The sequence below is a fragment of the Peromyscus californicus genome, unplaced genomic scaffold (genome assembly GCF_007827085.1).
Source record: "Peromyscus californicus insignis strain IS unplaced genomic scaffold, ASM782708v3 Scaffold_5__1_contigs__length_169319896, whole genome shotgun sequence".
Taxonomy (NCBI): Eukaryota; Metazoa; Chordata; class Mammalia; order Rodentia; family Cricetidae; genus Peromyscus; species Peromyscus californicus.
This window is the reverse complement of record NW_026294573.1, coordinates 24,343,058-24,476,377: the sequence shown is the minus strand read 5'-3', so window position 1 is coordinate 24,476,377 and position 133,320 is coordinate 24,343,058. Positions and strand designations below refer to the sequence as shown.

At 52.1% G+C, this 133,320-nt stretch overlaps 3 protein-coding genes and 1 long non-coding RNA gene across 14 annotated transcripts; 3 read left to right on the top strand and 1 right to left on the bottom strand.

Annotated features, from left to right (window-relative positions):
- Nucleotides 1-24,966: 24,966 nt before the first annotated feature.
- Nucleotides 24,967-81,253, top strand: Col16a1 (collagen type XVI alpha 1 chain). 8 transcript variants are annotated; one of them, XM_052717285.1, is made up of 72 exons: nucleotides 25,052-25,264; nucleotides 26,787-26,893; nucleotides 28,795-28,869; nucleotides 28,952-29,069; nucleotides 30,037-30,160; nucleotides 30,444-30,710; nucleotides 31,287-31,367; nucleotides 31,488-31,613; nucleotides 32,338-32,391; nucleotides 32,668-32,694; nucleotides 33,289-33,324; nucleotides 34,269-34,295; nucleotides 35,259-35,321; nucleotides 35,541-35,582; nucleotides 35,662-35,706; nucleotides 35,790-35,825; nucleotides 36,192-36,254; nucleotides 36,729-36,773; nucleotides 36,848-36,943; nucleotides 37,133-37,171; nucleotides 37,599-37,643; nucleotides 37,803-37,838; nucleotides 38,290-38,400; nucleotides 38,764-38,799; nucleotides 39,035-39,070; nucleotides 39,145-39,255; nucleotides 39,526-39,570; nucleotides 42,429-42,464; nucleotides 42,608-42,652; nucleotides 42,940-43,071; nucleotides 43,771-43,806; nucleotides 44,155-44,262; nucleotides 44,521-44,643; nucleotides 44,748-44,801; nucleotides 44,937-44,978; nucleotides 45,423-45,458; nucleotides 45,543-45,596; nucleotides 45,761-45,829; nucleotides 49,164-49,217; nucleotides 49,309-49,335; nucleotides 49,995-50,054; nucleotides 50,258-50,305; nucleotides 50,425-50,478; nucleotides 54,708-54,761; nucleotides 54,946-54,978; nucleotides 56,955-57,071; nucleotides 57,262-57,303; nucleotides 57,399-57,485; nucleotides 58,333-58,377; nucleotides 59,221-59,265; nucleotides 60,975-61,028; nucleotides 61,558-61,611; nucleotides 62,180-62,233; nucleotides 63,593-63,637; nucleotides 63,753-63,806; nucleotides 64,000-64,035; nucleotides 64,297-64,359; nucleotides 66,471-66,542; nucleotides 66,666-66,719; nucleotides 67,311-67,355; nucleotides 67,530-67,574; nucleotides 67,858-67,911; nucleotides 68,302-68,355; nucleotides 74,677-74,727; nucleotides 75,049-75,138; nucleotides 76,547-76,582; nucleotides 77,592-77,636; nucleotides 78,430-78,618; nucleotides 78,966-79,032; nucleotides 79,700-79,876; nucleotides 80,064-80,141; nucleotides 80,859-81,253. In XM_052717285.1, the coding sequence occupies exons 2-72, from the start codon at nucleotides 26,821-26,823 to the stop codon at nucleotides 81,059-81,061; spliced, it is 4,878 nt and encodes a 1,625-aa protein (XP_052573245.1). In that variant the 5' UTR covers nucleotides 25,052-25,264; nucleotides 26,787-26,820; the 3' UTR covers nucleotides 81,062-81,253. The 8 variants fall into 8 exon arrangements, 7 of the variants coding, with proteins under 7 accessions (XP_052573247.1, XP_052573245.1, XP_052573246.1 ...); XM_052717287.1 differs by lacking the exon at nucleotides 50,258-50,305 and having other exon boundaries at nucleotides 25,051-25,264; XM_052717286.1 differs by lacking the exon at nucleotides 32,668-32,694.
- Nucleotides 81,254-91,105: 9,852 nt separating this feature from the next.
- On the top strand, nucleotides 91,106-110,057 carry Pef1 (penta-EF-hand domain containing 1). The gene is made up of 5 exons (XM_052717479.1): nucleotides 91,106-91,183; nucleotides 102,962-103,235; nucleotides 107,034-107,189; nucleotides 107,646-107,789; nucleotides 109,252-110,057. Exons 1-5 carry the CDS (start codon nucleotides 91,160-91,162, stop codon nucleotides 109,479-109,481), a joined length of 828 nt encoding a protein of 275 aa, XP_052573439.1. The 5' UTR covers nucleotides 91,106-91,159; the 3' UTR covers nucleotides 109,482-110,057.
- Nucleotides 110,058-112,301: 2,244 nt separating this feature from the next.
- Nucleotides 112,302-121,633, bottom strand: Hcrtr1 (hypocretin receptor 1). 4 transcript variants are annotated; one of them, XM_052718204.1, is made up of 9 exons: nucleotides 121,552-121,633; nucleotides 120,092-120,196; nucleotides 119,556-119,793; nucleotides 119,220-119,398; nucleotides 117,955-118,198; nucleotides 117,556-117,671; nucleotides 115,796-116,022; nucleotides 114,808-114,929; nucleotides 112,302-113,099 (listed from the first exon to the last, which is right to left on the bottom strand). In XM_052718204.1, the coding sequence occupies exons 3-9, from the start codon at nucleotides 119,752-119,754 to the stop codon at nucleotides 112,942-112,944; spliced, it is 1,245 nt and encodes a 414-aa protein (XP_052574164.1). In that variant the 5' UTR covers nucleotides 119,755-119,793; nucleotides 120,092-120,196; nucleotides 121,552-121,633; the 3' UTR covers nucleotides 112,302-112,941. The 4 variants fall into 4 exon arrangements, with proteins under 4 accessions (XP_052574164.1, XP_052574163.1, XP_052574162.1 ...); XM_052718203.1 differs by having other exon boundaries at nucleotides 121,467-121,555; XM_052718202.1 differs by lacking the exon at nucleotides 121,552-121,633 and adding an exon at nucleotides 121,067-121,382.
- Nucleotides 120,328-132,206, top strand: LOC128097603 (uncharacterized). Its single transcript, XR_008213911.1, has 3 exons — nucleotides 120,328-120,930; nucleotides 130,575-130,713; nucleotides 132,134-132,206. It is a non-coding gene; the product is annotated as an uncharacterized LOC128097603 (long non-coding RNA).
- The last annotated feature ends 1,114 nt before the right edge of the window (nucleotides 132,207-133,320 follow it).

Genomic DNA, 133,320 nt, shown 5'->3' with positions numbered 1-133,320 from the left:
GATTTGGGGCTTTTCCCAGCTCCCCCAGCTTACGGGGACACTGGGTTTGATCCCTGGCCACCAAGGGAGGCAGGGGAGGGCGGAGGAAACCGATCTCTCACAGCTTGTGAGTGACTAATTGGGATGTGGTGGAAAGGACGTAGAACCTAGTATCAGCCAGCGAGGCACAGGGAACTTTGCTCACTCAGGAATACACACACAGGGCAAGGACAGACGTGGGTGTAGAAGGCTGGCCGTGGGTGATGGGCTGAGTCTCAGAGAGCTCCATTCCCTCCCCGCTTGCTCCATTCTCTTAGGTAGTTTTTTTCTCGCCTCCTGGGCTAAACAAGGCTTCCCCTGCCATCACTCTGCCCTGGCCCCAAAGGGGAAGAAATTTTTCTCTTGAATTCCAATTAGAAAATGTCCAAGGAAGGAAAAATTTTGATTTGTCCCAGGAACTGTGATTGGCAGCCTCTTTAGGAGCCCTGGTGAGGGAAACTAGTCTCAAAGTCCGCGGGGTGGGGAGGGGATGCTTGTTCCTAGAAGGGGGTGATAGGGTTGCACAAACAAATTCCTGCATCTGTGCCAGCGTATCCCACTTCACACTCTTGCCACATTCTTCAGCTGCCACCTCTAATGGATTTCTTACTGCCTTTCCCTCTGCTCCTGTTCCTGCCTTTCCAGCCCTGGGCTGAACCAGCTGTCACCTCCTGTGGGCTCTCTGGGGCTGATCTGTGAGGTGCAATCCCCCCACTCCATGCTTGCTTTCTTCTCATTGAAATTGGGTCCATCATGCTGACTCTGCTCCCTCAGCAGCCACAGCTGCCAGCAGAGGCTCCTGACAGTTTTGAGACCTACCAGGTCCATGGGCAGGGGCTGAGCTTTGTTAGGTTGGGGCTGTGTCCCTGCCTGACCCCCAGTCCCCACTTCCACAGGCACTGGCCTGCCTGATGACCTTGGGCAGGTCACTGGACATTGTCTGAATTTCCCTTGTTTTGAAGGGAGAGCCTGGAGACTGAACCCAGAGCTTTTAAGGATGCTGCCACTCAAACCAGATGGCCGGCCAGACTTGAGCTCCCATCCTTGGCCTGATGGCCAGTCCGTTTGCGCTGACTTCTAACACTCTGCATGTCTTTCCCGGACTTGAATGGCCCTTCATCATCCTCACGTTCTTTGCCTCCAGTCTCCAGTTCTTCACATACATGGCGCCACAGATCTGGTGGTCCATTGCCCAGTGCAATGCCATGTGTGGTCTGAGGATCAGCCGAGAAGGCAAAGCCCGCAGGTCCATGGCTCCTTCCCATCTCTCCTGACCTTTCTCTCACCTCCATGCCTTTCCTCCCACCTCTCCTCTTACCTACTGAATTGGCAAACTCCATTCTTCCTGTCTGTGACTGTAACACTGTCCCTGAGCCCCTGGGCTCAGCAAACACCACTCATTAGGCCCCTACAGCCTGTGTGCATTGTTACTGTTGACATGGTCACACAGAATGGCTACCATGTGCATCCACCTGGTTCAGGCATGTGCACTCAGTCAAGGAACAGAAAGCCGATCTCAGCAGACTTTTAAGAGGATGGAATTTGCGGGCAGTGGTGGCACACATCTTTAATCCCAGCACCCAGGAGGCAGAGGCAGGCGGATCTCAGTGAGTTTGAGGTCAACCTGGGCTACAGAGCAAGTTCTAGGACAGCCAGGGCTACACAGAGAAACCCTGTCTTGAAAAACCAAAAACAGTGAACAAAGAGGACAGACTTCATAGCGCTCCCTGAGCTTTGCTCTCCTCATCCACCCTACAGTTTTTGAAAGGGATCAAACCCAGAGCCTGCGTATACTAGGCAAGCATTCTAACCAGCTGGGGTGTGGCTCAGTGGTAGAGTGTTGCGTGGTGGGAGGTAGGAGTGAGGAGGGAAGTTGGGGAATGTTTTGTAGGCAGTAAATGCTCCTGTAGCAGTCCTTGGACCTCTGTGGGATCTTCACTACCCCTCGTGGGGTGCTGCCCATGGTGCTGAAAGGACTCCGTAGGTCAAGACAGCAGGCAAGACTTCCTGCCCTCTGAGCTCTGCACTTGTCCTTACATTGCAGATGTCGGGCTCCTGTGGCAGACACACCATGCCTTCTTCCACTGAGAGAAGGCCCTGGAAATGATACATCATGTTTAAAATTTTCAGATAGCCATTTAAAGAATTTTCTTTAAAGTTAAGCCAGGCATGGTAGCCCACACCTGTAATCGCTCCACAAGAGTCTGAGACAAGATTACCATGAGTTCAAGGCCAGCCTAGGCTACATAGTTCCAGGCCAGCCTGAACTAAAAAATGAGACTCTGTCTGAAAAGACAAGGTTTAAAAGGTTGAGAATAACTGTAACTATATATTTAACACAAAATATTAAGATTATGAAATTTTTGTGGGGGGAGGACATAGTCTTGGGTAGTTCAGGCTGGTGTCAAAATTGCTAAGAGGCTGAGGCTGGCTTTGAACTCCTGATTTCCATGTTTTCATCTTTCAAGTGCTAGAATTACAGGTACGTGTCATTATAACTTGCTTAAACACCTTTTTAAAAATATAAGATCAATATAAAAATCACCAAGGAAGTTGGCTTTTATTTATTTATTTTTAGTCAGAACAGGGTCTTGCTCCATAACTCAGACTGGCCTTGAACTCACAGTCCTCTGCCTCACGTGTCCTTTTTCATACTTGGATTCTCATGTGCATATGTCACACATCTCAATGCCATACTATACAGGCTCAGTACCCACATGTGGCTGGTGCCCATCATGTGGGTAGCATAGCATAGGCAGAACAGAGGCAGTACCTTTGGGCAAGTCCATATGATATCTGGGCAAGTCCATGTGGTATCTGGGCAAGTCCATGTGGTATCTGGGCAAGTCCATGTGGTATCTGGGCAAGTCCATATGATATCTGGGCAAGTCCATGTGGTATCCTCTGAAAAGGAGGAGCCTCACTGTGACAGTCCCCACTGGGACCAGGGAGGGTCCCGGGAGGTGATGTAGGATAAATTTCCAGCACAGTGCCAAGTCAGTGCTCATGGAATCTGGTGTCCTGGAGATCTGGGTAGGGGCAGAGGTGGTGTGGGAATGTAGGAGACACTCCCCAGGACACCTGCAGGCTGGGGTCTGACTGCCTTGGGAGCGGGCAAGGTACCCTTTCTCCTAGCCCTCACCCTATCTTTCACCTGAAACCCCAGATCCTGGAAGAAAGCAAACAAGTTGGGGCTGGTGTTTGAATGCGCACATTAAAACTCAATTGGGCCGGGCGGTGGTGGCGCACGCCTTTAATCCCAGCACTCGGGAGGCAGAGCCAGGCGGATCTCTGTGAGTTCGAGGCCAGCCTGGTCTCCAAAGCGAGTTCCAGGAAAGGCGCAAAGCTACACAGAGAAACCCTGTCTCGAAAAACCAAAAAAAAAAAAAAAAAAAAAAAAACTCAATTGGGTTTAATTTTCTTTCATTAGGTACCAATTAAAGGGAAATTAGGTGGCCTGAGGGAAGACCTATGGCAGTTGCTCCTGACTTCTGCCTCCGGACTCCTTGTTCTCTGGGCTTCCTCATGCCCACGCTGGCTCCTTCATGGGGGCCGTGTTGGGGTTTTCTGAAGCCAGTCCCCAGTACCTCCATATCCCTCCTCTCACTCCCTTAAGGCCGCCTGCTCCAGTCTGATCACCAACCTCCTAATTCCTGAAGGCCCATGCTCAGTGTGTAGGGCAAGAAGAACGTGCGAAGCCAAGGAGGATGTGAACAGAGGCCCAACATGGCGAAATTTGCATGTTAACAGGGTTCTCTGGGTGGGTGGGGAAAGAGTGAAGGAGGCTGCAGAGGCAGGGGAGCCATCCACCGGAAGGAAACTGTATAGGGACTGCGGCTGGGGAGAAAGGTGGGCTCTGTGCGTGCCCCTTCCTGTGGGTGGGGCAAGGGAAGGAGTGAGGCTCTCTTACCCACCATGCCACTGGCTTAGGAGACCTGGAGAGACGGCTCAGCGGTTCAGAACACTGGCTGCTCTTCCAGACGTCTTAAGTTCAATTCCCAGCAGCCACATGGTGGCTCACAACCATCTATAATGAGATCTGGCGCCCTCTTCTGGTGTGCAGGCGTACACTCAGGCAGAACCTTGTATACGTAATAAATACATCTAAAAAAAGGAAAAAAAAAAACTGCTTTGGGAAAGACAGTCGTGGATTTGGCCTTGGGCATGTTACTAACATACTTAAGGGGAGCTATCAGGAGAAAGTAGGTGGTTGGACACACAGGGCTGGAACCCAGGAGGGCTAGAGACAGTGACGTGGGCAGGAAGCGGGGTTGGAGCGGGCTATTGAGCAAGTGGGAGGGGAAGAAATGAAAGCGATGTAGACAGTTCCTGACACAAAGCTCTGAAACGGGGAGAGAGAACCCAGGGCCTGCTGTGGACGCTGAAGGTGAATTCTCTGGAGAGAATGTTGTTCGCCCGCCCCCAACTCCCTGCCAAGTTCCTCCATAATGAGAAATAACCAGCCCTACCATGCTGAGGCAGGGTCCCGAGACCCAGTAATGGGGCTCATCACAGGGATCGATTTGAGCTCATGGGTTGGGCTGTAGGCCAGCCACAGCTCCTGGAGAGGGGAGGAAGGGAGTACTGTGGGTGGGGGAACTGATAAAGCCTGGGGTCTAAGGCCTGTGGGAGGAGGATGCTGGGCTCCATGAGAAGGAGGAACAACCCCCCCCACCCCCACCTGCTGCAGCCTCTGCTTCTGCTCCTCCTAAGCAGGCAAGAGCAGGGGGAATCCTCCCCACAGGCCTCGGCTTCCCATAGTGCCTACTCCAGGCTGGTATGCCCCCTTCTGCCATGGTGGCACTGCACAGCTCCAGCCATCAATCCAGGCGTCCCTAGAGTCAACCAGGAAAGTCAATATTTAATTTGGGCACCATGTTAATGCCATCGATCGGCAGCCCCCTCCCACCTCTGCTTCCTCAGGCTTGTTGGTCTCATCCCACTCACTGCCCGCTCTGGGGTGGGCTGCTAGAATGCAGTCGAGGCTCAGCTCAGCTTCGAGTTGGCTGGGAGATGCTGGCCTGTACAGGGGTGCTGTTCTGAGACACCCTGCTTCCTATCCGAGTTTCCTGAGAGGACAGTGAGGTTGGGAGGGAGCGTTGGGGGGTGTCAACTTTTCTCCTAGCTGGGGACTTGAGTCTAATTCCCTTAGGGTCCATACACAGAGTAAGATGATGCTGTGGAATCCATATGAAGACCCTGAAATGAGGGTTTCTCTCTAGAGGGGAGACTGGTGGGGGGGAGTATTGAGCTTAGAGGCTCAGAATGCAGTCCAGCAGCAAAAAAAAAACCCCACACAATTAAAAAAAAAAAACAAGGAAGAAAAAGAAAGAGGAGGAGGCTGAAGCAAGGGCTCCCTTCAAGGCTGGGCTGGTCTCCCCTCACCTCCCACCAACACAGGCTCTTATGTAGCCCAGACAGGCTTTGATCTTCCTACATAGACCCCTCCTGCTCTGGAACTGATTGTTCATACCCATGTCTGTTCCCTGGTAGCAGAAAATGACCTTGAACGTCTGATCCTCCTGCCTTTGCCTCCGGAGTAGTAAGATTATAGGTGTGAGCTACCATGTGGTGCTGAGGATTGAACCCAGGGCGTCCAGCGTTTTATTCCGGCGTGTCAGATAATCTCTCTACCAGCTGAACTACATTTCCAGCCCCTCTACTTTGTTTTTGTCAGGTCTGTGGATCAGATGGTGTGCTGTGTCTCTCAGAGAAACACCATATCACTGGGGGCACTGTCTGGCAAGGCCTGACACCTAGCCCAGGGTGACTCGGTGGGCAGTCTATGTCCAACTGGGAACACATCAACCAGGCAGCCACAATGTGTAAAATTATGCTGTGATGAACATATCCAGAATTTTGCTACTTAAAATCCCAAAGATGTTATTTTTACTTCAGACAGGTGAATGTGCTTTGCTTCATGGGCTAGTGTGGCTTCCCTTATGGCCCTGAATGGGAAGGCCAGACTCTTCTAAATGGATAGGATATTTACATGTGTTCCCCTGGTCCAGATGACCCCTGTCCTGAGCTGTCCAACGACTCCTCAATAACTCAGATGATCTACTCTGGGCCTTGGAGTCAAGCTTTGTGCTGGGAGACTGTGACTTGGCCATTCAGTACACATTGTCTGTGCTGGGCCACACGTGGGCCATTGATAACACAGAGATGAAGGATACCAAGGTGAGAAAGCTGGGGAAAGCCATAGGCAGTCTTCCCAGGGGCCTCTGATTGCTCTTTGAATGAATGTAAGTCTTCTCTCACAGCCCAAGAGACCCAGCATGACTTGGTACCCAACACTGCTCACCAGCATGTCTACTGCTCTTCTCAGACTCAACTGTGGCTACTTTGGCTGCCCCTGGAACTTGCTTCATGGCTTGTCTCTTGCTTGGGCCTTTGAATTTGCTGTATCCTCCGCTCCAAAGACTTCCTAGATCTCCCTTTTCTCTGGTTCCTGATAGTTTGTTGTTTTGGACACAGGTGATATTAGGTAGCCCTGACTGGCCTTGAACTCAATTGTGATCCTCCTGCCTCAGCCTCCCAAATTCTGTAATTACAGATGTGTGTCACCATGTTCAGGCCACTCTTGGGTTTTTTAAATATTTACAGCAAATGACCGTTTCTGCTGGCCAGGATGCAGGGACAGGGGAACACTTATTTATTGCTGGCGGGAGTGCAAACTGGTACAGCCACTATGGAAAAGAGTGTGCTGGTTCTTTAGGAAACCGGGAATTGATACAGCTCAAGATCCAGCTATAGCACTCTTGGGTATATACCCAAAGGACTCTACATTCTACTACAGAGACACTTGTCCAATCATGTTCATTGCTACTGTATCATAACAACCAGAAATTGGAAACAGCCTAGATGTCCATCCACTGATGAATGGTAATGGAAATATGATACACTCACACAATGGAATATTATTCAACTATTAAGAAAAATGGAATTACGAAAATTTCAGGTAAATTAATGGAGCTAGAAAATAGCTTAAGTGAGGTGACCCAGACACCAAAAGACAAATATTATATATTTTCTCTTATATGTGGATGTTAGCTTTCAAGCCTTCCATTTGTGGACTACAATCTGAATAACCACAGAGGTGAGTTACCTAGTAAGGAAAGGGCTAGAGGAGAGGAGAGGGTCTCTCAAATAAGCAGAATTAGGATACATTGTCCTGGAGCGCCGACGGGGAACTAGAATGGGAGGATTAAATGTGGAAGGGAATGGTTGAGGAGGGTAAATGGGGGAATAGGGGAGGGACAATGACAGTAAAGGGCATTTGAAAAACTGTGTGGAGGCCGGGCGGTGGTGGCGCACGCCTTTAATCCCAGCACTCAGGAGGCAGAGCCAGGCGGATCTTTGTGAGTTCGAGGCCAGCCTGGTCTACCAAGTGAGTTCCAGGAAAAGGCGCAAAGCTACACAGAGAAACCCTGTCTCGAAAAACCAAAAAAAAAAAAAAAAGAAAAACTGTGTGGAAATCTACTACTGTAGAAGTGTCCTAAAATATATACATATGTGAAATGAACCTAAATGGAGTCACCAAATAGCAGAAGAGACAATGCCAGAACTAGACATCTTATACCACCAAGTAAAACTTCCAGTGCCAGGAATGGGTTCTATCTTGTTGAGTCATTGGCCGAAGAGGCTCCAGGGAAACTCCAAACATCACAGGCTATTGGCAAGGCTATTACTCGCCACAACCTGGTGGTAAAGCACTGTTGTTGAAGACAAGACTTACATATGTTATTGAACACAGAGACATCGAGCCGGTGCCTAACAGGAAGCTTCTCCCCTAATGACCAGTGTTCATGATACTGGAAGGTACTCTGCACACTCCCCAATGAGGACGGTGATCATCAATATCTTCCACCTACTATTCCTCTAATCTGTAACAGTGACCTGCCTGTAAAGATACACTGGCGCAATAGTGGTACCAATGTTGCAGGAGTCACCAACCATGTTCTGGTTGACTTTAAGGTCCACTCCACGAGATGGGACACATACTTGACACTGCTAATGTGGCCAAGAACTGGGACTAGATAGGTCATAGGCCTAAGGTAAAATCTAATACTGTTCTTCTGCTAAAGGAACATAACAATAAAAAGAATCTTAATGACATTCTGCTTTACCCATACATCAGTGCCCACTCAGCTCTCATCAGAAGCTTCTTCCCTCAGTAAATGGGAACTAACACAGAGACCCATAATGGGATGACGTGCAGAGAGTGAGAGACTTTGGAGCACTCAGTCCTAGATGGGATGTCTTCATCAAAGCCCTTCCCTCAAGGCTCTGGAATCTATGTGGAAGACGAGGTGGAAGGATTACAAGAGCCAGAGGTGATGGTTTCAAGGACACAGTGTCTTCCACTGACGCATGGATGAACTCACAGATTCTGTGGCAGCATGCACAAAACCTACACAAGTTCAAACCAGACAGGGTCCCAGGATTGAGAGGTGGAAGTGGACACAGGGTCCCACCTTCAACCGAGAAAGTATCTGCAATTGGTACCTTCTGGCAAAGGAAAGATCAGTTATCTCCATTGGAATTTTACTGGGTATATTAACCACACTTCAGGGCAGACCCATTCCCCAGGAGTAGATGACCAGCACAGAGCAAACTCAACGATACGTTTTGTCTCATTTTGCTTTGTTTGGGCATTTTTTTTTGTCTTATTGGTCTTTCCTTGTTTATTTTTATTTTATTTTTTGTAGAATTTTTGTGTGTTTCTTGTTATTTTTATTTTATTTTATTTTGATTTTTTTAGAAAGGGTTTCTCTGTGTAACAGTCCTAGTTGTCCTGGAACTTGCTTTGCAGACCAGGCTGGCCACGAACTCACAGAGATCCACCTTTCTCTGCCTCCCAAGTGCTGGGATTAAAGGTGTGTGCCACCACCGCCTGGCCTATTCTGTTTATTTTTTTTTTAAAGATTTATGTATTTATTGTACAGTATATAATCTGGCTGCATATACTCCTGCATGCACGAAGAGGGCACCAGATCTCATTACAGATGGCTGTGAGCCACCATGTGGTTTCTGGGAATGGAACTCAGGACCTCTGGAAGAGCAGTCAGTGCTCTTAACCTCTGAGCCATCTCTCCAGCCCCTATTCTGTTTATTTTTTAAGAAAGAGAAAGAAAAAGAACATAAAGTTGGGTGGGTGGGAAGTGGGGAGGATCTGAGGGCAACTGGGAGAGGGGAAAATATGATCAAAATATATCATGTGGAAAAAATTTAGTAAAGAAGATAAATACATAAGATCTATTTATTTTATGTGTATGTATGTTTTTCCTGTGTATATGTATGTGTACTACATGCCTTCCTGGGACCCATGGAGGTCAGAAGAGGGCACTAGATCCTGTAGCTAGAGTTTTCCTGCCTGGCCCACAGTCAGTACAAATCTCTCTCACCTGCCAGTCCCACAGCCGCTCAGACCCGACCAAGTAAACACAGAGACTTATATTGGTTACAAACTGTATGGCCGTGGCAGGCTTCTTGCTAACTGTTCTTACAGCTTAAATTAACCCATCTCCATCCATCTACACCTTTGCCTCTCAGTATTCTGAAGCTCCCTGTGGTCCCTTTTCATTTCGGCACCAGTGGCCAGGCAGGGAAGTGTAGGCGGGGACTAAGAGAGAGGAGAATTGAGAGAACAGGAAGCTGGGTGAGGGAGACACTGCCAGCCCGCCATGATGAGAAACAGCATGTAAAGATGCCGGTAAGCCATGAGCCATGTGGCAAGGTATAGATTAATGGAAATGGATTAATTTAAGCTGTAAGAACAGTTAGCAAGAAGCCTGCCACGGCCATACAGTTTGTAACCAATATAAGTCTCTGTGTTTACTTGGTCGGGTCTGAGCGGCCTGGCTCCTGACTGTGGGCCAGGCAGGAAAACTCTAGCTACAAATGCATCCAACGTGGTGGCAAGAGTTTCCACCTAAAAACTGAGAAAAAAGATTCTAAAACGGAGCTAAAAACAGTTCCCCTTTTCGTTTCGGCACCAGTGGCCAGGCAGGAAGTGTAGGCGGGACTAAGAGAGAGGAGAATTGAGAGAACAGGAAGCTGGGTGAGGGAGACACTGCCAGCCGCCACGATGACAAACAGCATGTGAAGATGCCGGTAAGCCACGAGCCATGTGGCAAGGTATAGATTAATGGAAATGGATTAATTTAAGCTGTAAGAACAGTTAGCAAGAAGCCTGCCACGGCCATACAGTTTGTAACCAATGTAAGTCTCTGTGATTAATTTACTTGGTTGGGTCTGAGTGGCTGTGGGACTGGTGGGTGTCAGAGATTTGTCCTGACTGTGGGCCAGGCAGGAAAACTCTAGCTACAAGATCCCCTGTGACTGGAGTTACAGATGGTTGTGAACCACCATGCAGGTGCTAGGAACCAACCCAGAGTTCTCTGTAAGAATAAACATTCTTGCTGGGTGGTGGTGGCGCACGCCTTTAATCCCAGCACTCGGGAGGCAGAGCCAGGTGGATCTCTGTGAGTTCGAGGCCAGCCTGGGCTACCAAGTGAGTTCCAGGAAAGGTGCAAAGCTACACAGAGAAACCCTGTCTCGAAAAACCAAAAAAAAAAAAAAAAAAAAAAAAAAAAAAAAAAAAAAAAAAAGAATAAACATTCTTAATCACTAAGCCATTTCTCCAGCCTCCTAACATACTCTTGATGACAGCTACAGTGTTTCCCAGAGTGCATGGTTGTCTCTTGCCCTCTTTGAATCATTAAGAACAATAATAACAATTATATATATGTATATATATATATATATATATATATATATATATATATATATATATATAAAATTTATTGTGTGTGTGAGCATGCACATATCATTACGTACATGTGGAGATCGGAGAACAGCTTGTGGGACTCAGTTCTCTCTTCCCACAACATGGGTTCCAGCACTGAACCAGAAGTCAGGCTGGGTAGTAAATGCCCTTACCCACTGAGCCATTTCACTGGTCCTGGATCAACTTTTTAAAAATCACACCATTTAGCCAGGTAGTAGTGGTGCACACCTTTAATCTTAGCACTCAGGAGGCAGAGGCAGGTGGATCTCAGTGAGTTCGAGGCCAGCCTGAACTACAAAATGAGTTCCAGGACAGCCAGGGCTACACAGAGAAAAAAAAAAGTCACATCATTTTACTCTTTCCTTAGTACTATTTCTTTTGGCATGAAATTATATCTAGTATGTTCTTCCTGTTTTCCCCACTGGCCTGTGAGCTCCTGAGTAAAGAACAGGGTCAGAGGAGCACATCATAGGAACTTCAGAGACAATTCTGAATGAAGGAATGAGGAGACACCGGGAAGGAAGTGCCCAGAAAGAAAACAGAGCTAAGGGTCTGGGTCTCGGTGGCTGGTCTGCTGCAGGCAGGCTGTGTCTGGGTCAACAGCTGGGGTGGGTGGGGTAGGAGGCCAAAGCCTCTGCAGGCCTCAGAAAGGGGGAGCCCCAAAGGACACCAGCCTCAGGGCATGCCTATTGCAGAAGGCTCATTCCTTGAATATTAACTCGCTGCTGGACTGGCAGCCCTGACTGCTTCTGAATTTTTCACTGTCAAGGCCAGTGGCTGACTGGGGATGGGGGGTTGGGAGGAACAAGCACCTGCATCCAGAAGACCACATACTTTTATGTGTGGGTCACACGCGACTGCTTAGTAGGGGCTTGCTCCCAGGTGGCTGTGTGCTTTGCTGTGTGCATCTACATGTCTGAGCACACATGGCTTTCAGTTGGCCTGCAGGGACACAGGTGAACTGGGTTTTACATGCTATCACCACCAAGCTCAAATGAGAGAAGAAGGTAACCCAGGCACCATTGAGTTCCATTGTGCAGACAGAGGGAAACTGAGGCCAGAGGGATGCTTAGGTCACACCAATAGTCCAAGGAGGACAGAAAGCCATGTCACTATGCTGGGCACAGAGGACATGCTGTACCAGGGAAGCCCAGGATACAGCCTGCAGAGGAGACAGACGTGGATATGAACAATCGGTTCCAGAGCAGGAGGGGGTCTGTTCTGCCTTGCAGGGAGGGGGAGAATGTTAGAGAAGATGGGAAGGGAAGACTTGTGCTGAACTTACACTAATTGAAAGCTCAGCAGGCAGAGAGAGGGGAAAGGGCACCAGAGGCGGAGATGCCGCCTAAGCAAAGGCATGGAGGCATGAAACCACTTGGCAAGTTTGGAGAATTACAAACAGTGCCATTTGGCTGGAGAGGAGCCTGCATGGAGGGCGGCCTGCAGAGACAGGCTGTGAGGGAGGTGGGCTTCGACCCCAGGAGGCTTGGTGGGCCCTGAGAGGGGACTGTGTATTAGCTTCTTTGCAGGGCTATAGGGGTATACTCATGTATCCCACTGCAGGGCTATAGGGATATCCTCATGTACCCCACTGCAGGGCTATAGGGGTACCCTCATGCATCCCACCACAGGGCTATAGGGATATCCTCATGCATCCCACCACAGGGCTATAGGGGTACCCTCATGTACCCCACTAAAACAGACTTGGGTTTTTGACTTTACTGAGAAAAAGTGAATTCAACAACAACAAACCATTTTGAGCACTTAACAATAAACCAGACCCCACGCTGGACCCTGAGGTGACAATTCTGAACGAAACACATGTGGTCTCAGCTCTATATCCGAGATGCACACAGGCAGGTGTAGCAGGTAGGAATCTTGGCCCAAGAAATACCCTGTGTGTCCGTATTCTCTTAAAACCTTCGATCTGATTCATTCTAAGCCTTTTCCTGGGAGTTTGCAGAAAATTCCATCTCACCCATCCCTGGACTCCTCTCTTTCCTCCTCCACAAGCTCATGCAAGGATCGGATGCTCCTGCCTGCACCGAGGAAGAGCTGCCTCCTGCCCTGGCTCATGTTAGCCCCATGGAGAGGCCTGCTGTGCTGGTCCCTGTGGGCTTCTTGAGAGTCACTGACCCAGTTCTTCCCCTGCCACCTAGGGAAAGTGAGGCCAGTATCTCAATAGCCAGACCCCAGTTTCCCCCGGTGCATTACCCCCCCTCCATCACCTTGTCATCTCTCAAGGACATCTCTCTCTACTCACAGTACCCCCCTCCTCTGCTGCTCCCTGTGCAACCAGTTGCCAATCTCTTCTCTCTTTGTCCTCTCCTGCTCCTCCCTTGAAAACACCTGGCACAGCTGCTTCCAGAAGGTCAGCTTTTTCAAAAGTAGGCGGGAGCCATCAGACTTCAAGCAGCCACTGTGTGCTACCCAGCACAGTTCCCCCAGGCTAGGAAAATCAAAGACCTTGCCTACCAGCTTGGAAGTGGGAGGGGGAGGACAGGAAAAGCAAAGCAATTAATTATCTCCATAAGCTGTCCTGCGGAATGACGGGCAGCTGGAATCCTAGGTGGAGACTGCTCTGTGAGCAGTGGAGGTGTGCTGGGGGCTCACCCCTCAAATGGTAAGGATTAGGCTCACCCCTCAAAGGGCAAGGATTAGGCCAACTCAGGGAGTGCTCAGATGGGATGGAAAGGCAGAAGGAGCCACCAGAGGGATGAAGTCCACAGAAGGTGGGGCTAATGGGGAAGAGGCCACTAAAGTCCCACGTGTGGAGTTTATCTGGACCCCCGAGAAACCATAGGGATATTTTAATCACGAGAGTTACACTGCTAGATTTCCGTTGTAGAAACACTGTGTGTCTATCAGGAATAGCTGGGGCAAGAGTAAGAGAAGAGGCAGCAGCTGGCAGGTGCTTCGGGGACCAGAGACTGGGATAGACAGAAAGGAGGTTGGAAGTAATCCTGAACAAGGAACAGACAGAGCTTGGAGCTGGAATGCACCCATGAGATGGCTCCTGTTCCCAGTGAGGGGAACCCTGTTGATGAGGATATCCCCCTGAAGGGTGGTATGCAGGTCCTCAAGGAACATCGAGGGAGAGGGAGGAGGTTTAGCGCCTCTCCTCCCCCCTCCCCTTCTGTCTTCCGCGATTCCTCAACTTCCCACTAGATGGTGCGGGAGAACGGGCTCCGCCTCCCATCGTCCGCCCCTCACCCCAGAAGGATGGCCCTCGACTCGGACCTCCCAAAAGCCGGGTCCCACGAGTGTTCAGCTCCCCTCATCCCTCAGAAATGGGGTCTCAGCTTAGTGGTGAGGCATCGGCCTAAAGACCTCTCTCTGCCTAAGCGCCATCCTGTGGCACCCCGGGTCTGTCTATACAAGGTTGTTCCTGTGCTCAGGGCTGTCTCAGCCTCTCCAGTCTCTAAGTCTGTCTGGCTCAAGCAGACGCGTCCTATACCTTAGGTGTCCCATTAATGACCTCGCCCCTGCTGACTTCCTATCCCCAACCCCCGACGCCTTTCCTCTCTGAACCAATGCCAGGGTGGAGGGGCTGGGGCGGGGGTTGAAGGTCGGGGCTCATTCCTCTCAAATCTGCCCCATGCCCCGGCATCCAAGCCCTCTAAACCTTGGGACTGGGTGGAAAGTGGACCGGGGGTGGGCAGGGCCAAGTTGGAGGCGGGGCCTAGCGTGAGGTCCTGGAGAGGAAGACTCGCCTACCCTAAGGGAAGCCAAAAGCGGTTCTGGGCGTGGTCAGTAAGGGCGTGGCTAAAGTGAGACTGGGGGCGTGACCAACAGCTGGGTGGGATCTGGGTGCGTGAACCTGGCAGCTCTCTCTGCTCTCACTCTAGCCGGCGCAGTCACCAGAGGGCCTTCAGTCCAATAGACAAGACACCTCAGCAGCTCCTGGCCCCACTTAACAGAGGCCGCACCCAGCTCTTTGGAACTGCCAGGCCTGGTGGGAGGGCGGAAGGGGACTCATCTCTGTGCCTGTGCTGCACCCCCTCCATGCGCCCTCGTGGTTCTATCATTTCTAGGTGGACAGCTGGAGGGCCTCAAGGCTTGAGCCCCAAAGGAGGAGCTGTTCAGGCTCCGGCGTCTCAAGCTTCCTCCACCCCCTTTCCTGCTATTCTGTGCTCAGACCTGGAGCCAGTTCTAAAAATAGACATAGGCGCTGGAAAGTGCCCACCCAGGAGGGGGTCAGGGAGGTCTGAGTCACCAGTCCGGAGGGCCTTTTCTCGCATCCCCCGCGGGAACAGAGGCAGTCTTGATGGCCCGGCTTCACTCCGAGTCTCTTGGCTAGACCTCACTCTTGGCCATGCGGTGCCCTGCTTCCAGGCCCTGTGAGCAGTAGCAGGCACAGCCGGGAAAGATTAGGAGTTCCTTGGCCTGATTTATTTGGTTGTTTTTGTGTGTCTGGCTGCTGAGCCCACCCCTGGCTGGATAATCACGTCTGCACCTGCCCCTACCACCCAAGTTCATTAGACTGTTCTGGGCTTCTGGGTGGGGACCTGGACGAGAAATGGCCCATCTGGGATCTTAGAGGTTCTAGAACAAACACTCCCATTTTACAGATGAGAAAACCGAGTTACAAATGCATGAAGGGGCCACTACCCAGCAGACAGCGTGCGAGAGCCTGATACTCAAACCTTTGTCCTGCCTCTTAGCTGGCCACGTCTTAGGGCCTGTCCAGTGAAGCCGAGGAGGACACCAGAATGATGGCTTGCTCACCTGTAAAGTGAGAACAATGAAACCTACTTAGTACTATGCTGCTGCTGAGAATACTTTTTAAAAAGTAGCAGTTGGGGCTGGCAAGAGGGTTCAGCCAGTAAAGCACTTGCTGCACAGTCCTGACGACCTGAGTTCGAACCCCAGTCCCAAGTGGAGGTGAGAGGACTGACTCCACACCGATGTCCTGGGACCTCCAGGTGAGTGCGCGGTATGTGCATCGGTTCCTTCATCACACGCGGTAATAAATAAAAACTGTTAAGTAGCAGCGACGGATTGGGAGCAGCGCTTGGTTCAGTCCTGGCTCAGCCAGTTGGCTTCCATGCCTAACGTCTCTCCTCTGTGTGGTGTGGGGGTTCAGCTCCCTGGAGGAGTTCAGCTAAAGTGGTGCGGGGCCCTTGGATGGATACGGAACAACTGGTACACTGAGACATGTCCTGGGCCTGAATGCTAGGAGATGGGGTGGCACACTGAGCCTCACACAGGTCTGGCTTCTCAACCCATTTGTCACCCCGGGGAGCAGGCATATTTGGGTCCTCAAGGTTCCAGACTTGGGGGATGGCTAGGCTCAGAGTCCCCAAGTTCAGCCTTCCCTTTGGCCAAAGGACACGGAGCACCTAAAACCAAATGTACTCAAGCAGACCCTGGCTTTGAACCCAAATACCCACTTCCACTCCAATCACTGTCCTCTTTTGTCCCCAAATACTGATGTCAGGCCTTTCCTGAAGGTCAAGTCTGACATATCCCAACATCAGTTTTTATTTTTTATGTGTTACTTCAGCCATTTGACAGAAAAAAAGCCATCATATCTGTCAGAAATACCATTGGCTTCTTCAAGCTACGGAAAGGCAGCTAGGTACATAATAAAACAGGACAGAAGCCAGGGCTCGGAGGAAATGTCAGATGAACATGGCTGTGAGGTACCGGACAAGAGTCCTCAGTACATTACCAGACCCCTCAATAATGATGAGGACCACTGTGGTAATTAGCATCCTTGAGTCTTGCCTATGGACTTGGCTTCATTTCATATATTGTCTCATTTCATCCTCTCAACAGACCACCCCATTCAACAGCTATGGAGACTGTGGCTCAGAGAACCCAGTGAATTAGCCTAAGAGAACAAAGCCAGGACATTGCAGAACCGGGGTCGGACCCGCTCCCATCGTTTCTTTTCGGTCTTGGTGGAAAAGCTGGATGCATGCCTGTCTCACTGCGGCAGCTTGTCTTGCTAGCCAAGCTGTCAGGCCCCCACAGCCTAGCCGAGGGCACCACTGGAAGGAGGGAAGGCCAACATCAGTCAGAGCTTTTCTCTACCCAGAAATTCCAGGGTTCGACGAATTTGTGGATCTATGAGTCCAACTGTCTGAGGCTATTGCATGCGAAGAAAGAATGTGGGAGGAGTCTCTGGCTACGCCCATCCTCTCATGCCTCACCAGGCACTGGCTCTGGTCCTCAGAAAGGGGGTGGTGGTGGTGCCTCCTTTATACTTTGTATTGAAAAAACAAAACCCACTTAGGCTCTGCCATTGGCTTTAGGGAAATGGTACCCAAACCAGGTCCTTCTAAGCCTGGTGCGCAGAAGGGCACTAGATACTCTAACCAATCAATAGTCGCTGCTTACTGGTTCACAAGCATCTCTCTCAGATCTCCTCTTTATCCTCTCCCCTCCGAGCATCTGCCCAGATGTGCCTGTCTGGGAGACTGGGAGACTGGTCCCAGTTGCCCCCCCCCCATCCCCAAGTGGGAAGGAGGAGAAAACAACCTAAAGCCAACGTCGAGGGGGGAGCAGAAGGAAGGAGGAAGGCCGCCAAGAGCTTGTGTGTTCTGTGGGGCTGAGGTTGCATGCACTCATTGTATGTCTGGAATAGCTGCTGTTTATTGGGTTCCAGGAACTGTGCTCAGTACTTTACGGGTACTCCCCTAGCGACCCTCCTTGTGAAGTATGGACAATTCTATTTTTCCAACAAGAAGAGGACTCTCACTTCATGAGGGAGAGTAACTTGTCAAAACTCCATACTAAATAGATGGTATGGGTGGGATTCAACCCCATTTAGCCCAGGGACAATTCTTACTTGATTTTTTATAGGTGAATAAACTTTTTTTTTTTTTTTACAGAGTTTCACTGTGTAGCCCAAGTAGCTTTGAACCTGTGACCTACTTCACCTCCTGAGTGTCTGGGGGTCCAGGCCCTTGTCATCAAGCCCAGCCTTACCATCTCCTTTAATTCTTTCGGTGACCATGGGTAATACAGGAGTCGATGCTTTGAGGGGACGAGGTAAGTCATCACCCCAAGTCACAGTCAGCAAGAACCAGAGCAAGGTGTGAAGCCCAGGCCCAAACTCTGATATCATGCCTCCCCAGGTTTCTCAGTGTGGTTCTCTGGGTCAGTGTCACCTGGGAACTTGGTAGACTTTATGGATTTAGAAGCCCGACACTCTGTACCAAGCCCTTCCCACGTGACAGCAGCTGCTACTTCAAGGGGCTGCCATAGCCTGACTGACTGACAGAAGTCGTGAGCAGAGCTGAGCTCCCAGCGCTCATTCTGAGAGGTAAATCTTTGTATCCCCACTGTCCCGGTGGGGCAGCTGTGGTAGTGCCATACGGTGGGAGTGCCATACGGTAGGAGTGCCATACGGTAGGAGTGTCATACTGCCTAGAACGGTTGGAGGGCTCAGTGATGTAGTGTGTCCCTTTTAACAAAGGAGTGAAAGGAAGGAAGGACTTGCTGGGACTCTTGTCATGTGGGCTCTTTCTTGGATAGCGCTCTGTCCTTTGGACTTGTCCCCAAATGACCAGTTCAAATCCATGTTCCATCTGTGTCCTCTGAGAGACCTTGTGCTGATTATTCTCCTCCTCTCCGCCTGCTTCCTCACCCTTAGAACGGAGCTGGTAATAGTGCCGGGGCCTCCCATGGTGTTGTGAGACTAAACTGAGTTTTCCATAGACAGTACCAGCCAGTGCTTGATATGGGTTCAATAAATGTTAGCAGAGGTTATTAAAGGCAAGAGCAGGGTCAAACTCTGGAGTCTTGGGTCTTCTAATGACTCCCATCCCTGGTCAGAGTTTAAAGGAGGTCATGGGATTCTGCAGAGCCATACTGGCTTTGGTAGGCAGGGAGGGTTTCTCAGCTTTCTACTCTGGACTTTGGGACCAGCTGCTTCTTTATTGGGAGGAATGTCCTGGACACCGGAGGCTGTTTAGCAACATCTCTGGCCTGACTCTGGATGCCAGTGGCACTTTTTTCTTCTATTAAGACAGTGTCTTCATACATTGTCCATGTGTGTCTGGAGGGGTGGTGCAAAACTGCCCCTCTGCTGAGACCCATGAGCAGTTAGGCAAGGTTCTTTTTTTTTTTTTTTTTTTTTTTTTTTTTTTTTTTTTTTTGGTTTTCCGAGACAGGGTTTCTCTGTGTAGCTTTGCGCCTTTCCTGGAACTCACTTGGTAGCCCAGGCTGGCCTCGAACTCACAGAGATCCACCTGGCTCTGCCTCCCGAGTGCTGGGGTTAAAGGCGTGCGCCACCACCGCCCGGCTCTTTTTTTTTTTTTTTTTAAGATTTATTTATTTTATGTATATGGTGTTCTATCTGCATGTACACCTGCAGGCCAGAAGAGGGCATTATAGATGGCTCTGAGCCACCACATGGTTGCTGGGAATTGAACTCAGGACCTCTGGAAGAGCTGCCAGTGCTCTTAACCACTGAGCCATCTGCCCAGCCCCCAGGTAAGGTTCTTTTAGCTGCTTTCACACCAGGCATGGTGGGTCAAACTGGGATTGACAGTTTAACCTTCTGTTACAATGGGGCCTGAGGACTAGGGTTGCAGAGTAAGGAGAGGTGAAATGTTTGCACCTGCCTTTTCTCCATGGTTCATTCAAAAGAAGTAGGAAGAGCCCAAAGGGCCAGCAGAGCTAGGGCCCAGGAAACCTCAAGGGTCTCCCTCTCCCAGCATCCATTTGCACTGGCCATCACCATGTCTACAGCTTAGCCTCCTGGGATCCGAGCTCACCTTTCTAGAACATCCAAGATAGCCATATTGAACAAAAGCCTGGTAATATGAGCAACCTGAGTAAAATGCCCTGACCAGGCCTGGGTGGCGGGTGACCATTGCCAGTCCTTAGTCTGCTGTGGCTCTGCAGGACAGGTGGGCATTAGCAGAGTGGAGCACTGGCCCTCCCCACAGGACCATAAAACTGACAGCCAGTGATAAAAGATGGGTCTCCCTGCCCCAGGAACACAGGCAGCCGTGGGGACGTGGTGCTGTTGCTGATTTAGGGCAGGGAGGAGCGTGGAGAATGAAAGACGGAAACAGTCCAAGATAGAAAGCCAGACTTAGAAACAGAGCAATGGCCGCACGTGGTGGTGCAGGAGGAGGCAGACGGAGGTGGGAGGGTCATGAGTTCAAGGGCAGCCTTGGCTACAGAGTAAGAGCTTGGTGAGGGTGAGGGTGGGAAGAACACTGCAGGGGGATATATTGGAGCCAGAGAGAGATGCTTAGTGACAGAGACAGGAGGAAGGAAGAGAGAGACCAAGAGGCGGAGAAACACTAGCATGAAAGTCATCGACAGGGACAGGAGCTGGGGACCAAAACTCAGAGGGACCCTGAGAAAAAGACAGAGAGAACCAGAGACGTAAGAGAGAACTGCGGATTTAGACACAGACCTCAAGGCAGAGAGACACGGGAGGGTTTGAAATAGAGGTGACGGTGAGAGAGAGACAAGGACAAGGTCACAGTGAAGGAGGAGAGAGATGACGGACACCATGACACAGGACAGAGACACCAGAGCCGTGGGAGGATTCAGGAGCTGTGTGTGCATGTGTCTGCATGGGCACCCTCTCTCTCTCCTCTCTCTCTCTCTCTCTCTCTCTCTCTCTCTCTCTCTCTCTCTCTCTCTCTGTAGCTGCAGTCTATCTGGGTGCAGGGTGGACAGCATACAAGTATAACCCACTCAATCGCTAGTGAATATCTGCAAGACGCCAGGCTCAGCCATGGTGCCCTAGGAATGGCCGACAGGATGGGTTAGAAAGTTTTAACATGCAGACACACACCAAAGCCCTGCAGAGCTCTTCCACTTCCATGTGACAAAGACCCACTGGGACTCTTCCACCCTGGGAAGTCAGGAAGGCACTCAGTAGAGACCTGGGTATCAAAGAGCCAGCCTGCAAAGACTAGGGGCAGACCCCTCTGGGAAGAGAGAGGAACAGGTGGAAAATCCCTGTGCCAAGCCAATGTGGTGGGTCATGGTTTGGAAAGAACGTGGGAGGAAGCTCGTGGGGTAAGGTGAGGGCAGGCAGCAGAGGTTAGATCGTGAAGGACTTGGTAAGGCTGGAGGGACAAAACTTGGGGTCTTAATTTTTAAAAACTATTATTATTCCACGTGTAAGAATGTTTCGCCTGCATGTGTGTCTGTGTGCATGGTTCCCATGGAGGCGTGAAAAGGACATTTGATCCCCGGGAACTATAGTTACTGATGGTTGTGAGCCACCATGTGGGTGCCAGGAATTAAACCCAGGTCCTCGGGAGAGCAGCCAGTGCTCTTAACTGCTGAGCCATCTCTCCAGCCCTCAAGACTGGGGTTTTACTCTAGGTATAATGAGAGCGGAAGGGCAGCTGGACAGGCTAGGTAGGAAGCAGCTTGCTGTCTGCAGGGCTAGGGCCCAGGGTGGGGGTAGTGAGCAGCAGGTGGAGCACTCCAAAGCTCTTGCTGTGGTTCTGGTAAAAGGTGCTTGTGGCTTGGGCAAAGGTGGGAACAGCAGACGTGGATGGATGTGGTCTGCACTGTGGGGATAGAGGGGACAGGCATGGGGGCGGGGAGGGGAGGCAGGAGCCAAGTGTAGTCTTCAGCCCGAGCATCAGAATGAATTATGGTGGCATTTACTGGGAGGAAGCAGCAGAAGCAGATCTCTGACGAGCAATCCATCAGGTGTGATACGTCTCAGGGTGTGTATGCATCTGTGCTCATCTATGCCAAAACCTAGGTGTGCATGTGTGGTCCGGGATCCCTGAGCAAACCTGAGACATCTGGGTCACTTCCACTTGGATATGTGGGGGCTCTCAGGTCTGTCCTGGGACCTGGCTCTACATTGGCCCTGAACCCTCCCCTGGCCCCAAGGGTTGCCCCTGCCATGTGGGGAGTCCCGGTGGCAAGCTGGGGTAACGGAAAGGCTCTTGAGCTTTGCCAACATCTGTGCACATTACCCCAGGCCCAGGAGGCTCTGGGAGCCCCACCCGGCAGCGTCAAGCAGGCTCCAGGGCAGCTGGTGGCGATTAGCAGCGTTGATTACCTCGTGGCGATGCCATCTGGGGCGAGGGCACTGAGCCCAGTCCCATGGGATACCCTACTTGCTGATGTGTGGGGCTCTTTGGGGCTGAATGCATATAAACGTGTCGACATTGCTGCATGCGCGTCTGAGTGTAAGTGTGGTAGTGTGTGCATACCTGTGTGTGCCAAGATTCTGCAGGGATCTCTGATTGCACAGTGGACATATCTGTGTTTTTATGTGTATGTCTGTGCGCACACATGTACACATGTCTACGTACATACACGTGCCTGTGTGTGCACACTCAAATCTATACAGTTTTGTTTCTGTTATTTTTTCTTTAAGTACTGGGGAGTGAGTCTAGTCTTGTGTATGAAACTGCTCTACCACTGATCCAACATTCCCATTCCCAGCATATATTGTGAGAAGATGGACCTGTCTGTGTTTGGATATATCCAGGAATCTTGCTCTGTGCTGTGTGTGTGCTCCCGTCTGTATGAACATGAGTGCCGACAGATGCATGTGGAGTGAGCACACACAGGGGCTGTGTGCACATGCATCAGTGTGAAGCAGTGTCATGAGTACATCTCTCAACTCTTCCCTATGTTTGGTTGTTCATATGTACACCCTGCTAGGGTGCTATAGGATGGTCTCTGGGCATCACTTTCTCAGGCTCCTGCATCTTCAACTCTGAGAGCTCTGGCATGGGGCATGAGTGAGTGAAGGGTGGGTATGGCCAGAACGGTCCAGGGTGTGATCGCTTCTGCTTGCTGGCCATGGTCTCCACTCTGCCGCCAGAGGGTTATGTGATGCTAGGCAACTTGATTGCTGCTGTACTCTGGGTTTCCCTTCAGCAAGATGAGGCTAGAACACTGCCCCCTCCATTGCTGAAAAGACTGCCAGAGTTAGCTTAGGTGGAGTTCTTGTGACAGGCCTGACCTGCCTGTTTTCCTTCCTTTTCCTGCCTGCTCCAGAGCTGGGCAGTACTCCATTAGCAATCCGACTATGCTTGCCCACCCCTCCTGACAGAGCTTCTGAAAGCCCCACCTCCTGCACTTCCTGCCTGCTGAGCTCAGCGCTTCCCAGGCTCCACCACTGCCACCACACATCTGGGCCCAGGCTCAGTGCAGGGACCACAGTGGGGCGCCTCCATGGCGTAGCGGCGTGGTTAGGGATTCCACTGACTCAGCACCTCCAGGGGATGGAAGTGGGAAATCCCAGGGCTGTCATGCCTCTGCCTGGGTTAGGTGGGGTCAGGGACTACAGCTATGCCACCTACCCCCAAGGGGAGCCCATCCTCACAGACTGAGGATCTTTAGTGGCCTCCTTCCTAACCCCAGCATCCACCATACTACTCACAGACCTCTTCAACCCATTTTTGCTACCTCCATGAAGAAACTGACCAGCCTCTTCCTCCTCTGAGGAATCTATTGTTCACCTAACCTCAATTGTTTTTGCTTCTTTAGACTCTGGATAGAAAGCAAACCTCTCCATCACTTAACGCCCACCCCCAGCCCCTGCTCACCCTGTCCTCGGCTAAGGATCCCAATAATGAAAATAGCAGCAAGTGTCTCTCCTGTGCCAGACCATGGACCACGGCTAAGCATTCGCACAGATGTTAATGAGTTTCCTTTAACAAAGCTGCCCTGAGATGCTGCCATCTCATCTCCCAGATGTGCAAATGCGATTAGAGATAAAACGTAGATTTGCCCTGCTGCGCCCAGCTACTCAGGAGGCTGAGGCAGGAGGGTTGAAAGATCTGGGCTTGGTTGGGTGTCCCAGTACTCTGTAAGCGGAGGCAATGGGGTTCTCTGTGAGTTCAAGGCCAGCCTGGTCTATAAACGGAGTTTTAGGACAGTGAGAACCTATTTAAAGGAAGGAAGGAAGGAAGGAAGGAAGGAAGAAAGAAAGAGAAGAAAGAAAATAAGTTAGTTCTCGGTCTGCTCCTGCTGCAGAGCAGTTCAAGGCCAGCCTGAGCAACTTCAGGAGCCCTTGTGTTAAAAAAAATTAAGGCTGTTGGGAAAGGGAGGGTGCAGGGGTGACTCAGTGAGTAACATGCTTGCTCTACAGGCATGAAGACCTGAGTTCGAATCCCCAGCTGGTACAGCAGGGTTCACCTGCAAATCCATCTCTGGGGAGGTGGAGACAGGTGGATCCTTGGCCAAATAACGTAGCTGAATCAGTGAATTCCAGGTTCCGTGAGGAAGCCTGTCTCAAGAAATAAGGGAGCACGCGCCTGAGAAAGACACCTCTGGCCTCCACACGCACGTGCATAGGCGTGTGCACACCTGGACAAATTTATACAGAACACATACACACCACAAAGGCTGCAGGTGTAGCTCAGGGTAGGCAAACTAGGTTCCCTCTCCAGTTTGAAAAAAAAAAAAAAAAAAGAGTTCAAGGGCCATGGAGATGGCTCAGCCCGTAAAGGTGCTTGCCACCAAACCTGGCGGTCTTAGTTTGAGCCCCAGAACCCATACAGCGGAAGGAGAGAACTGCCTCTACAAGTCATCCTCTGACTTCTACACATGCAACATGGCATACGACTTCGCCTGTGCACACGTTCGGTACATACACACACAAAATAAATAAAGTTTTTACAAAGCTGGAGCAGGGGGCAGGGATCTGAGCCTTTCCAATCTCGTGGAGTCCAAGAGGAGAAAGATCATACTTCTGCAGAAATGAGGGCAGAGCAGAAGGAGTTAATTTAGCACAGGGTTGGGGTGAGGGGGTGTTGCTTCGTCTCTCCTCCCAATGCAGACAGAGGCACTACAGCCTAGGAATGCTAGGCCCAGGCACTGGAAAAAGCTGACCACTGAGGCTTGGTCAGCAGCCACGTCGCGAGTTCCACGGCTATGGAGGAGGGTCCCTAGTCCTCTCCAGCTTTCTGGGGTCCCAGCCAAGTTAAAGGAAAGGGGGGCACAAAGGAGGTCCCTTAAACCCAAGGCCTGGCTCTGGGAGCGCCTGGCTTGGCCTCCTTCCCGCCAGCCCGCCACAGGCGCCCCTTCCAGGGCAGCTCTGGGCACGCAGGGTCCCGCCTTGCCCCGCTCGCCCGCGGGCTCACCTGGCTGGGGAAGCGGGACGGGTGCGCCCCGGGCGCAGGGCCAGCCCAGGAGCGCGGTAGTGCAGCCCAGCAGCCAGCGCCTCTGCAGCCGCCGCCGAGCCCTCGCGGCCTCCCTCCTCCTCCAGCTCGGCGGGCCGGCCCAGCTGTGTTCCATTAGCCTCCTGGCAGGGCCCCAGCCCCCCTGGAACCGCCCTCTTCCCCCTCCAGGAGCGGCCGGCAGTCCCGGCAGGCGTGCGCTGCGCGGCACTCAGCCGAAAGAACTCGGGACGCGGAGAAGCTGGGGACAGCGCAGACTGCCAGGGAGAGATCAAGGATCCCCTTGCGGGCCGGTGGACCCGGGGCCCTGCTTCCCCTAGCTGGCGGCCTTGGGGCCGCCAGGATTTCTCAGTGAGGGGTTTCCGGGCCATTGGTAAGTGGGCCAGGACTGGGCTGCTTCTCGCTGTAGGCTGAAAGGGCATTTTCTGCCACTGACTCGCTATGTGACCTGGGGCAAGTGGCATCCCCTCTCGGAGGGCCTTAGTGCTCTTCTCGGAGGCAGGGTGGTCTGGAAACTCCTTGCTGGCCCTGCTGTCTCTGCCTCAATCTGTGTCTGTGTTGAAGGGGGCAGTGTCTCCTTGGAAGCATCCCTCTAGCTATCTCTACAGCCCCCCACTCAGGCTGGGGCCTGGGAATGGAAGCCAGAACATGATGAGCACATCGATGTTCACGCCTCCACATTGCATGCGCATGCTGCTCAGAGCCGGTTGTCCTTCCATTGGCTGTCAGGAAGGGACGGCCGGGGTAGGGTTTGCAGAGTGGGAGAGGAACACCCTGAGGATGGGAGATGGCTAGGGTGGGGGGCACAGTTCCATCCCAGGGAGAAGGGAGGAGGAGTCTAGCCTACATATACCCTAAATATTGGGGTATGGGGTCCTTTCTGTTGTTATTCTGTATCCAGCAACAAGGTTGGTAAGTTAGGATCGCCTGGGACGAAATCCGACTTGCCTAAGAAAGTACCAACAGGAAGGGAGGAGGGGTGCTCATGAGCTGGCTCTGCACAGGAGTGTGTATGTAAACTCTGGGCTTATCAGTTCTCATGTCTGTCGGCATGCCTGCGTGCAGCTAGGTTTGACTGCATAGTCCTGGTACCTATGTGCCTGTCCGCCTATGTGTATTGTATGGACACACATGGCTTTGTGCGCTCATGATCTGCCTGTCCTGGAAGAGGCCGGATGATATATGGCTCTGCTGGCCACTTGCTGAGCCTGCATTGATTTATCTGGGCCCATCCATCAGGGTTTAATAAAACCAAAAGACGAGCATCCATCAGCCTGGGAGGTTGGCAACAAGGTCCTGGGCCCTGGTGACCTGCTCTCCCGCCCCTTGTACCCACAAGGGGAAGCTTTCTTGGCCCATACACAGCCCTATGATCTCTGCCAAGAGACTCAGTCCAGTCTTCAGCCCCTGACCTTGTAGGCGCCTGGCAGGGCTACCTCGGCTCAGCTGAGCACGGCTCTCCAGGTACTGGGCTACTGTATGCCAGCACAGTAGTGCACAGCTGTGCAAGCTCTGGGATTCATCCAAGCATTTTGATAAATTGCCTCTGCCCAAGGCCCCCCACTCTCCCAGCCCCTGTGGTCTTTTAGGACCCTCTAGATCCCTTCTCAATCCTGACACAGCCAGAGGGTGCCTGGGCCCTGTTCCTGGGCTTCAGCCAGCCTTCTGCTCTGGCTGGTGGGTGTCTGGGCCATACCGGTAGCTAAATATTTGTATTATCACCTCTGCCCAGATTCTCACTCCAGGCCTGTGTGGGGCCCCTGAGAGGGACGGACACCAAGCCCTGACCACTGCAGTCCCTGGTGTGTGGGTCCCACAGACTGCTGCCACTTACCCACACATGCAGTTGTCCCTTGGGCATGTTAAAGCCCACCTTCCCTGTTTCTGGTTGTCAGGTGCCAAGGCTGCAGCTGATCTCTCTGGACCAGCATGTTGGCATCCTGGGCTCCTGGCTTGTGGCTGCTTGGGCTCTGGGCCACCTTCAGCCATGGAACAAATACAGGTGAGCTGAGACAGACCTGCATCTGGCTCCCTGCACATAGGTGGCCACGTATCTCAGTCATGTGGGCATTTATGGGCAAGTGTAGGGGCTGAGCTCAGGTTAGCTTCTGAGGTGTTTGCATACTTGAGCCTGTGTGAATGAGCTAGTGTGTGTGTGTGTGTGTGTGTGTGTGTGTGTGTGTGTGTGTGTGTGTGTGTGTGTGTATCTCTTGTCTCTGAGTATCTCTGGGTTTGCGACTTGAGAAGTGCAGTACATTTGTATGTACTCTTGGGTCTCTGCAGGGGAAGAGCAGTCCCTCTCCACAGCACATCCTTGCACTTCTTGCTGGCTAGCCAGATAGGAAGGAGCAGGCACCACACTCTCTCTTCGAAAGGCAACACTTCCAGAAAGCTGCCCAGCCCCTCTGTCCTTCTTATGACAATGACTCCATCCTCTAGCCATAGGCTCCTCCTTTGCACCAGCCTGGATCTCTGATGACTGCCCACCCCATGGTCCAGGCTCTGGACAGGGAGACGGTACAGTTTTCCAGGGCCCAAAGCCAAGGGAAGTTGACCAGGCAATTTGCCTGGCCTTGCTGGGTGCCCTCTGGGCCCGGTAGTTGCACCACCTAGCCAGGAAGGAGCCCAACTCCTCGGCCCAAGTCCAGGCATCCAGGGTGGGTGGGACTGCCTGTGTGTGTGTGTGTGTGTGTGTGTGTGTGTGTGTGTGTGTGTGAGTGTGTATAGGCACATGTGTGTTTTCAGCGTGTGTATCAGAGAGTTTTGCTCTCCTCTCCCTCACCGGGTCCCCTAGAGGGGCTGGGGCAGAGGATTTCAACATCTGTAAGGAATCTGGGCCCATTGCCAAGGGTGAGTCACCCAGCCCTGAGGCGATGCTGAAGACAGTGATGGTCCTTCCGGCCAGACTTGGGGGTGGAGATTCCAGTGGGTCACTGTGCCCAGGGCCACAGGGCTCTGTCTTTCGACTCGGCTGGACAGGGAGTTGGCTATCTTCTGGGGGGGTGACTGGACTGGCTTGGCCCAGCCTTGCCACTAGCTCTGCTGGGAAGGCTCGTTGATCTTAGCCCCTGTCTCTTGAATTTAGCACCTCCATCAACACCAGCCCCAGGGAGAAGGAGGCTGTAGCCACCAGCCTGTCCCTTTGGAGCTTCAGAGACTTGTGCCCTTGTTCGAAGCTCATACCTCTTTCGTATGCCTTGTCTGGCCTAAGGTCTCGATGGTACCTTGAGCTTGTGGCCCCCTCAGCCTCCTGGTTTCTTTCTGTTGATTCACTAGCTGGGTATGCAGGTGAAAAGTCATTCTGGTAGCCCAGACTTGTGTCTGCATTTTCTACTGTGAATATGGGAAGTAGAACGTCACCAGGCCTAGAACATGTGTGCCAGTGCACGTGGCAGCCCTGGGGACATGGGTATGCATAGCTCATGCATGCATAGTCATGTACACACAGTTGCATGTAACACCCGGTGTGCGTGGAGATAACATTTCCGCATCCCTGCACTGTTCCTCTGCCCTCATCTAGGCGGAACACATGGATGAACATGGACATATCCATGACTCCCCACTGTCTGGGCTCTGAACCACCCAGGGTTCCTTTCACTCCTTATTGGCCTAGCTCCAGCTGGGGTATTGGAAGGCTGTGGTCCTGGGGTTCTGGTCCTATTATGCTGTTGACTCTTTCAATGGCTTTGGAATGGGCCTCAGTCTTCCCGGCTGTATGCTGGGCTCTTCCTGAGCAGCCAGGGTCAGAAGGCAAGTGTGAGCACAGCCTCAAGGCAGACTAGGTTAAAGGTCCAGAAGGAAGACTATAGACTTGTCCCCTCATGGGATCCCCAGGAACACACCCCCCCCCCCCCGACAGCTGCCCTCCTGAGTTCCTAATGCTCCAGGCCAACTCTCTCCCAGGTGAGCGGTGCCCAGCTTCACAGCAAGAAGGACTCAAGCTGGAACACAGTAGTGACCCATCAACCAACGTGACTGGTAAGTGTGGCCTCAGCTATCCCCTACCCCCTTCCTGGAGCAGCCCCCACTTCTCACCTGCCCTTCCTCTGGTGTCCCTAAGGCTTCAACCTAATCCGCCGACTGAACCTCATGAAGACATCTGCCATCAAGAAGATCCGCAACCCCAAGGGGCCACTCATCTTACGGCTGGGGGCTGTCCCGCTGACCCAACCCACACGGTAAAGGACTCTGGGTGACCATTGGGAGTCCATACCGACCTCAGCCACATCCTTGCATCTTTGGATGTGAGGCCCAAGTCCAGGGCCTCCCTGGAGGCCGTTTTGAGCATTCCACTGCCCAAAGTCTACCCGCTGTCCACTCCTGGGCTTGCAGGGTGGGTTTTGTGTGTATGTGGTGCCTGGCAATCCCAGCCTGGCTCTCACTGGCAATGATGGCAGGACCAGGTTTGTATCCCATGGTAGCCATGAGAACCCTAGGGTGGTTTCAAGAGCCTGTGTCTATGTGAGTGTGGCCTGTGTGAAGCCCAACTCCCAGCAGCCCCTGGGCAGTCTGGCTCCTGCTGACCTCCTTCCCTTGCTGTTTATGCAGAACCTCTCGGTCTTTTCCTCAGGATCTCTCCCCAGGTCCATACACCATGCTGGCTTCCTTGGGAGCCCCCTTGCCAAATCTGGGATGCAGTGCTGAAATAGAAAAAAATTTTAAATTATGTATTTATTATGTGTATGAGTGTTATGCCTGCATGTATGTGCACCACGTGTGTGCAGTGCCTATAGAGGCCAGAAGGGGGCGTTAGATCCCCATAGACCCCAGTTATAGATGGTTGTGAGATACTATATGGATGCTGGGAATCAAACCCTGGTCTTCCGGAAGAGCAGCCAGTGCTCTTAACTGCTGATCCATCTCTCTGGTCCCCTGAGATGGTTTCAAGGATTCCCTGTTAATGTTCCTCTGCCCCATAGGGCCCCATGAGACTCCACAGGGACAAGCTCTTCCATATTTTCACCACTGGCTTTCCTAGCAGCCAGCGAACCCTTAGTACCCCCAAGGTGCTCAGTGAATGTGTCAAGATGGATGTGTACATGGTTTGTAGGTGTGTGCCGTGCTTGTCTCAGGCGGACTCATCACCAGTGTGCTCAGTGGCTGCTTGTCCCTGTGCCTCAGAGCGCCCTCCCTTCTCCATTGCAGAAGAGTGTTCCCTCGGGGCCTCCCAGAGGAGTTTGCCCTGGTCCTGACAGTCCTGCTGAAGAAACACACCTTCCGGAACACATGGTACTTGTTCCAAGTAACTGATGCAAATGGGTACCCACAGGTGAGCCTACTCGTTCCCTCCCCGGCTCCTTGGGCAACTGGTTGCATTAATCCATCTCAGCTTCTACCCACACTTGTGGTTTCTGGGGCTTCTCTGCTCCATCCCAGCGCCCACTCTCGGGACTGCCCCCAGTGCCCATCACGTTCTTTTAGGATGTTCCTCTCTGTGACCCAAATTGGCTTTCTCCCCTCCTGTGAAATAAGCTTGAGGCCCTCGACTTTTCCATGCTATGCCTCTAGAACTCTGAATCCTTGTCTTTTTCTCCCCCCCCAATTTGTCACAGATCTCCTTGGAAGTCAACAGCCAGGAGCGGAGTCTAGAGCTCCGGGCACAGGGCCAAGATGGTGACTTTGTGTCCTGCATCTTCCCAGTGCCCCAGCTCTTCGATTTGCGTTGGCACAAGCTGATGCTGAGCGTGGCAGGTCGTGTGGCCTCTGTGCATGTGGACTGCATCTCAGCCTCCTCCCAGCCCCTGGGGCCCTGGCAACCCATTCGGCCTGGGGGCCATGTATTTCTGGGCTTGGATGCTGAGCAGGGCAAGCCCGTTTCGGTGAGTGCCGGGTCCTGGTCTCTGCTCCCACCTCTGGGGGAGCCTTGAGCTCCTGAGAATGTGTGTCTGTGTTCAGAGCTCCCTTTGGAGCCATTGCCTTCCATATGCAGTCTAGCCACGTTACCCTGACATTCCAAGCCCTCCACCATCTGGGCTCTGACTGTCTCCAGCATTTTCCTTACATCTCTCTATTGACGGCTGGGGTCGATTCCCTCCTAGTCTGACAGATCACCTACGGAATTTGCATATTTGTACCTTCGCATATGCTTTTCCCTTTACCTGCCATGCTTTGCCTTGCATATTCATGCACAGGATGGGCCCAGTTTGGATGGAGCCCCCTCTTTCTGCCCCCTCCATCTTCTTTCTTCCTCCCTATTTCTTCCTCCCTCCCTCCCTCCCTCCCTCCTTCCTCTATCTCTGCTTTTAGCGACAGCTCTATTCTTGATGGCCTCCCTGACCAGCCTAGAAAGACCCTAAAGTCAAATCCTGGGGCGAAGACGTCTTTGAGCTTCTTTGGGGACCAGGGCAGAGCTATTTGATCGTCTGAAATAAGATGAACTCGTGTGTCCCCTGCAGTTTGACCTTCAGCAGGCGCACATCTACTGTGACCCAGAGCTGGTGCTGGAGGAGGGCTGCTGTGAGATCTTACCGGGAGGGGTGAGTAGCTGCCCCCCAGCACATGCTGTGCTGGAGAGAGAGCAGCCTGCATGGGGATGGCAGAGGTCTGAGGATGCATCTGCCTCTCTACTGACCCTGGCCTTTCCCCACACTGAACAGTGTCCCCCAGAGACCTCCAAGGCCCGCCGGGATACCCAGAGTAATGAGCTCATTGAGATCAATCCTCAGACAGAGGGCAAGGTCTACACCCGCTGCTTCTGCTTGGAGGAGCCCCAGAACAGCAAGGTGGGTGAGCAGGGGAGGTGAAAGGGAGACGGTTCCACTCCTGACCTGGCCGAGGCCTGTCACCAGACTCAGCAGCCCATGTGCCTAAGCTGAGGAAGATCTCTGAACGTGGGCTCAACTTACGTCTTACCTTATGGAACTCAGGGAGGCAGAGAGAGAACCCATGGGGTAACCCCGTGCCTGCTGCTTGTTGGCATTGCACATTATGCCACTCTAGCTCTGACTCTGGCCAGTCCCCCACTAATGCCATCTAGACCCTCCTGTGGAGAGCAGGACCCAGTTTGCAGTTTCTCCTGTACAGGGATGTCTGGGCCCAGAGGTCAGGCTGCACTGTTTTCCTGGAGGCTCTCTGTCTCTCCCAGCACCATGGCCAGCTGCCCTGTCCACTCCCAGGTTCTTTGGAGGTGGCAGGGAAGCCCCATCCTTTCCTCAGCCCCACCCTCGGGCTGGGCAGTGTCCCTGCCTACCCAGGCACCATGCCCAGCCTTTGGCTGCAGAAACACAAGATCCCATTGATTCTCTGCTTCTTTTCTATGACATCATATGGCGGGGGGTAATGGGGAGAGAAGGGGCACCTGTGGGGGCAGCCTCAGGGGTCTGAACAAGCCCTTGATGTCCTGGGAGGTGCCAGATGTCAAACTGAGGGGGTGCCCGGCATCCATGTGCTCTGTCTGGATGCCTGTTTTCCAGCGTGGACCCCAGAATTGTCCCTCTGTCTGTCCAGGTGGATGCACAGCTGATGGGAAGAAGCAGCCAGAAGGCAGAAAGGGGGACAAAGGTAGAGCTGGTGGGTGGAGGGAGAGCTCATGGTGCCCTCTGTCTGCCCTGCATGCCCTCTGTAAAGCCCTCGGAGAAGATGCCACACTCCCACTCTCTTCCTGCCCAGACAGAGCTTGGCTGTGTGGTGCCAGTTCTGAGGAGGGAAGGCAGACTGGGCGGGGACGCGGTACTGGGCGTTCTCTAGAGAGCTGGCTCCCGCCTGCTCTTGTACAGGGGCTTGGAGCAATGCTTGGTCTCAGGTTTCCCTCCCACTCCCATGCCTCCCTCTTCCCAGGCCCAGCAGGAGATGGAAGTCGATGAGGTGAGCCTTTTGTCAGGGCTGGGAGGTGTCCGGCACTAACTCTTTGGATAAAGGTTCTGAGGCATGGAGCCTAGGTGTGGGGGTGATGAATAACTGTGAAACACCCAACCTTCCTGAGGACCCAGCACTAGGCCCTGTCCGCTCTGGATTGTAGGGTAGAAGCCCTGGAAGCCGTTCCTACTGAGTTGGAAGCCAATGGCCATGGGCATCATGGGGAAAGCCTAGGTCTTAGCCGTGAAGCCCTTCTCCAGTGACATGCTGTATGGCCTTGGACTTGTTACTATTCCTCTCTGGGCTTTAGTTTTTTCATTTGAGAAGATGGCTGTAGGTCTGTGTTGGTGGGAGATAAGGGGCAAGGCTGACTTTCTATGCTTTCTGTCTCTATGTCCATCTCAGGTCATGCTAAGGACATGTGAGGGGCTGTTTAGACTGAAAGAGAGAGAGAGTGAGAGAGAGAAAAAGAGAGAGAATGTGTGTGTGTGTGTGTGTGTGTGTGTGTGTGTGTGTGTGTGTGTGTGTGTGTTATGCAAGCTCATGTTGGGTAGGGCTAATCTCAGAGGCCCAGAGTTGACCTGCAGGCCTGTTCTCTTTCAGTGCCCGCCCTGTGTCCACGGTGCCCGGGAGAGCAATGTGAGCGGATGGAGGGCTGTGGGTGGTGTAGCCACTGTCTGGGGGGGTGGTTGTAGCCTAGAGTAGACTGGAGCTTCCTGGTTGAGGACAAGGGGGCTTTGTTGACTTTCCCATCACTCCCTTGCCTGATTCCCAGAGCTATGCTTAGCCCCACCCCTAAATCCACCAAGCCCTGAAATCTCAATGGGTGTCATGATCCAGGATAGTGGCCTCCTTAGGGGGTGGGAGGGGACTCAGGACCTTGGTTGCTGATTCCAGCTGTGTGCTTGCCTCCAGATCTCAGATCCACTTTGATTAGAAGGCACCACACGTCACCTTGGAGGCCTGGGTGGGGGGGCGGCGGAAGCGGGGGGCGCAGCCCAGGGACACACAGCTCAGAGCCTGAGCATTCTCCTCTCCCAGCCTAGCCCAGCCTTCCCACTGGGAAGGACAGAACTCAGGGCTCGGTGTGGGCCATTTGTCCCCTCCTGTGCTCCTTCTGCAGGCAGCAAGGGCTACTGTGTTTTGAGCTGATGGGCTATATTGATTCCTAAAGGGCAAGAATCCCCTAACTTTGGGGGAACTTAGATGTACGCCCTCCCCCACCCCACCCCTTCTCCTCTTCTTTCCAGTCTCCCATCAAATCTGGTAAGGCCACGGTTCCCAGATGTGCTGGGGTTACCATGGCAACTGGGTGACCGTGTTAGCCTAACAGCTTGAGGTGGGGCTAGCCAAAGGCAGGCAGGTTGGAGAAAGTAGATTAGACCCCTCTGCTGGCTTTACAGCCTAGGGAAATAGAGTCAGCATGCTGATTGGCCTGGGAGGCAGAATGGGGGCTGGGATTCTTGTGGTTGGGTCTGCCATCATGCAGTGCGAGCCTAGCTGACTTGCTTGTCCCCTCTGGGCCCCTGGTTCCCTCTTAATCCCTAAAGTTCAATGTTCTCTTCCCTCTTCTGTTTCCTTAGGTCACACTTGGTCCCTCTGGTCCCAAGGTAAGACCTAGCAGAGAACAGAATTCTCCTCTCTTTGGTAGCCTTGGTCCTTCCCATCTCATGTGGCTCCGTAGTCATGTGTTTATACCACAACTACCTCGGTGTGTTTAAGTGAGTATTGGAGTGAGTGGGTTGTGTGTGCAGAGTCCAGAACTAACCTTTGCTGAGGCAAAGTACCTTAGTACATAGTACCAAGCCCTGGGTCCTGGGTGCACAATACTCATCCCAGGAGGTGAGTGCTCTCCTTTGGCTTGAGGGGAGACTGAGGGCTCACTATGTCAGGCATAGGTTCTGGGATGTGCGGCTGTCCCTGTGTATTCTGGAACACACATCTGCACCTATGTGGTCCACAGGCTGAGAGTTGACCCCCCTATGCACCTGGGGGCCTAATGGGCCTCGGGCTTGTGAGTGATGGGGTGAACGTGGCTCATGCAGGCACGTGCTGTGCTTCTCTTGCTAGCTTGTGAGTGGGTGGGCTCTGTCCACCATGCTGCTTACAGCGTCCCCTGTCTTCTCTGCACGGTATCTGGAGATGGGCGTCGCCGCGTCAATCCTATTGTATTGATGAGGAACTTGAGGCTCAGGGAGGTGACATGGCGTGCACAAGGCTGGAGCTCAGGAAACTTGACTGTTAGCTGTCCTGGGTTTATGTCATCCTGCGCGTCTATGCAGCATGTTCACACGATGCCGTGGATCTGCTGTGTGTTTGCTCGTGTGCGTGCCTGTGGGCGTGGGGGAAGGGATACTCTGTGTGAGACTGTAGGTTTGCCAAACAGCCCTTTGGTGCATATGGAATCCATGTACTGTGGGTAGTGCATGGTGTGTGTGTGTGTGTGTGTGGGTGCTTGGGACTCTGTGTGTGTGCGAGCATTTGCATGGTAGATGGATGGAGGCAACCAGGGGTGGGGAGTACTTCCTGGAGGCTCCCTTCAGGCACAAACATCACTCTGGTTTCACCCACAGGGAGGGAAAGGTGAGCGAGGCCTGACTGGACCATCAGGCCCCAAGGGCGAGAAGGGAGCACGGGTGAGTGCCCTAACAAAATCCACATCAGGACCCCTCCCCCTGGAAATGACCTTCCCACCATGTCAGTGGGAAGCCCAGCCAAGTGGGCGTTTGGACAGGGTTCTACAGGGATTAGCATGCAGGAGCCTATTTTCTAGGGGCTCCTGGCCTTTTCCTAGCTACAAGTTTTGGTGACTCCCCTGGAAGGCCTTAGCCTTGACCCCTGCTACTTACCCACAGGGCAACGACTGTGTCCGAGTCTCCCCAGATGCCCCACTTCAGGTAAGACTGGGAGGTGAGGCCTGCTTCAGGGCTGAGGCGGGGCCGTCCTGGCCACTTAACCCCTTTCCTTCCTTGACAGTGTGCCGAAGGCCCGAAAGGAGAAAAGGGGGAATCGGGAGACTTGGTAAGCCCGGGACCTACCACAGGGCAGAGACGATGGTCCTGGCCCAGCCTCATCCATTCGTCTGTGCTCCTTCCTCATCCTAGGGACCCTCAGGACTCCCAGGCTCAACAGGCCAGAAGGTAATAGGCTTATGTTTGGAGGGGTGGGTGCCTGGATGGAACACAGGCCTTATGCTCGTGAGGAGGGAAATGTCTGAGGTCTTCCTAGGGGATTGTGACAGTTGGCAGAGTTGACCCCCCCCCCATCCCTTCTAGTCCTCTGCCTCGGCTAAGCACCCACCACATCTAGAGGGCCACGTGCTTGTGGAATGAGTGGTCTGGCTGGTTTGGAAGTCCTTTCTGTTGTCTGCCCTCCTGTGGAAGGCATTCCTTTTCTGAAGAGGCGGAGTTGGGGAGGGGAGCTCTGGGAGGCACTTGGCCCTCCGCTGCTTGGAACTGCCTTGCTTCTGTTCCTCAGTTCTTGTCTCTTGTCTCTTCCCTCCCTAGGGCCAGAAAGGCGAAAAGGGTGACGGAGGCCTCAAGGGACTGCCAGGAAAGCCAGGCCGAGATGTATGTTGCTGGGGACCCCGTCCCTAGGCCTCAAAGTGCTAGATCTAACCCAGAGGTTCAGCCCCTCCTCCTGGCCAAGGAGGTGAGGTGCTGTGTCCCAGGAGGCACGGCACAGGGTACAGGTCCCGAACCCAGGCCTCTTTTTTTTTTTTTTTTCTGAGACAGGGTTTCTCTGTGTAGTTTTGGTGCCCATCCTGGATCTCTCTCTGTAGCCCAGGCTGGCCTCGAACTCACAGAGATCCGCCTGGCTCTGCCTCCCGAGTGCTGGGATTAAAGGCGTGCGCCACCACCGCCCGGTGAACCCAGGCCTCTTGACTCTAGGCCTGGTGATATTTGATGGCCATATGGCAACCGGTTGGGGTCTGGCATGGGAGAAAGACAGTAAGGGTGAAGGGGGTGTATATTTACTTTCCTGTCTCAGTGGGGCAGAGGCCAGGCCCCTGACTGTCCCTACCTCGGCCCTCTTCCCCACAGGGTCGGCCAGGAGAGATCTGTGTCATCGGGCCCAAAGGGCAGAAAGTGAGTTGCAGGTCTGGGTGTGGGAGGGACTAGGAGGGCTAAGGTGGTGACTCTCATGACCACTTGTGTGCTAGGGTGACCCTGGCTTTGTTGGGCCTGAGGGACTGGCAGGAGAGCCTGGGCCCCCCGGCCTCCCCGGGCTGCCCGGGATAGGACTGCCTGGGACTCCTGTAAGTATCCCCACACCTCTTCTGCTGTTCTCTCCTGAGGACTTTGTCCCCCGCCACCCCCTCCCCCGGGGTGGGGCTCAGTTAGGGATAAGACCCGGTCCCAGGGGTGCAGGTTGGAGGAAGGCTTAAGATAAAACCCCTCCTCATGCTGGGGAGAAGACAGTTGTACCACTCTGTTTCTGTCATCAGGGAGATCCGGGTGGCCCACCAGGCCCTAAGGGAGACAAGGTAAGCACAGAGGCCGTGTGGACACAGGCCGGGGAGGGAAGTGTGGTCATGCAGTGCGCATGTCCCAGGAGGTGGCCAGGCTTTGGCCTGAAGATGCTCAGTTCAGTCGGCTTGCTAAAGAGGGTTTCTCTATTCCGGTACTAGCTGGGGTGGGATCCTTGTCTTTGGTGAGCAGCAAGCCCTGGAAATGTCTGTCTGCCTGTCTGTCACCTCCTCCTTGTTGTAGGGAAGGGCACCCAGAGCCCTAGTCATCTTGTCCTTTTCCAGAGCTAGACACCCAGGAGGACAGGCAATAGGAAGAGATTTTAGCCAGCCAGTGAACCAAATGGAGAGATGGGAGGTTCGGCCGAGAGGGCCGGATGAAGGGACAAAGGGATAGAGGTCACATCAGTGGGAACCTCCCCTTTAACCTTTCTTCTGGTCACAGGGCAGCTCTGGAACACCAGGAAAGGAAGGCCCTGGAGGGAAGCCTGTGAGTGGCCACAAGCAGGGGAGGGGTCCCTTGCCCACCATGCCTGGGTCTGCTCTTCCAGGGCCTCCATGGGGAGGGGCTTGGGTCCTCAGCTCTTTCCTGGCATGCTGATCCCTCTGCCCTGGCATTAATGCCCCTGCTTCTCCCCCCCACAAACAGGGGAAGCCAGGAGTGCCAGGGACTAAGGGAGAGAAGGTGAGCTCCAGGCCTGGCTGCCCTGGGTTGGGTTGGGAACAGGATCCGCTCTGAGCAGCAGGGGCACTCTGCCCACGTGCTGGGCCTGCCCCGGGTGACCCTCTCTTTATTACTGTGGAAGCTATGTGATTAGATCAGGAGCCTGCCTGGGGGGTCAGCCAGACTCAGACCCTGTCTCTGGCACCCGCATGGTTTATGAGCGTGGGGGGCGGGGGCGGTCTCTAAGCTTCTCTCTCAGCCCATTTCATATCTGTCAGTGGGACACATGTGTCTCCCCGGGTTTGCTCTGAGGACAAAGTTGAAGAAAGTCTGGGACTCCTTTCCTGAATGAATGAGTCACTTGGGCATGAAGGCCCTCAGTGTTCTTGTCCACTTTGATGATGGGGTGTGACAGACCTTCGTCTTCCCCAAGGTCTCAGCCTCACCCTACCCTCCTGTGGTTGTTCGCTAGGGTGACCCCTGTGAAGTGTGTCCAACGCTGCCTGAAGGGTTCCAGAATTTTGTGGGACTCCCTGGAAAACCAGGTCCTAAAGGGGAGCCAGGCGATCCTGCTCCAGCTGGGGTGAGTGTCCAAGGGGCCACAGAGGGACATACACAGAACAGACCCTCAGGGACTGGGTGGATTTCAAAGCCAGAGAGAGATTACAGCAGAGTGCAGCCCAGAGGGGTTTGAACCATAGAGCTTAGGGCTGGCTAGAGTGTCGTCCCAGGTTTCCATGGCAACCTTCCAGTACTCCCCCCCAACCCCAAGAGACTCTAGGATATCTTTTGGGCAAGACAGGGTGGAGCCATCTCTTACTGTGAATGGAGCCTGGCTCTGGGCTTGGGTGTTGGCTAGAGACAATGGAAGAAAGTGGTCATGGCCAGGGTTAAGGTCCTGGCCCAGCCTCCTCATCTCACTCCTCCATATACCCCTCTCTTCCAGGAGGGCCTAGGAGTTGTTGCACTGAAAGGTGACCGGGTATGTAAGAAACTTTCTCATGGGGACATTTAGCCTAAGTTTATTTCCCTTGTTTGCTGTATAAGTTGATGGGCACTGCCTCCGAGGTGCTGGCTTTGAATCCCACAGGACGGGGGGCAGTTCAAAGGGCGTCTATGTGGTGTGTCACACTGCTGTCCTTAAATATGGCTAGAGCATTTGGGGTGTCCCCACATGCCTGGTCTCAGCCCACAACCCCTTTTTGTGTTTCCTGCAGGGAGATCCAGGCATCCAAGGCATTAAGGGGGAGAAGGTAGGAAGCCCCTGGGCCCTGCTCTTTGTCTTCTGCCCACTTGGGAGGTTTTGATTCTTCTCTTCCTTCCCTAGGGGGAACCCTGTTCATCCTGCAGCTCAGGTGTCGGGGCCCAGCATCTTGGGCCCTCTACAGAGGTCAATGAAGACCTAGGCTCCCCTGGCCATGGTTTACCGGGCCTTCCGGTGAGTGACCTGCCCTTGGCATACTAGTGGCTGCCCTGACTCTTCAGGATCGCATACTTTGGGGTAGGGACCAGGAGGTAGGCCATGAAGCAGCCTGCATCCTGGCACTTTCCCCTGTCTGCGCTAGGCTGCTACTTGTACAGTAGTAACTGTCTAGCAATTCCTCTCATTCCTTGCTCTTGCTCGTTGAACACTGCGACACTGGGAACTTGGAGGGGTGTCAGGCAAAGGCACTGTAATTCCATCTTGTTTTATTTGTTTTGTTTTAAGGGGAAATCTGGAGTTCCTGGGCCAAAAGGGCTGAAAGGAGAGAAGGTGAGCCCCGGGCTGGGCATCAGAGATAGGCAAGGCCAGGGAGACAGCCCCAAGAGGCAAGTGAGGTCACAGCAGACCGCATTCATCGGGGTTTTTGGTTGTTGTTGTTTTGGTTTTGGTTTTTGAGACAGGTTTTCTGTATGTAGCTCTGGCTGTCCTGGATCTTGCTCTGTAGACCAGGCTGGCCCCGAACTCAGAGATTTGCTTGCCTCTGTCTCCTGAGTGCTGGGTTTAAAGGCGTGCACCACCACTACTCACCCCAATCAGGTTTTTTTTTTTCTGAGCAGAGACAAGGAACTTATTTCCAAGAACTTCATATTCTTCAAGAGAATTCCTCAGTGTTGTATTTTTAATTTAACAACAATCTAAAACTATTAAGCACATTCAAGACTACCTTGTAGCAAAATAGTATTTAACTCTTCTTTTCTACTCATTATGTGCCAGGCACGGTTCCAAGCCGCGTGCATGTTATATTCTTGTTTTATTCCCCCCCCCAGATCTGATGGAGTACATTTCTTCTCCACTATTCCCATTTTATGGATAAGGAAAACGAGACATAAAAAGGTCAAGGGAATCTCCCAGTGCTCCGTGGGTGTTTGGATACAGAATTGTGATTTGAGCCCAGGAAGTTTGGCTCCACAGTCTATAATCGCCACCACTCAGCTGGGTCTCTAGATTTCTAGATTTCAATGCCCATGTTAACATTTGTATTTATGATTGTGTGAGAGATAAATGACAGCCTCTAATAGAGGGTTGCTCAAATGAGGGGTTCTGTGGGTGTGGAAGTACTCAAGCAGGGGACACATTAGGATGTGTGTTCAAACTCACCTCTAACAGGCAAATCATACTTGGCATTTCTCAAATGGAGTTTTAGTGCCCCTTCCCAACTCTTTCCATTAGTGTGTGTGTGTGTGTGTGTGTGTGTGTGTGTGTGTGTGTGTGTGTGGTGTCACTGAGATTGAACCAGAGTCTAGCACATGCTTTACAAGTACTCTACCACTGAGCTACATCCCCTGCCCCATAGAGGCCTGAAGAACCCTTATTTTACCCTTTATTTTGAAATAGGGTCTCACTAAGTTGCTCAGGCTGGCTTTGAACTCACAATGTACCACAGACAGACCTTGACCTTGTGATTCTTCTTCCTACCCCTCCTTAGTACTGGATTAGAGGCCAAAAAGCGTGACCAGCCTTTTCCATCACAGCAAATAGCATATACCGAAATCCCCAAAGCCGGAAGCTGGCGTCACCCTTGACTCCCCCACACCGTCCCCCTTCCATCCACCCCAGATGCAAGTCCTGATGGTTCAGCCCGCAGCTCCCTCAACTCTCCTTGCTTCTCTCCCTCTGTTCCACTGGGTCTCCATGGTCTCACTCCTGATGATGGCGACCCCTCTTCTGGCCCACATGTGCCCCTTGCGGCCCTTCAGCAGCCCATTCATCACTGAGCAGTTAATGCGCCTTTGCAGAAAGATTCCCATGGCAGAACTTCCTGCTTACAGGCCTTTGGGGACTTGACTTGGTACCACAGTCCTGCTGGACCCCATGCAGGATGATCTTCCTTCTAGCTTCTCCTCTTCCTCTCTCTGCCTTCCTTTGCTTCAGCCATCTGACCCTCCTTCCAATCTGGAATACGTGGAGACTGTTCCCTCCTCCAGACTTCCTCCAGGTGATTCCCATAGGAACACAGGAGGCTCCCACTGGCGGGCCTCAACCCCATCTTTCGGATAATTGTGGTGCCGCTTCTCTGACCACCCTGTATAAATGGGATCGCCTCTTGGTCTGGGTTGTTACCTTGTTCCCTTCCTGGCACTCATTATCACTTACTAGGTTACTATTTCAAAAGCTCCGCTCATAAAGTGCTTGCCACGCAAGCTTGAGGACCTGAATTTGAATTCCCAGCATCCCACGTAACCAGCCAGAAGCCCTGTAACCCCAGCACTGTGGGTGAGAAAACAGGTGGGACCTTGGCGCTCTGACCAGTCAGCCGAGCTGAACTGATGAGCTCTGGGGTCGGTGAGAGACCCAGCCTCAAAAAATTATGTGGAGAATGTTCGAGGAAGATGCCTGATGTCAACATCTGGCCTACCCATATGTGTACATACATATACTACACACCACATACACACACACACATACATGCACACACACACACACACACACACACACACACACACACACGCACACGCATGCGCACACACACATACACATACATACACACGCACATGCACGCACACACACACGCATGCGTGCACGCACACACACACACATGCACACATACATACACACATGCACTCACACACACACACATACATACACACACGCACACGCGCGCACGCGCACACACACGCACACACACACAAGTTGGGGGATAAAATGAGACTGCAGCTCAGCTGGTAGAGTGCTTTCCTAGCATGCACAAAGCCCTGAGTTTCAGCCCCGACACCATATAAACTGGGCAAGGTGATGCACACCCGAGGCAGGAGGATCAGAAGTTCAAGGTGATCCTTGACTACATAGCATAGGGTTACTTTTTTAAAAAGCTTTTCAGGTGCAAGGTCCACGGGGCATTTTTGTCTGCGCTGTTCACATATGCAGTACCTAGCCCGGTGCTCAGGGCCAAAAGGCACTCGATGAACAGCTGTTGAAGAATGACTTCATGATCTCTGCTAGAGGAGTAGCCAGGGCTGGGCTTAGCTTCAAGACTGTGGCTGGTCAGGGATTCCCTGAGGAGTTTGGGGGAATCCTAGCCTCACTTTCCCTTGCCAGTAGACATCCCAAGAGTCTGCTCCTGCACCTGGCACCTCTACCCTGTTTCCCCTATGTACTATATAACTATATACTTTCTGCTTGGCCCTCAGGGTAATTTTGGTGACACGGGGCCGGCTGGAGTTCCAGTAAGTATTCTTCAGACGGCAGTGGCTTAGGGAAGGGCAAGGTGGGAGGCACTGCCCCCCACAGGAGAACTGACAGTCTGGGGCCAGGCCTCTGCCTAGCCTTGGCTGCTGCTGGGCACCATCTCACATGGTTTCTCACATAGGGGCCACCGGGACCAGTGGGACCAGCAGGCACCAAAGGGGCAAAGGTGAGTCTGGGGCTCCTGGCATGCCACCAGGACATTCCCCTGAAGAAGATGCCCTTGTTCTAGCCTGTTCTACTCCAGATCCTGGGCTCCCTGCAGTCTGTGGGGTGAATTCTAGCTCTTAGCAACATAGTCTTGCTTCCATCTCTGCTTCTTCCCATGCTCCCAGTCTCTCTGAAAACATCCCCTACTCACCAGAGGAGCTGTGTTGGAGCTGGCTACATTCCACAGCCCCAGATCCCAAGCCCCAGGACCCAGCAAGCCCTTAACCCCGTATCTTTGCTCTGCAGGGGGAGCCCTGTGAGCCTTGTGTAGCCATGTCCAAGCTTCCAGATGGGGACAACCATGTAGCTCACGTGCCTGGCCCAGCTGGAGAGAAGGGAGAGCCTGGTCCCCCAGGTTTTGGACTGCCTGGGAAGCAGGTGAATTCTGGAATCTCTGGAGATGGATGTGGGCAGGATGCAAGAAAGAGCATGGTTCTCCCAGCAGCTCTTGACTTCGGGGGCAGAAGGACAAAGCGGGGTGGGATCAGCGTCTCTGTGTCTAGTGCAAGCTGCTTGCATCCCTCACACAGGCCTCTGTCCTTCATCCTGGGACACAGAGTGGCAGAGCAAGGACGAGGTACAACCTCAGTAGAGCTAGGTCCCAATTCTGGCCCCGATTTTTATAAGATCTTTGACTTGAGCAAGTCAGTTTTGTTCTCTGTCCCTCGGGTCCTATCCTTAGAGTTGTGGTGAAGCTTGAGTTATGATGAGCGTGAAGCACTGTAGAGCACACAAGGGACGTTGGGGAGACGGCAGTCCCTGCTGTAGGCTGATGGTCCCGGCTTTAATGGTGACGGCAAACACTGGCCCAGCAGAATAATCTCACAAGAACCCTTTGGTGCAGAAGCCTACACTACGTTATCATCCCCATTTGACAGATGAGGAAGTTGAGGCCAGATGAGGAGCTAGATGAGGTACCTTGCCTAGGTCGTACAGGCAAAAATGTCTCCAATGTTAGAATGAGAACAGAGGTCATCGCCTCTCACTTTCTGCCACATTCCCTGGGTCTCACACAGTGCTGGGTACCCAGGGACATCAACTCTGAGTGAATGGGTGCTGGGACCGTTTTCTCCTCAGGGCAGAGCTGGAGAGCCTGGACTCAAGGGCCAGAAGGTGAGAGGATGTGGGTGGACATGGAGGTGGTGGGTACCTGGTTATCTTGGAGGCTCTGTCCCCTTTTCTTTCTTTTTAAATTGAAAATACATTTTTTAATGGAATGTATTCTGATCACAGTTTCCCCCCAACTCCTCCCCAATCCTCCCCACATCCCCACCCATCCAATTCCACCTTCCCCCTTCTTCAGGAACAATCTGACCCCCTTTTCTTGATTGCTGGCACTAGCCTCCCTTCTTAGCCCCCAGCCCCCTGCCCAGGGAAGGGACTGTGATTGGCCACAGGTCTTAAAGGGCAACCTGCTCCCCGCTGGGCGACACCGTCCTCCTCAAACTCTACTCCTTTCAGGGTGATGCTGGGAATCCGGGAGACCCTGGAACTCCGGGCACCACTGGGCAGCCTGGAATGTCTGGAGAGCCTGGAGTTCGGGGTCCTGCTGGGCCAAAAGGAGAAAAGGTAAGTCGGCCAGGCTTGGGGGAATTGGTTGCATGGGCAAATAGAAATCAAGGGGCCAGTTAATGAGGCGTGGGGACTGCCTCAAGGAAGCCCGGCAGCACCAGATGCCTCGCACTTGGATTAGCAGGGATCTATTTTGTTTTCTCGGCTGAGGAGAGGCAGAAGAGGAGTGGGGCTCTCAGAGGATGTAGGAGGCCCCTTCGCGATGCCCCCTGGCCTGGCTACAGGCCCCCTTTGTCTGTACCTGTCTCTGACCAGGGTGATGGCTGCACTGCCTGCTCCAGCCTGCAGGGGGCGTTGACCGATGTATCGGGACTGCCTGGGAAGCCAGGCCCCAAGGGAGAGCCAGGTCCTGAAGGTGTGGGTCGGCCCGGGAAACCTGTAAGTGCCAGTGGCCCATCCTCCCGTCTTTCTCTGCCTGTGTGATGCCCTCTCAATCCTCTCAACACACCAAGGCTATCCATGAGTTCCCTTGTGCTTTTTAGGGCAAGCCTGGTCTACCAGGAGTTCAAGGGCCCCAGGGACTGAAGGGCACGCAGGTATGTGCGGGGGAATGGTAGCCCTGGGCGGAGGAGGATGGGAACGGGGACTGAAGGCTTGGAACGGGGACTGAGTCATGGAGCGGTGGAAGGTGGGCGTAGAGGAGGCTTCAAAGAGTCGTTTTCCCTCTTCAGGGAGAGCCTGGACCTCCAGGCACTGGCGCTGAGGGACCCCAGGTGAGTACTTCACCTCATCTTTGCCTTCTTGCTCTCTTCCAGCACCTCCATAGCTTTGCCTGTCACTAGATGCTAAGGGCACAGTTTTGTGTCTAGGGGTCACAAGCAGCGTTGGCCTGATGTTGCTGTTGCTCTGTACAGGATTTGGCTTTTTTTTTTGAGACAGGGTCTCTCTACATAGCCCTGGCTGTCCTAGAACTCACTATATAGACCAGGCTAGCCTTGAACTTACAGAGATCTGCTTGCCTCTGCCTCTGCCTCCTGAGTGCTGGGATTAAAGGCATGTGCCACTCACTGTGCCCTGCCAGAATTTGGCCTTGACCCCCATTACTTTAACCCTTGAGCTGGGGCTTGCAGACACCCTCCCAGATCTGCCAGTGACACAGGTCCTAGAGGCAGGTGGCTTTGGCCGCTCTGCCACAGACTGCCCATTCTGACTTGCAGGGTGAGCCGGGAGCCCAGGGTTTGCCTGGCATTCAGGTAGGTCTCCTACGGCCTGGAGGCGGCTGACAGGGAGGGGCCCATTTTATGGTAAGAAATAACCAACTGTGCTTCCATCTGCAGGGACTTCCGGGGCCTCGGGGACCACCTGGCTCGGCTGGAGAGAAAGGTGCCCAGGTGAGCCCCTTCCTCTGGGGTTGTTGGGGCTGCAGACATGGGGACCTGGGACTTGGTAATGCCGTCAGCGGGTTGCCTGAGATTCGATCACGTACGTCTCACTGCTGGATCGTGCCGGCTTCGAATCGTGCCACCACGGCAACCTATTTGTCCTTTCCTCACAGGGACCTCCAGGGCCCAAAGGAGCCACAGGACCCACGGGACCTCCTGGCGCCAGTGTCTCCGGGCCTCCGGTAAGAGCCTTTCCTGCAGGCGACTAGAGCTGTTGTTGGGCCCTTGACAGGGCTGCTGTGGGGCGGGCCCTGAGTTGACCCTGCCTGTCTCAGCAGGGTGGGAGGAGACAAGCATCCTGGGCCTTCCTCAGGGAAGGAAGACACACGGGAACTGCCTTAAATAATATGTCACCGCCGTGTTTCTCTCTCTCTCTTTTTTGGTGCGCGTGTATGTATGTGTGTGCACGTGCGCTGCATGAGGACCCGTGCCTTTGGGTTCTGGGAACTGAGCTCTGGTCCTCTGGAAGAGCAAGCAGCATGTACTCATAACTGCTGAGTCTTCTCTCCAGTTGGCCTCTGCTCTTTTCTTTTATTAAGATTTATTTCTCTTTATTTTATGTGCATTGGTGTTTTGCCTGCATGTGTGTCTGTGTGAAGGTGCCAGATCCCCTGGAACTGGAGTTAAAGACAGCTGTAAGATGTCATATGGGTGCTGGGAATTGAACCCAGGTCCTCTGGAAGAGCAATCAGTGCTCTTAACTGCTGAGCCATCTCTCCAGCCCCCTCTGTTCCTTTTAGAAATATGTTTTCAAGGACTAGGGAGTTGGTTCCGTGGGTAAAGTGCATGCTGCACAGGCGTGAGTGCCTGAGTTTGATCCACTGATCCCCCACGTCCATGTAGAAAGTCAGAGGTGGCCAGGTATGGGGGTGCATGCCTTTAATCCCAACATTCAGAAGGCAGAGGCAGCCGGGGCTCTTCAAGTTCAAGACTAGCTTGGTCTACAGAGCAAATTACTGGACAGCCAGGGCTACACTGAGAAACCCTGTCTCAAAAAAGTACTACCACCGCCACCAATAACAACACCACACGAAAGTCAGATGTGATTGCATGTACTAGGTAACCCAATAGTGTAACCCTAGGGCTCACTGGCCAGTCAATTTAGACTAACCGCAAAGTCCCAGGTACCCACGAGAGCCCATATCTTAAACAATCAAACAAATACAAACCAAGGCAGATGGTTCCTGAGGAATGACAGCCTAAGTTGACTTCTGACCACTCCACAATGCAAGCAGCCATACATATGTACCCACACACATACCTGCAGACACACACACACACAAAGTATTTCCCTTTCAAATTTCTAAAACTTTTTATTTATATGAATGTTTTGCCTGCATGCGGATGCCTGGTACCCGCGGAGGTCAGAAGAGTGCACCAGATCCTCTGGGTCTGTAGTTGCAGATGGTTGTGAGTGCACCATGTAGATGCTGGGACTCTAACCTGGGTCCTTTGCAAGAGCAACAAGTGCTTTTAACTGCTGAGCCATCTTTCTAGCCCGATATTTTGCTTTTTCAAGTCAGCTTGTAGTAACTATCCATGTTTACGGAGCACATTCACACAGGGTATTCTGAACAAATCGGTGATTAGCATTTCATCTTCTGATCATTTCTTTGTGTCCAGAACCCTCAGCCACTTTGTTGTTTGTAAACTGAGGTCACCTTCCTGTTCTGTAGAGGACTAGAAATTGTTAATCGAAACTAATAGAGATCTGGTTGTCGTTATCCAGCCCCCTCAGTTTCTCCCTCCCTCAGCCGCTAGGAATCACCCGCTCACTCCCCTCTGCTTGGAGATGCATGTTTTTTAGCTTCTGAAGAGAGAGAACACAGTCATCCTCATTTTTAGATTAGTGGCCTGCTGAGTCAGAAGTGTGCTTCCTCAATACAGCCCTTTTGAGGTGGGTGTGATGGGACACGCCTTCAATCCCAGCACTCCAAGGCAGAGGCAGGAGGATCTCTGTGAGTTCAAGGCCAGCCAGGGCTACCGAGAGACCCTGTCTTGAAACACCAAACAAATAAACAGATAAAAAGGACAGCCTGTAGAGGAACTGCTGTTATTATTATTATTGGTGTTTTTTAGAGACAAGGTCTAACGCTCTAAGCCAGACTTACCTGGAACTCAACTGTGTAACCCAGACGCGTACTGAAATCTTGGTACCCCTCCTCTCTCAGTTTCCTCAGTGTTGGGATTGCAAGTATGAGCCACCAAAATGGGCTAGGAGCTGCTGTCACTTTCCAGTTGCGTACACAGGGAGAGCAAAGACCAGAGAGTAGGGGGTGGAGCCGGGAGCTTGAAGCTCACCCCTTATCCCAACCTGGAGCCCATAGGGAGCATCCACTGAGTGTCTCGGGATGAAAAGGTTCTATTCTGTGCTGCCCAAGACAATGACTCCCACACTTAAAAGACCTGTCTATTGAGCAAATTGCATAGATTAAGTAATAATAAGTGCATTTTCTCATTTTAGTCATCAAAGACCTGTCTAATAGTCAGCTTCCACTCCGCATGAACCCACTAGAATTTTACAAGATGATAATTTTAGCTTGAATCAAAGAAATGCCACCTTTCAGCCAGCCTATGCCATGCTGGGCTGTGGGCAAATGTATAATTTTTCTTGAGCTTTTGGTAATGTTGAAAATAGCCTAGTGGGCCTTATCCTTTCCCTATCCTTTGTCAAGCCCTAGAGAAATTGTTGTTTGAGTTGGTAGAGCATTGATAGATTCTTTCTGGTGGTGTGCCAAAGCCTAGAGGGACAGAGATTTGCTCAGAGCCCGTATGGCTTTGCCCAGCAGACCTAGACAGTCAGAATCCCTGCCTGTCTCAAGGCTGAGGAAAGGTGGAATTGGAGATTTGTCCCAGGATAGCTTTGAACCCTGGATGCAAAGGTGGAGCAGCCCCCAGGAAGGCAGTCATGGGGATGTCTGCTCTGCTTTAGCACATCTGTGTTACTTGCTCACTCCGCGCTCCTTGTCAGAAGCAGACAGACCCCTTCTATCCCAATCCCATGGGTGGGGGAAGCTTCCCGGTCTCCCCCACACCCACTAGCTGTGTGTGTGTGACTTTAGGTAAGTGATAGTGTCTCGGAGTTGATACAAACAGCTCTGAAATGCCATTCTCCCAGCTCAGTCCACAGAGCAACTGAAATAGCAAGAGTGTGTGCAGAGAGAAAAAGAAGGAAGCGACCTTTGGGCCCACCGATCCCCAGGACAGGCTTGATCCCAGGACTCTGAAATTTCTTCAACCTTAGCTTCAGTTAGCAAAGCAGAACATTCTCTGCAGGAGTCAGGAGTGGGGGCCCCATTCACTGTTCTCTGATGGGTGCATAGTGCAGTGCCTGGTGCTGGGAGCCACGCCCTCTCTCCTCCCTCCTGCCTTCCCCTTACCTCCTGGCCACAATCTCCCCTCTGGAACATGGGCGCCGGGGAGCCTGGGGCTGCCTCCGTGCTGTTCCTCTCTAGCAAGCCGAATGACTTGCTGCTCTCCAAACCCCCCTTCTGACTCTGGGCCCTTTCCCTTTAGGGCCAAGATGGGCAGAAAGGACAGACTGGACTTCCAGGAGCCAAAGGGACACCGGTGAGTATGCTGGCCCAGGCAGCAGGATTCCGTGACTTGGACCTGCCTCTCGCTCACACCTACTCAATTCCCGGTGTTTTTCCCTCTGCAGGGTGAAAAGGGATCTCGAGGAGAAAAGGTAAGTCTCAAGGGCCTGGGGCCACCGCTCTTTGGGAATGGGCTCCTAGAGTCCCATAGCCCCATAATGGCTGCTCAGGCTGGAGGATGGGTGGGGTCGCCTTGCCGTTCACAAGCTTCCCGGTTCCAAGAACTATGGGCACCACACTCACTTCGTAGGTGATGATGACTCAGAATCCAGCCATGGTCTCAGGAGTCCAGAGAACTCCAGGGTCTCCACTTTAGTGGACAGCTGTACTTTCACATGGAAGTAAGGTCAGAAGATGAGTCAAGAAGAAAGGAGGGATGAGGGACCAGGATAGAAGGGCACAGAACCAGGCAGAGCCTTGGGGAGTAGGGCTGTTCAAGATGAAGCCATGACTGCTATAGTGAGATTATGTGGGTGCATGGTGAGGGGGCTGATGAGGACCCTGAGAAGGATAGGACTGGGTTATTCTCCTGGTTCTCAGTTGATGCTGACTTAACTAAATGACCACCACACACTGCATACAACCCATCCCCTGGTAGATGAGGAGTCTGAGGCCCGTGGGTTGCCTGAAGACATGACATAGGAGGCTGAGCCGAACCTTTCCATCCCCAGAGCCCATGCCACCTCCCAGATGAGATTTCCAGAGGACCCTCTGTCTTTGCCACTTCAAACCAAGGCTCTTGTCTTTCCAGGGTGAACCTGGAGAGTGCTCCTGTGCTTCTCGGGGAGAGCCCATCTTCTCTGGCATGCCGGTGAGTGAGTGGGGCTGAGCTGCTTTCCCACCTTCCCCACCGGGGGAGAGGTGGTCTAGATCCTGGCCTCACCTGGTGCCGGTGGGCGAGAGCCCTTGCCAGGCTTTGTGTCCCAGCCCACGCCCTTCCCGTGCAGCTCTGTGCTTGGTGTAGACGTTGCCTGTAACCTCTTCCCTTCTTTTGCGGCCCCCACCCCCACCCAGGGTGCTCCGGGACTGTGGATGGGCAGCTCCTCGCAGCCGGGCCCGCAGGTCTGTGTGGCTTGTCTCCTTTGTCTTGCCTCCTGTCGCGACTCTCCCGCCTGACACTACTGCCCTCCACGTGGCAGGGAGCTCTCTTCCCCCTCTGATTTTTGTCTTCTCTCCCACAGGGTCCCCCAGGTGTCCCTGGACCACCAGGTCCTCCCGGAATGCCTGGACTGCAGGTAAAAGGTTGAGAAGAGAGAGTCTGGCATTTGGGGGGCAGGGCCCAAGCAGTCGAGGGACTTCCTCCATGCTGGACCTGAGTGCACTGTTTCTCTACTCACACATCTGTCATGATTTCTCTTCCCAGCATGGCATGGAGGGCTCACAGGTCCTGGGCCAGGCTTGTGGACTCCTAGCCTTATTTTGAGGAATGTCCTGTTGTGTTTTAGCCCAAGCGCCCCACTATTAGGACTGAAGCCCAGACCTAGCAGGAACCCAGGCTCCGAGGCAGAGCTTTATACTGGTACAGAGTGTGCTGTGGGGGCAGCAGTCAGCATTTGTTGGTGTGACACACGTTTCTGCCTGTATGATCTTTTCCAGGCACTGCTTTAGATGCAGTGGACCAAATGTTAGAATCCCTGCAAGAGAGACAGGCAATAAGCAAGAAATATAAACTCTAACATATTAGAGAGTGGTCTGTGCTAAGGAGGGAGATAAAGCTGGATGTGGGGATGGATAGCAGGAGAAGAACAGGGAAGACATTTGTGAAAAATACTAAAGAAAAAGGTGCATTTGAAGCTGGGAAGAGGGCCTAGTTGGCAAAGAGCTTGCTGTACAAGCCTAAGGACCTGAAGTCAGATCCCGGATCCATGTAAAGAGCCAGACATGGCGACCTATGCCAGTAACTCCGGTGCTGGGGAGGCCGAGACAGGAGGCTCCTTGGTCAGCCAGTCTAATGAGTGAGCTCCAGTTTCAGCAAGAGACCCTGTCTCAAAAATTAAGGTGGAGGGCTAGTGAGATTGTTCTACCAATAAAGGTGCTCACATGCAGGCCTGCTGGCCCGACCTCCATCCTCAGACCCCACAAGGTGGAAGGAGAGAATTAAATCCTCCGCTGTCCTCTGAACACCCTATCCTTGCTGTGGTAATTGTGTGCCTGTGTGTGTGTGTGTGTGCGCACGTGCACTCACACACCCACATACACACACATTGACTCACACACACACACACATGTGCACATACACACACATAAATTAAGTTAAATGTAAGACGGAGAGGGGCCGGAGAGATGCATCGCTCAGCGGTGAAGAGTGCTAGCTGCTCTTCCAGGGGACCTGGGTTCAATTCCCAGCACCCACATGACAGCTCACAACTGTCTTTAACTCCAGTTCCAGGGGATCACATATAGTGTATACAGGCAAAACACCAGTGCACATAAAATAGATAAATAAATCTTTAAAAAAAAATAGATGGAGAACAACTGAGGAAGACACCCAGTGTTAACATCTGGCCTCAACATGCCCATGGACACACAGGCACATGATTCTACACACACATGCCAACATACACATGAACATGTACACACATACAAATAAAATGTGACATTTAAATCAAAATGTAAAGGAAATACAAGTGAATCTGTTGGGGAGGGAACACTCCAAGGAAGGAGCATCCCTGAGGAGGACCCCTGGGAGGAGCAACCCTGGGGAGGAGCACCCCTGGGGAGGAGCATCCCTGGGGAGGAGCACCCCTGGGGAGGAGCACCCCTGGGGAGGAGCACCCCTGGGGAGGAGATACATTCCTAGCAGAGAAGGCAGCAGGTACAAAGGCCTGGAGGTGAGAATGTCCACGATGTCCTTGGAAGTAGCACAGAGGCCAGAGATAGTGAGGAGAGACTATGAAGGAGGAGCAGAGATCCATGTCACACTTCCGTTCCCACAGCCAGGGCAGCCTCACTTTGAAACTCATCCCCACCATGCGCTCCGGGATACTAGGCAAGTTATTCAATCTCGCAGTATCTCCATGCCTTTATGTACTATATGTAGATAATTATAGCACCTGCCTCCGTGGGCTCCTTGTGGGTATTAAGCAAACTTGTGTGTGCAACGCGTGTGAAATCTTCCCTGGCCCACAGTGATGCCCTGGGGGCCTTGGCCATTGCCACGGTGCTTACTTACTATTATTTCACAACCGTTCTCTCATTCATTTGAGCCTCATGTCAACCCCAACCCCAGGAGGAAGATGGTGTGACCCCTAAGTCACACCATCTTAAGCCCCGAGAGGTAAGATATCTTGTCCCAGGTCACCCAGCCAGCCAGGTATTAAAGGGCCAACTCAGAGCTTTCCCAAGTGGAGCCCTTTCTCCTCCTTCCCTCTGCTTCTCAGGACAATTCCCAGGGGTCCGCTCACCAGGAACCAGAGTCCTCACCACACACTTGGCAGTCTCTGCCTTTGAGGGACGTGTCCCAGCTTCCTGGGCTGTGGCAGCATTCAGTGACCTGTCGGCAGGGGGCATGTAGTTTGCTTGCGGAGGCTGAGTCATTCCAAAGTGACCCATTAACCAGGGAGAGCTAGCGTACGTAGTGTTGAGCTGTGCCAAGCCACACTAGGGGAACAAGGGCAGGAAAAAGTGCTGAGTGTAATCCCAGGACCCAGAATTATATCTGATTGCCAGTACCCATGACCAACCTGAGGCTGCCACACACAGGCACCCGCCCTGCGCCAGGCTTCTCTGCAGAGATGGGCTTAGGGGTAGATGATGTTTATTTGCCCAAGGCTGCATCATCCCAGTGCCTGCAGGTGTCATTTTATCCTGATTCATTTCCCAGATGAGGAGCCCGAGGCACAGAGGCCAAGAAATGGGCCCAAGGTTTTTATAACTGGAAGGTAGCAGTCAAGCTTAGGCTGCACCTCCCACTTCTAGAGGAGAACATGGATATGTAATTCTATCAGGGTAAGAAAGAATGGCGCTCTCAGACTTGAAGTAACACAGCAGCACTGGAGAGTGGAACAGTGAGTGAATTATAGGAACAGGGCTGAGGGCGTGGTTCAGTTGGTAGGGTGCTTGCCTAGCATGCAAGAAGCCCTGTGGATCCCCCAACACCCCATAAATTGGGTGAGGTGGCACATGCTTGTAATCCCAGCCCTTAGGTGGTAGAGGCAGTGGGACCAGAGTTCAAGACCTACACAGTGAGTCTGAGACCAGCCTGGGCTGCATGAGACCATTTCTAAACAAAAACATTCAAAGCATTACCCACGTGTCAGGCACTGTTCTGGACCCTGTGGTCACACTGGGTGGTGACGCAGGAGTGGGAAAGCCTGCTCCATATAGGAAGGAACTACTCAGGGGCAGCTGGCCTGTTCCAGTGCTGGGAGTTGGGTCATGAAGGGAGGCCAGATCTCAGAGCAGGCCCAGGAAATCCTGTACTAGGAGGAACAGGCTGTGCAGGGATGCATTCATCCAACACATATTTAATGTGCACCTCCTCTTTGTGGGGTGTTGGGGATGCAAAATGGAACATCCTCCCTTCCTCAGCAGGGTATTTAATATGCAAATGTGCACTGTGACTATGCAAGAAAGCCAGAGGCTGGGAGGCGCTTTTAACAGGAGTATCTTGCTACATCCCACATCTGGGCTCTGTGCTGTGTGCCTCACAGCATCACCTCCTCGAAGCCACACATGATGGCTGTTTTACAGAGAAGGAAACTGAGGCACAGAGTTGGGCTTCCACTCTTCTAGAAGTTGCTGGTGCACTTAGATGGTCTGATTACACTGCAGGGACATTTTCAAGGGATGAGGTGCCACCAGTGGATTAAGGAGGGTGGGGGCCAGTGGTCCTCACTCTGAGTCTCATTTCCATCTTGTTCAACCTGTGACCTTTGGCAAATGAGCTTCTCTGAGTTCCTTTGTTTTTAAGACGACAATAAAATGCTTGTTGCCTCCAGGAAACTATGATGATGATTGATGAGAAAATATAGGAAAATGACTTGGGATAGACCACAGCAGTTACCCTATAGAAGACCCATAGAAGGCATGTGGCTCATGCTGTCAATACCAGTATTTGGGAGGCAGAGGCAAGCAGATCTCTGTGAGTTTGAGGCCAGCCTGGTCTACAAAGGGAGTTCCAGGACAACTGGGGCTACTCAGAGAAAACCCTGTCTCAAAAAACCAAATACATTAATAAGAAAGAAAGAAAGAGAGAGAAAGAAAGAAAAAGAAGACCCTTCGTCCACCTTCTGACCTGTGGTACAAGGAAATGTTCCCAGTAGAACTGCTTTTGAGGACCACCCCTCTGTGCCTCCTTGGCTCCCCCAGCCCCCAACTGTGTGCTGTGTGAGACTTTCAGAGCTCTCACCCATGCAGGCAGCGGCGGGGGTTTGGGGGGTGACAGGTGGCAAGGGCTGTGAGCAGGGAGCAAGGAGAGCGCTAGACCAGGAGAGGGGTCTGATCTGTTTCTTTTCTGCTTCAGGGAGTGCCAGGACACAACGGTTTGCCAGGACAGCCTGGGCTCACTGCCGAGCTGGTGGGTATCAGCCAGGACACACTGGCCATCGTCCTTCCTGTCCTTCTCAGGGCTGAGCTGGCCACACATCCCCGTTAGCTCTGGTGGGGGTCTTCCTTCGCTCCCGATCTTGAGGCTGAATGCTCCTCTAGGCTGTATAAACCTCCCCTCCCGACCTGCTAGAACCTACATTTGTCTCTTACAGGGATCCTTACCCATCGAGCAGCACCTCCTCAAGGTAAGAGGGCGCAGAGAGGTGCTGGCAGGTGTCACCAAAGGGGATTCTCACAGCAGGTGCTCAGTTGCCTGCCACCTAACAGATAGCAGCAGATTGAGCCTGCTGGTTCCCTGCTCATGGGGGAAGGGCGTTCTGAGCATCTGCCTCAGAGGGTCTGGCTGGGCTCTAGCTTGTAACAACATTCGCTGAATAAGTGCTTAAAGGAATCCTGGGAAGGTCCCCACCTGGTGCTCGCCTGGTGACAGAATCCAGCCTAAAGTCAGCTTGCATCAGCTGGCAAAGGAGCACCATAGCTTCTCTGGATCATGCCAAGGCAGGGCCCAAAAGCTTCCAAAGCCGAGTGTGGTGGTAAGGGGCTGGGTGGGTCAGGTCAGTTGGAAAGACTTCAGCAGGAGGAAGGACTTGAAAAGCAATTGTGGAGGAGAGTTAGTCAACCCGCAGTTCTACCAAAGGGCTGTGGCCTGGTCTGGCTGACCTCTGGAAACCAAGGTTTCTAGACCCCCGCCCCCACCCTATCGCCTTGCTCAGTCACCTCCTGAAGTGACAGTCCAGCTGGGTCATTCCTGCAGGCTGACTTCAACATCCTGAACCTCTCTCCAGGAGCTAGCACATCCTCAGAGTACCTTTCCCCGTCCCTCCTCCTCTAGCTACTCCCTCTTGAGCACTGGCTAGTCAGTGCCACGGATATTATGCCACCCCAGTGAGCTTGGTCAGAGCACAATCTGAGAGCTGCCTGCCCTGCCCCTCTTTGAGCCACAGATGTTTCCAGAAGCAGCTGGTGGAGGCAGTTGAGTTAACCTGGCAGATGAGTCGGATCACCGCGAGGTGTGGCAATGAGACCCCCAGCTCTCCTAGACTCGGTGGAGCCCGAGTCCCCTCAGTCTGCCCTCCAGACAGTGACGATGTGACTCTAACCCCGGATGGGACACACTTCCAACATTTCACAAGTTGGCTTGGTAGTCATGTGTCCCACAAAAGGTTCCACCCAGGAACTGAATCAGCCTGTTATAGGGGTCAAATGGCAGCCGGGAGAGCCTGCTGGGAGTCCCGGCAGTCACCGTGTCCACAGCTCAGAGGAAGTGCTGACTCCACACAGACAGGCAGGGACCAATCCAGGCCTACCTGGACAAATCACACCACCTCTTTTGAATACCAGCTTTCTTCACAATGCTCATAACATAATCCACCTCGTTGTGCCCTGGGGACTAAATGTGCTATGTACCAAGGCCCATTACAACCTATGGCCTCGTGGGTGCTGAGAAATGATGGCCATTATCCTTGGGTGTTGCTGTGGGTGAAGGTGAGCGTGGGGCTCCTGTCTGGGGTCCCAGCTACCGTGCCTGGTAACTTGGGAGACTCCCTGGAATGAGAGGCTAGTTTCACTAGCCTTGATGGAGAGGACCAACAGCTTCCATCGGTCCCTCAGACAGTCTGTGACCAAGAAGGGCAAAGCCTGAGTCACAGGAAACCTTTCCTGTAAGGACAGTTCAGACCCAGGGACCTGTGGAGCCTGTGACAGTCAGTGAGCTTGAGGCCCGCCCCGGGAGTGTCCCCAGAGGGCCTGCTCCTCTGGCTTGCCCCTGGCATCCCCAGGCAGAGGTGCTGGCACTAGGGTCCAGTCATTTCATCCTGGATCCTTGGGGGTTGTCCTCACTGCGGGTGCAGGTTGCAGGAACAGCCGGGACAGATGGTCCCTCTGCGGGTCCCTCCGCCTCCTCCCACACGCCTGTCTGGAAAGCGCTCTGGCTTGGCCCTACCTGAGCCTCTTCCTGGAGGAAACTCAGAGCCAATTGCTGGGATCAGGTCCCCTGAGGACAGAGCAGAGCTGTGGCAGGGATGTGGCTGGGGAGAGAGTGTGAGAGCGGAGCACTGCTGGGCAGGGTGCCCAGCCCTGGGTTCTGAGAGGGCATCCCCCACAGGCTCTTCCTGCCCTTCTCTGACCCAGGTCCCTCTGTCCTTCCCATTGCCCCTATCAGAGCATCTGTGGAGACTGTGCCCAGGGCCAGACAGCCCATCCAGCCTTCCTCCTGGAGAAGGGAGAAAAGGGAGACCAGGGCATCCCCGGGGTGCCAGGCTTCGACAACTGTGCCAGGGTAGGAACTGGGCAGAGGCGGGCTGGTAGGGAGGCTTCCCTGGTAAAGGAGGGCTCCCTGGTGCTGGTCCTGACATCTGCATCTGGTAGAGGCTGGGCTGGGGTAGCTGGCAATCCTGGCGTGGTATCATGTGCATACCAGAGGCCTCCTGACCAGCCTTTCCCGACAGAACCTCTCTTGTCTACCACAGTGCTTCACAGGAAGGGAGCGCCCACGAGCGGAGGAGGCCAGGGTGAGCAAGTCCTCGCCTTCCCCGCATCCGTCCCCCTTGCCCTCTCCTCCTCCCACCCGAATACTCACCCCTGCTGTCTCTATCCCCCACCCCAGGGAGACAACGGTGAGGGAGAACCTGGCTGTCCTGGGAACCCCGGCCTGCCTGGTCCTCCAGGGCTGCCAGGCCAAAGAGGAGAAGAGGTAAGACCAAGGACCAGGCCCTCAGCCAGGTAGGCCTCAAAGATACGGGTGTGTGTGTGTGTGTGTGTGTGTGTGTGTGTGTGTGTGTGTGTCCACATCTCCCAGAGCGCTCCCTGCTCCTCTGGGTTTCCCATGGCCTGGAGCCCCTCACCACTTGACCTCCTCAGCTTCCTGGCACCCGAGCACGCTGGTTCTTTCTAGCTGCCTCCTCTCCTGGCATCCTTCTTCTCTAGGCCTGCTTCGCCCCCTCAGCAATCAGGTCACTTATTTCCTTCTCAGTGAGGCCTTCCTGAATCACCCTTTCCAAAATGGAAGCTTCCCCACAACCCCGCCCCAAGTTACCACTAAATCCTCCTGAAGCTCCCCCCACACCCTCCCCAAGTTCCCCCCACCCAACCTCCCCAAGCTCCCCCCACACACTCCCCAAGCTTTTTCGCCTTCATTATGCTCACACCATCCCACATTCTGTGTGTCTACTTCCTTCTAGAACATTCCACAGGTGTGGACTGAGCACCAACTATGTGCCAGCTGTGTTCTGTTTGTTACTGTTCACCTCGCCTCTAGGACATAAGCGCCACGAAGTAGAGATTTTAATGTTTTGTTTATGGCTATGTTCCCAGCCCCTGGGCCTGTGCCCGGCACATAATAGCTGCTCAATAAATGTTTGTTGGATGACTGAATGAACTGAATGAAAGGCCATTTTAACATCAGCTAAATGGTTCTGCTTTGACATCAGCAGTCTTCTCCCATCTGCAGCCTCAGGGAGCTGGATGGAGGCAGGTACTGTAACACAGGTTACTGTGGGGGCCTCGGACTCTCCATCTTGCTCCTTTGGTTTCTTCTGCAGGGTCCACCTGGCATGCGCGGCTCTCCAGGTCCTCCAGGCCCTATTGTAAGTACCTTTGATGTTCTGGTCTGTTTGAACAGCTCTCAGGAGGTCCTAACCCACACACCGTTCTGCTGCCTTGTCCCTAAGAAGCCAGGCAGGGCACCCACTACACTCACCTTCCTGTCGTGAGAGCATCTTTTGGGACAGTGGTCCCCCGCCTGGAATGCCCTGCTCTGCCCCACTGCCTGTGGACCCACTTAGAGAAGGCCCTCGGGCACACATCTGGGCCCTGCGTCTTCCTTGCTGTATTTAATGCCACACTAGGGACCCAGGTAGCCCCACAGCCAGCAAGGTGTATGGTTGCCCAGGCAGATCTCTCTACTTACCTTAAGGGCCTGGGATGGTGTCCTCCATCGTTCTGTGGGGCCATCTCTAGGGAAGTCTACGAAGCCCAGGCCGGGGGTCTCCACCCAGAATCCTCAGGGATGTTGGTGAAGCAAGAAAGATGTGACTAGACAAACAGGAAGTGCTGGCAGTGCATTCTTTGGAGAAAAAAAAAATAATGGCTGGTGGAAGCCTTGAAACTACTCACCTGAGGGATGTTGGTGGTCAGGTGGTGGGGGAGGAGGGCAGATCAAAAGGAACAGGCTTTTTACTCCACTCAAAGCAGACGTGGGGAGCCCTGGGAAGGGTTTTCAGGCTGGGGAGGCTGCTGTTATTTGCTGGTGGAGGATCCCTTCTAGGGGAGCAGTGGCCAACTTCTGATAAGATTCCTTTCCAGTGACCTTGACAAACTCCCAGGACCCCCCCCACCCACCCCCAAAGCTCCCAACTGCAGACTGTGCCTCCAGGCCACCCCAGGGTGACTGTTCTTGTGAGATGTGACGTGCCTGTTTCTCCCACCAGGGCCCCCCAGGTTTTCCTGGTACTGTTGGCTCCCCCGGATTGCCTGTAAGAACCTAGCACCACTCCGCCTCCCCCTCCTGCCAGCCAGGTCTCTGTGGCTTCGTTTGTGCCCTCCTCCACATGTGCACCCCTCCTCCTGTGGTGCCCTGTCCTCCCCCCTCCGTGCTCTGGTGTTCTGTTCGTCGTCCCCTGCAGGCATGGTAGCTAACGACACAGGTTCCCTTAAGTCCGAGCGGCTTGGAGACCATCCCAGTCTCTCTCTGACTTCTTTCCATGCTCCCTCATCCTCTCCTCCAGCGTTCTCTCTCCTACCTTCTCACTCTCACCTCCGTTTCCCTCTCCCTTCAAGCCCATACGTCACTCCCCTTCTGCCCCCCAGGTCTCTTTTACCTTCTTCCTGGAAGCTGGGGCCTCTGTGAAGGAGCCCCTTTATCTCCCGCGGCTCACTCTGGCCTCCCGCTTCCCACCACTGCCGTGTGGACTGAAGATTTGCTGAAAGTAGTTCTTGGGGCCCTGCCAGGCGCCTGGCTCTGTGCCCGGCAGAGATGCCAAAGCTTTAGGGCTTCACACTGCAGGCTGGCACAGGTTGGCTGCCCTGCTGCCTGGTAGGACTGTCCAGAGGCATCCTGGGGATTTACAGGCAGCCCTGTGTGCACCCTTCCCCGCAGCTAGAGGAAACCCATGGCCTCCTCTTCTTCCCTCTTCCTTGGCTCCCGGCCCAGGCTGCTCCAAGGCTGGGCATGCAATCCCAGCCAGTTGGGATTCTGGTGTTAGGGCCCTGCCCCTCTGTGCCCAGGGCCTTGGGCTCTCCCTTCTGCCAGGTGTCGTTAATTGCTCTGCCTTGTCATCGTCGTTGTCACAGGTGTGTTTAAATCGCAAACCTCCCCCCCCCCCCCCAGTGTTGCTGTCTCCTGGGTCACAGAAGCTAAACCTTTTGTCTGTTGGATCCGTGTTCCCGGGGCTGTCTCCTGCCCTCCCAGGCCTGGTGGTGGAGGCTCATGGACCAGGCAGGGCCTCTCCTTGTCGTATTTCCATCTGTCCCCATGTCTTCATCCCTGGCCGGGCCATGTCTGTTTCTGCTTGCTTGGGTGAAGGGGCCATCTGTCTGTCTAGCCATCTGTCTTGTGTCATGGAAAGGTCTGGGTGCCATTTCTAGAGGGCATGAGGGATAAGGGGGCAGAAAAGATGTTTGTGATGGTGAGTTGGAGCTGTGGAGATGAGGGTGCGGAATGAGGGGCTTGGATTGTAACGGATGTCCCTCTCCATGTTACGGAGTGACATGGGATTGCTCTTGTGCCTGTCCCTTGAATCCCTGAAGATGGTGATTTGGGGCTCGGGTGGGAACTGGGGCAGGTAAGTACTGTGAGAACATCATTTGTGGGAGCCCCTGCCCTGACAGCCTCCCCCAAGAAGGAGGACGCATCTCCTAAAGGTGCATTCCAGACAGCCTCCACAGTAGGGTATGTCAGTGACAGCCACCTGGAAGGTGACTGTCAATCACTCAGGTGGAGGGGTGTGTCTCTGCTGCCGCTGCTGCCTGTCTGGAAGCTGCCTCTTGAAAGGACCCATACATTTGGATTTACACATTCACTCACCCTTCCAGAACACACTCACAACAGTCACTTTGCCAGGGACACTGGGTTGCCACTCGTGACCTTTGTCCAGAGTGCAAAGAGGCAGGCATGGAGCAGGGAAGAGTCGGGGCTAGGTAGGATTATCCTCCTCTGCGGTTTCTCATGATTTCTCTCTCTAAGGGCCTTCAAGGAGAGCGAGGCCTCACGGGCCTGACAGGAGACAAGGGAGAGCCGGTAAGAAAAGGCCCCAGGAGCCCCATGGAGCCGGCTAAGGGGTGGCCACTGGGTGGGAGACAGGGGGATGCTTTTGTTTGAACTCCTCAGTCACTCAGCCCTGATCCAGAAGGGCTGGGGGCTTTAAAAGAAAGGACTTCACATCCCTAGGAGCTGGGTGTCCATGGGAACATGTACAGCTCCGGCTCCTATCTACCATTTCCGGGGGGTCCTCTCCTTCCCTCATCCTCTAGCACTGTGCACCCTCCTGCATGCCTGGCCCTCTCCACTTCATGCTGGGCCTCCTTTCCCACTCTGCTCCCAGGGTTCTGGTGAGCCTGGGGCTTGTTGCCTAGCCAAGAGAACCTGGGCTTGGGAAATGGCCCAGAAAAGTAACTGTACCTGGAGGGGGGCGGGGGTTGCTGGGGTGGGGGATGGGCACCTGCTGGATAGCAGAGCCAGGTGTTCAGGCTGAGGTCACTCTCACACAGGCAAGGGGTAACAGAAATGTTGAGGGCCAGTCCCTCATCATGCCTGCCTTTCTTTGCAGGGTCCTCCAGGACAGCCTGGCTACCCGGGTGCCATGGGACCCCCAGGACTGCCTGTGAGTAAGAGGACTGTGTCTCTGGGGGTACTGGAGGTACAGCCTGGTGGTGAGAACAGGGCCAGGCAGGGTGTCCCCCAACCACGTTCCCCCTTTCTCAATGTTCAGTCTCTGCCATGCCATCCATGTAGACCTCCCCCTCCCCGCCAACACACACACACACACACACACACACACACACACACACACACACACTCCGCTTTGGCTCCCTTGGTAATGTGGCTTGCCCCCACCATTGTAACGGAGGGGAGGGAGGGGCCACTCTCAGGACCCCCTGAGTCCCAGACTCAGAAAGAACTGAGATTTGCTGCCTAAAGGGTTTTGAGAGAGTGAGGGAGACATCTGAGAGTTGCCACTCCTTACAAAGGCACCCTCAGGCCTTTCCAGTGTGGGTCACCGAGGTGGGAGGGTGGGTGGGTGGCCGCACTGGCAATCGTCTCCCCCTCTAGTCCCCCACTTTGGTGCCCTCAGCCTTCAAGTGCCCTTCTGGGCACCAGCTGCAGCCCCGCCTCTTGCATTAGCACCGCCACAGGCGGGCCACAGAGCTGATTCTGCTGTCGTTTGTCAGGGCATCAAGGGAGAGCGAGGGTACACCGGCCCCGCCGGAGAGAAGGGCGAGTCGGTAAGTGTCGGCAGCGGCGTGGGTATGGATGTGAGGGTCGGGGAAAGCCGCCTCGCCCCCTAGCCACCTTCATCAACAGGGCTGGGGACTTTCCTGTGAGGAGGAGCCTGTGACCCCTGCTGCCCCTGCCCCGGAGCCACTCCAGCTGCCTCTCTGCACCAGCTGGTGGCTGCGGAGGCGGAGGCTGTGAGGAGATCCCAGCAGGCTTCTGGTAGGGAAGGCAGCTGAGGAGGGGAAGGGCCCAGTCAGCTGGCCGAATTCCCCAGTCCTGCCAGATCAGGGCCAGGAGCCTTTTTTTCTATTGAGGCCACCTTCATGGGGGTCCTACACTGAAGGAAAGAGCTAGCACATGAGGTCACAGGCTCCTGAGTGACATGACTCACCCAAGTGTCCTGCAGCCAGCTAGGGAGTTGGTGGAGGAGCCTGGGCTGGAGCCCAAGTCCATCTGGTGAGGAACCTCAACCCTCGTCTCTGGGACCCGCCAAGCTTGAGCTGGAGCCCTACCTCTCCCCCTCACAAATGTCAGCGAGGCCTCATGGGACTCTGCCAACACTGTCACACTTTTAATCTGCGAGGAGATTGTCTCCTAGGCATGCTGCGTGCTGCGAGTCCTTCTGAGGGCTCGGCACCGAGCAAAGCAGGCCCCGTGTGCCTTGCCCTGCAGCGGGAAACTGCTAGAACATGAATAAATAGAAACAGATATGAGGAGAGCGGAGACCCCTGAGCGGGCAGAGTGGGGGTGGGGAGAAGGACGGGAGTGTAGAAGGGAGAGAGGGGGTCTCAGGGAGGACTCTTAGAGCTGAGTTCCGAATGGGGGTGGAAGGAGCTCTATGGGTCACGGGGGGTCCTGGCACGGACAGCTTGGAGCTACGCATCGGTTCCGGAAGGGCTCAGGAAACACTGAAGGGATGAGCGAGGGAACAGCAGTGCACGGGCCTGGGGTGTGACCCCACAGAGCGTGCTCAGGGAAGAGCAGTCTGGACTGAGCAAGACACAGCCGAGGGAAGAGGAGAGAGAAGAGAAGCAGGGAAGGGTGGTTGCTGACAGGTTACAGGATGCCTGTAAATCCAGCAGGAGTGGAAAGCACACGCCTCATTTATTAGACAGAGGGGAGCCATGGAAGGCTTTTGAGCCAGAGTCGGAGCTATGCCTAAGAAAGAGAGATCAGCTGCTTTTTGTTGGCTGGGCTGGACTGGGCCAGGAGGTAGCAGGATTAATTAGCAGGCAGGTTCCAGGGAGCTGAGGGGCCCAGGCGGAGAGTCCTATCAGCTCAGAACACGCCCACGGTGGACCCTGCCTATCCCCAGGCCTCATTCCTGGTGTTTCTGAGTGACTGATTCTGTTCCTTTGAGTCTCCAGGGCCCACCAGGATCTGAAGGCCTTCCAGGTCCCCAAGGCCCAGCGGTGAGTGAGTGAGCAGGCCATGGAGATGGGGAGGGGGAGGGAGCCTCCTGGCCCCTCCCTGTGGCCTGAGGACTGGAAGATTGGGTTTCAGTTACATTCTTCTCTATGGTGACAGGGTCCCCGAGGAGAGCGAGGCCCCCAAGGGAACTCTGGTGAGAAGGGTGACCAGGTGAGTGATGCCTGGGAGCGGGGCTGAAGGGGCTGGACACTAGGTCTAGTTTTTCTACCAACCCCCCACCTTCCGCCCACTGGCCCTCTCTGGAATATGAGGACAGAGCCTGGGGACTTGAGGCGGCCCCTCTTGTTCTTCTGTCCGCCTGAGTGGCCAGGCAGAGGGGTGACCTCCTCACTTCTTCCCCTAGGGATTTCAAGGTCAGCCAGGCTTTCCAGGCCCACCGGTGAGTAAAGACACAAAAGTTCCCTGTAATGTGGTCCCATTGGGAAGAGCAGGCCTGGCTAGTCCCCCTGGATGAAAATGAAGCTGGGGAGGGGAGGCAAGAGATGAGAGGGGCCGTGTAGATGGCCACCGCAGATTCTGGGAGCCAGGTCTGAAGAGCGGGCCTTGTGGGTGGCCACAGGGCCAGACAGAAGGATGAAACGCACAGAGAAGGGAGATGAAGACCTATTTTTTATTTCGGTCTGCTTCTTTGTTGCTACAGGGTCCCCCAGGATTCCCAGGCAAAGCTGGAGCCCCTGGTCCACCTGGCCCCCAAGCAGAGAAGGTGAGTCGAAACCCACATCTGCCAGAAGCCCAGATCTGAGCCAGGAAGCTCTCATGACCCTGTCAGGCTCTAAGGCTGGGCTCAGCAACCAATGGCTGTGTGGGTGGCCCAGCACCCTCCTCTTGCCCTCCCCCCCCCGCCCCCCCCCCCCCGCCCCCCCGGCAGCCTCTGAGTGTCCTGGGCTCCCATTTGCCAGGAGAGTGGTAAAAGCAGTGTGGAGCAGGAGGCACAGGGGCGGTAGAGGTGGATAACTAGACTGTGACAGGCCAGCTCTGGCCAGTTCATTTCTCAAGAGAAAGCAGAGAGGGCAAGGAGCCAAGGGAAAGGAAGGGATCCCCCGAAGGAGGGCATACCTGGAGGAGGAGTGCGCCTCTCTCCTGTGGCTGTCTCCAAGGGCCCAGAGGACACAGGGGTCACCTGTGTCTTTGTGATAAGATAGGCACGGCAGCCTTGGCGCGCCCGCCACACTGGTTGACTCCGAGACTGCCTTGATAGGCTGGACACACAGCCCTGCTGTGGTTTGGAGAGGACATCCCTGGCTCTGCAGAGGGTGGGGTTCCCTTGTGTACTGGGTGGGAGCTGTCAGAGGCCCCAAGCTTGATTCCTAAGCTTTGGATGGAGGAGGGGGTCCACAGGGAGCTGTGATGTTCTGTAGTCTCTGGGAGTCTCTTTCCTCTGAAGCCACACATTAGCCTCTCACTGTGAGAAAAACAAGTAAGGAAAAACCAGTTGGGGGACCCCGAAAAGCAGGGAACCATCAGAGCCGAGAAGAGCACCCACTGTGAGAGAGGGCATGTCCACTGTCCCAAGCCAGTACCCATCAGACATAGGCGCTATGGTGGATCTATGATGGCTGACAGCTCCCACTTACCCCTTCCCTGTGGAGTCCTCCTCAGGCTGATCATTGCAGAGAACCCCAAACTGCAGGCGGAGATGCTCCATCACAACGCTCAGTGGGGCTGACATTGGCTAGAACTGTGCTGACCCCTCCTGGTGGATGGTGGTATTGCAACACCCCTGGCTCTCCCCGCCTGCAGCTGTCTCTTCCCTTTCTGCAGGCACCCCTCCCACCCCGCCCACCCCCACCCCGCCCCCACCATCCAGGGCACTGCCTCTCCCCTGCCCAGGGGAAGTAGCAACCTTTTCTTAAGCTTCTTACCTCCCAATCCACGGTCTGTTCTCATCACTGCCCTGCTTTGGGCCTTCAGTGGCTGCCCAGGGACTATGGCTGTGTTTGCAGGCCATTTTACAGTCCCTGAGCCTTTTATTAGACAGAAGTTCATGTAAAAATCTCATATAATACAGACACAAGGGAAGATGCTCTGTTTAAGACCTGGAAGAAGGTTCTGGAGTCCTATCCTCTGGGCCAGACACCTACTTCATGCTCCCAGCTTCTAGGCTCCCCCAACAACCCCCGGGACTCTGAGATGTGATTTAAAAGGCACTGGTCTGCTTGACAAAGAGCAGCATGTTGTTCGGGGACCCTCCCAGTCAGGTGGCCACCTCCCCAGCCTCCTCTCCCATTCCATCTACCATAAGGGTCCCGACACCCAGGTCAGGCAGTCATGTGACCACGTCCAAATCTTTGTGTCCTAGGTTCCCTCTAGCCTCCTCCTGCCTTATCCCAGGCATTCTTCAGAGTTCACCATCTGGTGACACTTCTGTGACATTTTCCCTGAGCCCTGGCCTCCATGAGCCTCTCCCCACTACCCTTGAGCATCCTTGAAAAGCAGATGGAGAGTTGCAAAGCATTGACCCCAGCAGGCCTGTAGCACATGAGGGATCATGATCCCCTGGGGTACAAGAGTCTCTCCACCCTCTTCACCTTGAGGTTCAAAGCCCACATACATGGCATGTTATTAGAGTGCTATAAATTAAACACATCCACCCACCCACGTGCTGGCTCCTGAGAAGAGGCCAGTGTGAGAGAGTTCTGTCTTTCTCCAAAGTGAGGAAAAGGGGGCTTCAGTCGATGAGGACGTGTGCTCTCAGGAAGACAGCAAGTGGAATACGTCAGGCCAAGACAAAACTAGGGCTGGAGGCCAAATGCCTTGACTCCCAAGGGTCCCTAGTCCCCTGAGCCCTGATTCCATTGGGTGTTCTCGTTTCAGGGCAGTGAAGGGATTCGAGGTCCATCAGGCTTACCTGGTTCCCCTGGGCCACCAGGCCCTCCCGGGATTCAGGTGAGTGTGTGCTCTCAGGGCCTAGTAGGTACGAGGGATGGAGTACCTGTGTGAGTATATGCATGTGGGGCTGGGCCAGACTTCCAGGGATAGCATTCAGAAATGCCTTTCTCCTGTCTGCAGGGCCCTGCTGGGCTGGATGGACTGGACGGGAAGGATGGAAAGCCTGGCCTGAGGGTAAGATGGTGCTGTGTTTGTGTTTGGGGGAGGGCGGTGGGCAGGAGCCCTCTCCTTCTCCTGATGAAGTGAGCTGAGAGTCACCCTTCCATCCCCTCCTGGGCTGCTCTTCCTCCGGCTGGCATCAGGCTCCCCGGGTCTCTCACTCCTTCTAATAGACTTAGCCAAGTTAGGCGAATTGGTCTTGGCAAAGACCAGATGGTGACAGAGATGCCATTTATATCCCCAAACTTGGGCAACTAGAGAAAGTAGGCTAGGTTCTGGGAAGCATCAGGCTGTAGCCATGACAGGCCTGAGCAGGCCTTGGTTGAGATTTTTTTTTCTGGGAAATCTGAGAGACGTGGGAACATCATGGTATACGGAGAACATCAAGGTTAACTCCCATACTTAGCCAAAAGAAAGAAAATGAAGGCTCACAGAGGGGCTGGGACCCATTCACAGTTCCCAGCCAGTCAGAGGCTGAGCCAGGCCAAGTTCCCTCTGCCCCACATGATGTCCCTGGAGTGGGAGACGCAGAGAAGCAGAGGCGGCGGGAAAGGAGTTGGGTCGAGGCTGGACCAGACGTTCTCAATGTTCCTTTTCTTTCCCTAGGGGGACCCAGGCCCCATTGGCCCTCCTGGACTCATGGGACCCCCGGTAAGTTGAGCTGCAGGAAGGAGCTGGGAGCTCTGAGCCTCTTCTCAGCTGTCCCCCACCTCTAGGGCCTCACTCTGTGACGGCCACAGACGCCATTGCTTTGGCCTGAGCAGGAAGGTGTGGGGAGCATCTCAGATGGAGGTGAGAGGGACATCTCCCTGCGTTTCCTTCCAGGGTTTCAAGGGGAAAACAGGGCATCCTGGCCTCCCTGGGCCCAAGGTAAGGGGGACTTCATGACAGCGGGCTTCCCTATTCTCTTCAGACATAGCAGCCCAACCTGGGTTGAGGGTGCCACCCGGCCCCTGGATGAGACGTTACTCCAGCACCCCAGCTTCCTGAGGCCACTAGGGCCTGCCAAACTGGGTCAGGACTCTGCCACCCACCAGCCAAAGGGTGCCAGAGCCCCTCTGGTCAAAGCCATGACAAGGTGGCAGAGTCCCCTTGATCCAGGCTCAACATGGGGGTGGAGACACTAGGCTCCACTCTCCCTTCTCTCTTTTAGGGTGACTGTGGAAAACCAGGTCCCCCTGGTAGCAGCGGCCGGCCAGGTGCAGAGGTAAGGACGGGGGGTTCTGGGCGTACCGCTGTCACACAGCCTTGGGCTCCTCTAAGTCCCACGCGGTAGCGCTTTCTTCCTCTCAGTGACAAAGTGGCTGCCTTCTCTCCTGGCCTTCTGATGTGAAATTTTACCCCACACTGCACATCTTGATCCTTCTCCATCTTGAGAATTATAACGGGTCCCCTCCCTAGAAAGACAACTGGACAACTACCCAAAAGGCAGAAGCCCTGGAAGGCTACGGTCTAAAGTTCAGAGCTCCATCCAGCCCTCTGGCCATTGCTCCATGCCACTACCCACAGCTCTGCTCAGCCCTCTCCTACCAAGCAGCCATACATACGCGGGTCGGTCGGTTTCTGTGTCACCTTTTTCTTTTTCTGACTCCTGTAGGGTGAGCCTGGTGCCATGGGACCCCAGGGACGACCAGGACCCCCAGGTCATCTTGTGAGTTCAACTGGTTTTGTCTCTGCTTCTATGAATAGAATGCCACTGGGGGATGGGTAAGCTGGTAGTGCCCCAAGAGCTGTCCTAACCATGCAGAGATATGAGGGACTTTAGGCTCATCTGATTCAGTGGTTTTTGCTTTTTGCCACTTTTGGGCTCCTCTGTGCACATTTACATTTGCTTATCAGACACAAGTCATTCAGTTAGTCAATAAGGAATTATTGACCATCTGCTCTAAATCAGAGCCACAGCACAGAGCCAGATAGACAAGGGCTCTTATCCCACAGGACTTCCCCACAGTCACAGGAAACAGGTGAATGAAAGGTTCAGGTGATGAGGTGATGTTACAGGGAAGAACTGGGAGGGAGGTACCTTCAGGGCAGCAGTTCTCAACCTGTGGTTTGAGATATCAGATATCCTGTGTATCAGACTCATTATAATTCATAACAGTAGCAAAAATTATAGTTATAAAGTCACAGTGAAATAATTGTATGATTGATATTAAGCAGGCTTTTTCTTTGGGCTGCCAGTTCACAAAACAAACAAACAAACAAAAAAAAAAACTCAGAGACTTACTATTAATTATAAAGATTGGCCTATAGCTTAGGCTTGTCTCACTAGCTCTTATAACTTTAACCCATTTCTATTCATGTATGTTTTGCCATGTGATTTGTGGCTTTTACCTCTCTTCCTGCACGTCTTGCTCCCTCTGTATTAGACTGGTGACTCCTTTCTTCTTCCCAGAGCTCTCTGTCCCCAGAAGTCCCGCCTGACCTCTTCCTGCCTAGCTAATGGCCATCCAGCTCTTTTTTAAACCAATCACAGTGACACATCTTATAAACAGTGTAAAGGAATATTCCACAACATTTCCCTCTTTTGGTTTAAATAAAAAGGAAAAGTTTTAACTCTAACATAATAAAACTGTAAACAGTGAGAACAACTATCAGGTAAGAATTATATTCACAATGTCCAGTCCATTTGCATTTGGCAAATTTAGAGAAAATACTCCATTATTAATCCTATTTTGATGAGTCCAAAGTTTTATATACAATTTACCTTCTATCAGAACTAAAGAAAACTATAACTATCTAGTCTTCAACTCCATCAAAGACCTGAGAAGGAAATAATATTGTCTGAGTAAACAGGAAGTGCAGAGCAAGCAACTTCCAGAACTATGAGAAGTGACAGAAACAGATGCCTGTCTGGACAGTCACCCAAGGTTCCTCTGTAACATTGGGGCATCCACCTTCATCCTACAGGCCTCAACTATCTGACAGACTTTTCTGTGAAGCAGGAATTTTGAAGGATTGTCCCACTTTGTCTTGGCAAAGTTTGGCAGTTGCCTACTTTTGTGTCATACTTGTCCAATTTGGACAGCACACTGTCAGCAGTCGAGGCAAGCAGTCTCTTTGCCCAGTGGCTGACTTCACCACAAATGAAAGCAAACTCCATATGGAGGCTTTTTTATGCTGTCACCCTCTTTTGAAGTAAATTGGTGCTGCCAGGAGCAGATGTGTCTCACTGTCATGAGAAGCCCTATGTTATTAAAACATTAAAATGCCATATTCTGTAGATCTCTGAAGTGTTTGGAGACCATCTATCTATTTAAAATATGTCTCTGATTGACCTTGAAAATATATCTAACATGACTATAAGTTTGATTGTTATAGATGACTACTAACATGTATTTCTTTATTATTCTAAATAGCTTTCAAAGACTAGAACTTTACATTACATTTTTAAATGAGCTGCACAGGTATAATAATACCTTAAACAAGAAATAAAAACATATAATACAGTATAACAAAAATAGCCTTAAATTTGTATCAATATACAAAAATCCATACCAATGTAAAATATTTGAGACTAGTGATTGTTCAAAAGTAGACTCAACAATCCACCCTTTTATCCCATCATTTCTATACTATATCCCCCTTTTTTTCCCTTCAGCAAGAGATTCCTGAATCTTATCTCCTTTGTTTAGCTTTTTTCTTGATCATGACCAATAACAACTTGTAACCAGCCCCCCTAAATGATGACAAACATTTATAACCCACTGAATGACCAAAAACCACCCACCCCACCTGTTGGGAATGTGGGTGTCATATTCTCCAGACTGCTTCCTGTTGTCTGGGGGTAATGACATCTTTGGGGAATCCTGAGAAAATTAGGATAATGGTCAAGTCCTGGGAGAGGTAGTTGTAACATTTGTTGTCCAGTCTCTGTGCAACGGGAAAGTGCAAAGCTTATCTGCAGTCCTGGCTAGGGTAGCCTGTGAGGCTGAACCATCTCAGCCAGCAGCCTTGAAGCTGTTCTGGATGCAGAACTCTGAGAATAAACTGCAATACAGGCATTCTGAGAGGCTGGATCACTTGGGCCACCTGTTTTCATTGGTGTCTGGTCACCTGACTCTGAAAACACATAAATTTCAAAGGTAACATACATATGTGTATTAACACAAGTATGGACTGTGCATTAGACACAACAAGCCAGCCAAAGATGTTTTTTTTTTTTTATGTTTGAGCAGGTAAAATATACGTAACCTGTCTTGTAGGGTTTTTTTTTTTAGGTTTATTTTTTTATTTCTGTAGTCAGGATTTTCAGGGTCTCCCCCAATCAAATCTGATCTCTATCAACCTTGAATGAATCCACAGCCTTTTGTTTTCTGTTGAAACAAAAGCGTAACCTCTTCTCCAATGCAACATATATTTTTACTTCCATTTTGAAGTTAAGCCATTTTTAAAATATATAGATTGGTTTAATTTAGCAGTTTCCATAATCCAGTGTCTCTCAGCAGCTATGGTTTGATCATCAGCAATCAAAAAATTTAAAGTCAACAAGACACCATATAGGATCCAGACTCTCTGTGTATTTTCCATCTTTACGTGGCTTATCCTTTTTAGATTATTTTATTCTCTCTTTAAAGACTTTAGCTTATTATTTATAAACTATTTTTTATGACTGTATATACCCATTTTCTTTTCTTATTTAAGTCCACATACATTTTTAAACACATTATACCTGTTTTGAGATTTTTTTTTTCTTCCCCATCTGGATCCATCTTTACTGAGCATCTGCATCATTTTCTGATCACATGAGACAAATCTTTAACTGCTATATCAGCTGCCATGTGGCTCAGCTTAATGCATGGGCTGGTGCATGGCACTGGCAGCTGACTCCAGCCCGAAGGCAGAGTGGTAGCTGTGTCTTTGTATGCCGCTAAGAGACTGTGGTCACCAGAAAGCTGTGTCTGACTCTGTGTTCCAAACTTCTTTTTTAAAGCCTTTTCAGGTCTTATGTGGATACATGTGGCCCCCACATTGGATGCCATATGTAGCAGACTTTTTCTTTGGGCCTCTAGCTTACAAATGACACAGACTTATTTTTTTATTTATTTATTTTTTTTTTTGGTTTTTTCAAGACAGGGTTTCTCTGTGTAGCTTTGCGCCTTTCCTGGATCTCGCTCTGTAGACCAGGCTGGCCTCGAACTCACAGAGATCCGCCTGGCTCTGCCTCCCGAGTGCTGGGATTAAAGGCGTGCGCCACCACCGCCCGGCCTCAGACTTATTATTAATTATGAAAGCTTGGCCTGTAGCTTAGGCTTGTCCCACTAGCTCTTATAACTTAAATTAACTCATTTCTGTTCATCTACGTGTTGCCCCGTGGCTCGTGGCTTTTACCTCTCCTCCTGCATGTCTTGTTCCCTCTGCATCCAGCTGGCAACTCCTCTTCTTCCCAGAGCTCTCTGTCTCTTAGAAGTCCCACCTAACCTCTTCCTGACTAGCTAATGGTCATTTAGTTCTTTAATAAACCAATCATAGTGACACATCTTCACACAGTGTAAAGGAATATTCCACAGTAGATTCAGTGGTTTTTGCTTTTCACCATTGTTGGGCTCCTCTGTGCACATTCACATTTGCTTATCAGACACAAGTCATTCAGTTAGTCAATAAGTAATTATTGACCATCTGCTCTAAATCAGAGCCACAGCACAGAGCCAGATAGACAAGGGCTCTTATCCCACAGGACTTCCCCACAGTCACAGGAAACAGGTGAATGAAAGGTTCAGGTGATGAGGTGATGTTACAGGGAAGAATTGGGAGGGAGGTACCTTCAGGGCAGCAGTTCTCAACCTGTGGTTTGAGATATCAGATATCCTGTGTATCAGACTCATTACAATTCTTAACAGTAGCAAAACTACAGTTATAAAGCCACAGTAAAATAATTGTATGGTTGGGGGTCACCCCAACATGAGGAACTGTATTAAAGGGTAACAGCGTTAGGGAGGTTGAGACCCTCTGCTTTAGGGGAACCCTTGCTGAAGAAGTGACTGAGCTGAGGCCTGAATGAAGGAGTCAGCTGTTGAGTAGCCTTGGAGAAGGGACACGAAGACACAGAGAACCAAAAGCAGCCAGGAGCTCGATGTGTCTGAGGGACCTCAAGACCATCACACTGGGTGTGGGGGTAGCTTGAGGACTGCATGTGGCACCCTAAAACCTGAGCTTCGAAAAAGATACCTCAGGATTGGGTTCAGGAGCCTGTGGCAGGCATCTTCAGGGAAGGGCTGGTAAGTGACAGGTGGGTGGATGGGTGACGGGAAGGGAGAGGGAACAGAGGGCTTAGGAGATCTGACTTTGAGGTGGAGGGCTTGTTCCCTTGGCCTGACACAAGGGAGGACTGAGTGGTAGAAAGAGAGGAACCAGGAAGTTCAGCTGGGCAACTGGGTAGGTAGGTGGTGTTTTTGCTATTAGGGTGAATTGGAGAGCACATTTATTAAGGAGTATTGCATTTCCCATCCACTTTTCTCATCGGTGACACAAATGACTGCCAATTGGTGCCTTTGATCAGTGTGACGGCATCATGCCTATTGATAGGGCTCCAGAGAAAGCGAATCCAGTGGTGGGCTAGTATAGCCTGGCTGTATAATTTTCAGGAGGCATTTGGGAACATTGAAAGTAGTTCATGACAAAAAAATAGGAACTCTCAGGTCCCCATTTTTATATATCTCAAGGAGTTCAGTGGCTCTGTTCTGGGGACTCCAGGTCTCCTCCAGCCCCCTACACATTAATTATCAAGAGTCATACACTAAATGATGGCCCTGGTAGAGATTCCTGGGGTGGGGGCCTATGGATGAGGACCTACTGGGCTCCTCCTGACGTTGCTCTGTCTAGCTCTGGTCCCCTGCTATGTGCTGGTCCCAGTCATGAGCATTCCCACCCTAGGAGTAGTATAGGTGCCATGGCACCAGAATGTTCTGGGAAGGGGTGAGGAGGAATGTGCTCTGGGAAGGAGCTGAGTGCTCTTGGGTATCGCTCTGATGAGGGAGGTGACCTCTGGACTGTGGACATTTCAGATACAGCCCCAGCAGTGTCAGGAGGGGACATCCCTGGGGGTTAGAGTGTCATTGCTCCCCAGAATGTGGGGTTACAGAGCTTTCCCATATGGATATTGGGTCAGTCTTTTTTTGTTTTGTTTTGTTTTTGGTTTTTTTTTTTTTGGTTTTTCGAGACAGGGTTTCTCTGTGTAGCTTTGTGCCTTTCCTGGGACTCACTTGGTAGCCCAGGCTGGCCTCGAACTCACAGAGATCCGCCTGGCTCTGCCTCCCGAGTGCTGGGATTAAAGGCGTGCGCCACCACTGCCCGGCCTTGTTTTGTTTTTTGAGACAGGGTTTCTCTGTGTAGTTTTGGTGCCTGGATCTTGCTCTGTAGACCAGGGTGGCCTTGAACTCGCAGAGATCCTCCTGGCTCTGCCTCCTGAGTGCTGGGATTAAAGGCATGCATCACCACCCATGCATGGGTCAGCCTTTTTGTTCTGCCCCCAAAGATCTCCCCCTTCTAGGATATGGCGAAGGGCTTTGGAGATAGCTGGAGTTCCTTCTGTGGCTCTGGGGGGTGGAGGACATGGTCTCTGGTCCATGTGGTCCCTGCCCTTTACCTCTGCTATGTAGACCCTGGCTGCTGACTTTTCCTCCTCCACAGGACAATCAGATGCTGGGCTACCTTTAGGAAGCACAGGGGTGCGGGAGGTACCCAGGCTAGTAGTTCATCCTCTCCTGCCTTTGGCCTCTGCACCTCACAAGCCTAGGTGCACCAGTCAGTGGGCACTGGGCACAAGGGTCCTGTATATTCAGCCCCTCCCACCTCTGCTCTGGAACCAGAGCTCCTGGTAGAAGTTCAAGTGTAAGATCAGAAAGGAAGGATGGATTCCAGGAAGAGAACAAAGCTAATACAGTATAGGGAATGTTCCTGCTGCTGCCCACACCCCCTCCAGCCTGGGCGTTTTGGTAAAGCCCTTACCCTGTCTTCACTCCCCTCTCCTTAGGGGCCACAGGGGCCTCCAGGCCAGCCAGGTCCACCTGGGATCTCCACTATGGTGAGTGACTTTCTTCTATGTCTGCCCTCAAGGACTATTGCCTTTTCTGCTGTGGGCTCCTTCCAGACAAAGGCAAAGGGGTAGAGAACGTTTTTTTGTCCCCATCCTTCTCAGCATCAGCCTCTTACTTGTCCTAAAGTTCTCCCTTCTGGGATGAGGCAAAGGGTGGCTCCAGGCCATCCTAGGGCCACACCATCGGTTCAGGCATGCCATCTGCCCCTGCGGGGCCTGGCCCCTGGAGCACGGGGGTGGGGAGAGGTCTGCCTCGGCTTTGTAGACTCGGCTTCTCCTTTTCTCCACTGACCTTCGTCCTATTTTTAGGGCCTGAAAGGAGACCGAGGAGCCCCTGGAGAAAGGGGCTTGGCGGGCCTCCCAGGCCAGCCTGGCACACCCGGACACCCTGGCCCTCCGGTAAGACCTCACATCTTGTAGCCCAGCTCGGGGGAGAGGATTTGGCACTGCACAGCACACCTAGGGTCTCTAGGGACGGAGAAGGTATTAGCATGGCAGGGCGGCAGCATGGGACCTGTGTCTAGGGGTTGTATTGTATTCAGAGAGACGAGCCCCGCAAGCCAGCACCCAGCCAGCTGCACACAAGGGCACTGCCTCTGAGGATGCATCATCCACCTGATGCGGATCCCTTGACGAGGTGCCAGAAAGAGAAGGCTTGGTCCACGTGTTGGCCCTGCCCCTGCCCCTGCCTCTCTCCCTGCCCCTGTGGAGCTTGTCAGTAACCACAAAAAGTCTTTGAAAATGTCAGGAACCAGAAATACTGTGCTATTACTGTAACTCTCGGAGCTCCTCAGAAGCCAGACTTGATCTCAGCCCGTTTAGCACTCAGAGTGATGCTATATTGGTCACTGACTCTGCCGGAGTGAGCCTTCACTTAGGTTGGTGTGTGTTTTGTCTTAATATGCTCTGCAACACTATCTGGAGGTCCAGTTGTCCCCGAGCTCTCAGAAAAGGAAAGGAGGGTTCAGTATGGCTGAGGAGACTGCTCTGGGTCCCACAGCTAATAAATGGAAGAGCTGAGACTTGATCTCCAGCCTGCTCTATTACCCAGTTTACACCTCTTACCCGACCTGCGAAGCTTCCCCTCTATAGAGGTCTCGACGGGCAAACCACATGAGGGGTGTAAAGTTTCTGGGAAGCCAAGGAAGAGGACTCAGGTCTCTATGACGGGGGCTTTCCCACCAAGCAGACTTTCCTCCAGGACATGGTAGCGAACTAGGGCTGGCAGTCAGTCCCTGACGAGAGGGTTGACCCCAGTCATGGAAGCATGGTCACTGGACCTATTCCCAGAGGGCCAGGGGTCGGCACTCCTGCTCACTGTGGACTCTGCCTACTGTCCCTGAGCATATCTTCTCTCCCAGGCTCCCTCCCTCCCTGCAGACTCAGGAGCTGCCAGGGCTTTGGATGCATCTACCCCTTGTCCTACAATCACAGATGTCTCTTCTCCAGCAGCCCACCAGGAAGGCGTAGGCAGCTCAGGGGCTCAGGGGCTAGACAGCTCTTGCTGTGGTGTCATGGGGAAGGAAGGAGGTCAGCTTGTCCTGGCCAGTCTCACTGAGGCCGGAAGCTCACAGTTCATGTGGCCCTTCAGCGAGCATTTAGTGCACACCCAGAGCCAGGGAATGCGTACAGTTCTCAAGCAAAAAGACATCTCTGCTCTAGCTCCAGCAGGCTAGAAGGGAGGAGGGAGGAGGAGAGGGAGCCGCAGGATCAGGACTCATTGGTGGGATAGAGGAGACAAGATGTGAGGCCCATGAGGCGGGGTCGGATAACAGCTCATATGTTTCCAATGCTCTCTGCTCCCCAGGGTGAACCTGGTTCAGATGGTGCGGCTGGCAAAGAGGTATGGTTGTGCTGTTCTCTCTTTCCTTAGGGACATTTCTTCTTGGTCCTCATCTTGTTCTATCCCTCATTCACTCAGTAAGCATACCACATGGGCACAGACTGTCTCCTACAGCAACTATACCCATGGTTTCCACATCCAGAAAGTCAATCTCAGGTTGATTGAAAATATTCAGGGGAAAATTGCATGAACATATACAGACTCTTTTTATTTTTTATTCATTTATTTATTTATTGATACTATGTACCCAGGCAGGCCTGGAACTTTATGGCCCAAAACTGGCCTCCAATTTATGATCCCCCTGCTTCAGCCTCCCTAGTGCATAGGTGTGCACCAACACTCCTACCTCACTTTTTTCCGCTTACCATGATTCCCTGAACAAACAGTAGGACAACTCTGCAGCATTTACACTGTGGTCACTATTGCTAAGTAATTCAAAGGTGATGTAGAGCACGCAGGTTATGTAGAACACACATAGGTTAGAGCCAGCTGTAACACCATTTTACAAATGGGACTTGAGACAGACTGGGGGATCCATGGGGATCCTGGAGCCAGCCCCCTGCAGATACCCACCGCCAATTACATGCAAGAAGCTGGTAACTCTTGTCGTTCAAGTGGCATTAGAGGACCCTGTTTCTGATCAGAAAGAGATAGTAACGATAACAAACTCCAAACAAAGGCTCCCTGGGCCCCAGCTCCTGCAAGCTCTCTGCTATTTCAGACCGGCCTTCCCACTCTGACTTCTTGTCACATCAGTTCATCTGTGACGAGGGACCAGGCCAATGCTATCAAACAAGGCCATGCCCCAGGGGACATCATCTTCCCTCCCGGTTGTCAGCCCCTCTGGTTGGCAGGGAAGCTGTCATCCCTTCTTTCACACAGCCCAGCTGGACACAACCAGAGTCCTAGGGTAGAAGAAGGTGGTCTTCCCACTGCCCCTTCCCCTCCCCACCTCAGGGAGCCTCAGCAATGCTGCCCAGACTTGACCCTGACTTCTGCTTTCTTACAGGGACCTCCTGGAAAGCAGGGGCTCTATGGACCTCCAGGCCCAAAGGTGAGCAGCCACTGGCTGGGTTTAAAAAATGGTACTCAGGAGCTCCAAGCTGCAACTCTAGCCAGAGAGGAGGCCAGGGTGGCCAATAGGCAGGAAAGGGAGATGTGACCTCACCTGGGACTGTCCCATCTATGGTTTGAGAATGGAAATCTCTTTAATCCCCTAATTATTGCCCACCCTGGCTCACTCCAGGGCCTCTGGGTTGGTCTGGGGGGTAAACAGGAGTCCCTGAACAGGCACTCCCTGGGCCAGGCTCACTGACACTAGAATATGGTGAGTTTTGAAGAAGACTGGATACAGTGCTGTGGGACTCCAGGAAGGACTTCTAACTCTAATCAAAAGTGAGGGAGGAAGGCTGCATGAAGGACAGGAACATTTCAGCAGAGGAGAGGAGAGAGGTAATCATTAGGGTGCTGAGGCTGGGGAGGAGGCATTCCAGACAGCAGACTCAGGTAACACGGTGGAACCAGAGAGTGACAGGCGGCTGGGGCTGGCAAGGAGCCAAGGCTGGGGAAGGCGTGAGGAGGATGTTATGGTCTTGCCTGGGCAAGGAAGGGGATCTCCCTACAGAGAGTATGTGGGAGCCACGAGCATTTCCCAGCAAAGAGTAATGCAAGCATTGCCTCCTAGGAGCACTGCTCTGGGAGGTGTTGAGGCAGTGGGACCTCTATCATCATGGCCGCAGCCCAGCCGGAGATGCTGGGCACCCGGGGAAGGGGCAGGTTGCTGATATATTGTGACACAGACTTGGAAACAGTTGGTGATGCTGTACTGTGACTTGCTGTCTTTGTAGGGTGACCCAGGACCTGCAGGACAGAAGGGACAAGCAGGGGAGAAGGGAAGATCTGGCATGCCAGGGGGGCCTGGCAAGAGCGGTTCCATGGGACCTGTTGGGCCGCCAGGTCCTGCAGGAGAAAGGGGGCACCCTGGATCCCCAGGGCCTGCAGGCAACCCTGGATTGCCTGGTTTGCCAGGCTCTATGGTAAGGGGAGGCCAGCAACCATGGGCACTATCCCATAGTGCAGGCACGTGGTCACTTTAGACACTGCTGCTGACATTCTGTGGGAAAGAGCTTGACTACAGGGTAGCTCCTAGTTCTTCATGGGGAAGCGGGGAGCTACAGGTGTCCCTCCCGCCCCAAACTGCATTTTAGTATGAAATGTGTTGTACTACTTCATGGTGGGGAGCTCTTTGGATTAAGCCTCTGTGGGAAGCTCCCAGGACCTTTGCCCTCTGCTCTATCCTTTATTTCTGGAAATCAAGTCTGTTCACTGGGAAAGTGCCAAGCTTGGACTTAGAACTGAGGCCAGGTTTCTTCCCTTTCCTCAGGGAGACATGGTGAATTACGATGACATCAAGAGGTTCATCAGACAAGAGATCATTAAAATGTTTGATGGTAATTGGCAGCCGGCTGGGTGGTAGTGGGTAATGCTTGCCCTTCCCAGGCATTTCTTCAGCCGGCCCTTTTGCTTAAAGCTTCAGTGTCCTCCCCTTCCCGCCCCCACACATTTACAGACAGCAGGTGACAGGCACATGTTCCCCTATCCATCAGACCTTCCTTGTCACCTGCTCTGTTCAGAGATAAATCGGTTCTCTTCTGCCCTCCTGATCCCCCACGGGAGCAAAGGAGGTTAAGAAAGCCGATTTCAAACGAGTCTGTGTGGAGGGAGCTCTGAGGAGAAGGGTGAGCAGACAGAAGGGGCTGCTGGGGTTGGTTTGAGGCCCGTTTTCCTGCCTGTGTGCTGTGGACTTGAGGGGACGTGGATGCTGGGCATCCTGCTGCTTAGGAAAGAGACCTGTCTGGACCACATTCTGAAGCTGGTGCTGAACCAGGGATGGTGGTCAGAGGCCTAAATCAGATCCATGCTTCTGAAAGATCTGCGTGGGAAGGCACGTAGGGACCACAGCACAAGACCTCCCTCAGGAGAGCAGCCCATCTCCCCGTCCTGATACTCCTGCCTCCGTCTTTGGAGGCTGTCCCATGCTGGTGGCATGTCTGCAGTATCGGTAGCCACTCTGAGTGCCTGGTCACCCAGCAACGTGGCCTTTGTCTTTGCTTGCAGAGAGGATGGCTTACTACACCTCCAGAATGCAGTTCCCCATGGAGGTGGCGGCAGCCCCAGGCCGGCCAGGGCCTCCTGGGAAAGATGGCGCGCCAGGCCGGCCAGGTGCTCCAGGATCACCTGGGCTCCCCGGTCAGATAGGCCGAGAAGGACGCCAGGGTTTGCCAGGAATGAGAGGTAGCTCTGCCTTGCAGGTCTCTGGGGTGTCGGGCACTGCAGCTCTGTGTGGGCTGTTGTGAATATAGGGTGTGTGTGTGTGTGTGTGTGTGTGTGTGTGTGTGTGTGTGTGTGTGTGTGTAGCAGTTCACATAGCTGTCATTTTTCTGCTTAGGAATAGGACTTAACTCCATTTCTTTGGTCTCAGGGTTACCTGGCACCAAAGGTGAAAAGGGAGACGTTGGTGTTGGCATCGCAGGAGAAAATGGTCTTCCCGGCCCCCCAGGTAGGAGAACCCAGTCTTTGAGACCATGAATCCAGAACAGCAGAGCCCCCCCACCCCACAACACAACTTCTTTACAACATAATCATTAGAACATCAAATAATGCCAGGCTAATTATCACAGAAATGCTCCCAGCTCAAGATCCTGTGCTAGGAACTGAAGGGGAGGAGTGGAGGGAGAGGCTGAGCGTCTGCCTGTCCTAAGCTAGGCTTGCAGGATACGGAGTGTGTGTTGGGGGTTTGCATGCAGTAGGGACCAGAAATCCAAATCTAAGACCTGTTTGGCATTGTACTGGCCCTGTGGTGTTGATGAGGTCACTTTAGCACTTGGAGTCATTCTCCAAGATGAATGATTAGAAAGTTTTAAGAGTGGCTAAACCCTGATGACCGAGCTCTGAGGCCCAACTTCACCACCTACTCCATGGATATTACCCATGTGTGACTTCTCTGAGCCTGTACCATTTCCCCAGGAAACTATTTTGTAGGTGCAATGATGTACATATTAAAAGCTCGTGACCCCTTTCCTGGTATACAGACACTCCCAATAAAACTAGCCAGAGGTGTGGCTATCCTTGTGAAATCAGTGTGAGGAGCAGGCAGGTCTCACAAAAGTGTGCTTCGACCCGGCAAATGTGAAATGAAGGTGTGTCGCTTGTCACAGCTGTTGTCACTTGTCATCTGGGTCTCCTGATTTCCCTTCTGTGGCTCTTCCCTCTGTAGGTCCCCAAGGACCTCCAGGTTATGGCAAGATAGGCGCAACAGGCCCCATGGGTCAACAAGGCATTCCGGGCATCCCTGGCCCCCCAGGCCCTATGGGGCAGCCGGGGAAGGCTGGCCACTGCAACCCCTCCGACTGCTTTGGGGCCATGCCAATGGAGCAACAGTACCCACCCATGAAAAACATGAAGGGGCCTTTTGGCTGAAACGGCCACCTGCGTGGAGATGAAGGACTCCATTAGGAATAAATGGGCAAAGCTTACAGGGCTCTGACTGGTTGTGAATGTTCATGCTGTTCTTCTGTTTGTTGTTGTTGTTGTTGCTGTTAATATTTTTTTAACAATAAAGAAACAAAACTATTTGTGAACCCACTTCCACGGGGTTCTCCTGGTGCTGCAGCCACACCTTCTCTGTCATTTGGTCCCAGGGTTATGAAAGGATGCGTCTCTCATGGTCTGTGGCCAGCTGTAGGTTTGTGTTGTGCTATGCAGGGGCTGTCCACTAACGCTGCTCCCTCTCCAGGCACTGCTGGGGCACACTTCCCTCGTAGGGAAGAGGTACTGCTCAGTCTCTCGAGTGAACCAGCAGCGGGTTTGGAGATCCCCCGAGACCCGCTCGGAAAGACTGCTCCCTATTTTCTTTCTGAATGAACCTGGTATTTGGCACCCCATTCTCCTTGGTGTGACCTAAAGCTGAGCCAGCTTGTACCTGGGGAGATGTCCCCCAGTGCTGAGGGGTGCTTATCTACCTGGACACCCCTCCATGCATGCAGACACTTCTCAGTGCTCCAGTAATTTCATGACTAGAAAGCACAGACAGGAGGAAAGATAGCCTCGGCCCCTGCCCAGGCAGCCAGGGGGTGCTTCTCTGGGCAATGAGATGGAACTTCCCGCCTGTGCCCACACTGGCTCTGTCACCAACTTCCCAGCTCCAGGCACTTTTTAGACTGCAGAGAGTGCCCTTTGTTATTTAAATGTGTGTGATGTACATCTCAGGCTGGCCCTTCAGAAATAGCTGGGGTTAGATCATTGAGAAGGGGTCCCAGGCAAGCCATGATTAGATCTAAGCTTGTGGTCCACCAAGTCCACCAGGGGTTTTCTTTCTGCTGTGCCCTCCATATGTAAAAAGGGCAGGAAGAAAAGAAGACAATGAACTGAGTATTGTAGGAGCGCTCTGTCTCGGGCGTCTTTCTTCTTCACTCCTCAGATCGCTGGTCCTGATGGGCCGGCTGCCCCGGGAAGAAGCAACAGGGCGCATCCAGGGGCACTTCCAAAGAGAGCCTGTTTTACTGGCCCTGACTTTCTGGAGGGTTTATTCAAGTTGGATAAACTTCAAAGGGATCACAGAGCAGGCTCAGAAATGTACTCAGAGTCTAGATGTTTATCCAAACTGCCAGAAGCCTTCAAGCTGGCTGTCATTTCTCCAGAGCTGGCATTTCAGCACAGTTTTGAACATTCCCTTCTCTGGGTGGGCACCAGCCTATGGGTGGCTCTTCAGAACCTTCGCCCTATTTTTTTTTTTTCTGGCTGAGACAGAGGTATGCCCATGGCCAGACAACACTAACAGGCAGGCTCCTGAGCCCGCCAAGTGCCTCCCATGCTGCTCTTAGATACAGAAGGAGAATTGGTTCTCTCTTCATCTCTCACCAGCAGTCCTCAGTTAAGTCTGGTTCTAACAGAAAACATTAAAAAGCAAATACATCATCATTGCATTGAAGTAGCAGCCAGGTTTTGGACAATGGATGAGGACAGATGTTAAAGCGCTCCCATTGGAAGGCCAGCTTCCACTCTCAGCCCAGCCTGTGAAGCAGACTGGTGACGGCCCTGTGACCAGGAGCCTGTTGGCACAAGTAGAAAGAAAGAGAAGCAAAGACCAGCTGTTGAGTCATGCAGGTTGGCTCTGAAGGCCGGGGGGGGGGGGGGGGGGTAACTGGTATGGGAGACATCAAACACGTACCCTTTGAGGGTCACCGGGGAATCGATCCTTAGAAACGGTGCTTCCTTCATTTTTTCCTTCCTGAGTCAAATCCATGTTGCTCTTGGGGGATTCTATGACAGGCTAGGTTTAAGCTTTCCTGATTTGAGTGCTTGTCTCCCTGGAGTTTGAAATTGCTGTATTTTCTTGGACCATGAAGAACCAGATGGGAAGCTGGATTTTATAGTCTCTTCTTCTGTGGTCAGCAGAAAAAAAATCTGTGCATCTTGCTCATCAGCTCAGGAGCCGAGGAAGCTGCTGGGAAAATGAGGAGGGGTACTTTCCACTCTCCTCAGGCAGCGTCTCCATTTCCCACTCTGCTCCTCCGTCTCCACTTCTCAGTCTGTTCCAGACTTTCAAGGCAACACAGAGATCATTCAGATTGACAGAGTCTAACTTGAAGAGTCTGTTTCCTCTTCCTGGTTTGTGCCAGGAACTGTACTAGGCTCTGGGGATCCTGAAACAAACTAGACAGATACGGACTCAGCCCTACGACAATGGAGACAGCAGTTCATTAAGCCATTATAACGAAGTGGGATGGTGGGACAGGACCAGGTGGCTGGGGAGGGGCATCACTGCGGGACCTAACTGTCTAGACAGAAGTTGATCCAGGCACAGGGAACAGCATGTGCCAAGGTCCAGAGATGATTGAGCACAGCAGGCTGAGAGAGGGGGGCCACCGACAGAGGGGCTGCAGTGCTGAGCCTGAGCACCGGGCACACAGTGGGTAGCCGCTGGTGAGTTTTAAACAAAGGTTTGCCTGACGGGGAGTTTGCCGATTGTAGTGTGGAGAATGGACTGGAGAGCCCTTAATTTGAGAAGCCCAAGGCTATTGCATATTTATTGTGCAAAGAAAAAAATAATCCCGTGTTGGAAGCCTTGGGAGCTGAAATCTTCCCTTTTGTCATAATATTTTCCCTCAACACAATCCACTCACATTCTCGCTCCACATGAGGTCTGTTAACCCCTTACAAGAACAGCTTTTTTCCTCCTTCTGTACTGTTCCCATGGTGCCATAATGTAAGGGGCCAGAAGCCAGACACCTATATGTGGTGTTCTCATTTTACGATGGGTTCTATGGCAAGCTGGAAAACTTCCCTCCAGTCCACAAAATCCAAAAGGAATGCAAAGTTCAAACCTGGATCTAGTTGGAATCAAAGAGAATTCCATAATGAGGTGGGTGTTGGTGTTCCTTCCCAGAATGCCACACGGGAGCTTGGCATCCGGCCAGGTGGCATTGGGGAAGAAATGTCTTTCTCTGGGGGAGGAAGGATTTTCCGGTGTGAGGCCTTCCATTATCAAGCTCTGCCTCACCTCTACTGGTCAAGCACACGCCTTCCGTGACCTCTGGAAAACCCGCTTCCCCAAGAAAGGCAGCAAGCCAAGCTTTCTCTCCCCGTCCGCCAGAGCTGAAAGAGGAACAGGAACACCCCGCCCACCACTGTCTGCTTCAGGTGGTTAAGGTTTGGAAATGAGCCGCTTGTTTTTCAGTCCCTTTCATCTGCCTCTCCAAAATAAACACACCTGGGCCCCCATTGGCTTTGGTTGGTGTCTGGCTGCTTGAGAGAATCCTTGGATGCTCCTTCTGACCCCCAAATAATGCAGACCTCCAGCTGTGAGGCCTCCTCAGCCTTTTACTGGAATAAAAGAATGAAAAGAATTTTCATGAGGTGGGCGAGATGGCTCAGTGGTTGCTGGCAAGACTGATGATGGTTCCAACCCTGGGACCCACACGGTGGAAGGAGAGAATTGACTCCCTCAAGTTGTCCGAAGACCTCCACACACTGGATTGGGCATGCAGGCACATGCACACAGACAGACACACAGACATACACACAGAGACGCACACACACTAATAAAAGGATTGCCATAGGTGGTGAATCCCCAGCACCTAAGGAACTCAGACTAGAGTGTTTATGGAATCAGTGAAGGCGAGTCACATGACCTCACTTTGGAAGGCTAGGTGTCACAATGTTCTTTCTGGGTAAATATTCTTGACCTTCAGCCCCATACCTCAGAATTGCTTCCTTTTTGAGATTTCACAGTTCAGTCCCACCAACAGTCTTTGGAAGACACTGTCGGATGAGAGGCTGCGTCTGCTAAAAGCATGCTCTTCACTGGGGCCTGCTGGGTGACTAAAAGCAGGATATAAAAGCTTGACGTCTCCACTTTCTTTTTACATGTCTCCTTTTGCTGCTTCACACTTTGGGTCTGGGGCCCGGATGGCTCAGTAAGGAAACACACCTGCTGCCAAGCTTGATGACCCAACTTTGACCTTCCCAGCCCCACGTGGTGGAAGGAAAGAACTGATTCCAAAAAGAGTGTCCTCTGACCTCCACATATGCATGACAGCACTTGCATGAGTGAGCTCATGCACACCACAAAAATAAATAAAATGTAATAAAAGCATTGAGTCAGATTCCTGCTCATCTCTGCACGTAGGCATGGTAATCATTTAAGGAATGTTCGGCAGAACTGGTAATCTTCCCCATTCAGGATCGAAGACAGCAAGAGAAGAGTGACTGAGGTATCATCAAGGTCTGCAGAGATGCCATAATTATTGCTGGTGAAGGCAAGGAGTTAGGGGATTGGGAGAGGAGCCACATACTCCAAGAGGCAGCTTAAACCCATCCAATGAGGACATTTCAGTCAGCAATCTTCTGCTTGTAATGCTTCAAAATGAACCAGAAGAGTTCCTTGGAACTTTAAACTGGCCACAAAGCTAAAGGGGAAGCCAACGACAGCAATTACTCCAATCAGCCCGAACTAACAGAAGCTCGGAGGTAAACTCACAGCCACAGATGCAGGAGCTATCGAACCTGTCAAACACCGGTCCTGAGCTTTAGGCAGCACGGACCTGTGAACAATGGCTTTAACTGATCGCAAAGTTAAAGTAACTGCCACAGAAAGGGGCTGTTTCTCCCTCGGTTGGCCAGAAGAGTCAGAACCCACGGCTTGAATCTAAAGCTCACCTCATTCTGGGGCACTCACATTTAGACAAGGACTTGAAGTGACCAGTTCTCTCCACAGCTTGTCTGTTATGCCCTGCCCCACCCCAAGCTCAGGGTCTATTTTACTCCTCTGGGTGTTTTGCCTGCATGCCTGTGTGCCACATGGATGCAGTGCTTGCGGAGGCCAGAAGAGGGCACTGGATCCGGTCAAACTGGAGTCATAGACAGTGGTGGGCTACTGTGGATGTTGGGAACTGAGCCCAGCTCCTCTGGAAGAGCAGCCAGTGCTCTTCACCGCCGAGCCACCTCATGCCTTCCCCTTCATGCAAAGTGCACTGCCCTTCCCTGTGCTCTGGTTTCATTAGAAGCTCCCTAACCTGGTCTCTGAGTCTTTGTCTGGAAAAGTGCTCTTGGGAAAATGTCCCTTAACTTGAGGCTACCTCATCCAAGGACTGGGGTGGCTTTCCAGTTCTCCAGGAGACTGCCAACTGCCAGCTTTTTGGTTTTTGTTTTTAGACAGAGTCTCACTACGCAGTCCAGGATGGCCTCAAAGTTGGGATCTTCCTGGAGCAGAGTGTTGCACACCTTTAGCACTTGGAAAGTGGAGGCAGGAAAATCAGGAATTCAAAGTCAGTCTTGACGACATAGAAAGCTCTAAGCCGGCGTGGGATACATGAACCCCTAAATGGGAGGAAAAACACAAATCACCCTTTTACCTCATTTTTCCCAAGTGTTGGAGATGAGGCTACTTATTTATTGTTTGTTTTTGAGACAGGGTTTCTTTGTATAGCATTGGCTGTCCTGGAAGTAGCTCTGTAGACCAGGCTGGCCTCCAACTCAGAGTTCCACATGCCTCTGCCTCCCAAGTGCTGAGATTAAAGGTGTGCACCACCACCGCCTGGCTGGCATCAGGCCCTTACAATGTCCTGTTCCAGACCACAAGAGCAGCGCCAAGAAATCCCTAATCATTTACCTAAAGCTGGAAGGGGCCAACTATTGATCTGACTCCACCTTGTCTTCCTGACTTGTCCCGAGTCATGCTTTCTTGCAGTTACCCTGGATTCCAGGAATTACAGGTCCGATTGATAAACATTGTGTGCCCTGAGCAGCAGCAACTTTGATACTACCCCAAAGGTTCTGAACCCACCCTGAGGTAATGATTACCCAACCACAGCTGGAGCAAGACCGCTTGGCCATGCATCTCTTGCCCCCAGCTTTTGTCTGTTCCTTACATAAACTCAGAGCTCTTGTTAGCACCTCGAAGACAGGTCCGAGGATGCTGGTTGCTGTTCCTGGCCATGATGGCTGGGTGGAATCAACTTCTTTCCTGGGTTTACCACGTTTTTCTGTTTTGTCCTTTGAAGTGAGTGGCCAGGCATGGTTTATTGAGTCCACCACACCCAAGTCAGATTCCTGGACTAGAACTCAACATGACATAGTAACAATAGCACTGAGTTGTTACATATTCTGAATTTGGCCTGGAATCCGGGCTTCTCCATTAATGTTTTTAGATTTATTTATGTGTACGGCTGTTTTGCTTATATGCAAATGAACCACATGTGTGCATGGTGCCCTTGGAGGTCAGAAGACAGCAACTGATTCCCCAGGAACTGAAGGTATGGATGGTTGAGAGCCATCATGTGGGTGCTGGCAATAAAAATCAGGGTCTTCTGCAAGAGCAAGTGCTGTTAACTATTGAGCCATCTCTCCAAGATATTCCCCCACCCCCTTTTTTTGAGATAAGATCGTGCTATGTAAGCCGGGCGGTGGTGGCGCACGCCTTTAATCCCAGCACTCGGGAGGCAGAGCCAGGCGGATCTCTGTGAGTTCGAGGCCAGCCTGGGCTACCAAGTGAGTTCCAGGAAAAGGCGCAAAGCTACACAGAGAAACCCTGTCTCGAAAAACCAAAAAAAAAAAAAAGATCGTGCTATGTAGCCCAGGTTCGCCTTGAACTAGTGATCCTCCAGCCTCAGCCTCCCATATGCTGAGAGTACAGGCATGCAAGACCATGTCCCAGCTCACCATTTATCTTTTTTATATTAGGGAAGTCATTTAACTTCTCTAGTCCTCCATTACAAATAGGTAATGACATTTATCTCAAAAGACTGTTCTGGTATTTGAACAATATTGCAGGACTTAGCACAATGTCTCATAGTTAGTAAGCATTCAATGCATGTTGACGACAATAACAACCATTAATACCTACTGGACGCATGCCAAGATCTGTTCTATATGGTGAGTGCAAACAGAAGGGCTAGAGAGATGGCTCAGCAGTTAAGAGAGTCTGCTGCTTTTCCAGAGGACCCAAGTTCAGTTCCCAGTACCCAGATCCGTACTCACAACTGCCAGGAACTGGCACCCTCTTCTGGCCCCCACAGGCACCTGCAGTCACATGCACATACCCACACACAGATACACACAAATACACATAACTATAAATAAATCTTTACAAAAGAACAGGATAGTTCTGCAATATACAAGTAAATCCTAAAAGGGGACAAGTTAATATAGCATGTTTTATGACAAACTTGGATACCATGGTATGTCTGATGACTGGGATGTGCTTGGGAGACAAGGTATCTCAGATGTGGTATCTGGGATGCCACCTACTCACAACGTAGTATTTCAACTGGATGAGAATGACAACAAAGAAAACCATGGAAAGTTAAGGAGAAAATATGGTGATATTTTATTTGTATTAAAATGTTATTTGTATGTTAATAAATAAAGTTGCCCGGGGGTCAGAGCTATTAGCAAGCCATAGAAAAGCAGGGCAGTGGTAGCGTACGCTTGTAATTCCAGCACTTAGTAGGCAGAGCTGGGTAAGTCTCTGTGTGTTCAGGGATACAGCCATTATTGGATACACATGCCTTTAATCTTAATACCAATCATGGAAAACCTGGAGGCCTATACAGACAGGCTGTGAGGAGGCGGTCATGTGGTTGGGTTTACAATCAATGAGAAGGCAGGACAGGAACTCTATATAAAGACTTTAACACAGGGGTAGCTCTGGTTCGGAGAGGTAGGACCACTGCAGGAGGAAGGGTAAGGTTTTGGCTCTTAGCTCTGACCTCTTGGCTTTCTTCTTTGCATTGGTTCTGTGTTTATTGTTTGATGGGAAGGTTGGATACATCTACAAGAAAGGACTCTAAGAACAGAGGGGTAAATCCAAAGATCTGGAGATGGGATGAGCTCCGTTTGTTCTAGGGTGGTGACCAGGCCAGCATGACCGGAGTGAACTGAGGAGGGCAGCAATGGCATCAGTGAGGCTGGATCTAGGTCCTGTAGGACCATCAAGTCGTAAGGGTGAGTTTAGATTTTATTATAAGAGTGGCGGGAAACCCTCAGAGGAGTTTAGAGAATGGCAATATTGAATTCACTTTTTCTGTTTTGTTTTGTTCTTTGAGACAGGGTTTCTCAGTGTAGCCCTGGCTGTCCTGGAACTCCCTCTGTAGATTATGCTGGCCTTGAACTCCAGTTTCTCAGCCTCTGCCTCCTGAGTGCTGAGACTAAAGGTGTGCATCACCATCACCTAGCCTAATTCACATCTTAAGGTGCCTCCTCTGGCTTCTCAGTGAAAAAGGGAGTGTTGGAGACAAATAAAAAGTGTTGGAGACAAATAAAAAGACATTGTGTGTAGGCCAGACTACAGAGGGGTCTTGGATCAGTGATAGTTGGAACATAGAAAAAACAGATGTGATATATTTTTGAACCAAAAAATAAATGGAGGTGGGGGAGTGTGTAGAAAAGACGCATAAGAACGATCCTAGGTTTTTGGCCTGAGCAACTGTGCAGATTTTCTGAGATAGAATGGATGAGTTTTGTGGAAATGATCCAAGAATTCTTATACAGGGCTAGACTGTGACACAGCGGCCATACTAGGTGCAAAGGGAGACTAGGAGATGTGGCTAATGACTTGGGGGCCACGAGGGAGGTTAAGTGGGGGATGGGACTGACAGACTAGATGTGAAAGGGCCATTGGTCCTTATGAATGAGTGCTGTGGCCCTAAGCCTGAGCACGAGCGGCCATGACAAATTCACTTTCAAGTTAACATTGTTTTAACTGACATTTGAGAAAATTGAGACTGAGAAGTAAGATAACTTATTCAAGATCATACAGCTAGAAACTGATTTTTTAAAAAGAAAACAAGATCTGCTCAACTAAAGCGTGTTGAAGGGGAAAGAGCATAGAGAGGTGGACACAGCCAGGGCACAGGTCAGATTAAGAGCCTCAGAATGAAAGGATTTGTCTTCCTTTGCAGATTTGGATGAGGAATGTGAATTGCAGGTGGTCCTGCGGTCAGTACCATGATCAGCACTGGGGGCTTGGAAAATGCCTGGCTAGATGGTAAGATGGCCTAGCTGGATAACAGCTCAAAACTCTTTTTCATTTGTGTATTTAAAAGTATAGTGTTGGCACTGTAGACACTGGAGCTACAATTACAAGCAAACCAGACACAATTCTTTTCCACATGAGAGTTTTTGTTGATTTTTGAGACAGGGCCTCATTCACTATGTAGCCTTGGCTGGCCTAAACTCTCTATGTAGATACCCTTGCTTCTGCCTGCTGAGTGCTGAGACTAAAGGCATGTGCCTCCATGCCCGGCCACATGGGAATTTAATCAAATAAACAAGTGTAGAACCCAAACCCCAAGAGACAAGAACATGGTAGTCACTTAGTAGCTGGGATTTGATCTACAAAGGGGACAAGACCTCCTTGCTGAAACCTAGCTATCCATTGATAGTAATCCTAGGCCACATTTTGTTGTGAATTTAGGCATATAAGTCACTGCCTTTCTGGACCTGTTTCCCCATTTATGAAGAAGTTCCAAATCATCCTAATTTTTCTTCTACTCTGGCAACTTGACCTTTCTCCACGGCTCAAAGACCTGTTTGGCATTCAAGTACTAAATAGTACCTGCATTCCAGGAGGGGGTTAGTCCCCCAGTAGCCATGGCAACCGCTTGACCGTAAAAATAAAGTGATCACAGAAAGTGACGTAACTAACATGCGTCCGATTTGCCAGGTTATAATATGGCCACCGCAGAAACAACCGACCTAGTCTCCCCATTAGAAAACCTAATCTAACAAGCCCGGAAGGCTGCTCCAGGTCACAAAAACACAAAAACAAACTCGCCCCTACCGCCACCAACACTTCCGGACCCTCCTACCAGGCCCTCCGCTCTCGCTGTCTGCTAGGTACCCGCCCACTGCCCCAAGAGTCACTTCTGTTTGTGGACTGTAAGATTGACAGTCTCTCCGCTGTAAGATTGACAGTCTGTCCGTCCAATCAGAAGTGAACCCGCCTCCCAGACTGAACGAGGAGAGGCTTAGACCAGGAAGCCCCGCCTTCCACAATTGTATGACGTCATAGTCGCCATGGCCAGCTATCCGTACGGGCAGGTGAGTTGTAGCGGCCCCTGCATCAATGTCTGGGCTCTGTCTAGAGGCCTAGGCCCGTTCTTCATCCTCGGCTCTTTCTCTCCACTTTATCTGCGCCCTTTTCACGCAGAGGTTCACCTTAGCAAGGTCTTGCGTGAGCGAGAAACAAAGAGGGCCAGTCTGTCGCGCTCATCTTACGTCACCGAGGACCCCTCGAGAGGTTGTGTCGCGTCCCTTCTGACGGCCTGCACACCAGGCTTTGGGGACTTTGGACTGGATAGATCCGGGCTGGGCCAGACCAGGGCACATACCTCCGGTCTCCGGTGGGTGGGGCGGGGTCCTCTCTGCTGACAAGGCGTTTAGGGCTGTGGTTCCCTCGGTATCATTCAGGGCGTGGGACAAAAACAGGTTTCCCGACTCACCCAGCACGTACTGGGACAGAATAATCAGGGCAATCAGTGGTAGGAGGTGCCAGAAGTGAGATACTGACACCATTCACAGCAGTTCAGCGTCATTTCACACGTAGGAAAAGTGAAACCCAAAGTAGACACGGAGTTTATCTGGTCACCAGGTAGTTAGGCCTCAGGGCCCAGGTCAGAACCTGGATTGTCTACAAATGCGTCTTCCTCACTTGCTAGCCTGCCTCCAACCAGCCAGGAACATGGCAGTGTGATTTTTGTGGCGGGAATTCTTTGTTAGGTGACAGAGTGGTGAGGTGGTTAAATGCAGTGTTGAGGCAAAAGTAGAGTCATGTCTTGGCCACACTAGTTTTTGAGTCGTTTTTCTGAGCCAGTTTCCTCTAAAATAGATCTAGTAGTAGAGTCCACCCCTCACAGAGTTATTAGGAAGAACAATGTGATTCTTGTAGCGCAGTACAGTGTAATATTACTTTGTAGGATTTTTCAAAGCATCTCCCTCACTTTACATTGTACAAAATAACTCCCGTGAGGGTCCTGAGTTGCCCTGATCACAGAGTAATTTGAGAGATTAATCTCATGTCAGAAAAGTGGAAAACAAAATCAAAGGGATATTAGCAAGCCTTGATTGGCCATAGTCACAGGCTGAAAGATATGTAACCCTGTACAATTAATAACAGCATTTGTTACATTTATGTGAGAGAGAGAGAGAGGAAGAGACTAGACAGGCACATGCACAGAAATGGCTTTTTCTCCTATCTTGTGGGTCTTGGGGATCAAATCCCTTAGACCCAACAGCAAACACCTTAGCCAGAGTCATCTTGAGGCCCCTACACAGCAGTTGGGCCTCCATTATGCTCATATGAGGACCCTGTAGGCATGCCGCAGGGCTAACTGTTTTGATTTATGGCTGAGGAACAAACTCAGAGAGGCCTAAAGGTCGCACGTAGCAAGTGAGGGTGAGGCCAGGATTAGAGCTTTGAACTCCGTTTATTGCATTCTTAGCAGAAGTGAGTGGAGAGGGCAGTATGTGCTGAGATGAGAAGTATAACAGCAGTGTTCCCCAGACTCCATCCCACTTGCTGGGTTTTGTGAGATGTTAATGGGTGCTGTCAAGTAGAGGAGGATTCTGTGGTTAAGCAAGTTTGGGAAATACTGTGTTAAATACAGTTTGGTAATGCTCACTAAATCTGCCAGAAAGTCATAAAATAAGTCGTATTTCTTAAAATTACTTAACCATGAAACACCCCCTCCCCATTTTTTTTGTCTTATGTCTGGTCATTTTTTTTGTGTGACATGCTGGTATTCCAGAGGAGCTCAGTTTGGGAGAGCATTGCCATACATAGTGCTTTTTTTTTTTTTTAGTGGCTGGTTTGTATCAGAATTACCTGAGAGCTCGCCTAAAGAACAGACTTGGGTCCCACCTAAGACTTGCTCTGAGCTCAGGATGACACAGATTGATTGCACCCCAAAATCATGAGGGGTGAGAATCTGGAAGCCAAAGGTTGACACTGAGTAGCTGCCTCAGTTGCTCTCCACTGTATTTGTTGAGACAGTCTCTTGTTGACCTGGGAATTCACTGAGCTGGATTTTCTGGCCAGTGAGCTCCAGGGATCCTCATTGTCTCTGCCTCCCCAGGCATGCTTTGATGCTGGGGAACCATTTAAGTAGGTCTTCATGCTTGCATGGTAAACACGATACTGATGGAGCCATCCTCCAGGCCCCAGGAATCTACATCTTAATAAGCTCTGGGGTTGATTTGTATACACTCTAGAATCAAGGACAGACAACTGGGCTAGAATCCCAATACTGCCCACTTAAGGCTTCTGTGCTCTTGGATAGACCATTTAAGGCTCTGGGCCTTAATTTCCTCCTCCATAGAAAGGGAGAAATGCACCGGCGGAGAGGGTGCAGGATGGGATGCAGCAAAGCATGTGGGGAGCTGTGCATATCACTGGTGCATTGGACATGGCATGTGTGGTGGCAGCACTGCCTGCCACTGCCGTGATGGTTGCTTTGCCATGCTGCCTGGGCTTATTCTCAGGGCAAAACACTGTAAAAGAACACTGGGGGAAATGTCTGGAATGGAAGAAGAAATGGTGCTTTTATCCCCACCTTACGGTGTCCGCCTCCTCATCCCAGGTGTTCTAGGAAAGGGAAGCTGGTTGTTTGAAGTTATGCAAAGGCTCAGGCAAGGCTTCCTCCCTTCCACCCACTGCAGAGTTCTGCAGGATTACAGCCCTGGTGGGAGTCACTGTTCCTGTAATTTTCCACTGTCTCTGGCCCAGGGTAGGCAAGCAGTGCCTGGGTTTGGGAGTAGTAAAAGTCAAGCACCCTTTGGTTCCGTGGGGGAACCTGCTTGATGGATCTCAGTGCTTAAGAGCTTGGTCTCTGAGCCCAGAGAAATTGGTTTTCACATCCCTGCTCTGCTGCTTGCTTACAGAAATTTATTGTAAAGACCCGAAGCTCAGTTTCCCATTCTTTAGAATGGGGTCATAGCAGTACCTACGCCAGACTTACTGCATAGATGAATGAGATAATTAATGTCAAGTGTGGTATGTATGTAGTAAGTACTCCAAGTGGGAGAGGAATGCAGATATGTAGATTGTGGTAAGTGGGAGTGGATAGACGGTATTAGGGGAGTGCAGAGGGGCCAGTCCGGTGGGGTGTGGCAGGAAGAATCACCAGGAGGTGTCAACTGGGGGAAGAAAAAAATTATCTTCCAGCTAAGGAAATAACTTCACGAAGACCAGGAAGCGAGTAAGAGAGTACATCCCATGGTTCGTTTTTCTTAGTGCCTGGTTTGTATCAGAGTTATCTGAGAGCTCATTTAAAGATCAAGAAAGTCCAATATTTGGGGGCTGTTTTAAGATTAGCCTGGTTTTAATGACGAGGGGCCAGGAGGCAAGAAAACAAGACCAGAATGTAAGCAGGGGCCAGATCTCAGAGGGTCTTGTACGTCATTTTGAGGGGTCCGATTTCCTCCTAAGTGTACAGAGGGAGAGGAGGTGGTGAGGGGTTTGTTGCATTTGCCCTGCAGAGCTCTAACTCTGGGCCTTGAGAGAAGACATTGAAGCTGGAGAGGCACAGGCAAGGTGGCTAGTTTCAAAGCTGTTAAATACTCCCGCCTAAAGAGGACAGTAACCCGGCAAAGGCTGGGACCACAGGCTGTTGGGAGAAAGATTTGAGGGAACCTGTGTTTAATTGAAGGAAGGAAAGGAAGTCCCCGGGAGGGCACTAAGGCTTTGATCTGGATGACTGGGTGGCAGGAGGCACTAGGAGGCGGGAACAAAGGGCTGCATGAGATGGGAGGGAAGGTCAGGAAGCTGCTGGGTATGATTGTGGTCTGCAGCTCGGGAGAAGCTGGAAAGAAGGATTTGGGAGTGTCAGCACAGAGGTGGTAATTAAAGTCTTGGGACAGTTCTTGGCTCATTGTTCGATGTTTGCATGTTTCTGTCCTTTAAATATTTTAGAAGGCTCTGCGGGTGATTGTCCAGACCGTTCCTTCTGTCTTCGAGTGGCTGTTTAACCCCTCGCTTAGGCCCCTGCCTCTTCATCAGGCACTTGAAAGGTAGCTCTGTGCAGCTTGCCTTTGCAGTGTGGTCTCCTCCCTCCTCATCACCAGTCCGTGTGGACCCTCTTTGATACCTCCGAGCTTCCCTTGGGCTGGGAGGTAGAGGGATGAGCCCTTGGAGCTAAGAGAGAATGCAGGGATTTCTGAGTTGGGAGGAGCCGAGCTCTCTGTCACCTGCAGGAGTGCAAATAGGGACTATGAAGTGGAGCTGCACAAATGGGGTCTGGATGCCACAGTGAAAAAGGGGTGTATTTTCTGGGACTCTGCTCTGGATGCCAAAAGATGAGCTCCAACCTTTCCCTCTACCTGTGCCCACCGTGAAAAGCCATCATACTCGACAGGTGTTTAGCACAGCTCCTGGCCCAGGCTGTGCTAGGCACTCAAGTGCAGGTACTATTTTGAATCAGTTTCCCATTTTAGCTGCACGATCTAAAGTATATTAAACTCTGGGCATCTTCATTTCCTCATCTCTAAATGGGGGTGAGCATTTAGCTCTCGGGATCAAGGAACCCATGAGAGCTGAGTGAACCTAAAGCGTCTCACAGAGCCTCATTAGTTATGTCCCCGAACCCTGAAAAATACCAAATATATCGGCTAAGACCAGAGGTGGTTTTTCTGTGATACTTTAGAAACCATGGTTACCGAACTCCTGTCTTTGCCCTCCACCCCAGTCTTGAGTCTGAAATGCTGTTAGAAAATGTCTGCAAAGGCTTGGCAGCAGAACATGGAGTCAAAGATCTGGCTCTCATTTCTAGTTCAGACCTTAACTTGAGACTCAGTGGCCCTGGGACTGGGCCAGTGCCTTCCACAAGCTTCCTCCCCGGCCTGTTCTGCCTCAGTTGATGGCTGTGCCTTCTTCATCGTGTGCAAGCTTGACCCCTGAGTCATCCTGAACACTTGGCTTTCTTACTCCCCCTCCATCTCTTGCCTAACCCAATTAGTGGCCAAGCCATGTCTAGTCTCTCTGAAATAGCTTCAGAATCCATCCCATTCTTCCTTCCCATCCCTATGCCTGCTGTCCGGTTCATGCCCTGCCTGCCCAGCACCTGGACTCCCCCCCACCCCACCCCCAGCTCATCTCCAAACCCACACTGGCTAATTCTCCAAAACAAGGCTCAGAGCACATTCCTCCTCCATTGGAAACCCTTCTGTGGTACTCTGTTTTCTCCAGCGTAAAGCCCTAACTCTGCAAAGTGATGCATATTTATGGAGGCTTATGGGTACCCGGCTGTGTGCTGGGACTGGGGATGATGGTGGTAGTGGTGATGATAAAGAAAGTAGCTCTACATCGTCCCTAGAGAACTTATTGTTGGGTGAGGGAAACACTGGACCGGCACAGATAACTCACCCACCAACTGAAAAACAGTAAGAGAGGTGCTTGGTTGAGGAAGGTGTGAAGGGCCTTCCTTTCTGGGTTCACAGCATGGTCTCACCATTCCCTGACCACACCATGCTCACTCAGAAGTCCATCTTGTGTCTACAGTGACCCCCTCTGACTTCTTTGGATGGGGAAATACCTCTGCATCTTTCAAGACCAGTGTGGCATTGCTAGCTTTAGTCAAAGCAGCTTTTTGGGGAGAGGGATAAATACATTTAAAAAAAAAATACATGTTTTGTTTGGTCTGTGTTTGCCAAACCCATGTAGGGATGGGAAATGGAATGCTCTGAGCCTCCAGAGCCCCTGACTAATAGTGAACAGAGGTGGACAAGACAGGAGTATAACTCTAAATCTTGGTCTTCAGGAGACCCAGCTTCTGGACCTGACTCTGAACTCCAGTTTCCTCCTCTGTAGAGGGGCACATCATTAATAGTTACTGTATATCAAGTTCTTGTCCCGTCGGGCTTTGTGTGACGAGCCTGATTTCATTCATAGCAGGCAGGGTGAGGCAGGCACTGTTACCTCAGGATCCCGAGGCTTAGTGAGGGTGAGTCATTAATTCAGTTAGTGTGGTGATACATTTTTGAAAATACCTCTTTCATTCGAAGAGACTGAACTTTTCCTAGACCTAGCAGCGAAGTTAATATGCCTTGAGATCAGTGAAGACTACTCGATCTGCTGTCCTCCTGTGTACTCAGTCTGTGCAAGCTTAACCTGCCTTTAAGAGAGCAATGCAACCAACCTTACTTGCCTTGGATTCCCCATGCAGTCAGCTTTTACAACCCGTGCTAAATGCAGAGCTGTTTAACACTTAAGTTATATATTCTCCCATGGCCCTAGAACAGGGGTAGTGTGGTGTGTGTGTGTGTGTGTGTGTGTGTGTGAGAGAGATTTACTGAAAGCAGCCAACACCTGTGTGAGGTTTTGAGCGCTGTTCTGGGTCAGTAAAGTAACTTCTGCTAAAGATCTCTATAGGAAATCGTCCCTTAAGAGCCATGTGGTGGTGCACGACTTCAATCCCAAGCAGTTGGGAGGCAGAGGCAGGTGAATCCCTGAGTTTGGGGCCAACCTGGTCTATAGAATGAGTTCCAGGATAGCCAGGGCTACACAGAGAAACCGTGTCTTGAACTCCTCCCCCTCAAAAAAGAAAGCAAGTGTCCTTCATGCCTGTCCTGTGCCATTTTTCCATGCTGTTTGACTACAGAGCAAAGACCTTTGTTAGAGTCCAACAGCAGACAGGGGGAGAAGCAGAGAGATCACATTTGGGCTGGCTCCTGTCAAATCACTCCAATAGGAGTTACTTCCTTTTCATTCCTTATTGTGTGTTTTGTTATTATTGTTGTTGTTGTGTTGTGTTTGTTTGTTTTGAGACAAGGTTTGTCTATATAGCCCTGGCTGTCCTGGAATACTCTCTGTAGACCAGGCTGGCCTCGAACTTATAGAGATCCCATCTGCCTCTGGCTCCTGTTGCTGGGATTAAAGGTGCCTGTGTGCCACACACTGTGCTCCTTGTTGTGTTATTGATAAATTTTGGTGAGGAATGATTGATCTGAACTCACATGAGCATCCGAAGAGCCCTTAGGAAAGAGGGATTTTTAATTTAGGACATCTTGGTGACCAGAAAGGACACAGAGCAACAAGAATCTCCCCCAAAGCTCCTTCCTTGTCCCCCTGCAGGGTGGAGAGGTCCTGGGAAGAGGGAAATCAGGACGTCTCAGATTGGCTCTTGGTAAGCAGCTCCCAGGAGCAGGGGACACATACACACTGGGGCTCACACTTTTCTTCTTTTCTCTCTATCAAGCCCATTTGCCTCTGCTTCTCAATGTGTCACAGGCAGCAAGCAGGCTTTCCCAAAAGCTTGTCGCCTCTACAGTCTCACCTTGGCTCCCAAACTGCTCTTACGTGGGGAATTCCCTGTCTCCTGAAGCACACTCATGCAGAGCAATTGAAAGCTGTACTTAAAGGGATTGGAGCTAAAGTGTCATTAAGACAAATATATTGTCTCTGGTATCCTAACCGTAGGACCCTTGATTCAGGAGTCTTGGGAAAGAACTGCTGACCAGCTGCATTGCTCTATACAGCCGGTTCAACTAAAACATTTAGTCCTTTAACCAGGTTAGTTCAGCCTACAGCCTTTCCAAAAGGAAAATGGGTCTCCCATGAATGTCTCCTACTGAATCTCATGCACCTCCTCTGCCTAATTCTCTGCCAACTGGTAATATAATAAATCGTCCACACCCGATCTGGGCAGTGCTGCTGCACACCTTTAATCCCAGCACTCAGGAGGCAGAGGCAGGTGGATCTCTGAGTTCAAGGCCAGCCTGGACTACAGAGTGAAATCCAGGATAGCCCCAGGGTTACACAGGGAAAACTTATCTCAATAAATAAATAAATAAATAAATTAATTAATTAATTAAATTATCCACCTCCATAAAGTGGCCTTAAAGAAGCTTCTCTCAGGCAGAAGAATCAGTGGCTGCATTTCCAGTCATTAGAGAAGTAGAACCAGACCCTGCCCGAGAAGGGCTCCATTTGCCATATACGAAGATCTCACAAAGTGTGTCACAGAGAATGAGGTTCAAACCATTTCACTAGAGGAATAATAATGTTATTGCAAATACATATGAAATGATACCTTTTGAATGACAAGCCCTTATAAAAACAATTCTCACCACTGCTTAATATAGTCTGTGGCCCCCAGAATGGATGGACAAATGCCTGTCCATGCTGATCACAACCAAAGGCAGCAGCCCCTCATAGACGTTACTTAAGGTCAATTAATCAGACAAGGAAACTCTGAAGCTGGGGCTCAGCAGCTTGCCAGCCTCAGCTGCTACAAGGGCTGGGACCAGAGTTGCTGAACCTAATACTCCCTCGGGGTCCCTTTCCACCATCAGACAAAAGTCTGCAGAGCCCCTTGTGGGCTTTGTTGATTGTCTGCACATCAAGCTGTGGAAAGACAGATAGATAATAAAGCTGCTGCCACCTTACCTTTCATTGGCTCAGAAAAAGGCAAATTCTGATTGCAGAAACACCCTCATCTGTAGTTGCTAGTCCTTTTCATACCATGCTGATCAGTAACAGCCCACCAGAGCATTGGCACAGAGGAACTGAAGGCTCAGATTCCAGCAGCAGCTTTGTGGCCCTCTGTGTTTCCAGTGTGGGAAAAGAGGCCATTTCCAAACAGTGTAAACAGAACTTACTAATAGACTTCAGTATGGTAAACCTCCTTTTTAGAATACACCCTGAAGGTAAAGATGGTTTCACTGGGCCAGTCAGTGTCCATCTCGAGTTGATAGTGAAGGCAGTCCAGTTTGGGGAACACAAGAATGAGTGCCGAGGGTGGATGGGTTATACCAGCAACCCCCCCCACACACACACACGTGGGTCCCTGTCTGTGGTCCCAGGCCCTGGCCCTTGCTGCCTCTGCAGGAACACAGCCTGGAACCACAGATTCCACACCTGTGCCTCTGCTGCATGCCACCCAGCTCCACCCCAAACCTAAGACATTAAGAGGTCTGATTACTAAAGGTAATTCTTTACTAGATTTATCTATAATTAAGGATATAAAATTAGATGTATTAGGAGAGGTGAAGAGGCTCCCACAGATGTGTGGGAACCCCTTCCAGCGGACATTTTGACTTGATTTTAGGTAAATCAGACTGGAGTATCAAAGTTTTGTTTGCCAGCTCTAACTCAATTGACAAGGTTGATTATTAATCCTTATCCAACTCCAGAGACCCTGATAATGGGCCAGGCAAGAACTTGATTCCACAGAGCACACTGGACTCAGTTGGTGTTTCTGTCAACCCGATTCCCATGAAGGGCACTGGAGACACAGCAGCTGGTGTTTCCATCATAGTGAAATAATCCTGGCCTTCTAATGGACCCACTGAGTCCCCAGTTTTAGACATTTGGGAGTGACTAAAATAATCCCCTCCTTTGTAAGAACAGAAACCTTCTGTGCAGTTTTCCAAACTCAAACTGACCTTTGCACCTCTTTGTTTTACCCTTATCTTTCTCCCCTGGGGTAGAGACCCCCCTGTCTCAGTGGGGTTGTGACAACTCCTGAATATCCTTTTTCCTCAGGGCCATGAGAAACACCTACCCAAACATTCTTGGATCAAAGGCCCCGATTGGGGAGGTCAGTGGCCAATTAATGGAGAGAAACTATATCAGCTAATCTAAGAACAACGTTAGCCAGACCTTATAGAACTCATTGTTCAGTGCTGTTATCTATCGTCTATATTCCCAAAGATCCATATCCCCCAAATTACAAGATCTCCATGCCATTAATGCTCATCCAGCCTGGAGTTCCCTCTCCTACCATGGGCCCTCAAAACTACTGTTATAGTTATTGATGAAAAATATTGCTTTTTTTACCATCCCATTACACCCTGATGATCAAGAATGGCCTTCTCAGTGCCTCCTGTCAATAAGCAGGCGCCTGTATCTCACTTTCAATGGAAAGTACTTCTCTGGCTGCCAGTGGTGGGTATATAGTACCTACTGCTAAAAGGGCAATACATTATTGAACAAAAACGTCCTGATACGTATTTCACTATAGGTGTGATATCCTATTAGCCTCTTCTGCTAACATGTATGTCTGTTTTAAAGGATTTACAGACTTTTTCATTTACAGCTTGCCTCAGCAGAGTTCTGCTAGGTGTTCCATGTATCTGTCTTGTATATTGTCCATCCTTCTTCCATTAAGCCTCATTGATTACAATGGTCTGTTCCCGGAAAAATAATGTTCAATCCTTTTCATTAGCTCTTGGGCAATATCAGTTTGCTTTGCCCTTCCTTGGGAATTCCCAAAGTGGCTTTCCCATCTTTTTGCCTCTCTTAAGGTCTTGAACTCTTCTCTCTCGTTAATTCCTTTTGCATTACAACAATTCCAGCAAGTGGCTTGAGCCCTTGAGTGAGGACAGTTTAGATTTACCCCTCTCTGTTTGGCTCGAACAATCCTCTTGCCCTTGAATCAGCCATTTACTCCCTTTTCAGCCATTTTACAATGGTAGTTTCTTCCCAATTTACCTAAAACTTTTTTTTTTTTTTTTAATTCCAAACCAACAGTGACTCTTATTCACTGGGACTGAACCAGAGCTGTCCAAATTACTGGACAAGACCCTGGTTTTTTTGTTGTTGTTTTGTTTGTTTTTTCAAGACAAGGTTTCTCTGTGTAACAGCTCTGGCTGTCCTGGAACTCACTCTGTAGACCAGGCTGCCCTCAAACTCAAAAGATCCACCTGCCTCTGCCTCCCAAGTGCTGGGATTAAAGGTGTGTGTCACCACTGCCCAGCAACTCTGGTTTTTTTTGTTTTTTTGTTTGTTTGTTTGTTTTGTTTTTCGAGACAGGGTTTCTCTGTGTAGTTTTGGAGCCTGTCCTGGATCTTGCTCTGTAGACCAGGCTGGCCTGGAACTCACTGTGTAGACCAGGCTGGCCTCAAACTCACAGAGATCCGCCTGCCTCTGCCTCCCGAGTGCTGGGATTAAAGGCATGTGCCACCACCGCCTGGCCCTATATTTTTTTATCCTTCTTGATCTCAAAATAATTTCAACTTCCTTTGGCAAACCTCAGAAGAATGGCAAATAGCTTTTTGCTTGATTTTTGGGACAAAACTCCTTCCATTCCCTCGTTTACTCTATAGGGTTCCATTACAATGGGCTTTTCTCCAACAAGTACACATCCTATCTCTAACACACTAACTGTTCTTTGTTAGGGCCAGGCAGAGGGAGAGGAATGGAGGATTCATATTTAGGCTGGCTCTTGGTCAAACTACTCCAGAAGGAAGTTACTTCATTTTCCTTCCTTAGTGCATTATTGACATGAGTTGGTGGGTGACATCCTGAACTGGGGTGTTTGGGTTTTGTCCCTACTGCCCTGGGGATAGGCTCCCCACCTGCCTCAGAGTCATGAGGAGTAGGGAATATTTGTGCATCACCAGCTAGTGTAGGTAAGGAAGAGCTGCTGTGGAGGGTCCATGCTGTGGCCACACCACTGGTGCTGATGAGGGACAGGCTCTATGGCAAAGACTGTACTCGTGCTGTGAATTCTGCAGGTGGAGGTGGAGGTCCCGAAGGGGGAGCATTCCACTGGGCTCATTTGCCTGTTATGTGATGCAAGTATTTACTGAACATCCATTGTCCACTGGAAGCTAAGGATAAAGCTGCTAGTCAGACATGACCCCAGGCCTCGTAGGGCCCTTGATGTGCAGGAGAGAGGAGTCCGGAGGACAAGATTCCAGCCTGGATTCGGTGTGACCTTGGGTAACTGGTAGCTTCCCTAGAAGCCTCAAGGCCACCTGAGCAGGGCTGGAAGTCCACCCTCCCCTGTGGTATCAGTCATAAGAGGGACAGGGCAGATGCTCTGTAGCTGTCCAGTGCAGTACCTTCCCTCCTCACCCTGCTCATGCCTCTTCTTCCCGCAGAGTTGCCCAGAAGCTGCAGGACAGGCACCTGGAGCACCCCCGGGTGGCTACTACCCTGGACCTCCCCATGGTGGGGGCCAGTATGGCAGTGGACTCCCCCCTGGTGGTGGATATGGAGGTCCTGCCCCTGGAGGGCCCTATGGATACCCCAGTGCTGGGGGACTCCCCTCTGGAGCTCCAGCTGGACCATATGGTGGTGTACCTCCAGGGGGCCCCTACGGTCAGCCACCTCCAAGTTCCTATGGTGCCCAGCATCCTGGACCTTATGGACAGGGTAAGTAGAACCTTCAGCTCTGGAACCCAATCTAGAACCTCTGACCTGGTCTAAGCCATCCATGTCCCGTCTTCCTCCTTCCTGAAGATGTGCACGTACCCCGGTCTCTGGCACCCTAGCCCCTCACTTCCTGCTTTGCCTAGACTGGTAGAATGGACCAACATTCTCCAGGTCCTCCCGGCTTGCAACACGCATGTATTTCTATTGCTTGCTCACTCGCGCCCGTGTGTCAGCAGCTGCAGGTTGGCAGCTGAGTTTCTGCTCCATGTGTCTTTTCATTCTGGGATCAGAGCTGAAGGAGCATCCCCTTTGGGGGCATTGTTGTCCTTAGGGTGGAGAGAAAGAGTAAGAAGCTAGCCAGGCTGGGCGGTAGCTCTTCAGGTTCCTCTCTGAAGTACTGATGTCTCATCTCCTCGTGTTATTTTGGCTGAAGCACATCCTGTTGTGGAGCCTGGCCCCAGCAGGAGATGGTGCTCCTCTCACTGGGAGCTCCTTGAGCTCCAGGCAGTGGGAGAGGGATACCATGCTTGTATTGTGAGGGAGATGAGCCGATCGATAATTGGAGACAGCAGTGTAGTAGTCCACAGGAGAAGAAACTCCACTCCTGTAGGAGAGTGACTGACCACATCTGTGGAAAGAAAAGATGTCGTCCCTAGTGAAAGCTTTTGAGATCAGACACTCACTGACCTGCTCAGACTGCTTCTTTCTGCCTCTGTGTCCCCCTCTGTAAGATAGAGACAGTGTCACTACCTCACAGTGTCGCTGACTCATCCGGATTAAATGTGACGCTGCAGCTTAATGCTGGGCACAGCCTCTGGGCTTAATGGACAGCACTGTGAGAGACTTGTTATAGGGCAGAAGAATGTTGGCGTTTAATGTGATGGTAGCTACGGCAAACGAGGATGGAGAGAAGGGGAAGAAAGAACAGGCTGGAGAGGAGGCGTTGGACAAGACAAGGAGGGCAGAGACTGAAGAGCTGGGGCTGGGGAAAATGGTGCCAGTCTCTGGGTTTCCTGGGCTCCCTTCAGTCAGCTCCTTCACAGAGTGGCTGTTCTCAGGAGCCCGAGCACCAGCTAGGCAGCCAGGAACTGCTTTGGCCCATGAGAAGGGCCTCTAGGGAATGCTATGCTTAGGAAGCAAGCAGCGTCTGAATGGATGTACCCAGGCAGGTGGCCCTGGGGGAGATGCCCAAACCTCTGGGGTAGATGCCCAAACCTCTGGGGTTCTGAGAACAGCCAGCCAGTGGTATTTATCCTCTCAGAACCCAGGCGTCTGGCTGTTGGCTTCCGGCTCAGCTCTGCAGTGGATTTCCACGTCCTCTAAGACCTTGTGTCTGAGCTCATAGAAAGTCTGCAGGGGAAGGAGCCCCTGACTCTGAGCCCTGTTCCCCAGGGCCTGAGAGTAGCAGTAGTCTCTAGGGCAGAGGAGGGAAGGAGGGATGTGCCTTACATGCCTAGCCTCCCTCTGTGGCTTCCTGCATTTGCCTACATTGTGGCTTCCTGCATTTGCCTACATTGTGGCTTCCTGCATTTGGCTACATTGTGGCTTCCTGCGTTTGGCTACATTGTGGCTTCCTGCATTTGGCTACATTGTGGCTTCCTGCATTTGGCTGCATTGTTTCCTCTCCAGGGTGCCTAGTAAGCCCCGGAAGGAAGCGGTACAGCATACATCCTGATCTATGCGGCACTTGCCTTAGTCCTGGAAAGTCCCACCTCCAAGTTCAAGTCCTACTACTGTAGGTGACAGATCTGACCATTGGAGGTTCTCCTCTGTTTGCAGAAAGATCCCAAAGGGCCTCTGGCTTCGCATTTGCCGTCAGCCCTGGCCTTCCATCCAGCAGAGGTTGCTCAGAGTGCTGTGAATGCATCCTGAGCCTCTGATGCATTCTCCTCCCACACAGCTCCTCATTCCTTCAAAAACAGCTGAAATACCCCTTCTCTGAACATGACTCCCACCACCCCCACCCCAGCCTTTGCTGGGGACTTTATTTTGCTATTGTCTCACGTGATCGTTCCAACCACCCTTGGAAGTGGTTCCATTTATAAATATGGAAGTTGGAATTCCAAAGAGTGACTTATTTCCCCTGAAGTTGCACAACTGGTAAAAACCAGTCAGGACTGGAATCCAGATCTACCTTAAATCTAAAGCTGAATTCTGTGTGAAGCACACAGGCACACTTGTCACAGAAACTTCCTCCCTCCCCAGTTACCCTGCTTGTTCTAGTTTGGTTTCTCTTGTGAAGAACACCATGACCAAAAGCAGCTTGGAGGAAGAAAGGGTTTGTGTGGCTTGCAGTCCATCATCGAGGGGAACCGAGGCAGGAAGCTGAAAGCAGAACCAAGGCGGAGCACTTGCTGCCTCGATCTCTTGCTCACTCCCCGGTTCATGCTCAGCTAGTTTTTCTCTTCGGCACAGGCCCACCTGCCTAGGGATGATGGTACTGCCCACAGTGGGCTTCTCTGTCAACCACCAATAAGACTGTCCCACAAACCAATCTTAACGGAAATCCCCCACCCCCAAACCAGGGCCATAAAATGGGCCCAAGACTTTAAGAAACCCGCAGCCCTTGGAGTTCTAGAGAGTTGGCCCAGGAGCTCTAGGTCTCAGAAGCAGGAGTCTGACTTCTCTCCCTCCCTGCACTTTCAAAAAACAGCTTATCTAGACAAAACAGTTTCTGTCCCTACTCTCCACTGCAAACGCTGATTCTCAGACCCTGAATGGAGGGCGTGTTTTCCTGGACCCTCAGAGGCTGACCTGCAGGGTTTGGAGGTACTGCCTCTCAGGCAGTAAAAGTCTGCAGTGTGCTGTTGCTGTTTTGAGGTCACGTGGGGTGTCTTCAGTTTCCCTGCTGACCTGTGTCTTAGAGCTCTGATCTGAGCGGTCCTCAGACTGCTGAGTTTGTGCCAAGTCGACAGTAAACGCCAACCAGCGCATTGTTTGAAGGTGGGCAAGCCTGCCTGGCTAAGCTCCTACACTGCACCTTCAGTCAGGCAAGCCTTCTTCCTAGGCCTCACCTCTGGGTCTGCCCTCCATGCTGCCCATGTCTGTTTCTGATACCTTCGTGTATGCAGAAGCCCCTTTTGTGCCCAGTTAACCCTGCTTCACTAGGACAGATGACTCTGCTTCTCCGCCTTGTCGGTCCGTCCCTCAGGCCGTTTACAGAGCGTTCTCGCTGTACTGGAGGCGTGGAAAGGTAAAATCATAGAGAAGTTATAGGCACACTGCACACAGTTTTACGGGACTCTGCTGTAGGAATAACTGCCAGCCCTCAGGAGGTGATGTGCAAGCCTCCCTCAGAGAAGGTGTGGGCTTGGTGGAGGCTTGGTGGGTGGGTGTTCTAGTTTGCTTTCTGTTGCTGTGGTAAAACCCTGATCAAGGGGAATTTAGGGCAGGAAAGGGTTTATTTCACCTTATAGGTTGTAGTCCATCATTGAGAGAAGTCAGGACAGGAACTCGGAAGTGGAAACCACAGAGAAACACTATTTGCTGGCTCCCTTGCAGGCTTATACTTACTTAGTTTTCATATACAACCAGGGACCCCCTACCCAGGGAATGGTGCCACTCACAGATTGGACCCTCCTACATCCGTTAACAATCAAGACAATCCCCTGCAGGCCAGTGTGATCTGGGCAATCCCATCCTTCGATTGGACTCCTTTCTCAGATGACTCCAGGCTGTGTCAGTTAAAGATAAACTGGGACAGAAAAGAAAGCCTGTGGCCAGGGAGGTGCCCAGAATGGCTCCCTGGCATTTCTTTGACCTGGGTCTGACTACCGTGGTTCACATCCCTTCCTCCAGGTGGTGTCCCCCCCAATGTGGATCCTGAGGCCTACTCGTGGTTCCAGTCAGTGGATGCCGATCACAGTGGCTATATCTCCCTCAAGGAGCTGAAGCAGGCCCTAGTCAACTCCAACTGGTCCTCGTTCAATGATGAGACATGCCTCATGATGATAAGTGAGTTCCACCCTTCCAAGAGTACGCAGACTTGAGCTGGGTCCAAGCCACCTGACAGGTGACGGAAGTGGGCAAGTAGTCTGTCTGAGGAGAACTCTAGCCAGGGAGGAAGCGGGCTTCAAGATGCAGTCTCCTTTACCATGGATCGTTGTCCAGTTCTAGGTTGCTAGGTTTCAGGCTGGTCCAGTTTCCCATTCTGCAGCCAGACACTCCCTCCCCAATTAAGAAACTGCAGGAAAGGGGTCAGCATGGGCCCAACTCTTGGAGCTAAGCCACCAGCCCTGCAGAATCTGGATGGGGCAGGAGGACAGAGTGGCCAGGAGAAGAGCTAGTACTGCAGCTGGTGCCATGTCTCAGGCACAGGCATTTGTTTCAGCCTGGGAGAAGGGCTGCCTCAGTGGTGCCCTTGGCCCCAGTCTTGAAGCCTTCCTCCGCCCTTTCCCTCCTCCCACTCAGACATGTTTGACAAGACCAAGTCTGGCCGCATTGATGTCGTGGGCTTCTCGGCCCTGTGGAAATTCCTCCAGCAGTGGAAGAGCCTCTTCCAGCAGTATGACCGGGACCGCTCTGGATCCATCAGCTCCACAGAGCTGCAGCAAGGTAAGGACCATGGTGGGCACAGTGGGCGTGGCACACCTAGACAGTGGGTGTGGCATACCTAGACTCCTTTTCATGCCTTACGACACATCCTGAGTGCCTACCTATGCCCTCATCCCACCTGGTCTGCACCCCAACTGGGGCTCAGGCAACACTGGATCTGGAATTCGTGCTGGGCGCCCTGGAGTGGGACAGAGGCGGTGCTGAGTGGAACAGCCCCTCTGGCATCAGAGAGCTGGGAACTTGGAGAGCAGTGTGGTTCTTTCTTACTGTCCCTGCATGCAGTGCGGAAAGAGCCCTGCTTCAGGGCTCGGAGAGATTCTGTTGCCACTTGGCCAGAGGTGGTTCCTGAGAGTTGTGACTGGGTACGAGGACCTGGGGCCACAGCTCCACATCTGGTTCTAACTTGACTCCGTAGGTCAAGCCTACAGCCTGGGCTCAGGCCTGTAGGTTACTAGGACAGATGGCTGACGTGGCTCTGAGAACCCAGTGAGAAGTTTCATCACCTCAGAGGGGAAAAGGCAGCCCAGAGAGTCCAGGTCCTTTGTCCAGGCTGTGCGTCTCATTCAGACGAAGGTCTGTGGGTGGGGGTGAGCATGCCATGTCTGCCCCTGCTAGAAGGGAAGGTGATGAGGACTGAGCACTACCTGGGCAGCTTCCTTCACTGGTGTTGGTGAGGTCGATAGCAGCAACAAGATTCACACTTAATGAGTGTTCGCCATGCCCTAGGCACTGGGCTAGGCATTGCAGTAGGTTCCTGAAATCCATCTTCCCAAGAGCTGGATCCTGTTGGCCATTCCACACAGACGAGTGGAGGATCCCCGCTGCTCTCCCTTTTATGAGTGACAAAACCCAAGGGTTCACAGAGCAGAGAGTTCAGATTGCTCCTGGGCAGGCAAGGAATACAGAAAAGGCAGGGGCCTGTCGGTGGGAGGTAGGAAATGGCATGCGGGCTGTGGCCTCATATGGGGAAATGACTTTATTTAAGCAGGATACTGTGTGGGGGGCACTGTGCCAAGGGCCTCCCCGACTGCCTTTAATCCTCATTAGAAACACAGGTTAAGTATCAGCCTGCCAGATTGCAGTGAGGGGCTAGAGAGACTCAGTAAGGCCACCAAGAACTGCCTGCCTCCAGGACAGTTGTGACCTTCGTGCTGTGCGTGACATCCGTCTCCAGCGTGGTTAGTGGCCCACACTTCCTTCTGTAGCTCAGATGCATGAGATGGTCACCGGGAGACCGCTGGCCTCTCGGGGATCTCATGAACCTTGACAGTGAAGAGATGGGGGGTGGGGTGTCCAAAGAGACCTCCTGTGCTCCTGACATCTGACTGGATCCGCAGGACTTCTTCGTCCTCCTCATGCTTCTGAGCTGATGCCCCCCAGGTCCCCTGCTCTGCTGCGTTCCAGTGCTGCTCAGTAGTGATGTGCTCACAGCAGGCCTCTGCTCTGTGCCCCTCCTCTCCAGCTCTGTCCCAGATGGGCTACAACCTGAGCCCTCAGTTTACCCAGCTCCTGGTCTCCCGCTACTGCCCGCGCTCTGCTGCCCCGGCCATGCAGCTCGACTGCTTCATCAAGGTGTGCACCCAGCTGCAGGTGTTGACCGAGGCCTTCCGGGAGAAGGATACCGCTGTCCAGGGCCACATTCGGCTCAGCTTTGAGGACTTCGTCACCATGACAGCTTCTCGGATGCTATGACCCAGCTTACCCAGCGGGCGTGGATGTGGGCCTCTCTTCTTTGCCTCCTCTCCTAGCAAAGCCTGGCCTAGGGAAGGACTGAGGTTGAGTACCTAGGCTGTGGAATGGCAGCCTTGGAGTGGGGATGCTAGTGGTGGCAGTGGAGTTGGTGTCTGGTCAGCCGCCCCGGCCTCTCAGTCCGTCCTCTACCCCCTGATGCCAGTGCTAAGTGTTCCTCAGCTGGTACTCCTGTCATCCGTCACCGAGGCCACCAGGCCAGATGAGCCCAGTTTCTGCAACATGAAGTCAGACTGAGCATGAGGGAGATTTGCTGGGACCAGTGCCTCAACTCCTACAGTCCCTGTGTGTTAGCATTAGTTTACCTGAGGCTTTGCCTGCTCAAGAAGCGTGGACAGTCTGCCATTTTGGCCATATCTGATGAGGTTCCTGCCCTCTCAAACTTGGACCCCTTACTGGCCTGCCATGTTCCACTCAGCTTCAGTCCCCAGGGGACAGTTGTCACATCTTACTGCCAATGTTTTTAATTTGCTTTTTTTTTTTTTTTTCCCATTTGGGGCCAAAAGTCCAGGAAACTGTAAATTCAATAAAGTCCCATGTTTCCCACCATGACTGCTCTCTTGTGTGTGTGTGTTCGTCCATTCATTCACTCATTTGAGTGTGGAAGCATCCACTGCTTCCCAAGCCAGGCAAAAGCAACGGGGCTAGGGACCTTGGTAGACCTGCTGATCATCTTACTTGCCAGGGGGACCTTGGGGCCTGGCCAGGTTCCTCTATGTCTGGGATCTGCCCAAAGGCTGACTGTTTCTTAAAGTTTTAGGGTTGCCATTCTGGGCTGGAAGCTGCCACCCCAGACTTCTCACAGCGTGCTCTTTTTATTATCTTAGGCCTGAGTTTTATCTCTCAGACAAACTTCGTTTATGAAGTCATAACTCCTTCCCCCCAACTTTTATTAAGCACAGACACCAGTACCTGGCAGTTGCATTTCTAGATCAGCATGATACCCAGTCTGCACTGTGCCTGTAATGAGCTGACAGAATTTCAATCAAAAGCTGAAGACACCAGACATTCTGGTTTGCTAGGGGGCCTTATCACAGATAATGGTGTGATTATCCTCTGGCTTTGGAAGATGGAGATAAGAGCGCTGAGGCTCAGAGGCCTTCAGCAGGGCTGTCCTCCCTGCAGGGTGGGGGTGGAGGGTGGCTGTGCCATTTTCCAGGTCACAGAGGCCAGTGGGCCTGTCAGACTCAGCCAATTCAGCTCCTCTGGGCTGCTGTGGCTCTGCAGGCCTAGAATCAAGAGTCCAGATCCTAAAGGCTAGCACCATCCACCTCTGGAGTCCTTAGGGGACCCCAAGACTCCAGCCTCTATTTGCCAACCTCCAGTAACCGAAAGAAAAGGGGGCCGGAGACTTTCCAGGTTGCTTGTTTTATCTTTTGACTCGTAGCAGTGTCTTCCTGTTCTAACCTACCCCTTTGGAAACACCTTCCACTGGCCCTAGTTTTCTCTCTTGGACCCACCAGAGCACAACCCCCTCCTTCCTGCATGCCATTCTTCTGGACAGTTGAGCCTACCACTGCATCTCCCCCAGCCCACCCCCAGCCCAGCTTCCCTCATAGACCAGGTAGCCCTGGGCTTGTCAGATGTCCCTCACGGAGCATTACTCCCCTTGGCATCTTGGCCACTTCCCCAGAGAGTGCTTGAGTGCATCAGAGCTTCCCAGGCAGAAGTCTGAGATCCCCACCCTACCCCCATGCTGGCTGACTTCCACCAGCAGAGTAAGGTAGCTGTGTGCCCCTACAGGAAGCTGCTGTCCTCTCTGCTCCTGCTGAGCCATGTGTCCATTGGAAGGCATCTTTTTTTTTTTTTTTATGTGGTGCTAGGCTTGGAACCCAGGGCCTCACATGTTACCCTACCACCCAGCCACACGTCCAGCCCCCAAACCCATCTTTACAATGGCGCCAACCACAATCTACCTTATGGGGGGGGGGCACTGAGAGCTTAAGACCTGGAGGATCCAGCCCTCATGCCTCATCCCAAGCACACTGCACCTCCAGACCTGCCTTCACACTTGATTTGGATTTCAGGGACAATGGGGGCACAGAGTGCTTAGGACTGCCCACTCTGCTGGCCAGCTATGGCCGCTGGACTGATGAGTCTGTAGAGCAGATGAGCTCTTTAACCCCTGGACAAAAGGGCATGCCTACAAAGGAGCCATAATGTCTAGGCTCTCCCTGGCCGGGCCCCACTTCCTGACCAGAGAAGTCAGGGAAGCTGTGCATCTGTAAACGCCTGCTGGTGTGCTCACCCTCAGTGGCCTCAGCCAGATGTCCCCTGCTCCTTGTAGTAGAGTGGAACTCCAGCATGTGCTTGCCTTCTGCTCCAGCGGCAGGTGTTGGGGCCTTTTCAGCAGCCCTGTAATCAGCTCGGCTGCAGCCGGAGCATGGCTAGCCAAATCTGTGGCTTTCTCTTTGTATTCTGTGAGTTCATAGAAAACAAGCGAAGCCCTGATTTCCAAGAAGGTTAGGAACAGTAAATCTCTCAACCCCACCGGCTGCCCACCTGCCTCCTTGCAGTCCAGAGGTCCTCGGGCAGGGAACAGAAAGTGTGTCAGAGATCCGCATCCTGGGCACCAGAGGCTGGGCACTGCCTAGGCAGTGTGGCCAGCAGTCAGTTCATCTGGGCCCGGGGGGGGGGGGGGGGGGGTTGTTGCGCAGATAAGAGCATTCCAGAGCCTTCTCCTCTTGCCATCCCCCAGCCGCCCCACCTTCCTCTACTAACCTGAGCAGCACAAATTTTGTGTAATGACAAGGAAAAGGAACATTCTGTGCCAGGCTTTTAATTACAGTTGCTTCGGGCTGCTGGCCTCCATGCTGAACGGCCACATGGAGAGTGTTTAAGTACTCCACAATGCCAACGAGATCGCGAGCCTGTGGTGCGTGCAGTCCACACCTGGAGAGGGTGGGCCGTGCTTCAGAGTTCACTGAGAAGGGCTGGACCCAAATTAGTTCACAGGGACATCAGAGCAGCTGGCCGTGTGCAGCCAGGGCTTCGGGTGGCCTCCAGGCCAGGCGACTATGCCTGTGGGGACCTTTGGAGCAGAGTCCAGCCAGGGAAGGCCTATAATTGAGTGGGAGACAGGTCTTTGGGAGGAAAGCCAAGCTCTGAAAGGGTAGGGTGGCGCTGCAGGGTACAGTCACAGCAGGCAGGGACGACAGTAACAGTGTCACCAGCACGAGATGGTTTACAACATTCTCTGCTTTCTTAGGGTGCTTAAGCTTCCTATCAACCCTTCTAGGGGACACAGCCTCAGAGGGGGAATGACGCTGGCTGAGTCACCCAGGCAGCAAGCCAGGACTGGAGTCACAGCCCCTCACTGAACAGCAGCAGTCTTCATGAGTGCCGGGGCGGATCCCGAGCAAAGGATCAGGCTGTGCCTCCCAGAGCCTGGGCCAGGCCCCACTTAGGACAGCACTGTGGTGACGCTGGTCAGCACGACGTGCTCAGAGACTCTGGAGACAGAACACCGGCTCTGCAAGGACTTGTGTCTGGCAGAGGAGCGGGGACCCAGACCAGGCAGGCAGCAGGAGAAGGCGGCCTTAAACTGCTCCCGGAATTTGCCTTGGTTGGGAGACAAAAGACACAGCCATAAGGGGACCAATGCAGCAGGAAGGGGTTTGAGCTCCAGGGACACCCGCACAGCTCCAGTCAAAGCTGTGTGGTGGGGCAGAGAGGGAGGGGTGGGGCTGGGACAGAGAGCCCAAGGCCACCTCAGCCCTGCCAGCCAGAGAGGATGAGAAGGCCCCAGCGGGTTCCTGGAGCAAAATGCAATTGTCTTGATTCCTTGACTGCACTCTGGCTGGGAGCCTGGCTTCAAGACGTGGTGTCTGGCTCAGGGGCCTCAGGTCACCTCTGTTCTCTGTGCCGTGTGTGAGGAGGGAGCGCAGGGTTCACACCGTGGCTCGCCTCTCCTAGCTCTGTCCAATGGTATTGAAACGAATGAGAGCAGCATCCTGTTCAGGTGGCAGTCAGTCACACTGCCCCAGGGGCTGTGCCAGAACCTCAGACTTCATCCCCCAGAGCATGCCCACACCCTGCAAGGCTGTGTCCACATCACAGAGAAGAGGTGCAGAAGTCAATATATAGTTTGCCCAAGGCCAACCAGCTGGAAATTGAACCTGGGGATCTAACCCCAAGCCCATCTCTTAAAGGGAGGGCAGAGTGGGAGAAGAGGGGACTGCACAGCACTGTGTTCTGCTCACGTGTGTTCAGCTCACGTGTATACACGGACTGCACAGCATGTGTTCAGCTCACGTGTATACACGGACTGCACAGCACTGTGTTCAGTTCACGTGTATACACGGACTGCACAGCACTGTGTTCAGTTCACGTGTATACACGGACTGCACAGCACTGTGTTCAGCTCACGTGTATACACGGGAGGCGGGGGCCGGGGGCAGAGGTTTTCTTGAATCCAAACCCTCCCAGTCATGTCTCCGGCCTGTCATTCTCTGGTATCCAGCTCAGGGCAGAGCAGAGCACACAGCAGACACTCGGCAAACACAGGCCAGGTAAGTCCTGTGCGTCAGGGTGGCTGCCGGCTCTTCCCTCTACAGGTTCCACTCTCCTGTGCTGTCCTCTGAGCTGGGAAGCAGGCCAGGCAGCCTTGGTTGAGTAACTCTTGAGTCACAGTGAGGGCTACACTAGGGACCTCTGACCCCTTCTCAAACATCTTAACTACTTTTGAAAGAGACTGGGAGGTAGCGAGCACGGGTGGGAGTATAGGACAGCATGGTGGGGATAGGTCGGGGGCCTAGACTCCTGGCAGACAGGGTGGAGGTTTGCTTTGAGGCCCATGGATCCAGGGGTAGCCAAGATTCTGGCCACCCTACCCTGGGTCTGGCAGTCTCTCTACTGCTGACTGTCCCTCGTCCCTCAGCTAGATTACACAATCTCCCTCAGGCAGGGCCTCTAGGGTCCTCTTCTCAGGCCCAGCTCCCTCTAGAAACACAGATTGCTCTGTCTATACCAGCCAGAGAGGAACTAGGAGGAAGGCTTGCTGCGCATGCTCCCTGGGTGGGGGATGGAAGTCCAGGCCCTGTCCTTCCTCTTAGGCACTGATCTGCAGGCTGGTCAGACTCCATTCTGGGTACTATTTACTGGCCATAGCTCAGATCAGGACTCCTGGTAAGGGCAGGGTATTCGAGTCTCCCCTATGAGTGGAGGGTTCCCAGAGAGAGCTAGAGAGCAGGTACATCCTCTCTTACTAGCCTGGGATGGACCCAGGGACCATGGCCACCCTGAGTCACTACATGCACAGTTCACTTACCACTGAGGAAGTTGTAGATGATGGGGTTGGCGGCACTGTTGGCGTACACCAGCCAGTGAGAGAAGGTAAAGCAGGCATAGATGGCTTCCCGGTCACTGGCGTGGCGGAACATCCCGAACACTCTGGTGCCAGTGAGGAAGAGGGTGAGGAGCAGGACAGATGGGCAGGGGAGGGGTGCCCACAGAACTCTAGCTAGGAAGTGTAAGGGTCCCCCCCTGCTCACTACTGTCCATTTGGGTGACTTGGTTTGAGGTCTTGACCACGATTTTGGGTACCTACGCATGGATTTTGACCAGAATGGGCCTTGGGTCAGGGACCAATAGGATCTGCTCAGTCTCCAGCTTCCTGATCACTTGGAGTCACCCCATCTACCTTCTCAGCCATCCCAACAGAAACAAGACGTCATGGACAGCATCCATTTTTTTTTTCCAGCTAAAGAAACAGGCTTAGGGAGAAGGTACATGCCCAAGACCACACACGTGATCAGGACATGACCAAACCCAGACTGGCTGCTGTCCACTGCTCCATGACCTTCCACTGATGACCCATGACCCCTCATCTGTCTAAACTGCTGTCCTCCCACCCCATGATGCTTGCTCCTTCACATCTGCCAAGTCTCTTCTCGGGGGTCCCAGCCTCAGAGTGTTTTGAGAGAAGGTCTCACTGTGTAACCTAGACTGGCTTTGAACTCATGATCCTCTTGCCTTGGCCTGCTGAGTGCTGAGATTACAGAGCACACCTCCCAGCTTCGCAGAGAAGCCTTAAATAACAACAATGTATCTGAGACGCCCCCCCTACCCCCCTACCCCACCCCCCCCACCCCCACCCCCTACCCCCCACCCCCCCTTGGAGGCAGGCCTGATATCCCCAGGCAACACTAGAGGAGCCAGGAACAGCAACCCCTGCCCTGGGGTGGAGAGGGGTGAACGGTACTCCTCCTCAGACCCCAAAGGCCCTCCCCTCCCCACATGTTCCCTTGTGCCCTCACCTCTTAAGGACATTGAGGACACTGATGGGCAGATAACAGAGTGCAAAAACCAGCAGAACCACCATTAGCATCCTGGCCGTCTTCCTCCGAGCTCGAATCTGCTTCACCTCGGCCAGGAAGGCTCGGGCGCGGGGCTGGGGCTCTGTACACAGGCCCTGACGCTGAGCCTCCAGTTGCTCTGAGGGCCGCTTCCAGTTCCGCACCAGGGCTGATGTGGTACCAGGGATCTATCTCACACAGACAGACGGACAGACACACAGACACGGACACACACACACAGACAGACACACACACACAGACAGACACACAGACAGACACACACACATAGACACACAGACAGACACACACCACACACGCGACAGCAAGGGATGTTACTCCTTGAGAGACAGTCATTCCCTTTGGCTGGGGACACTCTGGGCCTGGTGGGCAAGGTAGGGACATCCAAGGAAACTGCCCCACTGTGGCGTCTGGACGCCTTCCTAACTGCTCTCCCGTCCTCCTTAGACCTACACAGCTCCATCTTTGGGGATGGGTGCAGCTGAGTCCTGAAGAGATGTCCATGTCACACTGTGGGGAGGCCTGGGAGTCAGGACATAGCTCTCCACCTAGGTGGATGCCCAGAAGCCTGAGTAGTTCTGGACTCCTGGAGCAAGCACATCCTGAAAGCCCCTCCCACCACTGAACATCGCAATCACCCCACAACCAAGAGGCATGGAGCCAGAATGCAAGAAACTAGAGTTTAGAGTTCCAACATCCACGAGCTGTGTGACTTCTCCAAACCTTTGTTTCCTTAACACAGACCAGTCAGGAAAGACTCTAACAACGTTCCCACAAGGCAGGTCCTGGGTTTAACTCAACCCATTGCCCTGCATGGTCTAAGGTGTGGGTTAGTGCTGTGGAGAATGTACGTGACACCCCAGAATGTTGGTGTCATCAAGACCAGTCAGCCTTGTGGCCCACGTCCTGTCACTGCCTAGACACTGACCCAGAACCTACTGCCACTAGTGCCGATGGCTCTTAGCACCCATCTTCCCATGAACACCACCCCAGGAAACCCACTGTGGGTCGACGTAATGAGGGGAAAGTCATGCCTGGAACCAGCCGGCCTTGCTGGCCTTGGCTGTCAGTCACTCCTCACACTCTGAAGTTGGCAAGAGCCCCTCTTCCTTAGCTAGCTGTCAGACACTGGAGGTGAAGCCCCGCTGGGCAAGCGATTTGGAGCTGCAATGGTTAACGTTCTGCTGCTAAGATGAGCATTGAAGCCTCAGATTTAGGGTCCGACTCCTGCTTTCTGCTCACTAGCTGAGTGCTTTGGGGGACATTGCTTGCTTCTCTGGGTGTTTTCTCACATATTTGCGGGGGGGGGGGGACATATGGTGGTTAAAGCTGACTCTATAATAATAGCTGCTCAGGAGGCTGAGACAGGAGAATTGCAAGTTCAGCCTAGTCAGGTCAACTTAGCAAGACCCTGCCTCCACATTTAAAAAAGGAAGGAGGGCACAGGGGTCAGGAAGAAAAGGTCTGGAGATAGTCTTCAGTGGTAGAACACTTGTCTAGCATAGGCAAGGCCCCAGATCCCCAGTACCAAAAGTTAATTAATTAAATGAGGCTACAAGTCACTTTGGGGCCTTTGGCTCACCACGTCCCTGGACCTGGCCTCTGTAGTCACAGTATGGATAACGTGTTCTAATGTCAGGGTCCATCTTAGAACAACAGCTTTACCCTTTGTAGCCCGGACAGCGACACCAGAGTTACCTTACCTGGCGGCCCCAGAGCTTACGGAAGATCTGGAAGTAGGCCATGGCCATGAGGCCCAGCGGGGCCAGGTAGGTAACAATGAAGAAACAGCTGTGGTAGATCTTGGGGTAGAGCTCATCTGTAGGGGTCATGAGATGCAAGGGTCAGGTTTATCCTGGGAGCTCCAGTCTGCCTCAGCAATGCCACCCTGTCCCAACAAGGACCATAGCAAGACCTGGGGACAACTGAATCTCACACAGGCACCATGGCAGGGAGAGAGCCTAGAATTGCCCAGTCTAGTAGTATCATCCCGGAGGGACCCCTAGCAGATGCCCACACCAGAAGAGATACCTATCCTGGGGATACCCACCCTGAGAGTCCCCTGTCCTAGGGGTACGCACCCCCGAGGTGCCCGCCATTACCTGCCCAGTGTTCATCACAGACAGAGAAGAGCCGGGTGCGATTGGCTAGCTCGGGCAGCACACTGCTGCACTCCATGACAGCAGCCTGGGGCACCATGACAGCCAGCGACACAGCCCAGATGCCCAGAATGGAGCCACGGGCCCGGCAAGCTGTGCTCTTGAACAACAGCGGGTGGCAGATGGCATACCAGCGGTCCAGGGCGATGAAGCTGAGGGTCAGCACTGCCACCGACACAGACACGGCCTGCCCCATGGGGACACAATGTCAGAGGTGTGGAGGGGAGACCTTCACAGCCCAGAGCTACCAGTGCAGCAAATTCTGACTCCAACAACTTCGGACTGTGTGAATTCGGGCAAGTCACTCACCCTCTCTGAGCCTTATCTGCAGAATGGGAATATAGCATCTATCTGGCGGAATTCTGGTAAGAATAAATGAAATCATGTATGGAGAATGTCCAGTTGGGGACCTGACACACACGGCACTACTCTACTGTGAACAATGGCACTCTGTGTGGCGGGCACTCCTCTCCCTGTCCTTACAACCCCATGAGGTGGGTACAGTGTTACAGAAGAGGAAATGAGACACATGATACTCTCATACTTAAGCTCAACAGACTGGGTCGGTTGAACAGAAAGCCTCAAAACAGTGAGAAATCCAGGCAGCATCTCGGTCATCCCTTCCCTAGGCTGTTGGGAAAGCCCTTGTTCTGAGAGACATAGATGAGTGGGCAGGTAGCGTAGGCAGGCATTGCCTCCAGGGTGTCCCAGTTTCCCGGGGTGCAGGAAGAGGACTGGGGGCTACTGAGAGGCCACAGTGGCTTCTGGCCAGCCCTCCCTCCAGTCTGCTGATCCCACTGGCATCCTGGTGTCCAGTATTGGGGAAGGAGACTAGAGAGGAGAGGAGAGACAGTTCCCTTTGGCTCTCTCAGTTGGTCCCCACTGGGTTCAAGGACCAGCCCCTGTGAGCATTTGGGACTGTCACCGTGGACTGGGCTCCTGTCTCCTCTCTATATGTGCCCATGTACTTGGAGGTAACTGAGTGTACACACATGGCCAAGTCTGCACCTGTCACCAGGAGGGGTTCCCTATGTGAGTCTTTGAGGCTGTGTCTGTGCTCCTGAGTGTCCAGTCTGGTGGTCTGGGTGACCCTGCAAGAGTCCTAAGCCACTGTGACTTACCTGAAAGGTGATACTTAGGGTCACTGATCCCCATCAAGGTGTTAGTCGGGTGTGTTAGAGGCCCCTGAGGGGTGTGGGAGAGCTAACCTGTAGGTAGGGGATGACCTTGCACAAGGCATGGCCGAAGAGCCACGATTCAGTGATGTCCACTAACAGACTGGCAGGCAGGCAGATGGCAGTCACCAGCACATCTGCCAGGGACAGGTTGACAATGAAGTAGTTGGTGACTGTCCTCATGTGGTGGTTCCTCCACACAGCCAGGCAGACTGTAGAGAGCAGCGGGGTGAGGTAAGTCAGCAGCAGCCATGCCCACTCAGGCTCTGCTGGGATGCTGAGCCCCCATCCCCCACCTCACCAACAGGAAGGGCTATGAAGGCAAGGCCCCCGCGGTCTCTCTCTAATCCTCAGAAGACAGACACCTACCCAGTGTGTTGCCCACCAAGGCTATGAGGAACACGGCCACGTAGGCCACGATGAGAACCCACTCGTACTGCTTCGGGTAGAGATAATCGCGCCACAGGTAGCGGAGGAACTCATCTTCATAGTCTGGAGGGAGGGGAAAGGGCTCCCCGCTGCCAGTGGGGACCCCGGGCTGGGCCCCGGGAGTGGCCGAGAGTTCCATGAGCTCGGGAGCCGCTTCAGCTGAGGAGCATCCTGGGCTCTGTGGAGGAAAAGGAACTCCCACAAGCCCTTAGCCCACTCCCTTCAGGGGGCCCTGATCTTACACCCAATTCTTTGGGGTCCCAGCCCAAACTTCCTGAAAGAGAGAAGACTAGGAGGGAAGGAGAAAGGGAAAGCGGGGGAAAAAAGAAGGAAGGAAGGGAAGGCGTGGACATTAGGGGCTTTGCCTACCTTTCCTCTCTATTCTTAGTCGTGAGTTGGGAATGGAGGAGAAAGGCATCTTATCCCCCTCATTCAGCCTCAGTTTCCCCATCCAACGGAGTAATAAAGATACCTACCTCTCAGGGCCACGATGAGGAGTATTGAGCTCAAAAGCTTAGGGACTACCTCACCCAGAAGCCGGCCTCCCGGTCAGTGTCCGGTATCATTATTAGTGAGCCCTGCTGCACGGATGAAGACATGGGAAGCGGAAAGGTTGGGACCCTTGCTCAAGGTCACAAAGCCAATCCAGGTCTGCCTGCGTCCTCCAGCCATCACAGATTTAGGAAAGGAATCCATTCCCAATCTTGCATCAGTTCTCAAGCCTTAATTAGGGTTTGGGGAAAGGGTTCAGGGAGATACTGAAGATCCAGGTCCCGCCCACCAGACCTGCCAGAGCCTCCTCAGTGCGCGTGCACACGCGCGGGCGCGCGCGCACACACACACACACACACACACACACACACACACACACACACACACACACATACACACACCCGAGAAGAAGAGTGTGGGAAGGCACTGACCACCTCCCTGAGAGAAAGGAAATAGTCCCCCGCCCAGAAACATAATTCTCAAGGCCCCCTTTACTAAGTCTCCTGGAGTCACCGGGGCCGCGATGCTCCCCGACGGCCGGCAGGGGTCGCTGAGCCGGCGCGCAGGCCGCTCTCCATTCATAAATCCGGCCTCCCTCCGGCCGCTCCCTCCTCCCTCCCTCAGACCCCTCCTTCCCCTAGCTGGGTAGGGACGACCCTAGACTGGTGTAGGAGGGTGGACGGTCCCCGGAGAGCCCCTGGAAGGGGGCAGAGACGTGGCCTATTGATTTCCCAGATGGTCCTCCCTGCTCCTTAGGGGGTCTGGGAGGATTCCCAGAAGGGCCAGCCAGAGCGCTAAAGGGTTACAAGGGAGACGCCCGGAGGTGAGAGGAGTAGGTGGTGACGCAGCCTTCCAGCACTCAGGTCACCCCCGGAGACTCCAGGCTCCCCCGCCCCGTCACCTGCCACTGCTCCTCTGGAACCCCCGTGCCAGTCCTGATGGCCCCCCATATCCCGCACCTGTTGGCTCCCGGCCCCGAGCATCATCCGTTGCTGGTACCTGGACCTTGCTCGCGGGACCTTGCCTTGGTGCTGGGGAAGGCCAGGGCTGGGGACGCGGCGGGGCAGCCCCCTCCCGAGGCTGAGCTGTCCGCTCGGTGGCTGCGTGGCCCCGGCTCCGCGCCGGTGGTAGCTCGGGAGGGCTCGGGAGGGCTGCGCGCCGTGGGGAGGGGAGCGGGGCGGGAGGCTGGGCAGGGAGGGGAGGGAGCCCCGGCCCGTCTGCGTTCCTGGTCGCCCAACTCGGAGCCCGGCTTTGTACGTCAAGCTTCCATCCACCTCCATTCACGCGTCCACTGGCTCATTCATTCCGTGCGCACCCTTTCGACACTTACACTCCCTCCACCCTGCATTCAGCACGCACCTAGGGGGTGTGTGTGGTGGCGGCGGCGGCGGCGTCGGGAGGGACACAGTGCAAGGGTGGACCCCACCTCTGCTCGCTGCCTCACCTGGTCGGTGAGGATGGTAGCACAAGTGGTTGTCACAGAGGTGAAAGGATGCGGGTGCCGCCTCCAGGCAAGCTCAGGACGCGCTGGAGCAGCTAGTGTCCAGAGACGTCAGAAAGATCTCTCCTGGGTCTCTCTGCCCCAAATCCTTGTTCGCACCTACTTCCCCTTCCTAAAGCCAGGACGTGAAGTGGAGGCAGAAGAGGGGAAGCTGGAGGCATTCATTAAGTCAATAAATATTTATCAAGCTCTGTGACAAGCAACGAACCCATAGCACGGCCGCCATTTCCACAGGCTGCGCGATCTCATTTAATCCCCACGTCAGCCCGGTGAGGTAGTTGTTATTGTGCCCATTTTACAGATAAGACCTTGGACGTACACGGTTCAGGGCTTTGCCCAAGGTCAGAGGCAGAGCTGGGTTTCAAACTTGTGTTCCACTCAGATCTACCAGCGCTCCCGACCTCTAAGGCTCCCAGCCTCGCAGAGGATCTAGCCATCCGGAGTAAGGCATTTCCCATGGTGCCTACAGAGCTGGGAGAGGTCCCAAGGGGCTGAGATCACAACAGTACAGAAGAGCTCACCCGGGGCTTCCAAGAGCAGAAATACCTGCTCAGAAACTTGAAGAATGATGAAGTGGCCTAGAGGCTAAGGTAGAGTATGGGAGGAGAACGCTAAGCTAGACAGCAGCAGGTGCAAATGATTGCAGGTTAGGTCTCCTGGGAATCCCAGGCAGGTGGAGGGGGACCTTCTGGGCTTTCAGATAGTCACCTTGCCCACCTCCTGCCCCAGGACAGGACCTTCCAAGCAGGTAAGTCTCCTTTCTCTCGCATCCCTCCCTCCTGGGAGTGTAACCACATCTTCCTTTTACAGCCAGAACTCTCTTCCCAGGGAGTCTGGGAGCAGAGGGCTGGGGAAGCACCCTTATGGGTCTGGTGACCTCCACTCCTGAAGAATGGAAGTGTCTGGACCTGAGGCAGAACTTAGTTCTTGGGTAGTTGTGGCATTTGTATGCAAGATGGTGGAGCATAGAACTCTAGGATTCTGTTTTGTGGTTTTGTTTTGTTTTTTTCTTTCCCCAAGACCGGTTTTCTCTGTGTAGCCCTGGCTGTCCTAGAACTCACTCTGTAGACTAGGCTGGCCTTGAACTCATAGAGATCCACCTGTCTCTGCTTCCCGAGCGCTGGGATTAAAGGTGTGCACCACCACCACCTGGCTGTGCCACCATCAGCAGCCAATCTCTGGGATTCTAAAACTGTTCTGTTTGCTGCTTGAGGCAGTGGCTGAATAAAGGACTCCCAAGAAGAGGGACGGGGTGTGTGTGTGTGTGTGTGTGTGTGTGTGTGTGTGTGTGTGTGTGTGTGTTAGGGCTAATGTATTCACAGAAGGGTTATTAGAATGTGTTTAGGGAATTCAGTTTGTTGTCCTGTGTATTTGTGTCTCTCTGTACATGAGAGTACGCTCTTGGGTGATGACTGGGGTTCACCCTGGCTAAGATATGTCTGTATGGGTCTTGATTTGTCCCTGTGTTTTGGTGTCTAGGGACTGGTGTGGGGGGGCTGTTATCTGTCTCTGTGGGGTCTCAACGTGCATCTGTGGTTTTGACCAGCAGTGGCCTCTCAGCTTGTTTCCCTGTGAGTTTGGGAATGTGAGAGTGGGCATGCCTTTGTGTCTACAGCTTTGCAAGTGTGTGAATGTGGAACTCGGCAGTCTGCTCCCATGGTGATGACTCACCCTTCCACATTCTGCCCACCCCACCCCCAATCTGGAGCTGCAACCATTTGCCACATAGGGGTCCCAGAGGAGGCTGCAGCATGTGGGGGGATGGGAGGCTGAGCATGCAAGGTCACTCAACTAACAGCTGCTTCGGGCAGGTTGCAGCCAGGGATGCGGAAGGTACAGATCCCTGCGTGGGCGGTGGGCCGCTCAGGCTCTGCGCTGACTCTTTAGCTCAGAGCTGTGGATTCCAAAGCCCCAGACACCATGGTTTTCAGTGAGCAAAGAACCTCCATTCTCCCAAGTCAGTGAACATTGGGAGTGCGTTTGTCCTTGTGTGTGGCGGAAACCTGACTGCTGTTCCCTTAAATCCACTGAGAACATCCAGTATTGTAGTGCCAGTCCCAGCCCCCCTGACCAGGAATCTCCAGTTGCCCACTTCTGCCCCTTTATTCCTTTGTACCCCAGAGATGGCTGCTTCCCATGACAAGAGTCAGGAGGGACTGCTCAAGGTGGCAGATCTCTGTTCTTCACCTATAGGACCCTGATCGGCAGGAGACTGTGGGCCCCAAGACCATCTGGTCCTGAGTTGGGTACCCCAATTCAGCTACAAGTGGCTTATCATTGAACCTAGTCTCTCTCCTAAGCAGGAGAGAGAGAAACCTTGAATACCTGCTTAAAAGACATCTGAGCCAGGCATGGAAGACACCCTCCCCCTCTCCCTGCACGAGCTGCAGTTGTTTAGTTCTTGGACACAATGGCATTGCCCTCTGGGAGCTCCTGGCAAAATGCCGGTGCCCAAGAGAGACCAAGGACTTCAGGTCTTCTCTGGACTGGGCCATCAGCCCTGGTGCCTCCTCTGCTGAAACCTTGGCTTTGCTTGAGCTGTCTGTCAAACTGTGTCCACATGACCTTTTTCCTGGAAGCAGCCGGCCCCAACCTTGTTGATCTAATCCTGAGCCTCCAAGCCACAGGTCCCTGTCACATCCATCTTCAAGTGTCAGCCCAGGCACTGTCATTCTCAGGTGCTGGCTCACCCTCCCTCCCTCCTTCCCAATTCCGATGTGACTTACAGTAACCTCTGTCTGGCTAGGACTAGAGCAAGTGAACAGTAATTGGCTTTGCAATTTGTGGATGCTGAGGGCCTGGCTGTGGGTGGGCGGCTGTGGCCAGGGGACAGAAATGCTGTTTAGAAGGCCCTAAATCAGGAAGCGAAGGGTAGATTTGGGTGCAGGACTCTATTGTACTCCAGGAAGGGGACTTCAAGGACTGGGTCTAGGGAAGTCATTGAGGTACCTGTGAGGCTTTTGGTCCCTGGGTTCAATGGCAATGACTTCTGGGAAGAGCTAGACAAGTATTCAATGCTCTGGGGTGAAACCCAGATACTTCCTGTCTTCAGCATCTCCGTAGGATGCCCTCATCCCTTGGAGGATGGAGGCTTAGAAGGACCAGCATGCACCGAGAAAGGAGGGGCCCTGGGTCTGGAATCCGGGCCCTCTGAGACTTAGAAAGCATCTTCCACACAGGCGTGGGGCAGGAGAAGGGTCTTGCTCACCCAGCTGCTCACTCAGCAAACCCTGAGGGGACCCTGCAGCTCAGGCTGGGGAGCCCCTTACATAGAGATGGTTGGGTGGAGTCAAATCTGTGGGGTTATTGTGTGGGGACAAACTCCGTGCAATGAGTTTAGGACCCACAATGTGAGTTCAAGCAGAAAACCAGAAAGGCCTGGCTTAGCTGCCAGCTCAGTACTTCCTGATATATGTTCCTCAAGAGTCACTTACACGTCCCTGACCTCTGTAATAGGTTAGATAATAGCTCAAAGGGGCCTTGGTCTGGCACAGAACTCAGTGGTTGAGCAGCTGCGAGCATGTGCAAGGCCTTGGGTTCTGTCCCTAACCCTGAACAAAATGGGGGTTGAGGGCTAAGGTGGTGAACCCTGAGGGATGGAGTCTGAGGATGCGGTTCGTGGTGGAATACTTGCTTGCCATGCGCAAGGCCCTGGGGTTCTACACCCAGCACTTCAAAAACAAAAACAAAACCCACATCACAACCACCCCTGGAACCAGGCAATGAGTCCCACAGCCAAGAAGAGTGTGCAGACATGACTCCATCATAAGGCTCTTGGGGTGGGGAGATAATGCTAATTACCCAAGTGGCTTCTAAGACAGAATCAGGAGCCTCAGGCAGAGGCCGTGGGAAGGAGGCCCAGGCTCAGTGATACCAGTGTGGGAAGTGGCCGCAGTGGTTCACACCAGCCTGTGAACCTGGAGAAATGAGGGAGTTAGTCCCCAGAGCCTGGAGAAGCGCTGCAGCCCTGCTGATCTCTTGGTCCTCCTCAAGAACTCACTTGGCTGTGGGCCCTCAGCACTGAAGAGCAGCTTACATTGCTTTAAACCAATACGTTGTGATCATCTGCTGTAATACACACACACACACACACACACACACACACACACTCATGCTGCTGGTTAAGATCAAACAACAGAAGCTCCTTCCATAGGGAGGCTTGTAGGAGGACTTCCTGAGATCAGGCAGTGTGTGGAGCGGCAGGGTTGGGCATCGATTGACACCCTTGGGTGTGTGATCTTTCAGCGTTAGTTCCACACTTTAAATTCCCAGCGGACGTGGGGGAAGAGTTAGCACTGCCAGACATGCTTATGCTTAACCTGTGGTTTGGTCTGCTTGTATGTGGAGCACGTTAGGGCTTGGGGCTGTGAGAACTCTAAATTATGAAATAACTAATTGTAATGTCTTTGTTAGGGTTACTATTGCTGTGATGAAACACTATAACCAAACATGACTTCATCTGGCTTACAGTTCCTGAATCAGTCCACCCAGGGAAGCCAAGGCAGGGCCTCAAACTGAGCAGGAGGGCCTCAAACCTGGAGGCAGGAGCTGATTCGGAAGTCACAGAGGAGGAGGAGTGCTGTTTGCTGGCTTGTTCAGCCTGCTTCCTTATGGAACCCAGGACCACCAGTCCAGGGGTGTCTCCACCCACAGTGAGCTGGGCCCTCCCCACTGATCACCAATTAAGAAAATGTTCTGCAGACCTGTTTACCTCCTCATATTCTGGAGGCGTTTTCTCAGTTGAGGTTCAGATGACTACAGTGTGTGTCAAGTGGGCACAGAACTAGCGAGCACAATCAGTGAACAATAGTCACTGTGAAGGTGTATAGAAAAACAGGAGGGACAAAAACAAGAAACGTCCTGTTTTTCTGGGGTGGTGGTGGTGGGGGTCAGAGCAGGTAAGGAGTAGGCAGCGGGGTGAGGGGGTGAGAATGATTGTCTAACCATGGCCCGAGTTACCAGATATTTGAGAAAAATCTTAAACAGGATAGAAAGAAAATCTAAAGACCAAAATATTCCAGAAGCAACTTGGGCTGGGTCTTGGGGGCTGAATAGGAGTTTTCAGGTGGTTTTTGTGTGAGATGTTGGGTTGGTTTGAATGAGAATGGTCCCCATAGTCTCATATATTTGAATGTTTGGTCCACAGGTAACAGTACTGTTTGGGAAAGGTTAGAGGCGTGGCCTTGTTGGAGGAGATGTGTCACTGTGGGTGGCAGGGGTGGGGATGGGCTTTGAGGTTTCAAACATCCTTGCCGTTCATTCCCAGTATCTCTGCCTCGTGGTTGTTGTCTCAAGACGTGAGCTCTCAGCTACAGTGCCGTGCCTGCCAGCCTGCTACCAGGCTTCCTGCCATGAGGATCAAGGACTCACCCTCTAAAGCTTAGGCCCCCAATAAACTTTTCTTTCCTAAGTTGCCTTGGCTATGGTGTTTTGTCGTGGCAATAGAGAGGTAACTAAGACAGAAGAGGTGGGCAGGAGTGAGACAGGAAGAGGGGGAGGTGGGCCAGACCCTGGGGACAGCATGAGCAGAGGTGGGGACAGGGCTGGTTCAAGGGCTATCAAACTAGCATTTACTTTGGCCCCAGGGTGTTCCCAAAAATGAGCGATGAGAAACAGATGTGCCAGGCCTTAGTCCCAGTACCCAAGAGGCAAAGGCAGGTAGATCTGTGAGTTCAAGACCAGTCTGTTCTACATGAAGAGTTCCAGGCCAGCCAGAGCTACATAGAAAAACTCGAGGGGGTGGGGGTAGGGATTGGTAAAGGCCTGGCCTCCAGCATGGGCTGAAGAGTTAGGACTCTGTCCATCCTAGAGGCAGTCCAATCCCTGCATGGCTTCAACAGGGTATGATGCAGACAGATCGCCAGTCTTGCCCTGCAACTTCAGGACATTTGAAGTGAATAACCAGTACATTCTCCTCCATTAAAGTAAACCATTCAGAAGAAAATAGAGTAAAATCATTTTTAATTGTGTAGAGTAGCTACGGATCCTTGAATACAGCTACCATAACAGATGGCGTTGGTATAGAAAGATGACAGTGTCTCTCTCTGTAGGCCATCCAGCGTTGGTAAGGCAGCTCTGCCGTTACCAGGACACCAGCACTCAGCTGGGAGAGAGGGGAGTCCAGGTTGTGTGCAGAGAGACTGGAGCCACGCTGGATTGAAATCACAGATCAGCTACTTACCTGCTGTGTGACCCTGGGACGCTACTTAACTTCCCTGTGCTTGGGATTCATCATCTTTAAACCGGAACAACACTGTATAAGATTGTGGTGGGAAGAACAATGTCTCCCCCCCACCTCCACCCCCACACACGGGTGTCTACATCCTGGTTGCTAGAATCTGTAGCAAAAGGAATTTGCAAGAACGATTAATATTTTTTCGAGGACTGCAGATGTAGCTCACCTGGCAGAGTCTTTGCTCAGTGTGCACAAAGCCCTGGGTTTGATCCCCAGGATGGCGTAAATTGGGCAGAGTAACACACACCTGTTTTGCCAGCATTTGGGAGGTAGAGACAGGAGGATCAGAAGTTCAAAGTCGTCCTCAGCTACATAGCAAGGTCAAAGGCAACCTAGACCACACAAGATTCAGTTTCAAAAATGTTTTTTTTTTATTTGAGACAAGATTTCCATTCATAGACCAGGCTGGCCTGGAATTCAGAGATATGCCTGCCTCCACCTGTCAGATGTTGCAATTAAAGGTATGACTACCATGCCCTGCAGGGGGGGTGGGGTTATGTTGGATTGCCCTGGTGATTCAAAAGTCCTTACAAGAAGGCTGGAAGTCAGAGTGGTCAGGGTATGCTGATGGGAGCACATGGGTGTGGAGATCCCAGGGAAGGTATCATGAGCTGGGGAAGCAGGTGATTCCCCCAGCTAACACTGTTTTCAGTCATCTGCCCTCCAGGCCTGTTTTAAACCACAGCACAGACCAGAGAGATGGCTCAGTGGGTAAAGGCACTTGCCACCAAGCCAGACAGCCTGAGTTCAATTCTCAGGACCCACACCAGTGCCAACACACGTACACAAATACGCAATAAATACATAAATGTACCCATACACCATAAGCTGGCAGTCTGCCATAGGGAAGGAACATACATTAGCAGGTTAGGTGAGTTAAAAATGTGCAAAGCCCTCAGGAAAGTGCCTAGCAGGTAGTCTGTGTGTGTGTGTGTGTGTGTGTGTGTGTGTGTGTGTGTGTGTGTGTGTTTGGGGGGGTGCGTTCATGTACACACACACACACACACACACACACACACACACCCCTGCACTGTCTACCGTTACTTATGACAAAACTCAGTCTCAGTCAGAGAAGGTTTATAACATTCATATTCAAAGTAATGAAAAGACGTGTCATTTCCACATATATCTGGGTAGCCTGAACTTGATTACCTGGATGAATAAAGCTGCAAGGGATGCTGGGAAATGTGCTTTTTCTCCGGAGAGACATTTCAACTGATACTCAACTGCAACATAAGTGTTCTGTGACTCAAGGAAGTCGAAGGTGGTTACTGAAGAACCAACAGTGTCCAGCATTGTGACAACTTTCTCACTGGTAACTTCCTCCCAAGTTCAGTTACATACATGCTTGCCCCACACTTCTTTCTGGTGCACTAATTTTGTTTTGTTTTGTTGTGTGCTGGACATGAAACCTAGGGCCTTTCAGGTGCTAACCAAGTATTCTCTTGTACCAGATTTTTTCTTTGGGGCCACTAACCAGATCCCAAGTCATGACACAGAGACTTATTATTTGTTTTGAATGTTCAGCCTAGCTCTTTTTCAATTTTTTTTTTATTTATTTATTATGTATACAGCATGTATGACTGTGGACCAGAAGAGGACACCAGATCTCATTACAGATGGTTGTGAGCCACCATGTGGTTGCTGGGAATTGAACTCAGGACCTCTGAAAGAGCAGTCAGTGCTCTTAACCTCTGAGCCATCTCTCCAGCCCCAGCCTAGCTCTTTTAACTTAAATTAACCTGTTTCTCCACATTTTGCTTCGGGGCTTTTTACCTTTTCTTTTTGTATGTCCTACTTTTCCTGCTTCTTCCACGTCTGGCTGGCTGGTGGCTGCCTGGCCCCAGACACCTCCCTCTCTTTCTCCCTTGTTCTCTTCTCCTTCCTCTCTTCTCTCTTGAGCCTAGATCTCTCCTCCTACTTATCCTCTCTGCCCACCAGCCCCGCCTATTCCTCTCCTGCCTAGCTATTGGCCATTCAGCTTTTTATTAGACCAATCAGGTGCCTCAGGCAGGCAAGGTGAAACAGCAACACATCTTTTCATAATTAAACAAATGCAGCAAAAACAAATGTAACACATCTTTACAACATTAACAAAGGCAGCAGAAACAAATGTAACACACCTTCACACAGTTAAAGTAATAGTCTGCAGCAGAAACAAATGTAACACATCTTTACATAGTTAAATGTTCCAGAACATTCTCCCACAGGAGCACATCCTCAGCCTTCAGTGCCATTAGGTTTATGTGGTGTTTCTGGACTCCCCAGTGTATAAAATGAGCCATCATTCATCACTCTCCCCTGCCCTCTCCCTTCAAGCCCTTGTGAACTGTGTTTGCATCCTGTTCTGTAGCCATAGTTAAAATGTCTATCTCTAAATTTCAAATATTGAAAATCAATAAAGCATTAAAAAATACAGTTGTGTAAACATGGTCCTCTCTGTGGAGCTGAGCAGCACATGGGGACTGTAGAAAGGGAGCTGTGATCTTACAGTGTAAGTGCTACTTGAAGGGACACGCTGAAGGCGTTGAGGTCAAGGGTGCTCGCCTACATTCCCTTCAATACTCAAAGTCGTGTGACTGGTCAGTTCCTTTTATACTTGCACCATGATGGCCTTACACGGCTTCTTGCTCTCTTGGAGTTCCTAATTGTGTTTCTCTTTGCTTCTTTAGAGAGGAGACATTTGCCTTTGAAGTCAAGTCACTCAAAGTTTCCCACGTCTTAATTACAGCACTTGTTCTGTGAGCCCACTTCTGTCTTGAAGACTTTCTTCTCTGGATCTCCAGACTTTCTGCTCTAATTTTGATGGAAACTCTGAGGACCTCTGGTATTCCACTGATTCCCACTGATCCCAGTGCTTTGGAAACGTGGTAAGTCTCTCATTCTTGGATCACGACTGTTTTGCTTAGATGCATCTTCAAATAACATTTTTTCTAAAGACATGCATAGAAGCAGGAGGACTTCTGAATCTTCATGTATGAGCAAATTCTTTCCTGAATCCAAGTGGGGGGATCCCTAGCAGGCTGGGGCACAGGGCACCAGCTCGCACATAGGCAAGTACCCAGGTTCCCTGTAGGTCAGGGTGAAGAGGGACTCATTGTAGATACCAGCGCTCACACTATGAGAAAACAAACACTCGGGGATGGTGGGGGTGGGGTGGGGGTGGGGGTGGGGTGGGGGTGGGGGTGGGGAGTAGGGAAGGAGGGAGAGAGGAAAGAGAGGGAGAGGAGGGGGTTCCTGTTCTGTCTCTGTATGTGTGCTTCTACTCGTGTTTGGAGCAGGGGGAAGTTAAAGGCTCATGTTGACTTACTATATGCTAAAAAGACCTTTACAAAACCGTTTCCCAAACTTTTCTCTTTAAACAGTATTTATACTACATTTATTTGTTTGTTTGTTGTGTGTGTGTGTGTGTGTGTGTGTGTGTGCATGTATGTGTGTGTAGGCATGCCCTTGCCACAGGGCACATGTGATCAGAGAACAGCTTTTGGGAGTCAGTTCTCTCCTTCCAGTGTGTGGGTCCTGAGGATTGAACTTGGGTCTTCAGGCTTGGCAGCAAGCACCTCTTCTCTCTGAATTATTTCATCAGCCCCCAGACTTTTCTTATTCTCATACCATGTCTCAGCATTGGTCACATCTTCTTACTCCTTTGTTATAACTACATAACTACTCAGGGTATTTTCTTTAAAGTGACTATTCCATACTTTGTACATTTGTACATTTGATGTTATACTAAAACCATGTCTATGTAGCTATTCTACTTCTTCTTTCTTTCTTTCTTTCTTTTGAGACTGTCTCATCTAGTCTAGGCCAGCTACGTAGCTAAGGATGACTGAACTCCTGACCGTGGCTCCACCTCTCAGTTCTAGGATTGCAAGTGTGTTTACCAGAATACCTGACTATCACTATGTTCTCTGAGTGTGTGGGTGATGCTTGTGTCCATGTGTATACACACATGTGTGGGTGTGTGTAGACGTGGCCGTCTTCTTCAGTTGCTTTCTATCTTAGTATGAGACAGGGAGTTCATCTCTCCAGCTAGATCAGATGACAGGAAGCCCCAGTAATACTCTGCTCTCTGTCTTCCCAGCATGGGAATTGCAAACACATACTGCTGTGTCTGCTTTTTCACATGGGTGATCGGAAGCCAAACTCAGGTCCTTGTGTGGCAAGAATCTTCCAGCCAAGCCATCTCCCATCTCCCCGGTTTTTATGTATGTATGTTGGTATGTATTTTCTTAAATTATTTATTTATTCGATGTGCACTCATTTGCCTGTATGTGTATCTGTGTGTAGGTGTCAAGATCACCTGGAACTGGAGTTACAAGCAGTTATGAGTGGCCACGTGAGTGATGGGAATGGAACCAGGGTCCGCTGGAAGAGACCAGTCAGTGTTTTTGTTTTTGTTTTTTTTTTTTTTTTCGTTTTTCGAGACAGGGTTTCTCTGTGTAGCTTTGCACCTTTCCTGGGACTCGCTTGGTAGCCCAGGCTGGCCTCGAACTCACAGAGATCCACCTGGCTCTGCCTCCCGAGTGCTGGGATTAAAGGCGTGCGCCACCACCGCCTGGCCCCAGTCAGTGTTCTTAAATGCTGGACCATCTCTCCAGCCCCCAAACTCCTCTTCTTTGAGGCACAGTGTTGTGTACCCTAAGTTGGCCTTAAATTCCCTATGCAGGTGAGAATAACCTTGAACTTCTGATCCTCCTAATTCTACTGGGTCAATCAATGTACCTGGTTCACGCCATGCTGAGGATTGAACCCAGTACTTGCCCTGTGCTAGGCACGCACTTTATCAACTGAGCTAACCCCTGACCCTCTGGCTCTCTCTTCTAATCCACGTTCAATAATAATATAGCTCTCTGAATAATAGAGTTCGTTCAGCCGGGCGGTGGTGGCGCACACCTTTAATCCCAGCACTTGGGAGGCAGAGGAAGGCGGATCTTTTTGAGTTCGAGGCCAGCCTGGTCTAGAGAGCGAGATCCAGGAAAGGCGCAAAGCTGCACAGAGAAACCCTGTCTCGAAAAACCTAAAAAAAAAAAAAAAATAGAGTTCGTTCATCTACCACTAAATGCCATCCTTACGCCGTTCTCTGCAGGGAATGTCTCTGGTCGTTCACTGTGTGGATCACCTTCTGATCAGTTACCTAAGCAGCAGATTCTCTCCACGCCTGCTGGTGTGAGCGCCACAGAGGATCTTCTTTAAATAGCCCTTCTCCTTGCCCAGATTCTGACACACTGTAAAATAAAGTGAATGAGTAATGACAGAAGACAATATGTCCCTTTTGTTATCGCTGTTCTAAAGCGAGAGACCTGGCTAACAGTGAGAGAGAACACGAGGACACCTCAGTCACAGGCCTGACCCGTTCCTTCCTGCAGTGAACCATAGTCTCAGCCACATCTCCCACCCACTCTAGCAGCTGCGCATGTTAGGGACATGACCAGCACGACTTTAGGAGCTGAGAAGCCTACTGGGAGAGAGTCCTC

Bases quoted from the DNA above. Each gene is read 5' to 3' on its own strand.
- Col16a1 (XM_052717285.1), top strand. From the start codon at position 26,821: ATGTTGGCATCCTGGGCTCCTGGCTTGTGGCTGCTTGGGCTCTGGGCC. The intron at 26,894-28,794 runs GTGAGCTGAGAC...ACTCTCTCCCAG, and splicing joins CAGCCATGGAACAAATACAG to GTGAGCGGTGCCCAGCTTCA. The intron at 66,720-67,310 runs GTAAGATGGTGC...TTCTTTCCCTAG, and splicing joins ATGGAAAGCCTGGCCTGAGG to GGGGACCCAGGCCCCATTGG.
- Pef1 (XM_052717479.1), top strand. From the start codon at position 91,160: ATGGCCAGCTATCCGTACGGGCAG. The intron at 91,184-102,961 runs GTGAGTTGTAGC...TTCTTCCCGCAG, and splicing joins CCAGCTATCCGTACGGGCAG to AGTTGCCCAGAAGCTGCAGG. The intron at 107,790-109,251 runs GTAAGGACCATG...CCTCCTCTCCAG, and splicing joins CTCCACAGAGCTGCAGCAAG to CTCTGTCCCAGATGGGCTAC.
- Hcrtr1 (XM_052718204.1), bottom strand. From the start codon at position 119,754: ATGGAACTCTCGGCCACTCCCGGGGCCCAGCCCGGGGTCCCCACTGGC. The intron at 119,399-119,555 runs GTAGGTGTCTGT...TGCTCTCTACAG, and splicing joins CTTGGTGGGCAACACACTGG to TCTGCCTGGCTGTGTGGAGG. The intron at 113,100-114,807 runs GTAAGTGAACTG...CTCCCAACCAAG, and splicing joins CATCTACAACTTCCTCAGTG to GCAAATTCCGGGAGCAGTTT.